This window comes from Anopheles cruzii, chromosome 2, assembly GCF_943734635.1.
Source record: "Anopheles cruzii chromosome 2, idAnoCruzAS_RS32_06, whole genome shotgun sequence".
Taxonomy (NCBI): domain Eukaryota; kingdom Metazoa; phylum Arthropoda; class Insecta; order Diptera; family Culicidae; genus Anopheles; species Anopheles cruzii.
This window is the reverse complement of record NC_069144.1, coordinates 33,655,087-33,794,371: the sequence shown is the minus strand read 5'-3', so window position 1 is coordinate 33,794,371 and position 139,285 is coordinate 33,655,087. Positions and strand designations below refer to the sequence as shown.

The window sequence follows — 139,285 nt, the reverse complement described above, 5'->3', positions numbered from 1 at the left end:
CTCCATAACAGTTCGTTTTTACGGGTGGGGTTGTTGGTCCCGCGTCAATCCCCCGATCACGAACTCTGCTAGTCTGCTAGTTAGACAATAATCTGCCTTCTGGGCAGATTCCATTTTCTACCAGTTTCCAAGGCAGTCCAAGGGGAAGGATGCCGATCACGACTATAAAACTAGCTTCATGGAACGGAAGCACTCTGATAAGAGCATGTAGGCTAAAGTACTAACCTTAGTGCTTTTGTTAGTCGACAATTTTTGTATTCTCGTTGTATGTTATGTAGTAAAAGAAATCATACGATAAAAAAATAATACAAAATCCGATGCGACTCACATCGAAGATTCTGCTTAATGTTGCACAGCACTGTATGACTTTAAGAAGCTTACCAATGTAAGCCACAAATAAGGAGGTTGTTCTGTAATGGGGAAGGATTCCGACGCCTCTTGAAGGATACATAGGTTCTCCTCCTCCACTCCTCCTAAACACGTCCATGTCGTACAAAACGCTAAAATATACGGAATTAGATATACGGACTTTCCAACCCCTTGGGCGGATGGGGAATATGGCTGAGTTTGGAGGGGTCTGGGGGGGCGCGGCAACGAGGCCCCCTAAGGGTCCCACGACGTACAGGGACCTCTAAATAATACGTCACGCGTCTTTGGCACGCGTCGTCACGCGTGTAGACATGTGACGGAACTAAAGAACATTGCGCACAGAGCAATGATAGGCAGGCGCAGGACGCGGGACAGCGTAAGGGAATACAAGAAGCTCAGGAGAACAGAGAAGCAAGTTCATAAGAAAAAAAACGATTGGGGGAAAAAAAGAAACGAAGAATACTTGAACTTGAAGAAAACAGAGTGCGATACGGACCCACAAGACAATTTTACAAAGCGGTAGCAGGTCACCGAAACAACTTCATACCTAAGGTCGCCTGCTGCCGCGACAAGGTTGGAAATCTGATCAGTAACCAGCCAGAGGTCCTCTCGCGATGGGCCCAGCATTTTGATGAATTACTCAACGACCAATTTACTGAGCAACCAGAAGCTCCACTGGTGGATACAAATCTGCTCCTGCCACCAAGCATAGAGGAGACCCGAAGGGCCATTTGTCGACTGAAGAACAACAAAGCACCAGGCACCGACGGGATTGTAGCCGAGCTCATAAAACATGGAGAGAGAGTAGAGCACGAGATTCATCAAATCATAGCTGGGGTATGGGATAGCGAATCGATGCCTTGTGAACTGGAATCTTGGCATCATCTACCCCATACAAAAAAAGGGAGACAGGCTATTATGCAGTAACTATAGGGGCATAACGGTGCTCAATACCGCCTATAAGATCCTCTCCCTCGTTCTGCAGGAACGACTAGTCCTAGGCGGTGATGAGATAGTTGGCAACTATCAGGGAGGATTCAGAAGAGGAAAGTCTACCACTGATCAGATCTTCGCCATGTGGCAGATCTTGGAAAAGATGATTGAGTACAGACAGACAGACAGAGGCAAAGCCAAAGTAAAATTGTATGAGACCATGACTAGTTTCGGAGTACCGGCCAAACTTACCAGACTTGTTAGAATGACCATGACCAACGTCACAAGCCAGGTGAAGGTGGATGGAAAGGTATCCAATCCCTTTGCTACCACCAAGCCTAGCTTGCCTCCTCTTTAACATCGTGCTGGAGCGAGCCATCCGGGACTCGGGGGTGGAGACCTCAGGGACAATCTACTTCAAGTCCAGCCAGATCCTGGCCTATGCTGATGATATAGACATTAGAGGTCGACGGCTCTCCGATGTAGCCCAAGCCTACACTGGGATTGAGCAAGCCGCGGAGAATCTCGGCCTGCAGATTAACGAAAACAAAACCAAATTTATGGTGGTGCCACCGTCAGCAGCCCCACCAACAACATCGGCGAGCATACGTGGGGGTGACGTACTAATAGGTGACTGAAAGTTCGAAGTCGTCCCGAGCTTCACCTATCTAGGGTCAAAGGTTAACACCAATAACGACATAACTGAGGAGATTCGCGCCAGGGTGTTAGCAGCCAACAGGGCATACTATAGTCTGAGGAAACTATTTCGCTCACATCTCGTGTCGCGACGGTCGAAGCTGGGATTATACAGAACCTTCATAATCTCAGTACTCACATACGCATCTGAGATATGGACATTATCGAAAACTGACGAAAGGCTCTTAGCCGCGTCCGAGAGGAAGATGCCCATATTGACATTTGGCCGCGTATGTGATGAGGGACAATGGAGGAGCCGCTACAACAGCTAGTTATGCCATGAGAATGGCAGACGACGAACCGGCTCCATAAGGTCCTCCTAGACCGTCCAGAGGGACAGAGGCGGCGTGGTTGGCCCCGTGTGAAATGGAGAGATTGCGTCGATCGGGACGCGATATCGGCTGGTATTCATACGTGGTGGACGAAGGCTCTCGACCGCGAGCGGTGGAAAAGTTCCCTGAAGCAGGCAAAGACCGCTGTAGTACCAATGTAAGCTCAATAGCTTTACGAGAAAGTCTTACTTATATACTATGTTTGTACTAATGTGTACCAATACCAATAATCATGACATACGATATATCTGATACTACACGTATGCATTCAGCCATAACTAAAACTTGCAATAGAGAAAAGTAACACGACTGTGACACAAAAACAACAAAAACGTTGAGGGAGAAGAGTGTTTTATTTAGTTAGACTTGCAAACGTACGAAACTGAATTCCTTAAAAACAAAGAAAAAAACATACGAAATTTGGGTTGAAACTTTGCTTCATGTATAACGTGCTTAGATTTTGGTTCTGCTTTTCGAATAATAGCCATCATCATTGGCACGCGAACAGATCGATGAAGGAAAAGAGGCCGAACTGTTCACCATAAGCCACTGACATGTGTAGCAACCTAACGCCACATAAAAATCGAAAATCGAATAAAGCATTTTCTTTTAAATCATAAATTCCCGGTACTTATTTGACAGAATGTATATACCAAGGTTCAGAAGCACCAACTTTCAGATACGATGTGTCAAAATTTGATGTAATTCGAAGCATAACCAAGAAAGCTATAGTGGTTAAAGTGACGCTACTTTTGCAATCCTGAAAAAATGGACCAAAGCGAGTTTCGTGTGTTGATAAAACATTGTTTTCTAATGGGAAAAAACACTGTTCAAGCTCAGCAATGGCTTGAAAAACGTTATCCGGACTCTACTCCGTCGAAACCAACCATTTTTCGGTGGTATGCTGACTTCTATGCGGTCGTGCTGATACAAATGATGCGGAACGTTCGGGTCGCCAAATGAGGCAGTAACTCCCGAAAACACCAAGCAAGTATTGAAAATCGTGATGGGTGACCGCAAAATGAAAGTGCACGAGATAGCTAAGATGGTGAACATATCAACTGGTAGTGCATTTACTATTTTGCACCAAAAATTGGCTATGAAAAAGGTTTTTTTCAAATGGGTGCCGCGTTTGCTCACAATGGAACAAAAGCCACATGGCAAATTCAATCAAAACGATGACCAAATTCAACGAATTAGGCTTCCAACTGCTTCCTCATCCTCCGTACTCGCCGGATCTGGCCCCCAGCGACTACTGGCTCTTTACGGATCTCAAAAAGATGCTCCAGGGAAAAAGATATGGCTCGAATGAGGAGGTGATCGCTGCTACTGAGGCTCATTTTGAGTCAAAAGACAAATCGTTCTACAAACATGGAATTGAAAAGTTAAGAAGTGTGGAATGATTGTATTACACTTTAAGAGATTATGTTGATGAATAATAAAGAATTTTGCCGATAAAATGTTGTTTTCATAGTTAGTCCCGGGACTTATTGAACGATGTGTTATGCTTGGTGGATGCAGGAAAAAATCATAATTTCAATTATCATCGTTTGCAGTTACTGACAGGAGACTTCCTTCCAGCAGTCCAACCGTTTCCCTCAATCTTAAAGTATCCACGTTCACTGGCGTTGCGAAGCGTAAACAACTCTTGGGAAGAAAGAAATGAGCCCAAAGAATGAAAGAAACAGACGTGGCACACAAAGACTTGAGAATCTATCCAGTGATAGAATATAAATCTTGCATCAACCTATTAAATGGAAACTTGGCGTAGCAAGCATGTTCAAAGCTTTTCTTTCACATTCGTTCATCCATGTCTTATGTCGTTGCCTAGTTCGAAAACCGGATTTGCTAACCTACGACGGTAGAAACTTAACGAGACAAGAGGGAGCACTGCAGACAAACCAACGGCAGGAGTTTGGTACAGGCTGGGAGTAAATTGTGGTGAACGTGTAACAGCAGAAGCTGCAATACAACTGAAACGCCAAGACGACGATGGCGACGTCCGTTGAAAAGACTACAACATACTGATGCTCGAAAAAAAGGTATAATAGCGAACTTATGAACGTAGTTATGCGAGAAGCGGTCACTTGCTGCCCGTTTCGGTATAGCTGTTGAATAATGACAGCCCAAGCTCAAAATCAATTGATGAAGATGATGCAATGTTTCAATACAGAAGTTGCAGATCATTCCGGTTTTTCTGGGGTAGATTTAATAAAATTTGACGTTTAGTATTTCGAATTTGAAATTTATATCGATCAGACAAAAAAAGAATTTTGCATCCATACATTGAACTATGTAAAGATTTTGGACATGTGGTATACGTTCATATAATTTCACTGAAGCGTGACAGAAGTCACGCTACCGTTACCGTCAGTAAAAGCAGAACGTTACGGTAGCCAATAGAGATCAGTATTCTCTCTGTTGCATTGTGGTGGACGAAAGCGCTCGACCGCGAGCGGTGGAAGGGTTCTTTGATACAGGCTAAGACAACTTGGCGGTTGTAACCGGATAAGTAAGTAAGTACAGGGTGTTCCATTACGACCATACTATTGAAATGTTAAAAAACTCCGCAATTTGTCAGACGATTTGGACAAATGAACAAGACTTCCCGCCAACAGTAGAGATGCCCTTTATTAACAATTTACTCAGAATACAATATCGATCAAATGACCGCCTCCATTAGACACACAAAAAGCAAAAGATAGTAAAAAAATAGTAACGGAACAATATTACTACTTTGAGGAACACGAGATACGCTTGAGAAAGGGTTAGAGTTATTTTACACGAAAGAAAGGGCGAAAACCACTGAACCATTGTATTGTACTGCTAACTTGGACATTTTAGCGGTCAGAACGCTATAAGACAGCACGTCAAATGCTGCTTTGAAATCTGTATAAACCACGTTAAACTGTGACTCGCTGCCTATAATGACTGAACAGGAACGGACAATCTGTAATAGGTTGGTATTGACAGACCGAAATGATATGAGCCTGTGTTGGTTGTTAGAAATATAGTTCTTCAACAAAACATACACATACAACGATTTAAAACTGCTTCCTACAAAATTCGTTATTGAACTCTTTTCACCTTTTCGTGAGAGCATCCACGGTCTCTTCCATGGACATGTTCAGTTCTTAAAGATTGGATAGAAAATGGTCTGAGAGTTAACAGCAAATTATTTTCAGATTCCTTGCCCACAACGGCTACAATGCCGTGGAAGTGCTTTAAAAACAAAGCTGTGTTAAACCCTGATTCGAGAATAGCAGTACCAATGCTTGTGAAACTAATTCGAAATTATAGACTACTCTGAATGAGCTTCGCAAATTGGGTATTCTGTTTGTCGTGGGTTTTGGTCGTGGAAAGTTCTTTTGTACAGCAAATAAAATTCTCAAAAATAGGTTGCCCATACTATGTTTTGCCAACATGGATGAAAGTGAGAAGCTACTATTTCTAGTAGCGGGAGGACCAACCATAGATATCTCGCCACCATCAATGCAATTCAAAGCCATGAATTGTATGAATGTATTTGTTGTTGATATTATTATTATTATTATTGTTTATTTCCAGCTTGACGAGCGTGAAACTTAATCAAGCGCAGTTACTTAAGATCTATTTACGAAAATATTTCTTATAATATAACCATGAACGAGGGCAAGTACAAACAATAATTGAGCCTTTCAAACATTGATCACTGACATGCGGAGACGTTGACGGAAACTGGATATAGAACTATTATAGTCAAAATTATTGATAACTGGCTCAAGCATCCCCAAACGAGTTTTCCGAAACGCGTATTCGAGACCCGGAATAGAGCGCAGGGAGCGAGCCGGAACTGACAGATGTAGTTGACGTAATAGCGACGAGGAATCGATCGTATTATTCAACAGTCCAGCAACGAAACAACACTGTGCAATCGCCCGTCTGGAGCATAGTGGATCAAGGCCTAACCGCAGACAGCGCGTGTTGTAGTTAGCAATAGAATCTCTGGTAAACCAGGGTAGGCAGTGAATGGCGTAGCGGGTGAAGCTGCGCTGTATACGTTCCAGACGGGAGATGTATATATCGACATAAGGACTCCAAACAACACAGGCATACTCAAGGACCGAACGGAAAATACCGCAAAACCCAGATTTGAGACAAACCGGATCATGGCAATCGCGGGTCATACGAACTACCAGACCTAATAATAGATTTGATCTAGTAATGAGGAAATCTAAGTAGTCGTTAAATGTAAGCTTATCGTCAAGAATAACACCGAGATCCAGATTGTTATCAATACCGTGGTGTTCAATAAGTTTTCCGGTTTACCCTCAGAGGGCGCTGCCAATAGCGTAATTTTCTGGTTCTTCGGCTCCGAAACGAGTTCATGTCCAGAAATCGGCCAAGAAGTTGTTGACATCAGTTTTTCAGTAATCAGACAGTGTTTTTCCTATCGAACCCGAAAACTGATTGAACAGTCTGGTATTTAGCCGTCCATACTTAGAACTGGTGACTTTTTCACGATCACAAGCCCGGTAGGGAACTTGCTGCACTGCCAGTTCACACATTGCACAATTATCTCCCGAAAGACAAATTCGGCACATTCGGCCAATTTCATGTTTTTAAATTTTAGCACAGCATCACAGCTTGCTTTATTTACAAAATTGACTTTTGGTAATGTACCCGTACCCGCAAAACTCAAAGTGGGGCTATAGAAAGTTGACAGTTGACTCTATCGTATTTGGTCGAAAAAAAGCTAGAAATCATGAAACTTCAATCCAACCATAATTCATTCATATCCATAATTTTGCCTTCTTAAAAAAGTCCCAAAAGCAGAAGTTGAATCGTAAAGACGGCTTGGAAGATGCGTTAAAAACGTGGGTGCGGCTATAGAAAGTTGACAGAGTGTAGATGAGCAAAGAGTCCGCGAATAAACAAGGTTGTTGACCTCTTTCCCATACAGAGGAATCAAGTACAACGCGCATGTGCGAAGGCGAAACGAATGCGTTTTGTTTTGGTCATACGAGCCAAGGGCCATGTAAACCGGAACGTAGGGCCATTATAGTTAAGAACTAAGGAAACAGAAAAAAGGGCTTCTGCAACAAGAACTAAACCACTAAACCTAACACTTGGGTATAACCAGGCGATTCCTTTTTTAAATCTTAAAAGAACGGACCGGGTCGTATGTATAGTATATAATCAGCTGATGATAAGTTAAAATATATATTCTAACTTATCATATCATATTATATTCTAACTTATCATCAGCTGTAAAAGTCCGCCGTAAAATTAGGCAATCGTTTATCGTCAGCTGGTATAAGTAAACTAAACGATTGTTGAATTGCAAATTGCGCAAATGCGCTTGTAAGTGTAAAATGAATTCTAAAGTATCATTTGTAACTAGTTCAAAAGTTTGATAAGAAAAATCCCAATGCGGCTATCGTGGCGATTAACAAAGTTTTGATTATTTCTCGATCAACGCATAAATGTCCCGACTATTAGTTTTGAGTCTATTAACTCGTCTGTAAATTATGAACTACAGTGGATGGCGAAAAGAAGTTCTGTTTCCGAACACAAATATTTTAGGCAAAACGAGGATGAAAAATTTGCTTAAGTCAATCAATATCCATCAAAAACATTAAATAAGATGTGTAAATGATAGGAGTGATGTGAAACGATAGATACACCAAAGCTAGGGATGCTATTTTTGCCGATTTTAGCCAAACCTTTTTCGAACAAGCTAAATTTCTCTTCGGCGAAAACAAGTTAAGTAACCGCAATATATACCATTCCGGCCAGACAGTGTAGCCAAACATCCTGGTTTTGTGATGTGACCTTTTCTACAGTCCTTAGTCCTTATTACTTTGGTATAGATTGATTTGATTAATTATTTACTAATTCTATTAAATTGAGTGGGATCTTTACGCATACTCCAAAGTTCTTTTTCCACATGTTTTCAGTGGTTGGTTGGTCTGATCAAAGATGGTAATACCCTAAAACCTTGATATTATCATCCACGAGATATTGCATTATTGCTTCTGGCTTATGGATTGCCGTACTATCCTGTGGTGCGGTGAAATCATCACCAATAAGACATGTTCCTTTTTGACTGATATTTCTTACGTCGAGTTTTGGCCAGCTTTCGAGTCACCATGACCAGGAAAGGTTACCAACTTGTAGGTTTCATTTAAATAATGCATCCCTGGAACATAATGCCGTTGTAATTTGTTTCCTAATAGAGATACAGACCCCTTAAAGCAGAAAATTTCAACTCCTTATCATGAGAGGTGATTCATGCCAAAGATTCATCACTCCAAAACAGCTTTTCTTACAATAAGCGAGGTTTCGAAGCATGCAGATAGTAAAATACTGTTCTTTTTTTCGTTCTAATAGGTGACCGAAAGTTCGAGGTCGTCCCGAGCTTCACCTATCTAGGGTCAAAGGTTAACACCAATAACGACATAACTGAGGAGATTCGCGCCAGGGTGTTAGCAGCCAACAGGTCATACTATAGTCTGAGGAAACTATTTCGCTCACATCTCGTGTCGCGACGGTCGAAGCTGGGATTATACAGAACCTTCATAATCCCAGTACTCACATACGCATCTGAGACATGGACATTATCGAAAACTGACGAAACCCTCTTAGCCGCGTCCGAGAGGAAGATGCTCAGATTGATATTTGGCCCCGTATGTGACGAGGGACAATGGAGGAGCCGCTACAACAGCGAGCTGTACGCAATGTACGACGACCTCACTGTCGTGCAGCGTGTGCGTCTCGCCAGGCTCCGGTGGGCTGGTCATGTTATGAGAATGGCGGACGACGAACCAGCCCGTAAAGTCCACTTAGGCCGTCCGGAGGGACAGAGGGGGCGTGGTAGGCCCCGTGTGAGATGGAGAGATTGCGTCGACCGGGACGCGATATCGGCCGGTATTCATACTTGGTGGACGAAGGCTCTCGACCGCGAGCGGTGGAAAAATTCCTTAAAGCAGGCAAAGACCGCTCGGCGGTTGTAGCCGGATAAGTAAGTAAGTAAGTTGTTTTTTTCGTATTGGCCATGTTAGGTGCGGAATTTTGTTGAAAACAAGGCCAGATTTGTCTACATGCTATAGGCTACGTCGAATGATATGCACGGAAGGGAGTTGTACACCTTCTGATTTTCGTTTTTGGCCAATATTTTAGGCGGATTGTAAATGGTTTGTGAGGAGATATTCAGTATACGTTTATTAACTCGTTTTGGTGTTGATTTCTTGCGGCCACAAACTTTAATATGATGAATACGACCTTCATTTTCATACAGCTTGATTATTGCTGCCGATTGCTTGCTCGCTTTGTCGAAAATATCCCTATCATTTTTACCACTAATACTTAAAACTAATACGTTAATTGGTTAACTTGGGATATTTAAAGGGTTCTACCATATTTCAAGCTGAGAAACAGCATAATGTCTTGTGAATTCTTCACCATGCGTTTCTCAGCTTTAATTCTGCATTTTGAATATGAAAACATGTAAAAAATCATGTTATTATTGCTCATAAATTTAAAAAATGTACTCTAGTTGCTTTATTACCGAGCAAAACGAAGGAAATTGTGTGAAAAACTAAAAACTTCAAGCTTCCAACTTAAACTAAGGTTGTTTTCGCCGTGCTCAAATTGACCTATGGCCACAAATGGCCGCACCAGTCTACTAGATTACATCTAAATGTCATTTTATCGCCCAAATTTTGCTGTTAGAGCACCTCACTAACATTCAAGATCTCAAAAGAGCCAATCAAATAGAAGATGTACTCATATCTTCCATCTTCCAAGCCATACACTGCTGGCCAATAAAATAGGTAATTGTGTGAAGCTGATACAATTTGAACTGTACTCAAGCCACTACTAAACCAATGATCACCAAACTAATACTGTACTTAGATACTAGTTTAACGTCATTTTTTTGCTATGTTGGTGATACTTTATGTCAAAAGTGACAGGTGTGTTACCACTTATTTTGACAGCAGTCTGATTTGGCCTGGTCAATAAAATAGGTAATTCGTTGTATACGATGCAATTTCACCAGACTTCTTGAACGAAATTGGTTTAATTGGTCTTGTTGCAATCAATTTTCAATTGTGAATCTAAAAAAAGGGTTGTTTCCTGGTAGAACATCTAGAATGGGCAGAAGAACTCATTGCAATCCTTGAGGAAAGAAAGATTGTGAAGAATCTACGCAACGAAGGCGCGAGGTACAAAAGCATCGCCGAACTACTAGGAAAATCAGTAAATTTTGTGAGAAATGCTTTGTTGTGGAAAAAAACAAAGGAAACGCGAGTTAGACCAAGAAAAACCAAACCAACGATAGATCATCGCATATCATTTTAGGCCAAAGCGGATCCGTTTGGTGCATCTAGAGCGATTTGCTCAATAATAAATAACATTATTAGCCCAAAACCTGTCCATAGGCGGTTACAAGAAGCTAATCTACCAGGGCTAATTGCAAGAAAAGTGCCACTATTGATTAAAAAAAAATTACAGATGAGGTAACAGTTTGCTGCTCAATATCGTTCATGGGAAGGTACCGAGGGCTACGAAAAATTGGCATAATATTTTATGGAACGACGAAACCAAAATAAATTTGTTTCGTTCGGACTCTCAGTGTAATGTTTGACGACCTGCTAGCAAATAATTCCATCCCAGGTTTACAAAAAAAGTTTTAAACATGTAGGTGGAAGTATCATGATTTGGGGATATTTTTCATGATCTGGTATATTAGGTGTGTGCGTTGAGAAACGAACTTTTAAAAAGATGGCTGTACCTGCCGATTGGGACTTCCCAGTTTAGCGGTTCATTCATCATTACCTTGTTTTGACATCAGGTAAATGATTTCAGGTCGAAAAAAAATTATTTCGGTTGCAACCCATCATTGAAAGGGTTAAACTATGTCAACTTTTGTGCCTGAAAATGACGTTTTGCGGGGATTATTATTTTTCTGCTCCTCTTGAAGAAAACTGCTTCGGAATCGCACCAAATGCTTGTCGGGACTTGTGTTTGGAAGATCGCAGTGCTTTAAGTGGTTTAAAAAATTCAAAATGGCGATTTTGACTTTACAAAAAAAAGCGTCGAAGGACTCCAAAAAACGGACTTTCTGATGGGACAGAAAGGTGTGGTGTTTCACAAGCTCCTAAAACCTGATGCAAACGTTAATTCCGATCGCTACTGACAACAAATGATCAATTTGAACCATGCATTGATCGAAAAACGACCAAAATGCAATTCTAGTGGGTTTCAATGGGGGCGCCTGGTGGCCCGTGGAATCAAGCACCAGGCGCCCAAAAAACAAAACTGTTTCAGGATACTATCAAATCACTTGGATGGAGCTGCTATCCCTCCCCGCGTTATTCACCAGACTTGGTTCTTTCCGAATATCATTCATTTTCATCGATGGGACACGTATTGGCTGAGCAGCCCTTCGTTTTTCTACGAGGAAGTCGAAATGGATGACTAATTAGTTTACTTAAAAAGAAGAATTCTTTCGTCTGGGAATCCATGATTTAGCAGAGAGATAGGAGAAATGTATAGCTAGCGATGGCACATACTTTGAATAAAATAGAAAATCGCATAAAATTTTATAAACATTTTTTGTGTGTTAAAAAAGTTCGTTTCTCAACGCACACACCTAGTAGGTCCCTATTTCAGAGTAAAGAGCACCATGCATGCTCTCGAGTATAAAACAATTATGGAAGACATTTATGCTGCCTTACGTAGAAGAAATCATGCCACTGAGATGGATATTTCAACCATAAAACGATCTCAAGCATACTTCATAGCTTTTGATATCGTGGTTTGATGGCAATAATGTGTTAGTTTCGCCTTGGCCAAGTCAGTCTCCTGACTTTAAACCATTTTAAAAACTTGTGAAATACCTTGAAGCAAAAGTTAGCTGGACAATAGTTTTCAAACAAAGATGAATTGTGGCAAAAAGTGCAGCAAGACTGGTATTCTATTCCAGTAAAAACTTTTCATGAGCTGGTCGATTCGCTGCCAAGCAGAGTGCTCCAAGACAACGGTGAATATACGGGGTACTGACTAGTTTTGAAATAAAATATTGACTTTTGATGATAGAAAAAGAATAAACCGTGTAAATTCATTAAAATTTGCCATATACGCAGAATTACCTATTTTATTGACCAGGTACTTTTAATTGCTTTCTATTGTAATAAGCGAATTTCTAGAATTTTTCACTTATTTTAGACTATCTTTATTTTATTTTTAGTACTTCTATCTTATGCTATCATTGTAATACCTGTGAATTCAATAGGTTTTGAAAAATGATCAAATATCGCATCTTAAATACATTTACCTATTTCATTGGCCAGCAGTGTATTATTCAAATGTTCAGGAGCTAAACTTCTTTTCGCCATTCACTGTATGTCTCGCTAAACTCTCGTCCAAACAATTCTACCATAATGAATATTATTGAAGTTATAGTTGATTAATATTGAGAATCCTATTGAAAGGTTTCTGTCAAAGAAAACAACAAGCTCAAAGTATAGGCACAGTAAATTAACCATAACATGTACAACTACCTTTGCAAAATGCTTAAAACCAACAACCATTCTTATTTAAAAACATCAACACACATATCCCTCGTAAAAAGAAAGTAATGTCAAGAGCGGCAGCCGATGGTGTGCGCTTTACAAGACCGAAAATGGTGTTAACATAATAAACAACATGCATAGACAAAAGCCAAAAACCTCTGCTAAAGGTTCTATTCGCAAGGTTGAAAAAAGAGACTTTCGTTAAGCGGGAACGCAATAAGGACAACTACTGTTCGTGTTTTGGTTCTTCCGTAGATAATCCTTCTGCGATGCAACGATTAATCGTTTTGTATGCGAAAGATATCAGTTCGAATCTTGATGGTGCATATCAACTTGAGTGTCAAACTTAGCGCTTTATGCGGCTCTGTATGTTATACAGTGGTAGAGATTCGTTTGGCCGAACAAAAAATTCTGGGAAAAAAAGCAGTATTGTATCCAAACGAACTTGTTTATTCGTGTTATCGCACTGCATTCGTGTTGGTGCATGGGTTACTAATAAACCTGTGTGATATGATTAAAGTATGTTAGTATTTGTGAGCTCTGTGAGGCAAAACGTGAGCAAACGTCAAAATTTTGCAGTTGTAAGCTAGATATTCGTTTGGCCGAAGTGGAAGCAAAATCGAGTTTGTCGTATCGTTTTCGTTCAAAAGTGATTATTTGTTTGGCAGTGTGAAAGTACAACTAAGTAAGATTATTTTAAGCATCAGAGATGAATATTTTGCTAACACCCTTGTTTTGAAAACTATTTTCTAAAGAAATGACCAGAGCTAAGCGACTCACGGAGGAAGAACGCAGATTGATCAGAAATTTCAAAAGCCAAGGCTTCTCCAATAATTCAATTGCCATAAATATAGGTAGATCTGAGAAAGTCATACGAAATTACCTTAAAAAAGGGTCAAATTACGGAATAAAAGCTCCCACAAAGGGAAACACTAAAATTTCCCTACGCTTGAAAGGGCAAATAAGGCATGAAGCAGCCACTAACAACTTATCATGTAGGGAAATTAAAGAAAAACTTGATGTCCCAGTAACAATTAGGCATATTGCACAGATCCTTAATGACTCTACGAACATCAGATGGAAAAAACTGAAAGGAAAACCTAAGCTTAATTCGACCCATAAGGAGAACCGCCTAAAATTTGCCAGAAAGTACATGAAATGGGAGAAAGAATGGCAAAATGTGATATTTTCGGACGAAAAAAAGTTTAATCTAGATGGCCCAGACTGCTATAGCTGTTATTGGCATGACATAAACAAAAAAAACATCGTGCGATCCAAGCGAAATTTTGGAGGTGGAAGTTTGATGGTGTGGGCAGCATTCTCATACCATTCGAAGCTTCCTATTTGTTTTATCTCAACCCGAATGAACTCGGAAATGTACCAAGACCTACTGGAAGACGTTTTAATTCCCTACCTTGAAATTGATGGCCATGAGGACTTCATATACCAGCAAGACAATGCATCGATCCACATTTCCAAGCAATCGAAGGCTTGGTTTCAAGATAAAAACATTCCGTTACTCGAATGGCCGGCCTGCAGTACAGATTGTAATCCCATGGAGAATCTTTGGGCGATATTAGCTAGACGGGTTTATGCAAATGGACGTCAATTTAACGACATTGCTACTTTACGAGCAAGTATTCAAGAGTGTTGGACCAATATTGACATACAAACTCTACAAAAATTGTGTGAGTCAATGCCAAACCGCATTTTTGAAGTAATTAAAAGCAGAGGTAGTCATACCAGTTACTAACTTTTGACTAGCATCGTAAAACTTCTCTGTAAAAACTATTTTTGAAGAGTTCGGCCAAACGAATTTCTAGGCCAAAATTGTCGTTTTCCTTAATATTTACCAAAATTGATTTTTGTTTTTTGATTTCGTTGTGAATTATGATAAAGAGTAATGAAATACAACACTAGATTTTTTAAAAATGACCAAACATCTTTAACTATTGAATAAAATGGAAAAAACTTACTTCGGCCAAACGAATCTCTACCACTGTATAAAAATAATAAATAAATAATCCTAATAATAATTCCTTGGAAAACACACTCAAAAAATCGTTCATTCAAAGAACAGCCGAGATATACATACGAACGTGAAGGACATTCCGAATCATGTAATTGTATACATGAATGTTTTACTTATTTCATATTTGACCTATATCTGCACTTTTGTTTTTATCACAGAACGCAATAAAAGAATGTGGAATGAATAGCAATTTACTGTTGTTATACCCCGTGCGGTGCGGTGCGGTTTTTTATCTATCATGTTTTTCCATCTTTATCTCCTTCATTTTTCAGTCATGCAAAGTGAATCTTATAAGTAGATGCTGTTTAAGTGCATGTTCTCGAATCGCATTGTACGCAAAGAACATTAATCAGTTATTGTCTGACATAATTAACTACAAACGTCACGCACAATATTCATATTATTTTAAAAAATAAAGTCGAATATAAAAACTGCAAACTTTCAAAATGTTGGACTACTGCTTGAGCTCACTAATACTGAATGTTATCCCTTCTCACGACGCCAAATCTACGACTTACGCAGATGTAAGCTACAAGTAGCTGATGACGAGAGCGGTTTCTCGATGCTAAATTCTATACAATCGTATCGCATTTACTAGTAGTTCTCGTTATTCAAAGAATTCCTTAAGTATTATTATGATGCTTTCGATGACTCGTACTAAGAGGCAATGATATGAAATGTAGATAGAAAAACCATAAACATTTAAATGAATACAAGATTCAGTAATTCATACACACGTACAGACAGGACTTTGGATGGAAGACAACGAATGGGTGTGAAAAGCAACAGAAACGAATAAAAACAGTTTACGGTGAATTTGCGCAGAAGTGTAGTTTTATTTTTAAACTCTCTGCTTTAAACGTCGAACACCAGCAATCGGTCTTATGGGCGGTGAAAATGGTAGGGGAGGATAAAATTTTCATTTTCGCGTACCTGTCCCTGTCTCGGCAAAACGATCATAATCAGCACACTCAAATAAAAAAAATTATCAAACACTGGCTGAAAGTCTAAGAAATTCGCCACAAAAGTATGACAGCAAATACAACTTTAACCATACTTACAACACATACAGTGTGCGTGCTGTGGTGGTTAGTTGCGTTCGTTCAACTCTTGGACATTTTTGCACAACGTGACATAAAATGCAACCAAATCCAACAAACGTCGCGCGCAAGACTCGAACCTGTCTGCGTGTAAATAGATATCGCAACAACAAGAACTGGTAGGACAGGACAAGAAAGGGTTTTTTTATTGATACAGCATAGTCGCCAACAATTACTCACTACCTAACTTATCTCAAGAACACAACACCGTATTACACCGGTTTTTGTGTAAAACTTTGAACAAACGAATGAAGGGTAGTGCAGGCTTTAAAAGCTGCTCCCTGATTATTTTAAATCATTTCTATATTATAAGCGTAGATATAGGATAACCCTGGAACAGAGTAATCCAGTTTCGGCGTAACGCCTACTTGGAATACGCGGACAATGACAATGACAATGACATACTACTATGCCAAAAAATAACGAGAACCAGTTGTCTTCGGTGCATTATGAATTCTTTCCAACCGGCCAAACTGTAAAAAAAATACAATTTGAATATTTTGGTTCGGTTTATGGCGTTTGGCGTGGCGTGGTTTTTTTTTAACTTGGAACTTTATTGCTTCATGCTGATGCTTGATGCTTTAAATGCTTGATTACATAAGAGTACAGTGATATTCCACTATGGGATTGCAGTTATTTATGTTAAGCGTGGTTTGCGAAAAGCTGTGCAGCAAACACGACCAGATTTATGCAGAGACAAATCTTGGTTCAACTTCCTCGAGATAGTTTCGACGCAAACTCGACCCATATCGTTCCGCCAGACCTAGTAGAAATGTGACTTCTGGCTATTCGCTAAACTCTAGAGGATGGACACAGTCACAGTTTGAAAGTCAATAGTCAAGATAGCAACGAAAGTTTGACGAGGCCATTAGCTCCCAAAATAAAAGAAACGAAAGATACTTGTGTTGTACTCGTATGTGTGGAACTAGAGACAATGGAGGAATGGAGATGGAGGAGCCGGTACAACAGTGATCTGTACGCTCCGTATGACGACCGTAGAAGTCTAGTCAAGCGCCGGTGGGGTAGTCATGTCGTGAGAATGGCGGACGACGAACCAGCGGGTATAGTGTTATTAGGGCGTCCAGAAGGACAGAGGGGACTTGTTAGACTCCGTCTGCGGTGGCGAGATGGTATCAACGTCAGTTCAACGAAGGCGTTTGACCGCGAGCGGTGAAGGGAATCTCTGTTACGGGCCAGTACCGCTCGGCGGTTGTAGAGGTCGGATAAGAAGAAGCTATGTTGGGATTTTTCACTATACCACGATTTTCTCCTTCTCTTTCTCTCTGTCGCTCTATCTTTGTATCCCTCTCACTTTCTCTTCATCGCTCTCTCCCTTTCTCTTTATCTCGATTTCTTTATGCCTCTCTTTCTCTTTGATTCCGTCGCTCTCTTGCTTTTTCTGTTTTGCACACAAACATATGTGGGTTTTAAAGGCGAGACGAGCAGTCATGTTCAACTAATGATGAAAGAACCACACACCGAGACGTGATAACCCGTGACACACACAACTGAAACATATTTAGTTCTCTTTTTTATAGAAATACATCGAACGACACTCGTCGTTACCTATCATCCTCATACAGTTAGAGTAAATTCTAATCAACTCACCACTACCGCCACTCGAACCATTGTGCTTCATCTTTGTATTACAAGCTGAGAAGAACGGCTTGTGTTTGTGCCTGCAACCGTGTCGACAGTAGCAAAACAAAGGCAAAAGCAAAAAAAGACCGCGGGGTTGAGTTGGTTGGGTTGGGATGACAAGTTTTCATTCATAAAAGAATTCGAATTCCATTCAGCGCATCGGATTGTTCGACAACGATTCCCCGCGGCTGATGACCCCTTGCCCGCATAGTTACAGATTGTGATGGTTCTGAAATGGAATGCAAGATGCGCAACACTTTTCCGACGTCACATTAGACGACCGTTGCGACGTATCTCCACCGACTAGTCTTCTTCAATTACACGCACACTTTTGCACTGAACCGCGGATCGCGCTATCGTCATCCACTCTTTTGTTATAAAATAAGCTTGACGAAGCACTTGAGACACCAGACAAATCACTAAAGAACATTCTTCCTTAATAGATTATCAGTAGAGTTTATGCAATACCCAAAATGGGTATTCAGTTTCCGAAGAGACGTTAGAATAAAACAACTAAATCGAAAGAATCCTTCAAGTTCCGCTTGTATAGAATTTAATCTAGTTCTTATTCCCTATGCAAGAAAATGCGTTTTTTGTGGAATGGGGACAAGTGGGATATCGGAGGTACGGAACGAAACCAGCCTTCTGCGAAAAATGTTTTTCTTCGAAATTATATTGAACGCTTTTAACAATTTGTTTAATAACAGTAGACAAGTTTTGATTCCTCTAGTACATGAAAACTAGTTCTCGAATTGTCTAAAGTGTGTGTACGTGTGTGAATGCACAGTAAATTCCTGTCGTTAATGCAACATAAAAAACCATTCACATAAAACACAACAGTGGAAAGTGTCGGATTCTCGCACTTCGCATAGTTATTTCGCTAATCGAGCTAGTATTGACCGGCAGATTTGCCTGAGGGATTTCTCACGGCATTCTCTGGAACTCAGGTTAACAAACGTCAAAATCCGCCGCATTTTGTAAACAAACCTTGCTCTGCGTTGATGCAGTGTCTTGCAAGCAGCCAGATTTGAAACTTATGAACAGTATCGACATTTTGTATTTCTCGACACTCTTGAGAAAATTGTCTCTAGTGTGCACAATCAAACACCAATGCAATTATCAAACACCGATAAAGTCTGTATCACTACTTAGCAATAGTCCGTCTGCATCCGAATTAACACAAACGCCATATCAAAAATATAACAAACAACACCCTCGGTGTAACAACACACTGAATGAGGCTGGTATTGTGCTTAATTGAGCCAACGTCTGTCTGCAAATGTTTGGCACTGCTCTTGAACTGTTCTCTAAAACCCAGACCTCCCTTAACTTCATCCGCGTCAAGGCTTGTAACAGATTGTTGAAGGACATTCAAGTCGACAATAAGAAGTCGAAAAGGGTGGCAGTGTTGTGTTATTGGGACATGCAGAACCACAGTTACAGATTGCTAGGAATATAGTTTTATTTCATAACGTGGAAGACTATTTTGCTTGAATTTATAATACACTTACATAGTGAATAAGCAATCAAAGAATGATGAACACTGACACTGGCCTAATATATTTTCCGTTCATTCGCTGTACCCATGTAGGCGTCTTTTTTATACTAAACGAAACGATAGTCCGCTGTATTTGATTGTTTCGTTGCTGACGTTGTTGTTACCGTTGAACTGATCCCATTTGCAATACGCAATCAATTTCATTCTCCTTTTCACTATTCACGTTTTTATCAGCGGCCACTGAAGACATACAGTTGTAGAGGCATATTTTCTTTTATCGCAAAGCACATATTTCTGTTTGCGAATGTCTTCACACTATTTTCCTTTTTCGTTGGAATCTACACGAAACTACACGAGTTTCGATCGTACACATCGCACATTTTAAGTAAGGGAAATTCTCGACTGCTGTTAGGATTGGAAGAAGATTTAGCAAGGCGTTTTTATGGATCTTTGGTCTGCTTTCTTAACCTCAACCCAGCACTCGTAAATAAGGAAACTCGCCACCCTAGGAGAAGTAATCATACGCATTCTCTTTATTAGTATTGCCTATTGCCATCACACTTGTTTTCTATCTTCTCGATCGAAGGACAACGCGCAGATCGTGGATGAAATATTATATTATATTTCAATCACTTTTTCGTATGTTTTCTTCGTGAACAATGGTATTACCGAACAATCGCTTTAAATGAATTGCACACTGTACTCTGTGAACTGCTTTCCTTCTTTCTTCTTCAAACGATTTCTTCGTTGCTACGCTTATACATTTTCTTTTCGATTCGTGAATGTTGGAATTTTGCTATGACTACTGGCTTGTGGATCCGGTGTTGATCAACTTAACTTCACATTTTCACATTAAAATGGGTTATTTTCGCGTGCACCATTCTTTTGCTTTTCACTCGATCCCAGAACACATGCTTAGGTTGGCTGTGCTCCTGGATCCTCTGGCACTCAATGGAACACTCAATGCCTCGAAAACGCCATACCAGCAATCAAACACACACGAACAAACCTACAGCACGGGGGCACTCACATCCACGCGAGTCTCCGGTTCACCGTGGTTTTCTTTCGTTCCCCCAATCGGCAAACTACTGCGAACCCGTGGGCCGATATTCAAGCTGCTTTCTGATCGCTGCTGGTTGTCGCACCGTGTAATTACACTTTCGCTTTTCGGAATATTTACTTTCTTAATGAACAATCACGAACACAGCACACCATCAGTTGAATAGCAGCCATGGTATTTTCAAGATTAACATATAGCATTGACCACATTTTTGATAAATGCATTTTTTCGACGTGACTCGTTCGGTACCGACGAGACTTTCCCCTTTTCCCCTTACCAACAAGATAGAGTGCACACATTAAATAAGGGTGAGGTGATCACTGATATGGTCGATCCAACGATACGCTTCTCTTTCTCTCGCACAGAAGATATGGCAAAAGGATTTCATTCGCTTCGTTTCGTTTTACTCCCACTTCCGGTGGCTGAGTGTAGCTTTCCTTTCGGCTCTTTCTTTTACATCACACGCACAAACAATCAAACACTGCTTTTCAAATACACTTTACGAATATTTCATCCAAAACTGACACGCTTGGTCAAGTTTTATCTAATTTAACAGCGCAACCAAGCAACATTCCGTCCAGAATGAGGTGCCCGACGAAAACCAGCAACGAGGAAAAACAGAATTGGTGTTGTGGCTGTACCAGCGCATGATGCATTGACTTCTGATTTCTTCAAAGGCCGGCAGTTTGTGGCGTGTGTGCGAACGTATTTGTATGTATGGTTTGGTAGGCTTGACTTTGGTTGCCACGGCACCTCTTCTATACTTTGCGCTACCGACTGGAATTTATATTGACGTAATACGCACGCCCTCGTATTTTCACAATTCTATCTATTTCTAAACCTGAAGCGCACGCGATGATCTCTCGAACACATCGTTCGTTGATCGGTTGACCCGAAGAATAGCCGTTCACTATAGTGCTATAGCGTAGCGAGAGATACACACCCAAACATGCTGATGTTTTACTGCCGTTCGTTCGGGAACTGGCAGTCGGTGCCGCGCTCGGAACGATGTGCGGTGCCCCGTTTGCTGTATCACATGTGGGTTGAGTGTGTAACATGAGTGCTTCTCTCGCTCTCGCTCGCTGCTTCAATCACCCTAGCTCTTTTCCGCACTTCCTGTCGCGTTACAAGAGAGGATATATTGCTACTCTGCTTCCACTCACGCTGTTGTTGGGTGCTGTCGTACGAGGGCGAGTGCTGACTCTTACTCTCCTCCGCGTTTGGTGTGCGATGGACACTTACACTGTTGCAGCTACACGTAGCACAGAAGCTCATTTCCGTTGTTTCTGCAACCTCTCGCACTGCTTCCACTTTCGTGTTTTTTCTTCAGCACCAGCAAGGCGATCCGTGCGAACTCATCCAATTACACCAACACCAACGCACTGTCGGAAATATCACTTCAAGGAAATCACTCCATTCAACTTCATACCACAGAATTCATAGTTCTGTTTTTATGCGCAATGGTATAAGGAGCCACGAATTTCACATCTCGTTCGCTCACTCTAGCTACAGAGATGATTTGTGCTTGCTTCTTGCATGCTTACAATGCAAGCTTATGCAAAAAGTGAGATATGAAACCTATCAAACGAGAGTTTTTTATGGTTGCATAAATTACAGTGAGCGAAAAATGGGTACGCTTTATTATGGTCGTTGGGTAGCTGCAACAACATCACACGCAGGTAAACTAGGCATCTAGGCTGTGAATCGTGTGTCAATTGAAAATGCACACGTTTTGTGATCAGCGCGTTCGTTATTCGATGCAGTGTATTTTTCTCTATACTGCTAGGCTTCGATGTGTTGCACACACACTCCCGCACTCAGCATACACATTCCAACAGTGAGTGCGGCTTGCTTGAATGAGTCGATAGCTGCCACGAACTAGCAATGTGTTGACCAAATGTCGCACAAACGACAAAACGAAGAAGAGTGTTGGTTAGTCGTTAAGAAGGAAGGGGCGAGGTGGCGGGAAACTTTGTCGTGAAGGCGTTACGAAGGGCACCGGCGACGAAGCAATTTCAACAAAGAAGGCAACGAAGCAATTTCATTCAATACATTTCGGTCACACACCACCAAGCGGGGAGACCGAATGAAAGAATTGCAGGAAATAGACCGAATGAAACGGATATAGTGTTCCAACATGAGTGGCACAGAGTATAGCAGAATTGTTAAATGAGTTACTAACTTCGTCAACACTTTTTACCAGCGCCACTTTCCAAGTGAAATTTTTAGCGAAATGAAATAGAACCTCAGGTGATTATTTGTTTTCCAATTTGAAGAGAGACTAACACATCGCATACATTAACCATGGCAGTGCAAAAGTGAGAATAGGTTCTCTAGGCCTTGCATACTTCATATGGGACTCGTAAAACAGGTTTGCTGCTCAACTTTTTTAAAACCTTTACGCAATTAGCGGGCCAGTTGTTGGACCTAACCTATAGGCACTCGTTGCGTAGGCAAATAAGAAGGAAAAAAAAGAATGAGTGAGAATGGGCCATCACTCGGTTCAGCACATACACACCAACAGGCCACAGCGTATGGGAAAAGTGGATGGAAAACAAACCATCCGCTGCAAAATATAGAAACGATACTGCGATTTTAATGAAAAATTATTTTACGACTCAATTTCATATGACACAATGTTGAAAATGTTGTATATTTCATGTTTTCCGTAGATCCGAATGTTAGTGATGACTGAAACGCCTACACTCACGCATACAATTAAACCAAGCGTATGAGTGGAGTAGGCGAATAAAATACGCGGGTGCGTACACTTCTTTCAAGGCATGATAAGGATAGGAGTTAGCAAACGAGTTCTCAATAACGATGGGCTCTAAGATTGTCAAACAACCTTGGTAGGTTGAACCTTCCAAACCACACATTTTGTGCACAAGGAAAGTCCAATTCGTGTACCATTTTTCGTGCATAAGCCCAACTAAATACATATACACACACACACGCACGCACAGCTTATAAAATGCGTTCCCAGGTGCTCAAAAGTGCTCTTGTCACTTTCAAAAGGGTGAGAATGAGATCCTTCATTTTAGTCATCTTTGTATGTTGTGTTTTTGTATGTCATTATACGTTACAGTAGTACAAAATCTAATTGAAATCCCGGACTAATTTGCATGGAACAACAAATAGCCCGATTTAAAGGATTTGTCACTAGTGTCGTCAATTTCGCTATACATTAGTGGATAGGCATTGGGTTGCTCGGTAATGTTGTGAGTGTCACATTGCATGTGAATGTGAGTGATCTCTTTTCCTCGTTCTTTACACCCGTTAGCGAAGAAACCATGCACACTCATATGGTATTCGTCTCTTTCTTTCTTCTGCGTTCTACGTGGTAGCAAGCAATCAGCAGCACACCATCGTACATCCGGTGTATAGCCGGAACGGGACAGAGCAAGCGTCGTTTTAATGAATGAAAACCCCGCAGCAACTCGTCACGCTCCGCATACATGAATGGAAACGTGATAAAACTAAACCCTCGCGCCCTCGTCCACAAAACCCTATCCCCCCTATTATAGAACTCGATTCGAGTCCTCGAACGTTCATTCCGTTCATTTTGAGTTCATTTTGCTATAGCTTTCTCTTTCTGCCCTCTCGCTTACTGTATTCGGCTTTCTCTCTTGTTGTGTTCACTCGAACGGTAGAATTTCCGTTCGAGAACCATAATAGGGGGGTATATATTTGATGCACACTGGCCGTCTTCCCGTGGGCACTCGAAATAGTATTATGTCTTTGCTATATAGGTAATACATTTGCCGCTTTGTCGTCGATGGCTCGATCAGTTTTCTCATCAGTTGCTTATCAATCTTTGGTATATCTATTTTTTTGTGTATCTTTGATGTTTGCTGCAGCCGAGTATGATGGGAGTTAATGCCTCTAACAAGTGACCGGCGAGCTAGCGAATATCCAGCGTAGTATAATCGAAAAGTTTGTTATTTGTTTGTTTAAATCAAAACCTCAGCACGCGCGTACGTCCTAGACGGTCGAATATTGCTTTCAAATGCTGTACAAATGCTTTGCTTTGCTGTACAAATGTGTGCAAATTCAGGTGCACTGGTTGTCAAAAAAGAAGTTCGGGTAGGGTCCGTTGTAAAACATTATACTGGTTATTCAAGGAAGTCAATGTCAGAAGCCAATTGCGTACGAGGGTTCAAAATATATACCAACGTTTCTTAGCAAACGAAGATGCATTTGGCAGACACAAAACAACGCAGTTAAGTTCGTGCGGAATATATTCCGAAGAGACTGCCGAGGTTTTTGCTGGTCCTTTAATTGCATGGGTGCACGTTGTGGATAGAACAGATACGGCTGGTTCGACAAAGTGTTCAAAGATGTAACTAAACAAAAAAACTTTGCGTACAAAGTAATGATAGACACACGAGGCGGGTCAGCGTAAAGGAATTTAACTGGCTCAGAAAAGTAAAGAAACGATTTCAGTAGAAAAATAAACGATTGTGGGAAGAACAAAGACTACGTGAACTCGAGGAAAGCACGATGCGATACGGATCCACAAGACAATTGCACAATGCGGTAGCAGGTCATCGAAACGAATTCATACCTAAGGTACCCTGTTGCCACGACAAGGTTGAAAATCTGGTCAGTAACCATACCTTGATCATCTTGCGATAGACCAAGCACATTGATCCACTGGCGAAAAGAAATGAAAAAAACGAGATTGTCCATCAAATCATCATACCAAGAATAGTGAATCGATGGCTTATGACTGGAGTCTTGCAAAACTAAAATGTAGATTGACTAGTGCACAGTGACTAGTCCTTGATTAGTAGTTGGTAATTATCAGAGGTGATTTTGAAGAGATTTACCGATTTTCACTACTAAACAACTTCAACATCACTATACGTAATGTAAGCTCAGGCTTACATAGCAGGCTATGGACAACATCGGCCAGCAGATAAACGAGAACAAGACCAAATGTATGCGGCCCACTAGAGCTTTGCCAACAACGGCAGTGAACATGCGTTTCGATGACTAGAATTAATCACCATCTTAACCTACCTCGGAGCAAAGGTTAGCAGTAACAACGACTTAAGAGGGGAGATACGCACTAAAGGGCTAGCAGCCAACAGTCATTCTATAGACTGAAGAAGCTATTTCGTGTCCGGTTTGTCGAAGCTAGGGTTATACAAAACCGTTATAGTTCTAGTACACACATGCGCAACTGAAACATGGACTCTGTCAAAAACTAACGAGACCCTCTTTATCGCGTCCGAGAGTAAAATGATCAGATTCATGTTTCATTCGGTATGTGTGGAAGAACAATAGAGGACCAGCAGTGACCTGACACACTGTGCGACGACTTTACTGTCGCGCCAGGATGCGATGATGGACGACAAAGCGCGCAAAGTCTTCTTATGCTGCCCAGAGAGAGGCCCCATTTGAGGTGTTGAGGTGACTGTATCGTTAGCGATGAGAGAACGGTATGTTTCACGAGTTGGCGGTCATAGGCGCTCGACTTCATCCTCGGGTCTCTCTGGCAGAGCAAGACTAATCGATGGTTGTAGTTGCCGTTTGCCGAATTTGTTTCCGGCCGCGATCTCCTTTTTGTAGCCCCCGGAGTCCTCGGGCGGAGCGACCACTGGAGCGGCGTGAAACTCGCGAGGATCCCAAACGTAACGCATATGCGTGGGGCTCAGCTGGGGCCGCTGGCAGCTTGATCGGAAGCCGCTGGCTTTACTTTTCGTAACAATGGCACTAGATAGGACGTATCCGGTTGGCCTAGATGTTGGCACTGGTTAGCGTTGACCAGCATCGATTGTAATTGATTAAAGCAGAAATCGCGGAAAAGGATGAAAGAATAGGAGCCAATGCAAAAAAATGCAGCTCTACTCCCGAGCAAAACCCTTCATATGGCTGGGGGCACATGACGAACATAGCTGTTGACGGCAATGTTCGGGCTAGCGTTTGGAGCGTTTGGCTTAGCGTTTGGCGGGCTTTGGGAGGTCACGATCTGATAATATGTCGTTAGCAGTCTTTTCAGTTAGCAGCCTGCATGTGCGGCTATGCCTGTTTCAGCATTGGCAGAGGCCCGAAAGTTTCCATGCGGTTCATCATGGAGCCGGTCCGTTTACAGTAAAGAGTAATTTCGTAGAAGTGGTCTTCATCGCTATCACCGGATGACCGGCACTCGGCAGAATTAGGGAGTAGGATTAAGGTTATGTGATGAGTAGTACGTCATTGTCACAACGAAGCATAATTGAGGATGTGCTTCGTTTACAGCAGCGCGACAGTGTCCGAATAGACAGCGAGATGCGATGCGATTTTAATGCTATTTCTGACACGGAGGTTGGTTGCGGTACAAGAATGGATTACGATTTTTGAGCCCATTTAATTTGGCTGATGGGGCATCGTCGAAGTGATTAATTTGGAATTGGTTTGTAGGGTTTTTATTTTGTTTTTTGCTTAATGTATTTTATATGTTTTAGTTTTAAATTTTTTCTGTTTATACCTTTGAATTTTATAATTTCGATTGTTTTATTGATGTGTTCGAATGGAACAAGATAAACACGATGAAGAGTCAAGTTATATGAAAACAGTATGAGATGAATAGAAGAAATGTTTAGCCATGCTGAAGTCACTATTCAAAATCGGCTGGTGATTGGTGATTGGTGGAATCAAATGGTGATTTTTGTAAATCAATAGATATTGGATCAAAATGTCAATCGTTGATGCAGATTTTTGTGCTCACTTTACATACGGTCTTCCTGATTTTGGGCTTGAGTACATACGACACCCAATTGCATACTTTACTAATGATCTTGTAATAGCGTTAAATAACTTGATAAGAATTTTTGGGGTTTGCTGCAAGGATTCTTCAAAACTGAAATAAATAAATCAAAATTGTTGTTCAAAAATCATTGTAGTTGTGGTTGTTGGTTTTCACGGACCTCACTTGCAATCAGTATCAACTGTTATCGTTGTACCTTTCCTTAGGTAAGAATGAGGATAAAAATATTGAATCCCACACCGAACACCATACTCCGAACCACAGGTAATCTTTAGCTAATCGCAGCCCTCCCTCAATTTTGACTACGAAATCAAATGCACTGTTTGAGCAAAGCTTAGTTTGAACAATAGATAAAAGCCACATGTACCATACAATAGATAGAAAAATTGAATTACATACTTATACACATATAGTTTGCAATGGCAAAACCAGATAAATGATCTTTACTAGTGGCAGTGTTTGAGACTGGTTTTCACAACACATCTGTCTTCAATTTCCTCCGTGTGTGTTGGTGATGTAGCGGATGCATTTGGTTTAGTTATTTTTATTTTCGTTCAATAAACCCACTGTCGACCATATCGAAATGCCGTATTTTTCAATGTATAACGCGCACCATTTTCCCAATTTTTTTAGCTCTAAAACCTGGGTGCGCGTTATACAAGGGGAGTGAAAATTTTGTCTCCTCTAAACTTACAAATGTGCCCTTTTAGGTACATATTTCATGGTATTATTGAATAAATTAGTAAATGAAACATTTGTTAGAAGTATAATTATCCAAACAATATCGTTACATATAATATATACCTAAATTTGGGGTAGTACCATTTGGTTACTACCATTTCATTCAATAAATGTGGCATCAGCAACGCTATAGATGGATCTGAAGATGTCGCAATTTATGAGGACTCTTCAGTGAGTGACAATGAGGAGTACATTGAAGAGCAATTAGAGAATATCAATTTGTCAGACAGCAGTGAATCTGAGTTTGAAGATTATTACTAAATATAAAATACTAGTATGTCTTTTGCAATGTATACGCATTTTATCTTTAGTCTACTTTAGAATATTTATAGAATAATATAGAATATTATTAGAATATTTAGAATAATACATTATTATTATTGAGTAATTGTTGGGTATCACATATCTGAAAAATGTATAATAAAAAACTTTTTTTCCACTTTTTTTCTCTTAAAATATGGGTCCGCGTTATACACGGGTGCGCGTTATACATTGAAAAATACGGTAAGTCTCTAAGAATGACACAAGCAGGACAAGGCTGGGAATGCTTTTTCTTTTTCTATCCACGTCGCACTAAACGCTCTACCAGTTTGATAGAGGAAAAGTAACATCTATTTTTACCCATCATTACTTCATAAACAAAAATAAATTTAGCTTTTCGCGCCGCACACCTTCACGGGTGGGTTTGCAAATCCTCACAACTCTCTTTATGCCATATCTCTCTTTGTGTTTCTCTCCGGTTTCGACGATCGGTCGGTAAAGGGAAATGATGCTATTCGGAATTAAAAAAAAACTCGTGGTGCAAAAATATGTTCAATACACGACTTTCGAATCTTATTCAGACAACAGGTCGGTTCAGGAGATGAAAATCTTCTTGCATAGGGAAGGGGTTTAGCATATTTGTAAGTATGTTTTAGTAAGGCCCTTGGCACCAAACAAATACATCTTGACTGTTCCTTTGAGACATGGAAGCGGAAATAGTTTGCTTGCCCTTTTTATTTTTATATTTATAAATTTTTCCATTGAAATATGAAGACGACGCTGACATTGAAGACGTTGAGCTACGCCGACTTCGCATACTATAGCGAAATTGCTGAATAAAAGTGCTCGTCGAAGAGCTCCGCGGTGAACCCGTGGTGTTTATGACACAGGATTTGATCGTGTTTTGCTTGATCGTGCGTGAGTGTTCTGCGCTTCCTTTAGAGTAGCTGAGAAAGTGTTTTGAGAATGCATGTGTGTGGTACTTATACTAGGGGTGTGCGTTGAGAATCGGAATTTTTTAACACACAAAAAATGTTTATAAAATTTTTATGCAAATTTATATTTTATTCGAAGTATGTGCAATCGCTAGCTATACATTTCTCTTATCTCTCTACTTAATCATGGATTCCCAGACGAAAGAATTTTTCGACTTTTTAAGTAAACCAATAAGTCATTCCATTTTGACTTCCTCAAAGAAAAACGAATGGCTACTCAGCCAATACGTGTCCCATCGATGAAAATGAATGATATTCGGAAAGAGCCAAGTCTGCTCAATAAAGCGGGGAGGGATAGCAGCTCCCATCCAAGTGATTTGATAGTTTCCTGAAACTGTTTTGTTTTTTGGGGACATGGAAGCCTCAGGCCACGGGCCACCAGGCGCCTCCATTGAAAACCACTAGAATTGCTTTTTGGTCGTTTTCGATCAATGCATGGTTCAAATTGATCATTTGTTGTCAGTAGCGATCGGAATTAACGTTTCCATCAGGTTTTAGGAGCTTGTGAAACACCACACCTTTCTGCCCCATCAGAAAGTCCGTTTTTTGGAGTCCTTGGACGCTTTTTTTTGTAAAGTCGAAATCGCCATTTTGGAATTTTGTAAACCACTTAAAGCACTGCGATCTTCCAAACACAAGTTCCGACAAGCATTTGGTGCGATTCCGAAGCAGCTTTCTTCAAGAGGAGCAGAAAAATAATAATCCCCGCTAAACGTCTTTTTCAGGCACAAAAGTTGACATAGTTTAACCCTTTCAATGATGGGTTGCACATCGAAATAATTTATTTTTCGACCTGTACTCATTTACCTGATGTCAAAACAAGGTAATGATGAATGAACCGCTAAACTGGGAAGTCCCAATCGACAGGTAGCCATCTTTTTAACAGTCTGGTTTTCGCTGCATAGACCTAGTACACATGAGTGAACAACTGCTCCAACGACACACCCGCAAAGGTTTTTTGCATCGAGTAGTTACTGGCGATGAAAAGTGGATTCATTATGATAATCCCAAGCGCAAAAAATCGTATGGATACCCTGGTCATGCGACAACATCGACGACCAAGTAGAATTTCCATGGAGCCAAGCTTCTGCTCTGCGTGGCGTGGGATCAGCGTGGCGGAATTTATTATGAGCTGCTGCAGCCAAATGAAACAATTACCGGTCCGCTACCGACTCCAACTAATGCGTTTGAGCTGAGCATTGAAGGAGAAACGGCCAGAATATGGCCAAAGGCATGATAAGATCATTCTGCAGGACGACAATGCTCGGCCGAATGTCGCGCAACCGGTAAAAACATATCTTCAAATGCTGAAATGGGAGGTCCTAACCCCTCCGCTGTATTCCCCAGACCTGGCTCCTTCCGATTATTATCTCTTTAGATCAATGGCACTTGGATTGGCTGAGGAGCGGTTCACTTCGTATGAAGAATGTAAAAACTTCGTTGATAGGTGGATTGCCTTGAAAGATAAGGTATTCTTCCGCGATGGAATCCGACAATTGCCACAAAGATGGCAAAAAGTAGTGGCTAGCGACGGACAGTACTTTGAGTGAACAGTTTGTTAAGAGTTTTGAACAATAAACGATTCAATTTGGTAACAAAACGATGGATTTCAACGCATACACCTAATAGCTGACTTAAAAAAAAACCCTATCTAACATGAATAACTACTGGCGAAGCGAGAACAAAAAACCGAAAAAAGAGAATAGATGGTAAGCGACTTTCCGTGTTTAAGAAAAGACGAGGCTCGTAATGCATAAACTCCCATAAGCGAATTTGTCGCAAGGAAACTTCTTAAATCGTATACCATGAAGGGTAGAATTGTAATAATCAATCATTTTTTTACAAGTGTTCCCAAAGAACTCCAAAGCGTTAAAATTAAGATCTAAAAATATTTCGTTGCTTACAACAATAAACGAGAACAAGAGGAAACTAACGGCATGGCACGTTTCTCAACATTGCTGTACAAAATTTCTTCTTCTTATTCGGCCACAACCGCCGAGCGGACTTGGCCTGCAACAGAGACAATATTAATCTCAGTTGGTCACTGTAAAGTTATGGTTTTACGAGCGGGTTTGTTGGTCCCTCGCTAACCCCTTGTCACGCCGGTCTAGGGAACCCAGACCAGTTACGTGCCAACGACGAGAGTTACTAACTACTCCTATCACCGGTAGTAGATTTACACTACATAAAAAAATTATTTCACGGATAGACTATATGTTTAGATTAGCAGAAGAATTTGCTTCAGAGTTTCAGACTTAAAGGCAAAAACTACACGAAGCGGAAGCGGTTTCTGTATGCAAATGTTGTCAAATGGTCAAATATTTGCAATGTATGCAAATAAGTATATGGAAAGGAAAGAGTACACAGAGAAAATTTTACCAATGTAGAAATTGAGAGCGACATTGTTTAAACAATTAGGTGTTTTGTAATATGTCTATAAATTCATTTCTTAATACAATCTATATTCTTGTCTTGTTTGTCTTTTGTAAATAAAGACTGGAAGTTACTATAAGCAATTTTCCTGTACACAACAATAGTGGGTACTTTCGCCCCGTTATGGTATACCATAAATAGGTATATTGCAATCGCTGATATATTTTGCATTCAAAACAAAATTATACATTTAAGTATAAACAAATGGAATTGCGGGTGAACGTAAACGAACGTAAACAAACGTTTTTTTGTATTTGTTAGAAATTATAAACCAATAACTATTGTCAACTTAAGAAACTTACTGTAGTATGCAAGTGATTCCCTCAGTGAACCTTCAATTAGTGATTCTCGGCACGAGCACATGCCATTTAGGTTGCAAAGTGAGACATGCCGCCCAACGGATGCAATCCACATGACTTTGTATGCAGTGTATGAAGCTTCGTTGTCACAACCGGAAACGCAACTTCTGAATTTGGTACCAGAGAAGATCGGTTGTTTTTGGAGACAGCAGCAAACAACATATGACAATAAAAACAAAAGGCTGTCAAAAAGTAATCCATTATTTTTTAGTGAAATTTAAAACATTCCTTAAGATATTTCTGATGGTCCGATTTGGGTTAAATATGCACCGTGTTGTTGGAAAATTTGATGCCTTTTTACAGGTAGCTTAGCTTCAAAATGCCTCTCTTGTAGAAGTATTGATCGTTATTGGCGAAAAGCTTTAGCAGTCTATTTTCACAATCCTTTTTTGATCTCAATTTCTTATCACTAAGGAAGTTTTGCAGTGCGCGAAAAAGATATTAACCGCTTGGTGGAAGGTCCGGACTATACGATGGGTGCATTAAAACTTCCCAACAAAGCTCCCGGAGTTTGTGGCGAAACGCTATAGACGTTGCATTGCGTTGTCCTGATGGAAAACAACGCCTCTTCTGTTGGTCAATTCTGGCCGTTTCTGGTCTGTGACAGTTAATATCTAAAGTTAGTGTTTAGCCATACGGAAGCACTTGAACTTTGATAATTACGGGTCTGCCTGTGCGAGGTACATCTTATCATTAAAAATAACTGAAACGAGTCGACGAAACAACAATTTCTCGCAACTAGCTGTTACAGTATCGGCATCATAAAAACAGCATGCACAATTTTCGCCTTTGTCAATGAAAAACTGTAAAATGTACCTAATTTTGTCTTTGTCGACTTCCATGACACACCCTGTAATTCACAATCGAAAAGAACATACAAAACATTTTTAGAACATACAGAGTATTTTTGAAAGTGTGAAGTGTCAACTTTAAAGTCCGATCTTCACCATGCGGCAGAGCCTGGAAAAGATGAATGAGTACAGTCAGAACACTTATCACCTTTTCATCGATTTCCAGGGCGCGTACGATAGCATAGCCAGAGTAAAATTTTATGGGACCATGACTAGTTTCGGAATACCGGCCAAACTTACCAGACTTGTTAGAATGACCATGACCAACGTCACAAGTCAGGTGAAGGTGGATGGAAAGGTATCCAATCCCTTTGCTACCACCAAGTGCTTGCGCCAAGGCGATAGCCCTAGCCTGCCTCCTATTCAACATCGTGCTGGAGCGAGCCACTCGGAAGTGGAGACCTCAGGGACCATTTACTTCAAGTCCAACCAGATCCTGGCCTATGCTGATGACATAGACATCATAGGTCAACGGCTCTCCGATGTAGCTCAAGCCTACACAGGGATTGAGCACGATCAAAGATTAGCAACAACAATGACATAACTGAGGAGATTCGCGCTGTAGTGTTAGCAGCCAACTATTTCGCTGAGGAGGGACAATGGAGAATTCGCTATACCAGCGAGCTGTACGCACTGTACGACAACCTTATTTACTGGCGTGAAGCGTATACGCCTCATGGTGAAATGGTGGACGAATACGCTCCACCGCGAGTGACGGAAGGATCTTTCTTGTAGGCCAAGATTGTACTTGATTCAACAAGACTTTCAGAATATGCACCGAAACGCTGAAACGATTTCTTTCTGGTCTTTGCAATTTTTAGTTAGGTATTTGGTGGCTTTTTGCTTTTAAAATCTACATCCATTTCAGCACAAGGTAACATAAAAAAGGAGCAATCAATAAAATTATATTATTCGATAATGATTCGAACTAACGAACTTCTGTTAGCTAAACTCAGTAAACTTGGGCTTACGGAAGTCATGATAAATTGGTTCCGTTCATATCTGACCGGTAGACAGTACCACGTAAAACTCGCCACAGAAAGTTCAAAACACTTCACCAGTTCATCAGGTGTGCCCCAAGGCAGTAAACCTAGGTCCCCTCTTGTATAACTTGTTCATCAACGACCTTCCAAACTCTATCAGTAACTCCAGACTACCACTATACGCAGACGATGCTAGGCTTTTTTGCGAGATCACTGACACCAGAGACTGTCTTAAGCCCGGTCCACACGCTATGATGCATCGTTACGATGCGTGCTTTCAGACGCATCCTAAAGATGCATCGTAGCCAAAGTGGAACGTCCACACGCTACGACGCATCGTTTACGATTTGCAATCACAGCCATGGAAGTAACACTGTATTGGTCTGTCTTGGCATTGTGCGTTTCGGTTAAAAATAAAAAATAGAACGTACCAAGAGTACTTATCAGTCCCAGTGGTCGAGGAAATGGCTTTTAAAGTGAAGCCATTATTCTCACGTTAAACTTTTGCTATAAAAACATTCAAAACAACATGCCAAACCACCATCAACACACGCACACATGTCTATCCACCATCAGCACACGCACACATGTATGGAAATTGGTCCGAAATTAGTGCTCGACGCTTCAGATTTTTGATCTGAAACGATGCATCGTAGCGTGTGGACCGGGCTTTACCAAGTGTCAAACCGTCAGCTTCAGCAGAAGTAGGAGTCCAATCCTCTGGAATTACGAGATCTGCGGCAATTAAATAACTAGGGTTGAGCTGGTTAGGGATTCAGGCGTGATCTTGGACAACCGGCTGACGTTCCAGGAACACATCGATAGCCTGACAACAAGAGCGTGGAAGCAACTAGGACTACTCATACGTATGACTAGGGCGTTTCGGGACCCCGTATGTCTTAAAACTATTTATTGCTGTATCGTCCGATCGATTCTGGAGTTTGCCTCGGTTATCTGGTGTCCTCACTTCGAGTCGACAATTGCCCGGCTAGAACGAGTTCAGAAGCTCTTTACGCGCTATGCACTAATCCGCTCTGGACTCTTCAACTCATCGCTCTGGACATGTCACCGATGTGGGAAATTAGGCCACATAGCGAAATATTGCCGATCACAAGAACCAATGCAACAAAGTGCTCCGAAAAAAAGAAAGGACGCTTTGTGCACAGTGCTGTCGATACCAGATACAACAAACGACAAAGATTGGTTCTTCGATTCAGGATGTGTAAAATAACTCACCAATAACAAAACGATGCTCAGTAAGTTCAGAGAAACAAAAGGTACTATACGAGGTGTGATCAATAATTTTCGCGACATTTGAATTTTCTCGGGCTACGTATATCCGATTTTCGATTTTTTGTGGCGTTAGGTTGCTACACATGTCAGTGACTTATGGTGAAAAGTTCGGCCATTTTGAGTAATCAGTCAATTTTTGACAGCTGTTTTGCTTGGACGTGTTTTGGCTCATCGTCGATTTTTGTCTCTTCCAAAAAATGGATGGCAAAGAATCTTTATCAAATTTGTGTGAAAAACGAAATTAAGAGCTCGGACGCAATCGAAATGTTGCTGTGGCTTATGGTGAAGCTTTTAAGACCAAAAGCATTGCTTATCGGTGGTTCAAAATTTTCAGAGGCCGAGAAGATGTGAACGTCAAAAGCCAAGTTTGGTCGAATGTGAACAGTTTTGCTTACATTTTCTTCGATTGCAGGGTCGTGGTGCATCATGAGTTGTTGCCAAAGGATAGAACGGTCAATAAAGAATATTTCCTGCAAGTTATGCGCAATTCGCCGAAGCAATCCGTTACAAATGCCCGGATTTGTGGGAAACCCAAAATTGGTTGTCGCGCCCCTCCTCACACATCGTGGTTTCTGCGCGAATTTTTGGCCAAAACAACACACTAATGATGCCAAAGCTACCGTATTCTCTAGATCTGGCCCCCTGTGACTTTTTCTGTTTTTTCTTTTCCAAAACTCAAATTACAGCTTCGTGGTCAATTACTTTTGGAGTACACAAAAATCGACGATGAGCCAAAACACGTCCAAGCAAAACAGCTGTCAAAAATTGACTGATTACTCAAAATGGCCGAACTTTTCACCATAAGTTACTGACATGTGTAGCAACCTAACTCCACAAAAAAATCGAAAATCGGATATACGTAGCCCGAGAAAATTCAAATGTCGCGAAAATTATTGATCACACCTCGTATATGCAGCTAATAAAGAACGCATGGATATAGTCGCGGAAGGATCTGCAGTGCTAAGACCAACCTGGAATAGAAATACAGTCGAAGTTAAAAACGTCGATTTCGTACCAGGTTTGGCTGTTAACTTGCTATCAGTGAGGAAAATTACCGATCAAGGCCACACAGTAGTATTTAAACAAAAAGGATGCACAGTCATCAACCACGACGGCAAGGTGATCGCCACCGGAGGCCGCGAGAATGATTTATACAAACTAAACTCTATTTTTTTTATTTTTAACCAAAACGCACAATGCCAAGGCAGACAAGGCAGAGATTACTTTAATGGCTGTGATTGCAAATCGTAAACGATGCAAGTTACGGCAAGTTTTCCAAGTTCACGCTTGCCTCGCTAGTTACAACGAAACCAATAGCGACGAAACGAACAACTGCTGATAACGGCGATACAGCAAGCGCAGTCCTGTTCTCTGAGTCAACACGAACAGGTACAACAAACGACACCAACAGGTACCGACATGGTTCGACATCTATCAGAACATCACTCATCGCCAACAACGGGTTCTTACGGGCGATAATCAACGGGTCTTTCGTTCACAATAGATAAGATAAACCGGTACATAGGGAAATCAGGAACAAAATGTAAGAAAATAAATTAGTCTTGTCCTAACAGCCGAACCGTGCGTTTCGATCTGCGTTTCACATCGAAAGAAACATAACTTGCATCGTAGCTCCACTTTGGCTACGATGCATCGTTACGTTGGATCGGGCTTAACGTTTGCGTCCAGACAATTTAATATAAGAACTTCGACTAACTATAAGAACTTCGACTTCAACGCGTCACTTGACAGCTTCCGTTATCGAATTCGCACAACCGCTATTGATGTAAGCGCAGGGGCCTCTGTAATGTAGTATTGATAGCTGACTTGATTAAGCCACTGGCCCGGAGAGCTAATCATAAATAAAAAATAAAATAAATAGATAATGATAATACCTTGATCAAAAAGTTCTCTGAATGATCGCCTTCTGGCGCTCCTAGCACTCGGCTGTCTTTATTTTCGTTTCGTTGCTCAATTGTAATTGATACTCCCACCAAAATACAGCATTATTTCATCATCAGTTGAGACATTTTGTTTTTATATGATTGAACGACAACGAGATTCAATTACATTTTGTATTAAAAACGATTACAAAGGTACACAAACCTTGAAAATGTTGGGAAAGTGTTTCCAGAAAGATGCTTCAAAGAAAATAGCAGGTTTCGAATGGCACGAACGGTTCGGAAAACGTCGTACATCCATCGCTGATGATGAGGGCAGCGACAGGCTATCGACATCGAAACTCAATGAACAAACTTTGACAAAGTGCCACGATAACGTACCATCGCACAATACCATAATTATCCGCGAGGTTTTAGCTAAAAATGATACGAACACCATCCAAAAACCACCGAATTCACCGGTTTTGATCAGCCGTAACTTCTATCTGTTTAATGAAATCAAAAAACCCTTGAGAGAATGCTTTTCAGCAGCCGATAGGAGATAATGCAAAAATCGAGGATGACCCTAATGAAGATAACAAACATCGAGTTTCAAAAATGTTTTGAGGACTACATCAATTGAGGTCGTTGGCATAAATGCGTTGCAGTCGATGTGGAATACTTTAATGGAGACAGTATCGATTTGTAATAATAAACAGATATCACCCAATGTAAAAACAAACAAGAAACTTTTTTGATCAAGGTGGTATGCGAAAAAAACAGATGTGATATAATATTGAAATAAAGTAGGTAACGGGCGGCCGTACTACCATAAGTCGACCCTTTTATGGAAAAAGGATTTTCTATTTAATGACGAAAAGATGTTTTTGAATACACCAGTTACAGTATCTGGAAGGTTTTTTTTAATTCCACCATTAATGTCCAGTCGGATTTTAGAAGATCATCGCGGAAGTAGTCTTTGCACGCATCAATACTTTGACGAGAAATCTGTAACGAAAAAAATAACAATAACGAAACGGTTTAGACAATGAATTACGTTGCAAGCCAAACGTTGTTTAACCTACAGGGTGAGATTAAAAAACTGCAACCAATATTTGGCTGGAAAACCACAAGTGGCTATCTTTAGAGCCCTCCAGCATTTAAATGTTAATAAATCTTTTGTGTCTCGTACCATCGCTCGTTACAGTGATACTGGTAGCGTAGCCTGACGTCAAGGAAGTGGACGAAAAAAAACAGCAACATCACCAGAAATGGTTCGAAAAGTGAAGAAGCGACTTCATCGAAATCCGTGTCGCAGTGGCCGAAAAATGGCTCGTGCGCTGAACATATCGCAGTATGCCATTCGGCAAATATTGCAAAATGAGCTTGAACTAAAGCCATTGAAGTTCCAAAAAGTGCAAGATCTTACCGATGCACAAAAAAAAGTTACACTCGAAAGAGCCAAAGACTTGCTTCGCTTGGCCGCAAGTGGTGAACTGGCGAATTTGGTTTTCTCCGATGAGAAACCATTCGTTATCCAGCAGTTTGTAAACAAATAAAATGATCGTGTTTACTTGCCAGAGAGGTCAGCTGAAAATTTACACCTTCGGTTGGCCACCAGAACTCAAGCGCCGGCCATGGTGGGGGTGTGGGCCGCCATAACAGCCGATGGTCGCTATCCGCTCGTATTAATCGACCGTGGCGTCAAAATAAATGCCGAATATTATCGCAAAATATTCTGAAGAGTGTATTGGAGCCTAGGGCACGCAAACATTTCGGTCGCAGACCTTGGACATTCCAACAGGACTCAGCACCATCGCACTCAGCACGCGCCACCCAAGAATGGTTAAAAAATGAGGTTCCTCGCTTCATTTCCACCGCACAATGGCCACCAAAATCTCCGGATGCCAATCCGTTGGACTATTGTGCCTGGGGTATTTTGAAAGCAAGGTTTGAACTAAAAAATACCAAACCATCGATGCTCCTATACATACGTAACATACAATTCAGCATAATTCGGGTTGTTGTCGAGTACATTGAACCAAATTCGGCAGGTGGGAGTTTTGGGGAAGGGGAAATGTTCTGGTGAATGTTTGAAACCCCTCCCCTCTTTACAAAGGGGGTCTCCCATACAAAATCTGAGTTAATGTCAGCAAAGCTCGGATAATTTACAAGCAATTTGAGCCAAACTCAGGTGGTGCGAGTTTTGACATGTATCCAACGGGAAGCCGATCCGATATGTCACCGGGAAACGGAGGAGTAACGGAAGCGGGAAGGGAAACTGAACGAATACGTCACCGGGAAGCCTGATCGTTTGAAAAGTAGAAGTAACGGGAAGCGAAAAGGGAAGCTGATCGGATACGTCACCAAGAAGTCTTCTGAAACGCCTCCCAATCGAGAAATATGGATGAAATGAGGCGCAGCGACGCGCGCCGGGAACTGCTAGTATATGATAAAAACAAAGTAAGGTATGGTTTAAATTGAAAGCTCCTTGTTCAACATTTTCATGAAGTTTTTCTGTTTCCCTACATATCAATTTTGAATTTCTGGAATTTAATGGAGCGGAAACAACCGACTATTGCTGTCTTCTTGGACCTTAAGAGAGCGTTTGAGACAATATCGAGACCTTTGCTAATGGAAACTATAAAAAGGTTTGGTGTTATGGGTACTGAGCTAAAATGGTTTGCCGATTATTTACAGAACAGAACACAAAGAACAGTTTTCGGGAACCACTGTTCGGACTCTATTGAAAACACCCTTGGGGTGCCGCAAGGCAGTGTTCTTGGGCCACTGTTATTTATCATGTATATAAATGACTTGAAAAGTGTTTTAAAATATTGTGATATCAATCTTTTCGCAGATGATACAGTATTATTTGTCTCTAAAAAAGACATAAAACAGGCTGAGACACTAATGAACAGCGATTTGCTGGCTTTAGATAGCTGGTTGAAGTACAAAAAGTTGGCTTTGAATGTCAAGAAAACTAAGTACATGATCTTGTCAGCGAAGTCAACTGACATCCGGCTGTCTATTGTCATCAACCAGGAACCTATCGATAGAGTTTCCGAGATGAAATATCTGGGAGTAATTTTGGATGATAGAATGAAGTTTGGGCCACACTTAGATTATATTACCTCAAAAGTGGCAAAGAAGTGTGGAGTGATATGTAGGTTGAGCAGCAATCTAAATTTTTCGCGAAAGTTCAATTATACAAGTCAATAGTGTCACCCCGCTTTGATTTTTGTGCCTCCATTTTATTCCTTCGAAACAAAACACAGCTTCAAAGGCTGTAGAGGCTGCAGAACAGAATTATGAGGCTAGTTTTGGGTTGTAGTCGTTACACTTCTTCTATTATCATGCTAGATATTTTACAGTGGATGTCAGTTAGGCAGAGAATCGCGTACCAAACGGCAATGTTTGTATATAAAATTGTGAAAGGGATTGTGCCATTGTACTTGAGAGAACGGATAGTCGTGGGGTCAAACGTTCACCGCTACCGTACTCGCAGAGCAGGGGATCCGAGACTATCAAACTATTTGTCAGCAAACGCCTGTAATTCCCTGTTCTTCAAGGGGGTACAATGGTACAATAGCATGCCGAAGCACATCACCAAAGCCGCACACTCAAGTTCAAGCGGGAATTCAAGCGTTTGTGCTCCGCATACACAAGAGAAGTCGTTCAACTTGCGTTTAACTTTAACAAAAACAGTAGTTACGTTATATGTTACATGTTGTGTTTGTCAAACCTTGGATCTTGTGGAGCAATATCTGTCGAGACTGTGCTTGTCATCATAAGCATTGATTATGATGATCATAAGATTAAAAAAATTGAGAAAATCTGCTTTTTGGCGCTACAACCGCTGAGCAGTCTTGGCCTGCACCAGAGACTAATGGTAATCTCTCTGATGCTCTTCTGTAACATTTAATTTTTACGGACGGGATTGTTAGCCCCGCGCCAACCCCCCTGTCACGCCGGTATCGGGAATCGAAACCATGGCCGGTTGAGTTACAACCGATCCCGGGATTCGAACCACGGCCAGCTGCGCTGACAGCGAAGAGCGTTACCGACTGCTTTATCAGCGGGGGTCAATAATTGAGAAAATGCATATACAAAAATAATAATTATTATTATAATGAAAGTGACCAGATAGATTTGAGACACGGGCACGTTAATGAGGAAGTGGTGGACATTCTGTATGAATAGAATCGTTGGTGTCAATTAGCTAAAAGCAGATGATTAGCTTTTGCTTGAAAGTGGCACCACATTATCAACCAATGGTAACTGGAGGTGTAAACAGAACAAGAGAAATCTTCTGCACTCCGGAGAGCGGACCCTCTCTTTTAAGTGGGGGACGTCATGCATTGTCATGGTCTAACACTTTAAGGGATGGCGACCGTTGTTTGAAAGGAGTAAAGCTAGATGCCATGGTTCTGGAGAGTTTGCTCCCATGCCCCCTCTCGCAGATTTTTTTTTGTTATTTTGTAATTATCTATAGATAAATCCGTCCTTCTCAAACCTATGCAGGGGTAAGAGGTGGGACTTGTCATCATCAGTTTTCTGAAAAGATGCGCTTCAATGATACATTCTTTAAACATTCTTTCTTTTCGTACATACGAAAGAATAATGGGTTTACTACTTACCTTGCTAACTAGTAAATCAGTTTCGTCGAAGTGACGTCCAAACATTTTGGGGGTTTCACCCGGAATCGGTTCAATCTTGATGCATACTTCCTGACCCTTTCGAGCAGTTTCTAACTGCTTATGATTCGCTTCAATCGACGTTACAACGCCCAAATCCGTGAACTGTGAAATAATAATAGAAAAATTGAAACGGAATTTATGATATAAAATGGATAAAGTAGAAAAAGCATATAATATAGGAAGTCTTGCAGGACTTACACACTATGTGTCGTATTAAATTGAAAAGAGAATGACGAACCCTCTTCTGCTATAAAGGGTGTTCGGACGGACAAAAACGAGTGAACTTCAACTTGCCGCAGTATTTGTCACAGTGCATCAAAAAACCCTGCACACCTCTCATTTTAAAGATATTTTTGTCTAAAAATGATTGTATGAACGTATTATTCGATTTTGACATTTGGCCTTCATTTGTGGAAATGGCGTCGAAACAAGAGGAGCATCGTCTCAAAACTTTGCACCGTCGGCGAAAAAAAACCGAATTATTCGCACGTCAAGTTAGCGAAATTGTTGAATGTGGCCAAACCAACGGTCACCAATGTATTAGGTCTAGGTGTTAATTCGTGCGGTTTTTATTCAATATTTATAACCTAATTACAACAACATAACGTATAACTAACTTATTGAAAGTATTGCCCGTCGTTAGCGACGACTTTCTCCCATCTTTCGGGTAATTCCTCGATTCCGTGTCGATAGAAATTCTTATCCTTATCAGCGATCCAGTCAGAGACCCATTTTTCTATACCTTCATAAGAGAAGAACCGCTGTGCTGCCAAATCGTTACTCATGTAACGGAACAAATACTAGTCAGAAAGAGCAACATCTGGTGAATAGCGCGGGGGGGTTAATAGTTCCCATCCGACATTTTCGAGATAGGTTTTGACCGGTTTTGCGATGTGGGATCGAGTTTTGCCTTTTTAAAAATCAGCTTATCATGTCTTTTATCCCATTTCCGTCGTTTCATGGCCAAAGCTTTACTTCAAATGGATTAATTGTGGTTTATGGGATTGTCCTTCAACAATTTAGTAAGGTTTTAAAAGCTCAAAGTATATCACACCTTTCATATCCCACCATATGCACAGCATAACCTTTGCGCAAGGAATATTTTGCTTTAGTTGCGGTGGCCCTGGTTCACCAAGCTGTATGCAGGGTTTTTTGCGTTTAGGATTCTTGTAATAACTCCCCTTTTCATAACCAGTGACGATTCGGTACAAGAACCCCTTTTGCTGCCGTGCAAACAGTAATGAAAAAGTACTCCCCGCAAAACTACTCTACAAGGAACAAAACTTGACATGTTCAAATGCTTATAAAAGGTGTTGTTTGCACTTTAGCAAAAAAACATATACTGCGTTAGATGCGTAATGACAGTAGCTGTCAAACACATATTTCATTTCAAAAATATTCGTTATACTTAGTGAGCAGTGCCATGTATTGTAAACCGCACGAATTAACACCTAGACCTAATATTAAAAGTGTTTGGAGAACGTTTGACGACAGTCATAAAGGCTGGATCAGGTGGAAGTCGGAAACAGAAGACCCCGAAAACGACGAAACGGACGATCAGTTGTTTCAAGCGGAATCCCAAACTCTCCGTTGGAGATGTCGCAAGCAAGCTAGAAGTTTCGTTTTCAACCGTGCGATGAACTCAAATACGATCTAGTCTAGCATTCTAGAAGAAAGTAGTGACTCCAAATCGTGACGATAAGCAAAACATGTCGGCCAGAAAACGATCGCGGAATCTGTGCATAAAGATGCTGACGAAATTTTCTGCGTAGTGCAGGATAATGAAACCTACGTCAAAGCAAACTTTAAACAGCTTCCTGAACAGGAGTACTATAGTGCAACTGAAAGAGAAAATATAGGAGAGATTTGCAAGGACATATAGCTGTCGAAATTCACAAAGAAATATCTCGTATGCAGGCTATCTGTTCCTATGGTTTAAAAAGTGGCATTTACATCGCGTTCGGGACCATCAACCAGAAAATGTATGTCCTGTAGTTCCTAAATAAACACCTTTGATTTTCCTAAAAAAGTACAAAGGTTCTTTTCTATTTTGGCTAAATTTAGCATCTTGTAATTATACGAACAATGCCATGGAGTGGTATGCCGCAAACAATGTCCAGGTGGTGCCCAAAGACATGAACCCCCCCAACATACCAGAGCTCCACCAAATCGAAAAATATTGGGCAATCGTCAAGTGGAACTTCAAAAAACTCTTAAAACAGTTGTTAGTGAGATGAAATTTAAAAAAAAACTGGCGTTTTGCAGCAAAGAAAGCGACCAAGAAAACGGTGCAAGAGTTGATGAAAGGGGTAAAACGAAAAGCGGCATTGCTACGGTGGGAACCTATTAACGACAGGGTGATCATCGCCAGATTCAGGACCCGTGTACGAAACCTGACGATAATCCAATGCTACGCGCCAACCAACGTTGCCGACCCGCAGGAAAAAGAGATGTACTACAGCCAACTAAATGCCGTCCCGAACAGGATTCCAAAGGGTGACATCAAGATCCTGATGGGCGACTTCAATGCGAAGATTGGCTCCGACAACACGGACTATGAGCGCATCATTTTTTTGAAGTGCTTCGAGGATTGGCCGCTGCCACAAGTGTATGATATCTGATGGAGATTACTTTAAAAGGGACAAAACAGATATTCATGAATAAACTAATCTTCTTTTCTTTCTTTCTTTCTTCGGCGCTACAACCGCTGGGCGGTCTTGGCTTGCAAATTGCTGCTGAGCTTGCAAAAACTCAAATTACAGCTTCGTTATCAATTACTTTTGAAGTACACAAAAATCGACGATGAGCCAAAACACTTCCAAGCAAAACAGCTGTCAAAAATTGACTGATTACTCTAAATGGCCGAACTTTTCACCATAAGTTACTGACATGTGTAGTAACCTAACTCCACAAAAAAATCGAAAATCGGATATACGTAGCCCGTGAAAATTCAAATGTCGCGAAAATTATTGATCAGCCCTCGTAGATCTAGAGAGCGCCTGTGTATCGCTACACCTATTAATCGCTATTTATGCGAAAGACGTTATTTCTAAACTTGAGCCTAAACCTGAAAGTGTAATAAATGAAGTGTAAAAATCTTATGTTTATGCTTAAAACGACTCTGTCTATTTTTATAATAATAATAATTAAATTAATTAATGAATTTGTGAAATTTTAATGAATTAATTAGTGAATTTCGTTATGTCCAAGGTAGATTAAGGAATTAAAAGTTCTTTACACCAAACACATATTTTTTATAGAAAATCTGTGATTGAACATATTGTATCTCTCAAAGTTGCGTACTTATTTCTTGGAGCTCAGTTTAGTTCGCAAAGTTGAATGCGATGACGTTTAGTCTCTGTATTGACGAAGGTGTTAATCGCACACGGTTGGAATAATCGCTGAAATAACCAGGAAATGATTCTCAACACTCTGCCTACTTATGAAAGAGTAGACGTAGATATTCATTGAAAAATTTGGCTTATTTGTTTGACATCCAAAACATACAAACATGGTAAATCACTGAAACGCGACTAACGCTTAACCTGTACCCCGATAGTGAGTTGAGAGATAAGTTTGCCTGGCGTATTCTATAAGGTACTTGATAAAACGGTGACCTGATTGATTGAATCAGAACGTTAGTCTTCTTCGTCGAATGCTGAATATAGCCAAAAGTTCTGCGGCTTGATTGCTTTAAGCCGTTTTATGGTATAATACGGATTTTTTTTTCAAACGAATCCCATGTGTTCCCAAGATGTCGTTATTGCAAAAATGAGAAATGGTTATATTCGGATAGTATCGTCGAGTTGAATAAGGAAAAAGATTTTCGGGATGTAACTGTTCGAGACGAACTGAGCGTAAGCTGAAACAGAAGTTCAAATTTGGTCAAGAACTACAATTTCGTAACCATCGAATTGCCAGCACCATATTCTGAGTTGTCGATACACAGGCGCTATAGTTTACAATATTTCACGGTTGTATGATTTCATTACAACATTGACATGATTTCAATAAATCAGGAAGAAGTTTTTGTAGCACGGTAACGTCAGCAGAACACAGTGCTCATTTTAAGGGAATATGCGGTAGCGCCAAATAAGAAGAAGAAGATTGGTATGATAAGTTCTGAGCTTGACGTTCTGATTCCACCAATTAGGCAACAACTTTTTCATTTATCTTAATAGCCGTACAGTACAGTATCGACGTTTTTTGCGTGTACTTCAAAACTTTATTTGAGGTGCTTCCAACTGTCCTATTTGCGTAAAAAATGTACCGTTTTGTTGGAAAATTTGTTGTCTTTTGAAATTAGGCTTATTGACGAAAAACTCGAGTAATATTTTTTCACAATCCTTTTTTGATTTCAGTTTTTCATCACTCAGGAAATTTTGTAATGCGCGAAAAAGGTGTCAAAAGCTTGGTGCAAGGTCCGGACTATAAGGTGGATGCATTAAAACTTTCCATCCAAGCTCCTGGACTTTCTGGCGAGTCACTAAAGACGTGCGTAACATTTCGTTTCGTGTTCCACCACAAAACCTCTTCCGTTGACCGATTCTGGTTATCTCTGGGCAATTGCTAGGTTCGAATGGTGCAGTTATTGACAATATAGGTCTGAATTTAGTATTTGGCTGCACGGGAGCAACTCATAGTAAATTATTCCTTTCAAGTCCCACCCAGTAGATCCTTCTTGGCCGTAAGTCCTGGTTTGACCACCGGTTAAGCTACTTAACCATGCTTAGAGCTCGATCATTTTCACACAGTATTGTCGTATGTACCCCATTCCTCATCCCCAGTATCCGTCCGTTCAAGAAATGGGTGGATTTCATTCCGTTTGGCCAACATTGCGCCGATGGAAATTCGAGCCATCATGTTTTTTGGTGTAAATAGGGTGGCGTTCAAACATCGAGATTCTTTGTGAATCTAGCTTTACGCAAATGGCTTTAAACTGTTCGATGATTGATCTTTAGCTCTTGGCCGATGCTCTGATTACTAAAATGCCGATCAACTTTGATTATTTCTGTGGTTTTATCGACATTTTCGATGACGTGTCTGTCTAGGCTTTAACATAAAAAATAACTGAAACGGGTCAACGAAACCAAAATTTCATCTGTAAATGTCGTTAGATATTTAAGAAATAAATAAAAAAATAGCTGTAAGAGTATCGGCACCATGAACACCAAGCAAAATTTTAGCGCCCTAGCTTGAATTTTCACCTTTTTCAAACAAAAATTGTAAAATATACCCATTTTTCTCTTTGGTTACTTCCATTGTTTACATCCTGTAACTCACAAACGAATGGAACAAACAATAAACAGTGAGAGCATCTTTTTAAGTATAAGGTATCAGCTTTAAAATGAGCCAAAACTTGAAACTGTAATATCGATACTTCTGAGATATCGATCACTGAAGGTATCTATCGTGAAAAACGTCGATTACTTTTTCCCCAGCCTTATATTATCGAATTAGCGGCTCAGTCGGTCGTTCTAAAATAAAAAAAAACCCAATCAATATTGAAGATGCAAATAAATTTTATTCAGTTTAAACTAACAGTTCGTCAAACTAACAAACGTATTCCCAAATAATGCTTTATAATTTTTACAGCTATCGTAGCTTTTTCCACATATTTATGTTGACAACCATCCACATATGTTGACTAAGAAATATGACACTCAGTTTCGAAAGTTGAAACCTCCTACTCAAAATGCTAATTTCAGCGTTGTCACGACATTGTCGGTTGGGGAGGGTTGAGACTAGTATGGCCATGTCTTTGGAGTGTGCCAGCAAAATACGCATCTATGTGGGATGTGTGACCGAAGGATGTTATTCAAAGATCTTTTTATACCTTCGAGCGGCCGCGGTTTTAACCCACGCAAACTCTTTGTACGCGCGTTCTGCTACTTCATTCCGTGGCCTATCGCAATTTCATACAAAACCGGAATGGTACTTCAAACTACCTACTACAAGTTGATGGTTGTGAGGTTCGCAGACAAGACTTGTGTTTTGGTATGTGATCGTGTATCATATTGATCAAGGAATGCCTTCGGCCGGAGGTGAACCGAAATTCTACCAGACCACGGCTCGAAAAACAAATTAAATTTTGGGATTTGTCGGTGCAGGTCATTGAATTCATTACAGCTGGACAAAACAAACAAGTTATGATAATAGCAATTAATGTTTAATTTTACTGTGTTTTGTTGACAATCAAACTGCTCAATCAAAATCAATGGATAGAAGATCTATATTTGTTGGTATATTTATTCTTAAAATTTTAAATTTCAGGGGCGTGGTTTTACATTTCTTCTACCCACTTCTTTAGCTGCATGAAGCCTGGAAAGGAAAATGACACCAAGACGCTTCGTTGTCGCGCAATTCAAACGAGTCTAACATTCCGAGAGAACAAGACAAGCCACGCACCTAGAGTTGAAAGTTTAAACAAACGTCAAATCGCAGCTTCTTGAAGGCCAATTCACATCACCATTTCTGCTGATTATTCGCTGTCCGAAGATGCGGCGCAAACAATTGATCGTGGCTGTCGTTGTAGGGCACGTAGCGCCATCCTGTTGAAGCCAAATGTCGGCTAAGTTCTCAGCATCAATTTCGCCAAAGAAACAATTAACCAACATTTCTCGGTGGCGTTCGCCATCGACGGTTACGACGGCTCTTTCTTCATTCTTTCATACGGCGGCCGATGGTGCCACTAGACCAAAATCCGCACCGAACAGTCTCTCGTTGTGGGTGCATTGGTTTCTCATGCACGACATGTGGGTTTTCCGAACTCCAAAAACGACAATTCTGCTTGTTAACATAACCACCGAGGTGGGAATAAGCTTACATGAAATGTGCTTTTCAAATATCGTACAGTTTGAGATTAGACCTACCACTTTGGAAGTAAGTTTTTAATATTGCCCAGCTTTCAAGCGTAAAGCGACCCATTTCGTAAATTTGGAAGTGTCTACTAAATGTTTACATTTTCCAGAATCAAGTTTGACGTTTTAAACGTCAAATAATGAGTAGTTCAAAATGTGCACGCGTTTTTGACCACCCTGTATATGATGATGGACAAATATCAATGAATAGATATGATTAATCATATCAATCAATGGAGGCCACTGGGTATTTACTAGGTGTATGCATAAAAAATCGGGATTTTTTAACACACAAAAAACGTTTATAAAATTTTAATGCGATTTTCTATTTTATTCAAAGTATGTGCCACCGCTAGCTATACATTTCTCCTTTCTCTCTGTTTAATCATGGATTTCCAGACGAAAGAATTCTTTGACTTTTTAAGTAAACTAATTAGTCATCCCATTTCGACTTCCTCGTAGAAAAACGAAGGGCTGTTCAGCCAATACGTGTCTCATCGATGAAAATGAATGATATTCGGAAAGAACTAAGTCTGGCGAATAACGCGGAGAGGGATAGCAGCTCCCATCCAAGTGATTTGATAGTATCGTGAAACAGTTTTGTTTTATGGGGCGCCTGGTGCTTTTTGTCAACACAAGGTAATGATGAATGAACAGCAAAACTGGGAAGTCCCAATCGGCAGGTACAGCCATCTTTTTAAAATTCCGTTTCTAGATTAGTAGATATATTACCTCAAAAGTGGCAAAGAAGAAGTGATATGTAGGTTGAACAGCAATCTAAATTTTTCGCGAAAGTTCAATTATACAAGTCAATAGTGTCACCCCACTATGATTTTTGTTCCTCCATTTTATTCCTTCGAAACAAAACACAGCTTCAAAGACTGCAGAGGCTGCAGAACAGAATTATGAGGCTGATTTTGGGTTGTGGTTAATACACTTCATCTATTGTCATGGTAGATATTTTACAGTGGATGTCAGTGAGGCAGAGAATCGCGTACCAGACAGTAATTTTTGTATATAAAATTGTGAAAGGGATTGTGCCATTGTACTTGAGAGAACGGATAGTCGTGGGATCAAACGTTCATCGCTACTGTAGTCGCAGAGCAGGGGATCTATGACTACCAAACTACTAGGCTGCTCATTAAATTCGGAGCCTCGATAACAGAGGGCTACGATACGATAACTGCTACGAGTCTAAATTTTTTTTGTCATATTGGTACACTATCCAAATGAACGTATGGAAAGTTTCATTTCAGTCGGTCACTTACTTTTTTTTTACAAGCCTTTCAGTATCGACAGTATTTTTGTCACGTCACAGTATTTTTTACAGCTGGTATGACGTCATCATTTGATGAAAACCGCTTTCCGCGCAGGATTTTTTTTGGTTTGAAAACAGATGGAAATCGCTAAGGGCCAAATCTGATGAATAGGGTGGATACAACAACAATTTGAACTTTAATTCATGGATTTTTGCCATTTGTTGCACTGGGTGCATTGTTTCATTTTTAGCGAATGCGGCACCCATTTTGCAAACAGCTTTTAAGAACCCAAAACTTCAGGCAAAATACTGCTTATACTGCTCAATGAGATGGCTAGGCCTTATATTAAATCTCTTTCAGTGGTTCGACGATTTTTGATACGATTTGAGGTGTTGTGCCTTTTTTTCACGTTTTTGACATGGTTCGTCTTAAAGGCTACTACGACCATGTTTAAACTCAGAAAACCCTCTTTTAACCCCCTAATTAAAGGCGAAGAGTCCTTATACACTTTTAACCTTCCAAAAATAAAAATTAAATCACTGCACATACTTGATTTTTTCCATTGTAAAAAATACTGTGACATGTCGATACTAAATGGCTTGTGAAAAAAAAAATTTAGTGACCGATTGAAATGAAACTTCACATACGTTCATTTGAAGAGTGTACCAATATCACAAAAAAAAATCAGGCTCGTTGCAGCGCTCTTTCTTGTCGAGGCTCCGAATTTAATGAGCAGTAGTATGTGTAGCCTAGTATTTGTCAGTAAACGTTCGTAACTCCTTGTTCTTCAATCGCACAATAGTATGCCGAGGCACATCACCCAAGCCTCAGATCTGAGGGACTTCAAGCGTTAGTGTTCCGCATACACAAGAGAGGTCGTTTAACTTACGTTTAACTTTAACAAAAACAGTAGTTACGTTATATGTTACATGTTGTGTTTGTCAAACCTTGGGTCTTGTGGAGCAATATCTGTTGAGACTGTGCTTGTCATCATAAGCATTGATTATGATGATCATAAGATTAAAAAAAATTGAGAAAATGCATATACAAAAATAATAATTATTATTATAATGAAAGTGACCAGATAGATTTGAGACACGGGCACGTTAATGAGGAAGTGCTGGGCACCACATTATTAACCAATGGTAACTGGAGGTGTGAACTACAAACAGAGCAAGAGAAACCTGCTGCGCTCCGGAGAGCGGACCCTCCCTTTTAAGTGGAGGACGTCATGCATTGTCATGGTCTAACACTTTAAGGGATGGCGACGGTGTTATGAAAGGAGAAAGGCTCGATGCCATGGTTCTGCCAGAACCTTGCAAAATTAGTTAAATATTTTTCACCATCATTTTCGACATTGTATTTGAAATTATCGTTGTCAGGCTTCTAGTACAGCTCGTGAGATCAGCTAGGATTTCTTATATAACTCACAAAGGTATAAATCTTGAAACATGCCCTTACCTCTTTACTAGGAACACAAATTGGTGTGCCTTCTTTAACGACTCCAGCTTCTACAATAACACCCATCACGATAGGATCACGCGAGTTAAACACAAACTGAGGTAGGATCTGAAAATAAAAATCAATAATTGACACAATAAGATAATTAGATTGTCTATATTGTATATGCAATTCTTTAATTCTGTGTAATTCTTTCTTTTCTGTGTAATTCTTTCTTGGTAAATTATCGGCGATGGTAAATTATCTGCAATTCCATTTCCATAAAACGCACGACGATTTCGGCTTGAATCACGTCATCAACGAATCATCAATTTTGAAAAAATCACGCACTTTTTCGATGCTCCCTGGCGTAATCCGACTGCTTGGCTTGGCCGACATGAAGGACGTCGTTGATGTCTTCACGACCGTTTTTGAAACGGCACCATAAACTTGTTGGATCAATTTAAACGTTACAGTAAACGAGTTTAAAACAAACTTGATATTGGCTCTTTGTTCAATGCTCATTCTCGTACCGACAACACAAACATAGTGTCACTTTAGGTGCAATAACTTCGCTTCCAGTGGACCAAATGTCATGAAATTTTCACTGGAAGTCTGGAAAGGATGTAGCTTTCAAACATATGTACCCACATGAAGGTGGCGCAACCAGAAATGTCCCAATTGAAAAAGTCCTGAGATCTTTGTGTCAGACTAGGTATTATATAAATTTCTTATTTACACTTAATTTCTAACCTAACACTAATACTACCTACTCTAACCCTATTCCTACATTTACCTAACACTACCATGTTAGCGTGAAGTCGGCGTCGCAAACGCCGACTCTGTCATCGTCATCGGTCGAGTGTCACTGTCACTGATAAGTGACGCCAGCGAGCGGCGCAAGAGGGCGCTGCCACCAGCCGAGAGGACGCTCGGTCCAGGGTATACCTCGAGGCCGAGGTCCACGACCGGGGCAACGAGCCAAAGATTCTGGAGGCAAGCGAGGCAGTACGAATCAGAACGGCAAAGCATCTTAGCAAGAAACAACTAAAAATCTTAGAGGAATAGAAATTGTACAAGTTCTGGGTAGATCCCAAATAAAAACAGTTCATTCGCGACAGTCACCGTTTCGTCGATAGATGTAGGGCTGTAACTATATTATTTATAAACCCCCCGATTATGGTTTTCAATCACTTGAGTTGTCAATCTCAAATGGCAAACTCAAGTGCCGGGATTACGGTTTTCAATTAGAGAAGCTCCGAGTGCTAAATGTGCTAAAAAGCTTAAATGTGAAAGCTTTTCAAGCTCTTTGAGTACGAACTGTCATTTCTGGTGTATTTTTGTAAACATTGCACACACAGATACACATACACAGGTAGCAGTCCAGCTGTGCGTGCGATTTTTGCTATTACATTTCTGAAATTTTTAGATGTGTAAAAGGTTGTAACTCGAAATATTGTAAGCTGGCGGATCACCGAGATCATGAGTACAAGTTCGCGCACGAAATAGCGAATGAAACGCGCGACGGCCTGTGTGGTTAGTTTCGGGTAACACAGCGAGTTCGGCTGCTAGCTGGTCCCGTTTTCCAACCGGTCCCGTTGAGTTTAGCTACGAGTGTTTCGGGTGAAATTGTCAACCTGCACTTTGCTCCAATTTTCTTAATAATTTCATCTATGTCTGTTGGCGAGCTGCCGACCGCGAGACTGGCTTTCCCCTCTAGGCGTGATAGGATAACTTGCAACGCTGTCTCGTTGTTTTCTGGTGTAATAATTGTTTTGCAAGCCTTAAGGGCTGCAATCACTCTGTTAAATTTGTTGCTGTCCCCATTGTAAATTGGGAGTAACAAAGGGATTGTTTGGATGAGTTCCAAAGCTGGTGCCATTTTCAATTATTATATGATATTTTCAAACTTGTACATCACTAGTGATGGTTTCTGTCGACGCTTCTATTGCCGGTGTGGTATTTATGCCACCATTGTCGTCGACTATCGGGATAACTTTGCTTTTGTATTTGTCTCTCTGAGAACGTCGACATCTTCGGGGTGCCGCAGAAAAATGCACGTTTTCTTTTTGTTTCTCACCATTTTCATATGAATTTCATATAAGCTTCCACTTAAAATTGTCAAAACGGTTGGCAAATTGCACGATACTGGGTTTCATTTTTCACTAGTCGCCACTTTCAAATCTAGTTCTCACTTGCTCATTCGGGCGTCAGTTTCAATTACTTATTGTCTCGGCGTCTTCTTATGCCGGTTGGACTGTGATGCGATGTTGTAACTTTTTCCAATCCCAAGCGAGTTGTTCAATGTGAACTATGATCAGCACAGAGATCCTGCTCCTGATCCTGATCTATCCTGCTTCATATCTTTTGCAATTCGCTCACGAATTCAATTCAGTCGTGGTTTTCGACAAATGTACTATACTGGTTTTATTCCTTTATTAACTTCCTTTATTTCTTGCATGATTCGTGACGCTGCACGGTCGCCATGTGATATCTTTAACAATACTTTTTTATTAACAACCTTCGGCTTTAACTACCGTTTACTGACTAACTTGCTAGTCTTATTAAACACTACCTTTATATCTATCTTAGCCTACTTTGCGATGAATATTCGCTACAACATCTCTCCGTGCCGTGGCGAGAAAACATTTTGATCTTGACAAGCTGTCCAAAATCCATTTCCACAGTTAAAGAACGTTAAAGCACAGCATATACAGTTGATTTTGCGAATGTTTGTGTTTTTGGAATTTTTAAAGCAGACCACTTGGGGTTCTCTACGTGATTGTGCACAATTATGTTTCTTCTTTCGAGTTCGATTAAGCATAACTTTCTATAAATTCCGCGTACCAAGATGAAACTTTCAACACTGAAAGTCGAATGTTTACTGAAGACATAGCTGTCAAAATATTTGAAATCCGACCACCAAAGGCGCTGCTAGAAAACATACAACTTTTCCCGATTCTAAGTGGACAATACTCCACTCGTTTCGGCGTTTTTGCGGTCTCCTGGTTCTGGTTTCCACCAATCTTTCTCACTGTAGTCCAACGTTCTCCGAACACGTTTAATAAATTGATGACAGTTGATTTGGCCACATTCAACAATTTCGCTAACTTGCAAGCAGTTTGGAGTTTGGAAGCTACCGAGCGAGTAGTTTGGATTTTCGGGCTGACGTTGTCACTCCTCTTGTTTCGACGCCATTTCCACAAATGAAGGGCAAATGTCGAAACCAAATAATATGTTTGATACATCTTTAAAATGGTGTACAGGATTTTTTGATGCACTATGAAAAATAATGCGTCAAATCGAAGTTGACCAATTTTCGTCGATAACACCCTTTATTACGCAAGAAGAAAAACTCTGTAAGAGCTTTTCGAATATTGTTCGAATTTTGAGTTGCAGTTTACTGTCTTCTGAATGAAACGTGAATGCCACGTGCGCATCACGCGCGAGTGACGAGTGACCTTGGATTTATAAATAAAATTACGCTATATCGCTCGCTCAACGCAATGATGCGCTCGCGAACGATGCTATCCATGGTTTTTTTGATTGAAAATATAAAATAATCGAGTTTTTTTGAGTGAACACTCTGATCGTCTCTGATCAATGATCCATGCAAATTGCTTACATGTAGAACAGAGATGTACAATGAACAGATGTAGATGTACAGTAGACGGCGAAAATAAGTTTAGTTTCCGAACCCAAAATAATTTAGGCAAAACGAGGATGAAAAATTTGCTTTAGTCAATCAAAAACCAATCAAAAACATTAACTAAAATGTGTAAATGATAGTTTTGGTGTATTTAGGATTGATACAAGAGAAAAATTTTATCCAAATATATTTAGAACAAGCTAAATTTCTCTTCGGCGTAAACAAGTTTAGTATCCGCAATACATACCATTCCGGCCATACAATGTAGCCAAACATCCTCGTTTAGTTATGTGGCCTTTTTAATAGTCCTCATGTATTATTTTGGGCCAGATTGGATTGATTAATTTGGCTAATTAAGATACTGTATGACTACTTCTGGCTGGCAATATCCTGAGGTGCGGGGAAATCTTCACTTATAAGACTTGTTCCTTCTTGCATGATTTTTCTTTCGACGATTTTTGACTAGCTTTCGAGTCACTATGACCAGGTATCATGTAAATAATGCACCCCTGGAACATAATGCTGTTGTAATTTATTTCCTAATAACGATTCAGGTCCCTTATAGCAGAAAATTTCAATTCCTTATAATGACAGGTGAATCATACCAAAGATTCATCACTCCAAAACAGCTTTTCTCACAATAAGCGAGGTTTCAAAGCATGCAAATAGTAAAATACCGTTCTTTTTTTCGTGTTGGCCATGGTTAGGTACGGAATTTTGTTGAAAACAAGGCCATATTTGTCTACATGCTATAGGCTACATCGAATGATATGCACGGAAGGGAGTTGGATTCCTTCTGAGTTTCGTTTTTGGCCAATATTTTAGGCGGATTGTAAATGGTTTGTGAAGGAGATATTCAATATACGTTTATTAAATCGTTTTGGTGTTGATTTCTTGCGGCCACAAACTTTAATATGATGAATACGACCTTCATTTTCATACAGCTTGATTATTGCTGCCGATTGCTTGCTCGCTTTGTCGAAAATATCCCTATCATTTTTACCACTTAAATTATTAATTGGTTAACTTGGGATATTTAAAGGGTTCTACCATAGTTCAAGCTGCGAAACAGCACAATGTCTTGTGAATTCTTCGCCATGCGTTTCTCAGCTTTAATTATGCATTTTGAATATGGAAACTTGTATAAAATCGCCTTCTTATTGCGCATAAATAAAAAAATGTACTCTAGTTGCTTTATACCCGAGCAAAACGAAAGAAGTTGGTGTGAAAAACTGAAAACTTCAAGCCTCCAACTTAAACTAAACTTGTTTTCGCCGTGCTCAAATTGACCTTTGACCACAAATGGCCGCACCATTCTACTAGATTACATCTAAAGCTCTCTGCAGACTAAGACCGGAAATTTGGGAGCGACAATACGCTTCTTCGACGCTTTTACACCAATTTGCCGAATTTGGGAATGTCAAGAGAAAAGTATTTCGCCCTTTTGTTCGGGCGAAAACATTGAGACACCTTGTGTATTTTAAAACTAATCGAAGACTACTCAATTGAGGTTTTTTTGTATCACAAGCATGCAAAATAGTTTTAACTTAGCTCCGACTATACGAACCTTGACAAATATGCGAACGTAGAGTTGTTTTTTTTCTATTTTGACTTCGACGGAGGAATTTGACACCGACACCGGTGTGAAGTGCCCCAGAGGAAACCCATATAAGACAAAGCGGTTTTGACGTTACTTTACGTGTCGAAATTTGCTTTTCAAAATTTCAGTCCGCGGTGTGTTTTGGGCTTAAATCTCATTTTATCGCCCAAAATTATTATGTTAGAACCCCAAACTAACATTCAACGTCTCAAAAGAGCCATTCAAATAGAAGATGTACTCATTTTTTCACATATTATTCAAATGTTCAGAAGCTAAACTTGTTTTCGCCATCCACTGTACGTTGGATGTAACTTTTTGTGAAAATGTTTGAAAGAACTAATGAACGTTTGACTAATTTAAATATAGTCGCCAATGCTTTTAACATTGATAACATTAGTTCTATTGTCATTGCGAGAAACTACAATCTACAGTTGTTTTTTTGTTATTGGCACATGGAATATCCGAATCTGTGACAGGAACCACCTCAGATTTGAATTATGAATTTACACTTCGCAAAACCACCTTCATTCTCCGTTGCATTTTGGCCTTCTGATATTCGTACATACATTATTTAGTACATACAGTCTGCCTAACGTAAGGGCTTAGCAGTTGGAAAAGGATGAAAGTAGATTTCTTTCAAAGAAATCACATATTGGGTTGGGGATATTGGGAAAAGAAATTCACTATCTTTGCGTCAGTTTCAAAACTGTATTTAAGATGTTCGGATGGTCCGATTTGCGTCAAATATGCAACGTTTCGTTGTCCTGATGGAACACAACACCTCTTCTGTTGGCCGATTCTGCCCATTTCTGGTCAATCGCTCTAGCTTCGAACGGTGCAATTGTTGACAGTAGAGATCTGAATTTAGTGTTTGGCCGCAAGAAAGCAACTCATAATAAATTATTCCTTCCAAGTCCCACCATATACCCAGTAAAACCTTCTTGGCCGTTAGTAATGGTTTCGCCACCGTTTGAGCTGCTGCACCAAGCTATGGCCGCGATTGTTTTCGCAAATTGATGTGTTCAATAATTTCGTAGCCTTGGGTATTCGGCCGTAGCCGAATAAAGGGAACTGCAACGAGTCCCGTTTATTTTTTATAACCAAATGAAAAAAAGAACACTAGTTTGGACACCCTATATTAACGTTGTTGCTTTGATCCTTGTTCAAGAATGTAAACATTTAATTATACAAACCGGTAAAAGCTATTTTTAGAATTAAACTTACCTTCAATTTGCACGGAAACACGGCAATCGACTTGAATTCGTCACGTTTTCGCAGTCTAATTTCTTCACGATACGCCATGAACTTATCAAACAGATGATAGATAATGTCCGCTTGAAAAATTTTAACGCCCAGATTGTCGGCTAGGTCTTGTGCGTCTCGCTCAACTTTTACATCGAATGCCAAGATGGTAGCATACCTATAAATGATCCGGTAGGTAAAAGGAAATATGTAAGCAAAATTTACACAGCAACTAAGGTTTGTTTTATAGATTTTGTTATTTTCAAGCATTCACAAGCGGTTTTATAAACAAAGAATAACTTAACAAAAAAATACGACCCGGTCCGTTCTTCTAAGATAAAAAGAAATAACGTAATAAAACATAAAATACTGCTTAATGAGGTTTGCACACACATCTTCAGACACAACGACTAACAACACATCGCAAAAGACATCACTAGTAAAACACATTATTAAATCCAAAAGAGCTAACGTTTTCATGAAAGATTCAAAAAAACAAACATTACAAACGATATCTGGAAAGTGAATCGTGTGACGATCATCTATTTCATTGTTCTAGTAATTTAGTTGCACACTCTGTCAACTTTTTATAGCCGCACCCACGTTTGTAATGTATCTTCCAAACCGTCTTTCCGATTCAACTTCTGGTTTTGGGACTTTTTAAGTAGGCAAAATTATGAATAAAACCATTCGGTTGGATTGAAGTTTTATTATTTGTAACTTTTTTTTCGACCAAATACGACGTTCTGAGGAAACATGCTGCGAATCTGGAACGGATTTGCGTATAGAAGAGTGAGTCGACAACTTGTAGCAGTAATTAATAAGAGTCTGTATCATCATCAGAGCGTTTACGTTTAGAACAAACAAAAAACGATATTACGAGACGATACAATATTATATTAGTACGAAATAACGGCATTTAAGATCCAATGTGATTTGTTCACCATATATTAAATTGATTTAAAACTCGCAGAAATAATAAGGTAGAGCGGTGGAAATAAAATTAATTTACAGTACTTACTGATTCTCGTGCTCCAACATTGTCGACGCCTTCATTACATCACGCTTCACAACAGGACCAATTCGAATGCCAGAATACTAAAAATAAAAAGATAATACCGTTAGTAGCGAAATACGATCAAAATTCAGTAACGAATGCTCTTCAACGTAAAAGAATACTTTTTCATCATTCGCCTTGTTGTGCGACACGAAAAAGCAACTCGTAGCGATGCTTAAAACGTCTTATTGTTCAACATGTAGTACATGTATAAATACATGAAAATTGTAAAAATTTACAAATGCTGAAAATCGCTATGTCGTTGGTGTTTAGATGGTTGTGTTCACTACAAACCCCATTAGACACATATCTGACATGACACACATTAGACATATAGGCTTATTTCATTTGTTTGCTGATCTTTTCGAAACTTTTGGTTCTAAACTGATTGACCGAGGGCCCTGAGAACGTTTCGAGTCTTTACATGCAGTTCGGTTTCCACAAAAGAATGGAAGTAAATGAAGGATAAACGAGTAGATGTCAAAGTAGTAAGTACTTGAATAATATGGCTACGCCTGATAGTTGCTCAGCACAAAATCGAGGTGGTCGTTGTTATTAATCTGAGTATAAAGTCTAAGCGTTTAAAATCGGGAATAACAATGTTCATTTTACTATGGTAGTCCTAGTAATCGGCTCTGGGATGTTTTTACTGCACATTATTTTGACAATTCTTCTCTTTCGTAAGATACAGCTTTATTTTACTAAGTAGAACTGTTTCGATTAAATCGACTAAATAATGACTAAGTGTCACTGTTTTCGTTTAATCGAAAACGACACCAACTCAAAAAAACTGCTCCTATAATTCAGCAATTGGTCAATTATAAAACAGATGTTGAAAAAGAATGTAATGTTGCAGAGATGTTGCAGAGATTTTCATCTTCAACTCTTCGGTAGTTCGTTAGAAAAAGGGCCAACCTTTGAAATGATATCATAAGAATGGCAGACGACGAACCAGACCGTAAAGTGTGCTTAAAGCTCTCTGCACACCGCCAGCGGTAATTTGGGAGCGACGCGACGCTGCTTCGATGCTTTCACACCAATTTGCTGAATTTGGGAACGGGGGCGAAAGTCAACAGAAAAGCCTATTTCGCCCTGTTGTTCGGGCGAAAACATTGAGACACCTTGTGTATTTTAAAACTCATCGAAGACTAATCAATTCAGTTTTTTTTTGTATCACAAGCATGCAAAATAATTTTACCTTAATTATTACTTGTTATTTTAAACACAAATTCATCATAAAACTATTTTGATTCTCGCATCAAAACTCAACATTCTCAACTGAACATTCGGAAAATACTCAATTAAGACCACGAGAAAACAAAGAGACCAAATGGTTGATTTATCCCTTATAGTTATGACTAAGTGATGTACAGTTGTAATTAATTAACTGCGGCTTTGTAGAACACTGCTTTCTGAGATAAGTTTAAGAACTGTCTGTCTAGGTGAAAATGTATAACTTTCAGTTCGTTGGCACTTTCTGAATTGCATTACACGAGTACTGTAACGAGTTTCCAGGATCCCGACGCCTCTCGAAGGATAATAGGCTCTCCTACTCCTCCTAAACACATCCGTGTCGTACAGAACGGTAACATAATTTCCGAATATCGAAGGTTGGATACACGGACCCTCCAACCCCTTGGACGGATGGTGAAAATGGCTGAGTTTGGAGGGGTCGGGGGCCGCGGCAACGTGGTGCCCTAAGGGTCCCACGACGTGATTTGAATTTGTTTTAGCTATGTTGGTACACTCTTCATATGAACGTTCGTGAAGTTTCATTTCAATCGGTCACTTTTTAAAATTAGTATTTAAAAAAAGGGATTTTTGAATTTAAACGTGGTCGTACAAGCCGAGAAGATGATCCATGTCAAGGACGACCGAAAAACAGACACAATTCTATCGGGGTAATGCATCGTGTCACAAGAGCATTTGAAAAATAGCAAAAATCTATGAATTTAAGTCGAATTGTTGAAGTGTCCAACGTATTAAACAGATTTGGCCCGTAGCGACTTACAGACTTAAAAAAACCATGCGTGGAAAGCGTTGTTCATCAAATGATTCAGAGAGGTCATACTGAATAATAAAATATATTTCAAACCATGAAAATGTGTTTTTCTTATCAAACCGCGAGACTTATTGAACATCCAAGTACATAGAAATTACAGGTGTTCGTCAACCGATGTCAAGGGTACATAATCCGAGCATGGTAATCCACAGCTGGGTATCGTACACAGAGCTACGGCACCGATGCCATCAGAAACCGATACGCATCGAAATTGAGTGTGTGAGAGAGTGTGAGAGGTATATGGTGGACTTGAAAGGAATAAATTATTACGAATTGCTTCGTGTGGCCAAACACTAAATCTTTACTATCAATAACTGCATCGTTCGAAGCTAGCAATTGACCAGAAACGGCCTAGAATTGGCCAACAGAAGAGGCGTTGTTTTCCATCAGGACAACAAAATGTTACACACGTCTATAGTGACTCGCCAAAAACTCCGGAAGCTTTGTTGCGAAGTCTTAATGATTCCACCGTATAGTCCGTATACCTGGCACCAAGTGAATATCACCGTTTTCACGCATTGCAAAACTTCCTGAGTGATAAGAAATTGATATCAAAATAAGATTGTGAAAATAGATTGCCACAGTTTCGCCTACAAAGACCAAGGCTAAGAGAGGCTCATGAAGCTACATTTAAAATGGCAACAAATTTTACAACAAAACGAATGGGAATGATTAGAAAAATGTTTTATGGGTTCCACATGAATTAAAAAAAAAAGACATTGAAAGAAGGAAAACCATTTGATGGTTTGACCAATTTCTGCTTGCGCGGCTGATTAGAAAGGGGTTCTTGTACTGAATCGTCACTGGTGATGAAAAGGGGAGTTGCTACAAGAATCCTAAACGCAAAAAGCCCTGGAACCAAACCAAAAGCCTGTTGAACCAGGTCCATCGCAACGAAATCAAAATTTTCTCTTTGCAACCGTTATGCTGTGTATATGGTGGGACATGAAAGGTGTGGTGCACTATGAGCTTTCAGAACCTAATGAAATTATTGAAGGACAATCCCATCGACACGCTCAACCCCACATCGCAAAACCGGTCAAAACCTATCTCGAAAATGTCGGATGGGAACTGTTTCTTCTTCTTCTTCTTTGGCGCTACAACCGCTGAGCAGTCTTGGCCTGCAGCACCAGAGACAATGTTAATCTCTGATGCTCTCTGTAACATTTAATTTTTACGGGCGGGATTGTTAGCCCCGCGCCTACCCCCTGTCACGCCGGTATCGGGAATCGAAACCATGGCCGGTTGAGTACAACCGATCCCGGGATTCGAACCACGGCCAGCTGCGCTGACAGCGAAGAGCGTTACCGACTGCTCTATCAGCGGGGGTTGGGAACTGTTTACTCTCTCGCTATATTCTCCAGATGCTGGTTTTTCGTACTAGTAATTGTTTCGTTGGCCCCCGCTGATAGAGCTGTCAGCTGGCCTGGGTTCAAATCCCGGGACCGGTTGTCACGCAGCCGGCCATGGTTTCGATTTCCGATACCGGTGTGACAGAGGGGTTGGTGGGGGGCTGACAACCTCGCCAGTAGAAACGATCCGTTACAGAGAGCATCAGAGATTACCCATTGTCTCTGGTGCAGGCCAAGACCGCGCAGTGGTTGTAGCGCCAAATAAGAAAAAATAAGAAGAAGATTTGTTCCGTTATATGAGTAACGATTTGGCAGCACAGCGGTTCACTTCTTATGAAAGTATTGAAAAATAGGTCTCTGATTGGATCGCTCCTAAAGATAAGAAATTCTAGCGACACGGAATCGAGGAAGTACCTAAAAGATGAGGAGAAAGAAAGGAGAAAGTAGAAGCTAACGGCTAACGAGAATAGTTTCATTAAGGTAGTCATATGTTTTGTTCTTGTAGTTAGATCACAAATGTCGAATAAAAACCGCCGGAATTAACTTCTACACCTAATAGCAATAACTGCTTATAGTGAATGGGTATACTAACTGGGGGCGACGGCCGGCTCTCTCAAAATCTGTTTCGAGCTTGTATACTGCCCATGAACGGGTAAGCGCGCACCATAGGGAGCAAAAGAGAAGCAGCACACCGTCGATCGACGGACTTTAACGCACGTACACATGCAGCCGCCTCATTCTTCTGTGTACACGCTGCGAAGTATCGAGCAATCATACACACACATACATCGTTTCCGAATATTCGGACCATTTCCATTGATGGACTTCTCCACCATGCGGTAACTTGTTCTGGTTTCGCTCAAACGAGAAGTCGCTAGCATTTGCCCGGTGAGCTAAAACATTCTCTCGGTGCCAACCGCGCCCATCGAGAACGAGTAATTTTTATCATTTATTTAACCTAAAACTCCTCGTAGTTATATCTGGGGGGCCACACGACATATAACATAACATAACAAAATTTGACACTTAATCGGTAAGCTTGTGTCAAAAGCTTTGTGGCTTAGCGGACCGTGTAAAACATAACACATAACACGTAACAACGAGCGTTTGGTTACAAACGTAAGGATAATGTAAGTTCTTATTCGTAAAGTTTTTTTTTTAATTTTAACTATAAATTTTTATTATATTGACACATGCTTACCGATTAAGTGTCAAATTTTGTTATGTTATGTTTTTGTTACGGATCGTGTGGCCCCGCAGATATAATTTTGCGTTTAAGAAATGTCAATTGGCTACCAAGGTCATGAGATTTCACACCATTGAATTTTTTCCTGTCAGGCTATGCAAAAGATCGTGTTTATGCTGACAAGCTTGCAACTGTGCAGCATTTGAATAATAACATTCGCTAAGTTTTGATGGAGGTAGCACCCGTAATGTGTAAAAAAAACTCATTTAAAATTATCGTATCAGAATCGACTGTGTATATTGTCTCTTGCCTCTGCCTAAGAAAGTTACAAGAAGTTTACTTCTTTCCGTACCGTTTATTGATTGGACAGTGTGAATCATGGCGGAATATTCAATCATCGAAAGTTTCAACAATATCCGTTAGACATGTGTGTCGACATTGAGTCGACAATCGACATTAACCGCCTAACATTCATAGGATAAAGAAAACCTGTACACTTCTTCGATCGCAAATCATCGACCCATCGTTATAAGTAAATGATGGTAAAACGACTCTGTACGTTCTAACAACGAAAATAATACAAGTATATATAGGCGGAACGAAGTTCGGAGTGTAAACTGTATTGATATTGTTTTCTAGATACATGACACAGCAAATTGTGCATCAAACTATGCACTTCATCACTGAAATCTGTCTAATACGAAGATTTATTTCAGAAAACATATGATCACATAGATTTTGTTGTTTACTCATTTTCATCGAATTACATCTGTTCTACGAGCTCTATAACCTACAACTTTGTTTTATACTACGCGTCGTTCGATAATACATAGATAGCTTTGGTAAAATTCACTAATACCACCTTCGCAATCGCAATTGACAACACCGAGCCCCACAAACGAATTCGTAGCACGCCAACAGCATGGATTATGACATAAATATAGAACATGCTTAAACACCGGGTGGGTGCGGTGGCGCGAGCGAGAACGTATAGTAGAATATGCCGCTATGAGCTTGCTACTGCACGTTGCGTAGCCGGTAGTTTGTGTGCGTAGCACAACCCCCATTGACCCTGCATCCGCACCGTAATGGGTTTGTTTGCGCATTGCCGCGATGTAGAAGGTCTAATCGGGAATGACGACTAGGGAGGAAGATAAATTTAACATTTCCTTCATATTTATTCATTTCCGTCGAGTTGTCTCTATTAGTAATTTCCGCTCATTTTGATTTTTTTAAATTTTTATCTATATGTACATAAGGTATACATTATTTGTCGTTTGGTAGAACTTGGTTTCCGTCAACAAACCACCTTGCAACGAATATTGATATCTCTCTGTGGAGGTATCTAATGCGAGGTGTTCCGGTTTGATGGCAAAATTTAAATAAATTTTAATGTGCTAGGACTAAAGGGTGTTTGGGTCAAAAATTGGTCGACTTTCAGTATTTGTCATAGTGCATCAAAAAATCCTGTTCACCTCTCATTTTAAAGATGTTTTTGTCTAGAATCATACGTATTATTCGATTTTGACATTTGGCCTTCACTTGCGGAAATGGCGTCGAAACAAGAGGAGCATCGTCTCAAAACTTTGCACCGTCGGCGCAAAAACCGCATTACTCGCACGTCAAGTTGACGAAATTGTTGAATGTGGCCAAATAAACTGTCACCAATGTATTAAAAGTATTCGGAGAACGTTTGACGACAGCCAGAAAGACTGGATCAGGTGGAATTCGGAACCAGGAAACCGCAAAAACGACGAAACGGGTGATCAGTTGTTTCAAGCGGAATCCCAAACTCTCCGTCCGAGATGTCGCAAGCAAGCTGGAAGTATCGTTTTCAACCGTGCAACGAACTATAATACGAAATGGTCTAGCATTCTACAAGAAAGTAGTGACTCCAAACCGTGACGACAAGCAAACCATCTCGGCCAGAAAACGATCGCGGAATCTGTGCATAGAAATCTGAACGAAATTTTCTGCGTAGTGTAGAATGATGAAACCTACGTATAGGCAAACCTTGAACAGCTTCCTGGACAGGAGTACTATAGTGCAACTGTAAGACAAAATGTAGGAGAGATTTGCAAGAACATAAAGCTGTCAAATATCTCGTATGGCAGACGATGTTGGACGATAGGCTCACCTTCAGTAACCACGTGGACCATGCAGCCAGCAAGGCGGGGAATGCACTTGGTGCTCTGGGGGGCATGATGCGTAGGAGTGGGTCGCTCAGTAGTTCAAAGAAGCAAATACTTGCTACTGTGGCTACATTCATACTGCGGTACGCGTGCCCGGCATGGGTTAATGCATTGAGACTGAGGAAAAACCGCGAGGTCCTCGACAGGGAGCACCGGCTAGCTGCCATCAGAGTTACGTGCGCTATCCGCACAATCTCACGGCAGCAGATGGACACACCGTGTCATCCCCAGTATAGAGCCATGGGTGGCTAGAGGACACGGTGAAGTGAAGATTGAAGATTGAACTAGAGGACACGGTGAAGATTTCACCTAACTCAGCTCCTATCTGGGCATGGGTACTTCAGGGAGTATCTCAACCGGATAGGGCGAGCCTCGTCACCATACTGCCCCGCTTGTAAGGACACAGTAGAGTCGCCCGAGCATGTTCTAGTGACCTGTCCTAGGTTCGAGGAAGGTTCATGTGCTTCCTAGGCACATGAACCTCGTGCTAGGTGCAGGAGTTGCGGTGGAAAGTGTTGTGGCGCAAAAGGACCTGACCCCTGCTGCTTTCGATGCAGTCAGTGGGTTCGCAAAAATAGCGATGTCACGCGCCTGCTCAGAGTGGCAGGAGGAGCAGAGGAAGAAGCCACGACAGCAGACCTCGAATGAGTAGCTTTGCCAAGTCGTGAGCGTGATGTTTTAGCGAGCGTACCCATGGGGGCACGAGTGGGACAAACTTGTCCAGCCTCCCCTTCGAAAGTAATATCGAGCAGGTGATCCGAAGGGGGCTCAAGGCATTTTAAGGAAGGGTTTTAGTGGGTAGGTCCAGACTCCTCAGGGACCGGAAATCCCACACTACCGGCCAGGAGCTCTCGCCCTCCTAACCTGCCTATGAAGGTTTCCCGCCCCGCATCGAAAAAAAAGGTGCAACAATGTTTTCAAAGCAATGTTCGCACAATGTTTCTTTAGTAGTGGGAAGTAAGCTCATAACCAAAAAGCAAAAAGTAGCGGTGGTAGGAAACAATCACAGTACAATATATTAGGTGTATGCAGAATAATCCGCTGTTTACATAGAGATGGCGCTACTGTTGGATAGAAGGCACAAATGTCATCAACTAACTGTCAAATGTCAAGCTTAGGCATCTGTCAACAAATCTGCATCATCACATTTGTCAATTTTTCCATTGTGAGATTGTTATTAACACGAAACCATGTGCGAATTCGAGCCAACAAAGCGTCATTTGCGGGAAGTGTTGTTGTATCACTTTCATCAGAAGAAAACTGCAGCCGAAGCATGTCGGTTGCTTAGGGAGGCTTATGGCGATGCTGTTATAGGCGAAACCACTTGTCGTGATTGATTTCGGCGCTTCAAAAGTGGTGATTTTTGCACTGAGGACAAGGAGCACCCGGGACCAGTGAAGACGTTCGCAGATGAAGAGTTGGAAGCATTGCTCGAAGATGACCCGTGCCAAACACAACAACAGCTTGCAGATGCATGTGGAGTGTACCAAGGAACAATTTGCAAACGTTTGAAAGCGTTGGGAATGGTCCAAAAGCTGGGAAACTGGCTGCCTTACGAGTTGAAGCCAAGGGATGTGGAATGCCGTTTATGCATAGAGGGCGTTTGAGCTGAGCATTGAAGGAGAAACGGCCAGAACATGGCCAAAGGCATGATAAGATCATTCTGCAGGACGACAATGCTCGGCCGAATGTCGCGCAACCGGTGAAAACATATCTTCAAATGCTGAAATGGGAGGTCCTAACCCCTCCGCTGTATTCCCCAGACCTGGCTCCTTCCGATTATTATCTCTTTAGATCAATTGCACATGGATTGGCTGAGGAGCGGTTCACTTCGTATGAAGAATGTAAAAACTTCGTTGATAGGTGGATTGCCTTGAAAGATAAGGTATTCTTCCGCGATGGAATCCGACAATTGCCACAAAGATGGCAAAAAGTAGTGGCTAGCGACGGACAGTACTTTGAGTGACCAGTTTGTAAAGAGTTTTGAACAAGAAACGATTCAATTAGGTAAAAAAAACAACGGATTTTTCTGCATACACCTAATACATAACAGAGGAATAAAGCATGGTCCACAAAGAATCGAGAAAAGTTGTATGTTTTCTAGCTGCGCCTCTGGTGGTCGGATTTAAAATGTTTTGACAGCTATGTCTTTAGTAAACATTCGACTTTCAGTGCTGAAAGTGTAATCCTGGTACGAGGAGTTTATAGAAAGTTATGCTCAATGGAACTCGAAAGAAGAAAAATAATTCTGCACAATCACGCCAAGAACCCCACGTGGTCTGCTTTAAAAATCTCAAAAACACAAAAATTCGCAAAATCAACTGTATATGCTGTGCTTTAACGTTTCCGGCAACCCAACTCCGTAGACCGAAAGATTCAGAGTAGATGTCGTAGTGGAACATACGACCCGCAGCTGATCTGCAAGGTTTTGAGGCATATCCTGGATCCCCGGTTCGGGATATTGCAAAAAATATGGTTCCAGCAGAAGTACTGTCTGGAGGATCTGTCTACGAAGTGGCTACTGTTCTTTCCTTGCATGTAAGCATCCCAACAGGACACTTAAACAAAACCTAGTCGCTAAAACACGCGCTAGAAAGTTGTACGAGAAGGTTCTGACGAGGTAAAAAGGATGTTTGCTTATGGATGACGAAACATTCGTGGAAATGGATTTTGGACAGCTTCCTGGACCAAAATGTTATCTCGCCACGGCACGGAGAGATGTCCTCTCCAAGTTCAAATATGTATTTACCAATAAATTTGCACGGAAACTAATGATCTGGCAAGGAATTTGCACATGTGGACCGAAACCAAGGTTTTCATCACAAACACAACGATGAACTCAACGCTGTACAAGGAAGAGTGCCTCAAAAAGCGAGTTATATCATTTGTTAAGTCACACAAAGGTCCGGTTGAGTTTTGGACTGATTTGGCAAGGTGCCACTACAACAGAGAGGTAGTTCAGTGGTACCGTGACAATAAGGTGGATTTCATCGCAAAGGATATCAACCCACCAAATTGCCCTGAACTTCGCCCAATCGAAAATTATTGGGCAATATCAAATGGGAGTTGAAGAAGACTGCAAAGGTGATGTAGGATGTTGCAGAGATGGCAATAAATTGGAACAAATCAGCCGCTGAGGTGGACCAGAAGATTGTGCAGAAAATAATGGCGCGCTTTCTACAGAAAGTTCGTGATTTCATTCGACGACCAACAAAATAAATTTATGAAATTTTTCTCTTAAAGTACAATAAAATACCTTCATTTTGACACCTTCACATGTTTCCTAAGACAAACCAACCCCGAGATAGAGCTAATTCAATTGTTCCCGATTCTTTGTGGACCATGCTTTAAACGAAGGAATATATGTGGCCTGCTCACCATCAAGCTAAGTTTGACCAGTTCTCGCATGTTATCAGACACCTTTCGTCTTTTTGTGTTTTCTTTGTTTTCACTATCTCTCTCTCTTTCTCATTCTCTTTCCTAATTTTCTGTCTCTCTTTCTATCTCGCTCTCTTTCTTTGCCGCGTACCACAGTTTTGCGTCGCCGTTGCTGTGTCATTTGTAAGAGTTCATTCATGGATTTATGCCATTGTGGCTATCGTTCTAGACCACGTACCGACATCAAAAGCTCTTTTTCACCCAGTGGTTGTAAAACGGCATCATTTCATTCATAAAATACATTCATTGACCCAACTTACCCATCTTAAAAAACACATGGCACATACAGCACAGGTCAAGGAAGCAAATACAGGGTGTCCAAACAAGGATTCTTTTTTTTTCATTTGGTTATAAAACCGAAACGGCTGAATGTTTTTCGATGCTTAAACGTTTATTTAAAAGGCAGATTCTTAGAATTTATGTATAAAATAAAGTTTTGGTTGTAGAAAATTAGGAAATATGAAAAAATTATTTCCAAAGTGGTAAGTCGTCAAATCATTTGTCAAAAGCACATTTCATTGAAGATCATTTCCACCTCGGTGGCTATGTTAATAAGCAGTATTATGGTTCGGAAAAGCCACATATCGTGCAAGAGAAGCCAATGCACCCACAACGAGCGACTGTTTGGTGCGGATTTTGGCTGATTGGTTTTTCGGCGAAATTGAAACTGGAAACTTGGACGCCATTTGGTTTCAACAGGACGGCGCTACGTGCCATACGTCTACAACCACAATCGATATTCATATTACACGAACAAACGAGTAACTATTGACGACCTCAAGTTCCAAATTCAAGTTGCTATTGCCGAAACAGGACCAGATACAATCGAAAATGTACTCAAAAATAGGTCGACCGAATGGGCTACTGCCAAACCAATTGTGGTAGACATTTGGACAAAATTGTTTTTCATAAAAAAATGTATGAATCAGCCTTTCAAATAAATGTTTAAGCATCGAAAAATATTCAGTCATTTCTGTTTTATAACAAAACTAGCTGATCCCGGCGCGCGTTGCCACGCCTCATTTCATTCTCATTTCTCGATTATCTGACGTTTCAAAGTACTTCCTGGTGTCCGACTATTCGATCAGCTTCCTTTTGCATTTCTCGTTACTTCTACTTTTCAGACGGTCGGGCTTCCCGCTGACGTATTTGTTCAGTTTCCCTTTCCGCCTCCCGCTACTCTGTTTCAAATGGTAGGGCTTCCCGGTCGTGTATCCGATTGGCTTTCCTTCTCGCTTCCCGTTGGATACATGACGAAACTCGCACCAGCTAAATTTGATTCAAATTGTTTGAACACTTTTCGAGTTTTGCTTAAAATTTACCAAAATTTTGTATGGGAGCCACCCTTTGTAAAGTGGCGAAGGGTTTCAAAAATTCACCACAATATTTCCTCTTCCCAAAAACTCCCACATGGTTCGATTCTCGATTTCTTCGATCGGATTTTTCGATTTTCGATTTTTCTTCGGTTCGATTTCTCCCTGGAATTTGGTTCGATTTGTTCGACCCCAACACGAATTATGCTGAATTTTATGTTATGTTTGTATGCGAGCCTCCTCTTCCGGGAAGTGTGAAATGTACTTTTTTTATTATATGATCCTAATTGAAATCTAGAAGGCTGAAGCAGTCCGTCGCTCTTTCTATCTCTCTCCCCCCCCCCTCTCTCTCTTTCTTTCGCTCTTTCTTTCTCTCCCGCCCTCTCTCCCGCCCTCTCTCCCACTCTCTCTTCCCCTCTCTTTCCCTCTCTATCTCTCTCTTCCTCTCTTTCTCACCTTCTTTAAAAATTAAACGCAAACTACGCAGTTCCCCCCAACATCACACTACTTCAAGATGGATGGCAAGAGGGGTGGTGATAGGTGGAAGAAGGAAGGAAAAGGCTTTTAGGTGAAACCAATCGATTTACAGACCACCAAAACCTTAGAAACGATACCCATATTGCCCTAGGACGTATTTTAAGGATTGGGTTTGTATGGGGACCCCTCCTTCCCCTCGTCCTGTAAGGACCAAATTTTGTCACATGGTTTCTCAGGTGACCAGGAACCATTGTGCAAGTTTTGATGAAATTCGATTCATAACTTGTGGAGTAATTGACGTTTTAAACAGTTAGTTGTATGGGATGGCAAAGAAAGGGGGAGGTGAGGGGTTTCTAACCTTGACTATTGCACTCCCCGGCCCCAAAAACCCCTGTGTACCAAATTTTGAGTCAATCGGTCCAGTAGTTTCGGAGTCTATAAGGAACATACAGACAGAACTTGATTTTTATATATAAGGCTGGCTAAAAAGTAATCCATTATTTTTGCGTGAGATTCAAAACATTATTTAAGATACTTCCAATGGTCCGATTTACGTCAAATATGTACCGTTTTGTTGGAAAATTTGTTGTCTTTTCAAAGATAGGCTTATCATGCCTCTTTTGTAAAAGACTTAGTCGTTGTTGGCGAAAAACTGGAGCAATCCATTTTCACAATCCTTTTTTGATCTCAGTTTTCCATCACTCAGGAAATTTTGTAATGCGCAAAAAAGGTGTCAATCGCTTAGTGCAAAGTCCGGACTATACGGTGGATGCATTAAAACTTCCCTAACAAACTCCCGGACTTTCTGGTGAGTCACTAAAGACGTGCGTCACATTTCGTTTTCCTGATGGAACACAACACCTCTTCTGTTGGCCGATTCTGGTCGTTTCTGGTCAATTGTTAGCTTCAAACCGTGCAGTTGTTGGTAGTGGAGATCTGAATTTATTGTTTAGCCACACGGAAGCGACTCATAATAAACGATTCCTTTCCAGTCCCACCATATACCCAGAAGAACCTTCCTAGCCGTTATTTCTGGTTTGGCCACAGGTTAAGTTGCTTCACCACGCTTAGACCACGACCGATTTCACACAATATTGTCGTAAGTGACCCATTTCTCATCCCCAGTACCAATCCGTTTAAGAAATGGTTCGATTTCATTCCGTAGGGCCAAAACTGTGCAGATTGTCATCATGTTTTTTGGTGTAAATTGGGTGGCGCCCAAATATCGAGCTTCTTTGTGTATCCAGCTTTGCGCAAATGGCTTAAAACTGTTTGATGATTGTTCTTTAGTTCCTGGACGATGCTCTGACTACTAAATGCCGATCTACTTTGATTATTTCTGTGATTTTATCGACATTTTCGATGACATGTCTGCCTAGGCTTTAGCATAAAAAATAACTGAAACGTGTCAACGAAACCAAAATTTCACCCAGCTAGCTGTTAGAGTATCGGTACCATGAACACCATGCAAAATTTCAGTGGCCTAGCTTGAGTTTTCGCCTTTATCGGACAAAAAATGTAAAATGTACCGAATTTTCTCTGCGTTGACCTCCATTGTTAACACCCTGTAACTCACAAACGAATAGAACAAACAAAAAACAATGAAAGTATTTTTTTAAGTGTAAAGTATCAGCTTTAAAACGAGCATAAACTTGAAACTCTACGATCGATACTTCACGAGATATCGATCACTAAAGGCATCTACCGAAAAAATAATGGATTACTTTTTCGCCAGCCTGATATATAGAGAAGAGATAGAGATAGAGATGAAACAAATAGCGCTTGTTTGGACACCCTGTAGCTTGCAACTGTAATGAATGAACCGCTATAAGGTGTTTGTAAATGCCATAGACTAGTAGTAGGATCTGTACTTTCATCGATATTTTCTTCAACTCACTACGTAGCCTACCTAGCAAAGTGGTTACAAACATGGCGGAAATACGCGGAACTTTAATGTGTATACGAGGGGTGATCAAAAAGTTTTGCGAAATCGGAATTTCCGCGGGCTACGTATAACCGATTTTGGTAACAACTCATGATGCACACCACCCCTGCTATCGAAGAAAGCTGTAAGTAGAACCTTCATTCAAAAAATCACGTCAAAATTTCATGATATCCACTGAGTCCACTGGAAGCAAAGTTATTGCGCCTTAGGTGACAGTATGTTTGTGTTGTCAGTACGAGAATGACCATTGAGCAAAGAGCCAATATCAAGTTTTGTTTTAAACTCGGTAAAACAATTACCGATACGTTTAAATTGATGCAACAAGTTTATGGTGACGATTGTCTATCCCGTGTCAGAGTTCATGAGTGGTATACGCGTTTCAAAAACGGTCGTGAAGACAGCAACGACAAACTTCATGTCGGCCAAGCCAAGTTCGTGATTACGCCAGGAAGCATCGAAAAAGTGCGTAATTTTTTCAAAATTGAGCCAAAACCGTTGCGTTTTATGGAAATGGAATTGCAGATAATTTGCCATCGCCGATAATTTACCAAGGAAGAATTACACAGTCTATCTCAAAGTAAACAGGACTTTTCAATAGGGACAAAAAATCAAAAAAAAATCAAAAATCGCACTTTATTGATAAATCATTCCCCGTATTCACCTGATCTGGCACCCTGTGACTTTTATCTATTCGGAAAACTTCATTTGCCGTTGAAAGGAAACCGTGATGCTGACATTTTGGCCATTCAGAAGGCTTGTACCGACATACTCCGAGCCATACCAGCTAACGTCCTAAAATCATCATTCGAAAAGTTGTTAAGTCGTGCAAATCAGTGTATCGAAGCGGAAGGAGACTATTTTGAATGGAATAAAACAATTTTGCAGATAAAACCATTTGTTGTTCTTATTTTGAAAAATTCATGTTTTTTTTGACAGACTGTCAAAAAAATAACGCCACCTAAAAATCGAAAATCGAATATACGTAGCCCGCGGAACTTCAAACGTCGCGGTTCGTTTTGAACGTTCCTCCATCCGTCCGTCCTACTTTTTCAGGTTTTTTTTCTTCAGCTGGTGTATAAGGATAAAATAATAATCGGAATTCATTGTTTTACCCGTAAATTCCTTCCGCATCCCAAAAAGCTGATGTTAACACCTTCTTTGTCGATTTCTGGTCCTGAACTCGTTTCGGAGCCGAAGAACCAGGTTCACAGCACTTTTTAGCTATGGTGGCAACTCTCAATACCATGGTGATAAACCCAAGCCATAGTGATGAGTTAACGCACAAAATCGATTTTATCCGTTCGAAAAAGCTCCAAATGTTGCATTCGTATGTGTTTTTGTTCCATTGTGAGCGGATGCGGCACCCATTGTGCACTGAAACCCAATACTACAGTCAAAATATTGCTTACTGCCAAAAAATTCCCAATAAGATGCCTAGGTCTTCTACTTAATCTCCTTCAGTCGCTCGACGATATTCCAATCCAATATCCTGTATTTTTCTTACGATTTCATGTGATGCTACTGTTTTGCACGCCCTTGATGTGGATCGCTTTCATGGCTTGTGCGATCACGTTGAAATTCAGCAACCTATCTTTCTACTGTATTAATCGAAGGCGAAGAATCCTTATACACTTTGAACATTTAGTTATAACTTACCTTTGCTTTTAAACCTTCCTAAAATAAATATTTCCATCACTGAACGATACTTGATTTTTCCATTGTAAAAAATACTATGAGACGTTAATACTACACGGTTTGTAACCAAAGAATGGAAATTGAAATAAGAATTTTACATACGAGGTCTGATCAAAAATGTTTGCGACATTTGAATTTCCGTGGGCCACTTTATCCGATTACCGATTTTCCGAAAAGATTTGGCTTATCTTCGATGGTTGTCTCTTTAAAAAAATTGATGGCAAATCTTTATCAAATTTTGTGTGAAAAACGAAATCAAAAGCTTGGACGCAAACGAAATGTTGACTGAGGCTTATGGTGAAGCGATTAAACCAAAAGCAGCGCTTATCGGTGGTTCAAAATTTTCTCAGAGGGCCGAGGCGATGTGAGGAAGAAAATGTGAAGATGTTGGTCGAATGTGAACAGATTTGGTTACAATTTTCTTCGATTACAGGGTCTTGGTGCATCATGATTTGTTGTCGAATGATAGGACGGTAAGTAACAAATATTTCTTGCAAGATGTGCACAATTTGCCCGAAGCAATCCGTCACAAACGCCCGAATTTGTGGGAAAACCAAAATTGGCTGTCGCGCCCCTGCTTCTGCGGTCGAGAATGGTTTCTGCGAGAATTTTTGGCCAAAACAAGACGCTGCTCGAGGTTTTGGCCCACAAATGATGCCAACCGCTGCCGTATTCCCCAGATCTGGCTCCCTGTGACTTTTTCTTGTTTCGAAAACTCAAATTACCCCTTCGTGCTAAATTACTTTTGGAGTAGACAAAAATCGACAATGAACCAAAACACGTCCAAGCCAAACAACTGTCAAAAATTGACAAAATGGCCGAACTTGTTACAATAAACTTATACAATACAATACACTCACTAGTGACATGAGTAGCAACATAACGCCACCAAAAAAATCGAAAATCGGATATACGTAGCCCGCGCAAATACAAAATTGTTAGTTAATTTCATTTGCTTACTGTAACAATCTGTTTTTTACAGGCGAGGTTGGTACAGAACTTTCGGTTAGCGCGCAGTTAGCAATTAGTTAGCAATAGTTAGTTAGCAATTTTTACAGAAGAAATGGTGCGACTATGTTACATGACTTATAACTTATATTATTAACTTACCGGTATTTTAGATGTTCGTAAGAACTCCAGCAACGCTTCCAGTGAACCAAGGGTTGATGCTTGCACGTATACTCCGCGGTCGCTCAACTTAATACTACTGAGAGCCGATTTTAAGTCACGAGCTACTATCTCTCTGAAAGGTGTATAAAACCAAACCAAATTACGGATATGTTCAAGAAATTATCGAATATGTACTTACCTAAAAAATTCCACCTCATCCGGTTTCATCGCTATCTGTAGGTTTAGCCCAGCGATAGCTTTTTCTAAGTCCTTTGCAGCAATCTTGACACCCTGCGCGGCGGTAACCTCACGATGCTCAATGTACGCATTCTTCACACGTAATTCCTTCATCGGCTGTGGCATGAGGAGAGCCTTGATCTGTGTTACAATCGGTCCCTCGGTTCCGGCCAGGATCATCGTGTCACCTTCGTGCAATACTCCATTAATTAAAATTGCATCGATCGTCGTACCGAGGCCAGGAATCGCTTTCACTTCGAGTACGGTCGCCTGCAGATCCTCGCTATACATCAAACGCTTGGCGAGCTGTTTCTGGCAGAATTGCACAATCAGAAACAGCAGATTGCCCATTCCCTCGCCAGTGATTGCACTCGTTGGAACCAGCGACACGTATGTTTTTGGATCGGAGTTTTCATAAAACAAGGCTGCGTTAAGACCCTGTTCTGCGAATTGTACGATTATTTCGTTCGTTCGTTTAGTAAACTCTAATTGTGTATTTGAAGCCTGGCTCTTTAGGATTTCTCGCACATCCTTGCGCGCCATTGTATTCCAATCGTACAGTCGATCAATCTTATTAAGAGCCACCACGAATGGAGTTCGTTTGGACTTTAACAAATTGATCGATTCAATCGTTTGTGGCTCAAGACCATGCATTATATCTACGACAAGGATTGCGATATCGCACAGAGACGAGCCACGAGAGCGAAGATTGCTAAAGGACTCGTGGCCGGGTGTATCAATGATGAGTAATCCGGGAAGACGAAACTCTAGATCAGCAAAACCTTTGACAAATTTCGTTTGCTCCTTAATGTTTTCAACGGGCACATTGGTTGCTCCGATCTGTTGTGTAATGCCTCCAGCTTCTCCATCTTGCACATTCGTTCTACGCAGTTTGTCGAGAATTTTCGTTTTTCCCGTATCAACATGACCCAGCACACAGACGACGGCAGCACGTAGGTTGTCTAATGTTCGTTTTTTTTCCGCCTCTTGTGTGCGCTTTGAAATACGGTCTAGCGCTCGTTGACGCATCTTTTCCGCTTCTTTCTTATGATCGCCTGCTTCAGAATCCGAATCGGAATCTTCATCGTCGTCGAAATCATCATCGGAGTCGCCATCCTCGTCGTCGTCGTCGGAATCTTTGTTCTGCTCATCGGCATAATCATCGTCGTCTTCGTCGACAGAAGTTTGCTTTTTGTGTTCGATGGCTTTTCTTCCCGAAGCACGTTCTATCAGTGACTCTTCCTCCTTTTCTTCTTTCTCGTGTTCACTATCTGATGCATCCCAGGATTCTTTCACTTGCTTTTCTATTGACGCTGCCTTGTCAAGAATATCTGCCTCTGTGCCTTCGGCTATTGCCAGAGGTGATTCCTTCGATTCGGATTCTGCGTTTGTCTCTTGGTTCTTTTTTGGGCGAATACGAGTGCCTGGTCGGACACGTTTCTCTGCTGTAACTTCCGGAATTTCAATTCCCTGTGCCTTAAGTGCCTCCAGCATGGCCTGTGCCCGAGCGCGATCTTGTTTTTGTTTCGACGTCAACAATTTACCCTCTGCCTTTAATCGTTCGCGGCGATCCTTTTCACGCTGCTTTTTTTGTTCCTTTTTTTCCTGCTCCAAGCGTAACTGCTCGAGTCGGAACAGTTCCGCTTGCTCCTCGAGTACCGCTTTTTCTTCTTCGGCCTTGCGTAACCGTTCCTCTTCTTCGCGGATTGCTTTTAATCGTTCTTGCATTACTGCAAGGGCCGCTTTGTTGGGTTTCTTTTTCTTACTCTCGCCGGTTGCGGTCGCGGACGATTCAGAGACTCCTTCGACAACCTCGGAAGGTGTCCCAGATGCTATTTTTGACGATTTATTTAACGTTTCTACGGCAATATCATCCTGCTTCCTACTGCTGCTATCAGCTTCCTTATGTGGCACATTCTTCGGCTCCTTTTGAGCAGTTCTCGTTGACTCCTCGGTCGTGGTGGACTCTTCCACGGTAGGTTTCTCGCGGGATTTTTTATGTTTTTTCTTTTCACCTGCGGTTTTCAAAGATATGCTGTCGCTAGTTGTGTCTTCAACTTGATCTCCAAACACCTTTAAATCAACTGTTTCCGTTGCTTCCTCGATTTTCTTTTTCTTATCCTTCTTCTCCGCTTGCTGTTGTGGCATTGTGGATTTGTGTTTATCATCGGGCTGCTTCTGGCCAGAGTATTCCATGTTCAATTCAGCCAACATTCGCTCGATCTCGTCGTCCTCTTCAGTGGCTTTTTTCTTCTTTTTACTTTTCTTTCCAGCCTTCCCTCCAACAGAGGACTCTAAAGTGCCTACTTCCTCGTATTCCGGCTCCAGCTTCTTCTGACCTTCCTTCTTGGCAACTTTCGATTTCTTGCCCTTGCCGCTCTTTTGCTGCCCACCGGAAGAATCTTCTGGTACTTCCTGCGATATACTGTCGTATTCACGGCCATCATCAACATTATCGTCTTCGTCATCTTCCATAGCGAGCAATGAAAAACCCATCGGTTCAGATTTATCTCCCCCCGTTTGTTTTTTCGATTTAGTTTCGATGTTATCATTAGAATCAGCTTTCGCCATTTTTTTTGTAGCTTCCGCCACCGATGGAACTAGATCATTGGGTCCATCGTCATCGCTCTCCGTAGTGGTCTTTTTCGTTTTATTAACCTTTTTTGATTTCTTGGGATCATTTTTCCGATCATCCTTTCCTTCTCGCGCATCGTTGTCCGACATCTTCCCCTGCTGAACAAGCACACAGTGGCTAAAAAGAATATATAAACCAAACATTGAAAATATCGTTTTTTGCTGGTCCATTACTTCCTTTACTAACGACATACTTCTCCTCTAACCCAGCTAAGTCGCCTTCCTGTCTGCCTTTCTTCGTCTTTCCCATTTCACCCGCCTTTACACTACCTTCGGCACAAAGCACTAGTTCTAGTGAACCCGGTTACGAGTAGCCACACTAAAAACTGAACGAACAAGAAATTGGGAATGACAGCAGCCCTTTGCGAAGCCAAATATGACACGTACACTTTCTTCACGTGGAAATGACTGAAGGAAATTTTATAGTTACTAGAACACTTTGGATTACACGTGGTTTACACAACACCGGAAAAAATCTCCGCTAATCATATGCTTTAAGCTCGAAAATCTTTTCAATTCCGCTCTGAACATTAACCATGTGTGGAAGATATTTTGATACACAAGAGCCACCTTGCTCATTTGCTATGTTCTCGCTACAAGCGACCGCTACACCGCTCCCAGTGTATAACATTTCATTACTATAACACATAAATGATCTCAATCAATCAGGAAGCAGCATCAGGGGCGTTACCCTCCCGTAGTTTGAAAACCTTCGTAGCTTTGTTGGTTGAATCGCAACATTGCTATGTTATATTGTTAGTGTTTTTTTTTATAATCTTAGATTAACGAACTGAGCCGTACTTATATTGTCACCGTGTTTAATCGAATTTTGAGTGTAATAAGTCGTGAGCGATGTAATCTGTTTGCTGTCAAAAGTGACATTAGCTTGTGTTTTGATAGCGAACTTGCCGGCGAACTTGCGCGAGCGAGAAGAAACGTCATGAATCGAGCGAATTTCATTAACGAAAAAAACAATTTGTTAAACATTAGTTATATTATAAAACTCTTACGAGTTTTTTATGGGATTAAGAAAATGTTAGATTGTTGTTACTAATAGACATGTTCACGAATAATGTCTTCTCTTACATAACAAGTATGCTTGCTTCTGATGTCATCCATGCGACCTTAATAACTTTAATTCGCCTAGTCCTACTGGGCTACTTTCACTCAATTTGTTATAACCGTGGTTTGACAGCAACGTATCGGTGCTTATTTGAAACATTGCCGCTTGCCGCAGCGCAACAACGCCGAAACCGTCGCCATCGTATTCTGTTTTATCAATTTTATTAAGTAAATTGTTACCCTTCGCTAGTTTTCAACCCCAAGTGCTGTAGTGCTGTTTATATGTAAAAATCACCAAATTCCCTAATTATTAGTAAAACAGTTTCTCAATGGAAGGTGGAACTACCCGTCCCGATGCTCTGAAGGTAAGTTAAAGGAAAAGATAATATTATGTGTAACGATTCTGTGCCATAACTTATGTTTGTTCAAAAGCGTCAACAGAAGCTAGCGGCACAGAACACCACTACGCTCACTTCGCCGGCGAAGTTATCCATTGCACCACTCCAAGAGCAGCAGCAATCTCTCAATATTACCGAACTCGAGGAAGAGAACACAATTCACATGGCTTCAACCCCAAACAAATATTCGTTTGAGCCGAAAGAGTTTACTGCGAGGTCAACGATGGCACGAGCACAACATGAACCATGTACTCGAGGGTCATCAAATGATCAAAACTATGTTTCAGTTGAAATTGAGGAAATACTGGCTGCTAGTTTTGCTGATAACATTCGTTCAATGGGAAAATCGCTAAGAAAAACCGTTACTGACGGTATTGAACTGGAACAGAATGCTGATATCAGTTTACCACGAACTGCGGACATGAGCAAATTTTCCCGTCCCTCCGTTGGCTCCATCACGTCCGGGGGCAAAAATGGTGGTGTTGTAGGCAAAGATGGTTGGGATCTATCGCAGCAGGCGTTCGATAATAGTTGGATGAAAGCGAAGATGAATGAATTGAGCCGGATGGAAGATGTTAGTTTTAGGTCCGGGGAAAACATGGAATCAAAGCTTCTTGAGGACGAAATAGAGTGGGAGCAAGAGAATGCTGTCATCCCGTTGACGAACCCGAAGGCACGTCAGGCCAGTCCAGTTGGAGCTACAAGGAAACCACAGCTCACAAAACATGTGGATTTTTCGTGCTTCTCCGGCTACTTGGCACAAGAGAATAATATTTCGCAAAGATGTGCAGGTGATAGTGAGAACGAAGACAACAGTTACTGCTCCGTTGGACAATACTTTAACAAAATGTCCAATGATCTGAAGAGTATGATTGGCGATCACAGCCCTCCGAGACGAACTCCTTTACCGTTGCTTGATGTAACGAACGACGCTATGGGTAAAGATGGATACGGGATATCCGAGAAGACTGGTAAAGAAAACAGTTTAAGTGTTTCTTGTATTGCAAAGGCTATAAGTAAGTAATATATATTTACAATGTAGTTCTATATTATAGGTTTCTCATTTAATTTATTTTTCACGTAGGGCTACCATAGATAACGATACTGCTCGATATCGAATGATATCGACAATCAATTGAACATTGAAAAGTAAAATATATGTTTGTAGTATTTGGTTATAACAGTCACAGTCAACAGTCAGAAGTAGTTTAGCATACATTTAATATTGAGTTTTTTCCTTATTGATTTTTGTTCAATTGGTTACCTTTTTTACTGGCACTTTTTATTTTTTTATGCATTTTGGTGGCGGCGGTAAAGTTAGTATTCTTCTAGACTTATCCAAAAGTAAAATATATCACGGTTTTCTTTCTTCCATTTTAGCGTCCATGGATTTAGAAGATTCGCCACATAATTTTATCTACAAGCTCAAACAAGTGCAGAGAACGAAAACGGAACCAACTTCCAGTTCAACTGTTGGTCAAACGATATCTGGTTGTCAATATCAAAGTGACGAGGTTTCTTTTAAGCTTCCAGAATGTGGACGTAGGATGAAAACCATCGATTCAAAGTTTGCCCAGAAAAGTTACCCATCGGAACAAAAGATTATCCAAACTGTTCCATTGGGCCAACAACAACTGTCTGATACAATAAGTTGCTCGGAGTCTATGCTAAATTTTTCCTCAACCGACTCAGAGATTCCGATCATTAAAACGTCTAGCCCCCTCAAGACAGCAGTTGACAGAAACATATCCTTTGAAAGAGTATCGTCAGAAACGGTAACAGATCGTATTAAACAAACTCTCATCGATACTTATTGCGTGTCCACAGCGACGAAATTGTCCGATGCACAAATAGTTCTGCCATTGATACCGACAGTTTGTGGAACTTCGAAAATATGTCAGAAAAATATTTCAAAAACCAAAGAAGATAACGCTGACAATTGTTTTGGTATGCAAATTTCCAAGCAGAATCGAAAGCGATCGTGTTCGGCTATACCTTTGCGAGACGAGAAAGATAAGCGATCGGAATTGCTTACTCAAATGAAACCGATGTTACACCCAAGGTCAAGATCGCCTTCGAACGGAGCTGAATTGAAGGCTGTTTGCAGTGCTGAAGCATTACAAATGTCCACTGTACGTAGGGATTGCGACAAATATCGTTCAACTCAGAAACGTTCGCAATGTAGCGCTGTCTGCGAGAAAAGTTTCGCTGATGATCGGAAATCATTTTTATCGCCAGAAATTCACCAGAACCGCTCGCCTTGTAGCTCACCCAAAGCAAATAACCTTGCTCGCGGATACGAAGTTACCGACAAAAATGGCTTGTTTCCGCCGATATCCCGTTCGTCATCTCAATGCTCCGGAAGCACTGAGTGGACGCATCGTGGGGATGGATCGCTTCCACTTAAGGCCACCCACAGCGAACTGTCTTGGGCTAGCACCAGACTCAGACGGAGTGAAAAACGAACACTGCAGATCAAAAATACCTCGGATCGGAAAATACTATTGAAGGCAATTATTACTGGGCCCGGCTTTCAGCTATACAGTGCCGAGCACCAGAGAGCCCCTGAAGTGCTAACTCTTCAAAGCCAAGAGTGTCGTACGATAACGGTCGACTTTTGTCCGACTATTATTGGACCGGCGGTAGGTGTACTTTCGTTTCACCCGCATAATGATTTGCATGCCCAACGGATAGTTAGCCTTTACGGTTACGGTGGCGAAGCATCGGTGAAGATCGAAGGCATACAGAAGGGACCAGGTGGTCCATACCTCGAGCTCGGTAACGCCTGTCATCTAGGTCGACCACTCGAGAAATCTTTTTCACTCTACAACAAGGGCAATCTTCCAGCCTTCGCTAGAATTGATATCGATAGAAAAAGTCTTGATCAGGCGCTGCTAGCTTCAGTCGTCCACGTCCATCCGCAGCGAACAGTCATCGCTCCAAATAGTTATGCTCACATTAAGGTGGTTTTTAAACCGGGTCGTCAGGAGATTTCAAAAATACTTCAGAAACAAGTGGAGGTGCTGTCTGTCACAAACTTACACATTTTGTGGGGAGATGAACCCACACGGCATCGAATTAGGCGTAACATAGCGATGGTAAAATCTAAAGAGGTGAATGATCCTAAGCTGGAGGCTATGACATATATTTGTAATCCATTCGGTGAGGAAGAAGAGTTGGCGGGGTTGGATCTTTTCGCAGAGCATCTGTTCGATACGATCCATGAACTGTTTCTTACGTTTCGCGAGTACGAATTGGTGTTGACTATTGATCGTGCGCTAGATGATACAATGCTTGATTTGTCTATGGCAGATGACGAATTCGGTGCGTTGTTTAAGACGATGTACGCAACTTCGGAAGTAGGTAGCCCATCGGCTCGGTTGCCAGTATCTAACATTTGCCAGCTTTCGCCGCCTGGCGGATCTGGTATACAGGCGCTTGGTATATTGAAGCGTGAAAGTGGAGAATCGTGGTCAGTTCGACCGACGGCACTCGAGTTTCAGGCATCGGTGGAACGAATGAAGCAGTTCGTGATCAAGAGTAATTTCTACACATCCCAGTACTTTGAGCTAAACTGCAACTATAGGCAGCTTTTTAGGTTGTCTCCATCCGAAGGACATATTCGGCCCGGCCAGGAAGTCGTTGTAACCGCATCCCTTCAGCACGTTAATTCTACCGGTCTGCACCAAGACATTTTTTTCGTAATTTATATTGAGAATGAAAAGATCAGCGTTCCGGTGTCGATTTGTAACGGTAAAATTTGAATGGTTAAGCTGGTTGATTGTAATTGCTCGTTTCAATTGCGCTGAATGATAAATTAGGATAATATTTACATGATAGTACTACTATAGGCACTGCATTATATGTATGTTTAGTCTACTTTTTGTTTTTCTTTCTTTAATAAAAATGATTCAAAGCTTCAACCTATTAATATGTTGTTGAAATTGATAATGACTGCAAGTGACAAAAATACAAGTGTGCGTTAAACTTGTATTTTCGTTTACATAAGAACGGTGTGTATGTGTATTATGTTTCATATTTCATATTTATTTACAATTGTTCGCCGGTGGCTTTACAAATTGAAGCTTACGTACTAAGGCCTTAAATGATAGGGGCGGCAGAAGCGCGAAGGCGGGAGCGGTAGGTGGAGACGGGGAGGTGGAAGTCGAACAGGGAGCTTGCGGTATTGAAGGACCCGATCGCCCGCAGGAATGGGTCATTAGATCCGAAGCATGACCGGCTGGGGGGAATGAGGAACAGGTAGTCTGTACTGTACTTTTCAGTTTCATTGGTAAAAGTACAGTACATACATTTGTACATTTGAAGAATTCTTTTTGAATTCACAAAGAAGCTCGATGTTGCCACACTAATCATCACAAAAAACGTGATGGATTGTATTTTTATCTGCGAAGCTGCAAAAATATCTTAAATAATGTTTTGAAATTCACGTAAAATTAGTGGATTTCTTTACTTATGCTGTATAATGTACTACCTCGAATTCCATATTACCGGCGGATATGCCCTTTGAATTTAAACGTGTGCAGTTTCCCCTGGCACTCGAACACTAATCACTTGTTCGATTAACTTGCTCGGTGTTTAAGACGCCAAGTTTTTATTAAATGCATGAGTAAAAATCACGATATGGAAAAACATGGAAAATCACGAGTTTTACCTGTTAACGACAGCGACGCGCAACAACGTGAGTCATCATATATTACATACAATTCAACAAATTACATATCATACAATATAAACACTTGAACACTATCTTTCGAATTGGTTATTCATGTTCTTCACCACTACGGCGTGATCTGACCCCTTCTTCAAGGATATTGACATCAGATTCGAAGCGACTAGGCGGAAGAAAGTTGATTGTGATGAATGGCCCATTAAAATATGTTCCGCTTGGCTGCAAGAAATTCCGGCAGTGAAGTAATAAACGCGCTTTCAACGAGCAACGGTCGATATGTTCAGCCTGAATCCGCCTGAGAGTTCAATATCCAATAATGGATCGCCAGGGATTCGGATATTTCCGGAAAATTCTTGCTTGGAACAAACGGTGATGATGACATCATAAATTCACATTTATGATATTCCATCTAACCGGGTTATATAATAACCATTAATGTCAATCTGTAGCATGGGTTTGGGCCAAAGATGGATGATGGTTATGAAAAGACGGCACACCTGTTAGGAAAGTTCAACTTTAATCGGTCTCAGTATTGTGATGCACTGAATGATCTCTTCTACTATGCTACTCCCGAAAGGCAATAAGTAAGCGGGTTTAGGATTTTATCTGGTTCCTTTTTTTAAAATTAGGATTGAGATGGATTAAAAACATCTAATATTTTTATGATTCTCTAGTAGGCTTTTTAAGCTTTCTCTTTTCTTCTGTTAAGCATCTTGTGATACACTACATTTTTTATCAGGCGCAAGAACAAACAACGCAGATGGTCTTTCGACTCGTGAACATGCCACATATAAGTGACCATGGGAAAAACATTGATATTCCAAACTACATTCCATTGTCATCTACATCTGTATTCTGAGCCGCTATTTTCGTAGTTGGAAATGATTTTTGGAAATACTTTGTTGATAAGTTCGTCTTTCGATGAGACAGAAATTCTGAGGAAATGAAATCAATCCGCTTGATTCGTCGACAGGTAGTCGACCTTTACCGATAGTCAGCAATTGCTCAGACAAATCTTCATCAGATGTATCATTAAGCAATGTAACTCTTATGTTTGCTGTTAGCTGAAGTTTCTTCACATAGCGCATTAATTCGATGATTTGAGGCAAGCATTAATTTCGTCGGCCCGTCGGTCGTCGTTGCCCCCGCTGATAGAGCAGTCGGTAAGCCTCGTCACTCTCACGCAGCTGGGCTTGGTTCGAATCCCGGGACCGGTTGTCACGCAGCCGGCCATGGTTTTGATTCCTGATACCGACGTAATAGGCGGGTTGGCGCGGGGCTAATAACGCTGTTCGTAAAAACGAGTCGTTGCGAATAGCGCCAGAGATTAACATTGTCTCTGGGGCAGGCTAAGACCACCCAGCGGTTGTCGCGCCAAATAAGAAGAAGACCTGTTGTACAATTTTTTCGTGCTGTTTCATGCTTTAATAATTAAATAAATATCGATAAACGCTTCCCGATGATTAAAATAACTTACAGAAACAAGCAAGTGCTTAAAATTTTAAGTATTCAATTGAAATATCTATATATATCAGGCTGGGGAAAAAGTAATCCATTATTTTCTCGGTAGATGACTTTAGTGATCGATATCTCGTGAAGTATCGATCGTACAGTTTTAAATTTAGGCTTGTTTTAAAGCTAATACTTCACACTTAAAAAGATGCTTACACTGTTTATTGTTTGTTCCATTCGTTTGTGAGTTATAGGGTGTAAACAATGGAAGTCACCAAAGAAAAAAATGGGTATATTTTACAATTTTTGTCCGATAAAGGCGAAAATTCAAGTTAAGGCGCTGAAATTTTGCATGGTGTTCATGGTGCCGATACTCTAACAGCTAGCTACGTTAAATTTTGGCTTCGTTGACTCTATTAAGTTATTTTTTATGTTAAAGCCTAGGCAGATACGTCATCGAAAATGTCAGAAATAATCAAAGTTGATCGGCATGTTAGTGGTCAGAGCATCGGTCAGGAGCATAAGATTAACCATCAGACAGTTTTAAGCCTTTTGCGCAAAGCTGGATTTAGAACGAAGCTCGATGTTTGGGTGCCACCCTATTTACACCAAAGAACATGATGGCTCGAATTTCCATCGGCGAAGTTTTGGCTAAACGGAATGAAAACGAACCATTTCTTAAACGGATAGGTACTGGGGATGAGAAATGGGATACATACGACAATACTGTGTAAAAATAATCGTGGTCTAACTTGAGCGCCACACGGTGCATGACTCGTAACAGGAATAACATAACATAACAAAATTTGACACTTAATCGATCAGTATGTGTCAAAAGCTTTGTGGCCCAGCGGACCCTCTAAAACATAACACATAACACGTAACACCGAGCGTTTGTTTACAAACAGACGAAAAAAGAGGTTTGTTAACAAACAAAGATTCTTATTTGTGATGTTATTTTGAATTTTAACTGTAAACTATTCAGAAATCAACTTACCTCTTCGATTACTGTTTTCTCGGGCAAAAAACACGAATGTACACACACGTTTGACATTTCGGTGACCACGATGTTATATTTCAGACCTGCCACAAGAAGCATGCCGGATTCGACACAAAGTTACGAGTTACAAATATGAGTTACGCACCGTGTGGCGCCTCAGTAAGGGTACCGAAGCAGCTTAACCGGTGGTCAAACCAGGAATAACGTCCAGTAAGGTTCTACTGGGTAAATGGTGGGACTTGAAAGGAATATTTTATTAAGAGCTGCTTCCGTGTACCCAAACACTAAACTCACATCTCTACTTGTTGCGAATGCAACAGAACAGGAAACTAAGGTAATTAAAAACACCGTTTTTTGATGGTAAAAAGGTGAAGTTAAAAAACTTGTATTTATTTCTTATTCGCTCACACGTGTGGTTGCTTCGAATGTCACTGATGAACTGCCCCTCTGCCCCAAATTGCCGCCCCTTATATAGGGCGGAGCGTGCTCGGCGTTACCCTCCGCTGACGTCTGGCGGAGACTCTTTCGGGGGCTGAGGATTGGCGTTGTTCTCCGCGTGACGCCGGCCGGGGACTCCCTCGGGGGTAGGTCTTGCGACGACCCCAAATCGGCGTCACTGCGATCGCAACCGCCGCGCTATGGAGCCACTGGCGTTACTTGTTCGTAACACTACTGTTAACAACTGCACCGTTCCAAGCTAGTAATTGACCAGAAACGGTTAGAATCGGCCAACAGAAGAGGTGTTGTGTTCCACCAGGACAACGAAATGTTACGCACGTCTTTAGTGTCTCGCTAGAAAGTCCAGTAGCTTGGTAGGGAAGTTTTAATGCATCCAGCGTATAGTCCGGACTTTGCACTAAGCGATTGACACCTTTTTCGCACATTACAACTACTTTCTTGAATGATGAAAAATTGAGATCAAGAAAGGATTGTATAAACGATTGCTAGCGTTTTTCGCCAATAACGACCAAGACTTGTATGAGAGAGGCGTTCTGAAGCTACATTTAAAAAATCCATGAATTAAAGTTCGAATTGTTGGAGTATCCACTCTATTCACCAGATCACCCTAGCAACTTCCATCTGTTTTCAGACCCAAAAAAAATCATGCGTGAAAAGCGCTTTCATTTTGAAGACCTTCCAGAATTTCACTTCAGGGACGGAATTCTTAAATTGGAGTCTCGTTGGAATTAGTGTATTGATGTTCAGGGGGACCATACTGAATAATAAATTGTGTTTCAAACCATAAAAATGTGATCTTCCAACCTCCCGGTCACGCCGGTATCGGGAATCGAACCCATGGCCAGCTGCGTGACAGGGACGAGCGTTACCGACTGCTCTATCACCGGGGCCCATTCCCTCTGGGGCAGAACAAAGTTCGCCGGGTCTGCTAGTAAGAAAGGCTCAGGCTCGACACGGAATCTAATATTTAAAAAATTACAATAAGGTATCTTATGCGTAACAGAATAAAGGTATAGAGAGATGAAAGATGAACGAAGCAGAGAAACTACCATAGACAGTGAGTGTTGCTTCGGACACTTCCAGCAAACAGACCCCGCGAAGGAAGGGCCTCCTAGCTCGCTAGTGGTGCCGGCGACACAAAGGGAGGATCTCTGCCCGGGCAAGTGGTCTCGAGTTCCGACTCTCTGTTACCTCTTTGGTTAGTTTGCTTCACACTAGTGGAAGCCTATCCCAAGGAGGGGAGAGCGGTTCTGTCGGCCTTTCGGATGGTGGACAGAGACTCCAGGTTGAGGACCAACAGTTTCTAGCGTATGAGCGGACCAAGTAAAACACCAAGACCGTTCGCTTCTAGTCACAAATTGATTCTAACTTTATTCTTACAATTAGGTGGTTTATATACAGATTTTTGTGCGTATAAAATGAGGGCACTCGGCCACAATGTTTTCGCATCGGACGCTTCCGCGGTGGTGTTGCGCTTTCGCTTAGTCGTAGCTTTTCTTTCGTGTGTATATTTCGTTGCGAGCCCTACCGATCGACACCTAGACGTTGGGCCTGTCCAAGTAAACTTTTTATTTAAACCATCAACTACCGGGTGTCGAGCGGTTCACAATGTTTGTTATACAGTCGCGCGTCGCACTGTTTTGGTTCTTTCGCCGGCGACCGCGCGTCGCTTAGTTCGCAAATATTTTTGTGGGTCGCGCCCGGCTGCTCGTTGTGGCCGTTGTGGGTCGCGCCCGTTCTGCTCGTGCAGTAACAGTGAGGGAATCTCGCGGCTCGGTTCAACCGGACGGGGAGGGGTTGAGGGAGTTGACGAGGGCGAAAGAAACGAAGCAAGAAACTTTAGCAAGAAAGAAACGAATTGTCAATTCGTCAGTAGTTGCTTTGATCCTTTTAATGTCTGGTTACCGGTTTTTTTGTCCTCGTTTTCGCCAGCTGCAGTGTCAGGATAGCTAGGGCTTTGTTTAAGTTAGCCAAGTTTTTTTTGTCACCTAGGCCATTGTCTAATTTTTGCCCATTGCCGGTCTATTGACCATCGTCTAATTTTTATACTAAATAAAAAAAAAAATAAATACCTTACATTCATGCGATACTTATAATACATTAATTCTGTTCAATATTCTTCAAATACTACAGCTCCAGAAGAGCTACCCGTAAAATGCAGCACTGTGAAAGAGTAAGATTTTTTCTATGCTTTGTGCCTGTGTCCCGTGCCTTCATAAGGGTTTTGGTTTCGCTTTTCCTATACTTGATGTTTGTGTGTGTTGAATTGAAGGGTTGAAATGTCACTTCATGAAACAAGATCTGGATCATATGTTCAATTTAATAGGCAGTATTGATAGATCACAAAAAAATGATGATGTGATCGCAAAAAATGATAACAGGTGTAGACACCCTGTAGCCTGGCACAGTATTTACGTAGCTTGAGATCGACTCCTGCTGTCAAACCTGTGTTCACCTACCCTAAGATTGAGCCCTGCTGTCAAATATGACATTTGTCAACGGAAACGGAATAAAAGTCACTTCATCGTCGGAAGTCGACCGAACCAGATGTCTTAAGTCTTCTGTCCTTCTGTTCTCTTGTGTCCACGTGCTTAAGTCTTGCGTTTTTCGTCCCGCTGTCCTTTTTGTTCAAGTGTTCTAATAATATAGAATCAACGTAATTTCCCGTGTTTTACACAGGAAACGTTAAACAAAGATGTAGCACTAATTTGGTTGAGCTTTGAGCTTTTTCTGAGAAATAATCAACATTGAAAGTTTATTATGTCAAATTTAAGATTTTATCAAGATCAGAAAAAACCAAAGCAGCCAATAAATCGCCAGACTCACTTAGAGACAATTAAATTATTTTGAAAAAAGAACGCCTTACAATCGATTTCATTGACAGTGTGCTAAGGAAAAACTAAAAAATCTGCTGTGTGACAAAAGTAATTGAGTACTCTCGCAGATGCTGTGGCAAAGTCGTTTTGGTCATTAATCCCCCCAATCATGAAACTCAAACGTTCACTCAAACGTTCACTCGAGCGTTATTTTGCTATAGCTTTCTTTCTTGTTATAGCGAAATGACGCTCGAGTGAACGTTTGAGTTTCATGATTGGAGAGAATGTCTGAAAAGGCAGACCGACAAGACGTTGTTAATTTTTTTGTTCTTCCTATGTGCACCAGCAAACTAGGGGAATTGGCGAAATAACGAGGGGAATGCGCGATTTTCGAAAAATGGGAGAAACTCGGTCAGGAGAAAGAGCGTGCTAAACATACCCCCCTATTATGAAACTCGAACGTTCACTCGATCGTTCATCTTGAGTTCATTTTGCTATAGCTGTCACTTTCTGTCTTCTCTCTTGCTGTATTTTGCTTTCTCCCTTACTGTGTTCACTCTAACGTTCGAGTACTCAATTAGAGAATGATAATAGGGGGGATAAAAAGAAACTGAGTGAATAAAACGTATTGCTGTACAAAACCGATTATTCATTTCTACAAGTGAACCTTACACAAGTTCATTTGTATCCAAAAAACGCCCCAAGGACTCCAAAAAACGAACTTTCTGATGGACAGAAAGATGTGGTGTTTCACAAGCTCCTAAAACCTAATGAAAACGTTTATTCAGATCGCTACTGACATCAAATGATCAATTTGAACCATGCATTGATCGAAAACGACCAAAAAGCCGTTCTAGTTTTTTTTTAAATGGAGACGCCTGGTTGCCCGTGGCAACAGCCACCAGGCGCCCCAAAAAACAAAACTGTTTCAGGATACTATCAAATCACTTGGATGGGAGCTGCTATTCCTCCCCGCGTTATTCACCAGACTTGTCTCTTTCCGAATATCATTCTTTTTCATCATTTTCATTCATTTTTTTTCAGGAAGTCGAAATCGGATGACTAATTAGTTTACTTAAAAAGTCGAAAAATTCTTTCGTCTGGGAATCCATGATTTAGCAGGAAGATAGGAGAAATGTATAGCAAGCGAGGGCACATACTTTGAATAAAAGAGAAAATCTTAAATACGACATAGACAACTGTAAACTTTCTATAGCCCCACTTTGAGTTTTGCTTCCGAGAGTAGTTTTCATCACGAGTTTTGCAAGTGAATTACTTAAATATGCCAAAAGGAAGTGTTCTAAGTTAAAAGAAAACGGATTGATAGAGGCATATAGGCTGGAGGGTGTTGCTATTCGAGAAATGGCTCGAAGAATAACGAGATCCAATAAAGTGATCCGTAATTAGTTGAAGGATCCTAAACGGTATGCAACTGCGCAGGGTACTCCGAAAACATCCAAGATGTCGATGAGAACCAAGTGGAACATTGTTAAATTGGCGTCAAACTCGACAATATCGCTATCAAAAATCAAATCTACACTGAATCTACCAGTGCGCAGGGAAGCTATTCGCAAGGTTTGGCAAAACAGCCCGAATATAACTCGAGCAAAAATGACCAAGGCACCAAATCTAAGCCTACTACACCAATAAAAACGTGTAGAATTTGCTAAACTCAACATGGGACATCGGTGAGAATTGAAGTAGTGTCGAGTGTCGAGCAGTAGTTGAATTTTTATTCGCTCGCTAGCTCGCTCGTACTATTGGCTCGCGATATTAAGGTCAAAATACTAAGTGTGAAATAAAAGGCGAATTAAAAATACACTCGCGCGGTGGTCTCACCGAGTAAATCCAACAGTAGCATTCACACCAGTTCGATGACTAGAGCATGGTTTGCTTGAGTGGCCAGCGCGAAGTCCGGATCTAAATCCAGTTGAAAATGTCTGGGGAATATTGGTTAGCCAAATTTATGCGGATAGGAAGCAATACAGCTCTATTAAAAAGCACAAGGCATCCATTTTGGAAGCTTGGGAACATATGGACCCAAAAATATTGAAAAACCTGGTTGACAGTATGACAAACAGAATTTTCCAAGTCATTCAGCGATCAGGAAAGCCAACTGACTATTAAACCTCACAATGAATACAGAGACTTGAAAAAAATCCACACATATTGATCATTTTATTAGATGCGGCTATAGAAAGTTGACAGTGCCTATATCGTATTTGGTCAAAAAAAAGCTAGAAATCATAAAACTTCAATCCAACCTAATTATTCATAATTTTGCCTACTGAAAAATACCGAATACCGAAAAATCAGAAGCAATATACTTTACAAGAAACAGAACCGCTAATAAACTTCCAAAAAGTTCAGTAGAAGTAGGATTATCAGAAATAGAATGGAAAACAGAAATTAAATATCTAGGATTTTTTTTCGAAAGACAACTAACATTCAAAACCCACATTACCAACACCATAATCAAAATAGACAAATTAATTAAAATTCGTTATCCATTCATAAACAGGAGATCAAAGTTAAGTGAAAAAAACAAGCTACTACTTGACAAAACGTGCATACGCCAATTATCATGTACGTATGCATCACCAGTCTGGGTACCTGCACAGACTCATCTCTTCTTAGTATGTTAGTTAGTAGTATCCTAAGATCGCCTAGATATAGCAGCTGTTTGATTTCAACACGTTCTTCTTAACTTTCTGTAAACGTCTGCATGTTGTATGCTGCGTCTGATTGTTGTTACTGATCGAGTATGTTCTTCAACGTAATGGTAAAGCGATGGCGTTATGCTTAATTGTGACTCTTCTGAAGAACAAAACGTTTTTTTAGAAGAGTCGAAAGAAAACATCAATCGAATTATATAGTTGTTTTTTATTTATTTTAACTTTTAGATCGAACAACGCCATACAGGAAAATTTGTGGGACGTTGGTATAATTTTAGGAAATCAATTACTTTGGATGCAACGAAGTTCGCGATGCCTTACAGAAAACTTATTCGTTTTACTTCATTCCGCCTTTTATTTTTGAGAAGGAGAACGAATGAATAAATGAAGGGGAAAACGTTTTTGAAAAATGAACCGAACCTGAATTGCATCAGCACAACTGCGTTCATTTTACTCTGTTCGAATGAAAAATGAATGCGCTCATTTTATTCTGATTATTTTTGGTTTGACTCAGCTCACATTTTTACCAGTGAATATACTACGTACTCCATACAATTCCTACTAGTTACTAGGCTGTTCAAAAAGTTTTGGTGTTCGATAAGTATGTGAGAAATATCCCGCCGTGTAATTGCAGGATCCCAAAGAAAAATGATTGTATGCAAAAGTATGTGCGTTTTCAGTGAGTGTTCAACCGCAACTACAGGGTATTTCTTCAACGATGCATGATTTCATTTGGTTATACAAAACAAACGGTTGAATGTTTTTTAATGGTTGAACTTTTATTTGAAAGGTTTATTCCTTCCATTTATTTGGGAAAAACAATTTTGGTAAAGCGTTTACCGCGATTGGCTTGGCAGTAGCTTATTCGGGCTACCTATTTTTGAGTACAATTTCGATTGTATCTGGTCCTATTTCGTCAATAGCAACTTGAATTTCGGTCTTAAGGTTGTCAATAGCTGCTGGTATGTTCGCATAACATAAATATTGATTGTGGCCGTCACTGTATGGCACGTAGCGCCGTCCTGTTGAAACCAAATGCCGTCCATGTTCTTAGCTTCAATTTCGCCGAAAAACCAAACAGCCAAAATCTGTACCAAACAGTCACTCGTTGTAGGTCCATTGGCTTAGACCAATACCACTTTTTAAACAAATTTTTCATTTAATCTCATTTTTTCGGTTCTGTAATGGGGTAGGATCCCGACGCCTCTCGAAGGATATGTAGGGTCTCCTCCCCTACTCCTCCTAAACACGTCCGTGTCGTACAGAACGGTAACATATTTTCCGAATATCCAAGCTTGGGTACACGGACTCTCCAACTCCTTGGGCGGATGGCGAATATGGCTGAGCTAGATGGGTCGGAGGGCCGCGACAACGGGGCACCCTTAGGGTCCCACGACGTACAGGGACCTTAATCAATATGTCACGTGGCCCTCCAGCGTGACAGGGGTTGGCGCGGGGTCAACAACCCCGCCCATAAAAACAAACAAGTTACAGAAAGCATAAAGGAATCAAAAAGTACCCGGAGTAACGATGACGACAATACGCTACGAAAACGGACAACGAGAACGTACAGGAAACTAGGGACATGGAACGTACGCACTCTGAGAAGAGCTGGGAGCCAGAGGCAAATCGATGAGGCCCTAGCCGCGCTGCAACTGGATATCGTTGCACTGCAAGAAATGCGCTGGCTAGGAAATGGTTCGCAGAACAGGCGTGGCAGCAGCTACGATATCTACTACAGCTGCCACGACCGCGACCACATGCTTGGAACCGGCTTCGCCGTGTGTCCACGGCTGAAGCCGGCGATCATCGATTTCCGGCCCGTAAACGAGAGGCTATGCACCTTACGCCTGTCAGACAGATTCTGCCATACCAGCCTGCTAAACGTTCACGCCCCTACCGAAGACAAACCTGAGGAGGAGAAAGACCACTTCTATGACATACTCCAAAGGGAACTGGATAGATGCCCCAGATATAACGTAAAAATCATTCTGGGGGACCTCAACGCCAAGGTCGGTAGGGAGCCGGTGTACCGCCAATACACCGGTCTTCACAGTCTACACAGTGAAAGTAATGATAATGGTTGCAGATTGATCAATTTTGCATCCGCAAGGAACCTGGTGATTGGAAGTACCAAATTTGCGCGAAAGGACATCCACAAAGCTACGTGGGTGTCCCCGGATGGAGCTACTTCCAATCAAATAGATCACGTATTGATAGATCGGCGACATCAATCGAGTCTGATAAACGTCAGAACCTTTCGAGGGGCCAACATCGACTCAGATCACTACCTGGTTGGCGCAGTGATCCGATGTAGAATAACTCGCCGAAGTACAACGAGCGGGAATAACACACAGACTCGATTGATGTCGCCGATCTATCAATACGTGATCTATTTGATTGGAAGTAGCTCCATCCGGGGACACCCACGTAGCTTTGTGGATGTCCTTTCGCGCAAATTTGGTACTTCCAATCACCAGGTTCCTTGCGGATGCAAAATTGATCAATCTGCAACCATTATCATTACTTTCACTGTGTAGACTGTGAAGACCGGTGTATTGGCGGTACACCGGCTCCCTATCAGACTCGATACAATACGGACTCCCTGAAACAAGAACGGATGCAAGAGTTGTACAAACAGGCCATCAGGGAGTCACCGCAACCACTAAACGATGAAGCAACTACGAGCGAGAGATGGAACGCTCTAAGAACATGCATAGAGAGCTGTGCCCAAGAAGTCTTGGGCACGCGTCGTGGTAAGACCAGATCTGGCTGGTTCGACGATGAGTGTAGACATGTGACGGAACAAAAGAACATTGCGTACAGAGCAATGATAGGCAAGCGCAGGGCGCGGGACAGCGTAAGGGAATACAAGAAGCTCAGGAGAACAGAGAAGCAAGTTCATAAGAAAAAGAAGCGATTGTGGGAAGATAACAAAATACGTGAACTTGAAGAAAACAGAGTGCGATACGGACCCACAAGACAATTTTACAAAGCGGTAGCAGGTCACCGAAACAACTTCATACCTAAGGCTGCCGCGGGCAACTTCATACCTAAGGCATACCTGCTGCCGCGACAAGGTTTGTAAATCTGATCAGTAACCAGCCAGAGGTCCTCTCGCGATGGGCCCAGCATTTTGATGAATTACTCAACGACCAATTTACTGAGCAACCAGAAGCTCCACTGGTGGATACAAATTTGCTCCTGCCACCAAGCATAGAGGAGACCCGAAGGGCCATTTGTCGACTGAAGAACAACAAAGCACCAGGCACCGACGGGATTGTAGCCGAGCTCATAAAACATGGAGGGGAGAGAGTAGAGCACGAGATTCATCAAATCATAGCTGGGGTGTGGGATAGCGAATCGATGCCTTGTGAATGGAATCTTGGCATCATCTATCCCATACAAACAAAGGGGGACAGACTAGTTTGCAGCAACTATAGGGGTATAACGGTGCTCAATACCGCCTATAAGATTTTCTCCCTCGTTCTGCAGGAACGACTAGTCCCATACGCTGATGAGATAGTTGGTAACTATCAGGGAGGATTCAGAAGAGGAAAGTCTACCACTGATCAGATCTTCACCATGCGGCAGATCTTGGAAAAGATGATTGAATACAGACAGAACACATATCACCTCTTCATCGATTTCAAGGCCGCATACGATAGCATAGCCCGAGTAAAATTGTACGAGACCATGACTAGTTTCGGAATACCGGCCAAACTTACCAGACTTGTTAGAATGACCATGACCAACGTCACAAGCCAGGTGAAGGTGGATGGAAAGCTCTCCAATCCCTTTGCTACCACCAAGGGATTGCGCCAAGGGGACGGCCTAGCCTGCATCCTTTTCAACATCGTGCTGGAGCGAGCCATCCGGGACTCGGGAGTAGAGACCTCAGGGATAATCTACTTCAAGTCCAGCCAGATCCTGGCCTATGCTGATGACATAGACATCATAGGTCGACGGCTCTCCGATGTAGTTCAAGCCTACACAGGGATTGAGCATGCGGCGGAGAATCTCGGCCTGCAGATAAATGAAAGTAAGACCAAGTTTATGATGGCGCCACCGCCAGCAGCCCCACCAACAACATCGGCGAGCATACGTGGGGGTGACGTACTAATAGGTGACCGAAAGTTCGAGGTCGTCCCGAGCTTCACCTATCTAGGGTCAAAGGTTAACACCAATAACGACATAACTGAGGAGATTCGCGCCAGGGTGTTAGCAGCCAACAGGTCATACTATAGTCTGAGGAAACTATTTCGCTCACATCTCGTGTCGCGACGGTCGAAGCTGGGATTATACAGAACTTTCATAATCCCAGTACTCACATACGCATCTGAGACATGGACACTATCGAAAACTGACGAAACCCTCTTAGCCGCGTCCGAGAGGAAGATGCTCAGATTGATATTTGGCCCCGTATGTGAGGAGGGACAATGGAGGAGCCGCTACAACAGCGAGCTGTACGCAATGTACGACGACCTCACTGTCGTGCAGCGTGTGCGTCTCGCCAGGCTCCGGTGGGCTGGTCATGTTATGAGAATGGCGGACGACGAACCAGCCCGTAAAGTCCACTTAGGCCGTCCGGAGGGACAGAGGGGGCGTGGTAGGCCCCGTGTGAGATGGAGAGATTGCGTCGACCGGGACGCGATATCGGCCGGTATTCAGATGTGGTGGACGAAGGCTCTCGACCGCGAGCGGTGGAAAGATTCCTTAAAGCAGGCAAAGACCGCTCGACGGTTGTAGCCGGATAAGTAAGTAAGTAAGATATGCCTGAACCAACGGAGCTGAGGAATATCATTATTACAAGGCAAAGGTTCAAGTTTGAACGAATTTCGTATGACAAGCTCAGAAAGATTTGCTTTAACTTAAAAAACAAGGCCGGTATAGGAAAAGTAAACGCGCAAGTACTGCAGGACAGTTTCTGTGTGGTTGGGCAGATGCTTCTTTCGGTGATTAACCAATCTCTAGAGAAGGGTATTTTCCCGGCCTCATGGAAGGAGTCGACAGTTATCCCTATTCCTAAAGTGACTGGTGCTACTAATGCGGATGAGTTTCATCCCATTAACATGCTCAATATTCTTGAAAAGGTCTTGAAATTTGTTGTGAAAGACCAGTCGATACAATATCTCGACGGGAATAAGTTGCTTGTCAGGGAGCAGTCAGAATATCGAGCATGACATTCTTGTGAATCTGCACTAAACCTGGTCCTTGCCAAATGGAAGGATTTCATGGAGCGCAACCGACTATTGCTGTCTTCTTGGACCTTAAGAGAGCGTTTGAGATAATATCGAGACCTTTGCTACTGGAAACTATAAAAAGGTTCGGTGTTATGGGTACTGAGCTAAAATGTTTTGCCGATTATTTACAGAACAGAACACAAAGAACAGTTTTCGGGAACCACTGTTCGGACTCTATTGAAAACATCCTTGGGGTGCCGCAAGGCAGTGTTCTTGGGCCACTGTTATTTATCATGTATATAAATGACATGAAAAGTGTTTTAAAATATTGTGATATCAATGTTTTCGCAGATGATACAGTATTATTTGTCTCTAAAAAAGACATAAACCAGGCTGAGATACTAATTAATAGCGATTTGCTGGCTTTAGATGGCTGGTTGAAGTACAAAAAGTTGGCATTGAAGGTCAAGAAAACCAAGTACATGGTCTTGTCAGCGAGGTCAACTGACATCCGGCTGTCTATTGTCATCAACCAGGAACCTATCGATAGAGTTTCCGAGATGAAATATCTGGGAGTAATTTTGGATGATAGAATGAAGTTTGGGCCACACTTAGATTATATTACCTCAAAAGTGGCAAAGAAGTGTGGAGTGATATATAGGTTGAACAGCAATCTAAATTTTTCGCGAAAGTTCAATTATACAAGTCAATAGTGTCACCCCACTTTGATTTTTGTGCCTCCATTTTATTCCTTCGAAACAAAACACAGCTTCAAAGGCTGCAGAGGCTGCAGAACAGAATTATGAGGCTAGTTTTGGGTTGTAGTCGGTACATTTCTTCTATTATCATGCTAGATATTTTACAGTGGATGTCAGTTAGGCAGAGAATCGCGTACCAAACGGCAATGTTTGTATATAAAATTGTGAAAGGGATTGTGCCATTGTATTTGAGAGAACGGATAGTCGTGGGGTCAAACGTTCACCGCTACCGTACTCGCAGAGCAGGGGATCCGAGACTACCAAACTATTTGTCAGCAAACGCCTGTAATTCCTTGTTCTTGAACGGGGTACAATAGTATGCCGAAGCACATCACCAAAGCCGCAGACTTGAGGGAATTCAAGCGTTTGTGCTCCGCATACTATAGTAACATCATACACCAAACAGCAAACCTAAACATTCCCGTACCGTCCACAAAAATGCACAAAAGAGTAGTCCCTTGGTGGAATTCAGATGTAGCGTCAGCCACATCAACACAGAAGAAAAGCACTTAGAGCACCTAGGCATTCAACAAGAAAAAACATCCCTCTAAGAGCCAACAAAATATCTACATATCAGGAAGCAAACAAAATAGCCAAACAAGCAGTTTACAAAGCAAAAACAGATTCATGGAGCGCATTCACATGGAGCATAGATTCGTGCATAGCAGCATGGAGAGCATAGCAGAAATAAACCCGGAAATTACATGTAAAGAGATGTGGCGCAGGGTCAATACCTTACATGGTAAACCCCGAAAACCCATGACTTTTATACACCACAACAACTTCTTTCATCCAAGATCAACACAAAATATCAGAGATTTTTGCTGAATATTTTTACCGAACATCTGCTACGTCCCAACATTCTACAGCCTTCCAAAAAAACAAAACAAAAGAAGAAATTCAGTACGCACACTAGCGAATCGTACAATAACCCTTTTACCATTAGAGAACTAGAATATGCGCTTAACAAATGTTGAGGCAAATCAGCCGGCCCTGACAACATAAGTTATCCAGTTATCCATCCTTCAAAACCTACCCACAATAGGGCAAACCACCCTACTAAAAATCTATTGGTACACCGGAATCATACCAGCAGAATGGAAAAATAGTCTTATAGTACCTATTACCTATAGTACCCAAACAAAACACCACACCAAATAGAAAATTACCGACCTGCATAAGCAAAATACTAGAGAGGATGGTCAACCGAAGGCTCGCCCATGTTCTGGAAAATAACAAACTCATAGGAGAGGCACAGCACGCATACCGGGCCGGAAGAGGTACCGAATCGTAATTTGCTGCACTTGATGATACCCTACATGCAGACCTTAACACAGGACAACATGTTTTCTGCGCTACGATAGACATTTCTAAAGCTTTCGATAGATCTTGGAGATTTGCCATCCTCCAACAGCTTACCAGCTGGAAAATCGGGGGCAAACTTACCTCCTTCATACAAAACTTCCTAACAAACCGAACATTCCAAACTGTCATAGGCAATGCACGATCCTCCATAAAAAGACTGAAAAATGGAGTAGCACGGGGTGCAATACTCTCCCCAACACTTTTTAACATCAGTACCCAAAACCTTCTGGCATCTCTACCAACAAATATCACTCCACTTATCTATGCAGATGGCATTACACTAATTTCAACCGGAAAAAACCCAAAAGAAGCAAAAACCAAATTACAAGAAGGACTCAATAAGGTGCAACAATGGTCCCGTTTCGGCGGATACGACATTGAAGCAAGTAAATCTAACATACTCTGGTTCACAAAACAAAACCGCAGAAAAGCACAAAAACTATTCATCAACAACTTCCAAATACCAAACCGTAGAGCAACCAAATTACTAGGAATAGTAATAGATAACCAGCTTACCTTTACCAAACACTTTAAATATTTAAAAACCTCAAAAAACACTGTCAACATACAACAAAACACTGTCTCGTTTTCCGAATGATATGCTCCGGCAGAAAAAGATCGTCGAGAGAAACAACTCTCAAAATTCTCAATGACTGTCCCCATAGCGTCACTCCTATGCGAATCAGGCCAACTACCCTTCCACTAAGTCCTCATAAACAAGCTCTTATCGGCCTACAGCCAACTCAATGAGAAACATTTCCCAGCAACACAACTAACCTCCCGAATAAAAGAACACTTCAAACAACTAACCAACAAGTAGCTTCCTCCAGTCCAGGCTCTCTGCAGAATCAGAGAGATCTTGGAACAGCACGGTCCCCACCATTGATCGCACTATGCAATCGATCATAAAACAACACTACAACAATATCACCGCCATGCAAACCTTCCTAACACATATTAACAAAAACTATAAACACCATCACCACATCTACACCGATGGTTCCGTCCTTAACAACACAGCAGGCTGCGGAATGTTCTCCGCTGACACTGCCTGCAGTATAAAACTGCAAAATAACCTATCCATTTTCTCCGCCGAGGCCATAGCACTTTCTATCGCCTCTGAAGAAGCCCTAAACCCACATGGCAAAATGTAATCTTCACCGACTCCGCTCTTCAAAACGGAACATCCAGACATCCATACATACAAAATATAGAATAGGCAAACAAAGCAACAGCATAGTCTACTGCTGGATACCCAGTCAGCTTGGTATCGAAGGCAACGACCATGCCTACTCCCTAGCCAACACTGGCAGACAAAAGTCAGACCATAACATAAGCCCACTACCCAAAGACGATCTTCTACGATGGACCATAGACCAAATACGTGCTTCTTGGGACAAACAATGGTCAAATCAAAATACCAACAAGCTCTACCAAATCAAACAAAACACACTACCATGGACAGACCCACCTAACCCCAACAAAGAATCATTTCGAGATTGCGAATCGGTCGCAGAAGAATTACATGCGGAACCCTCACCACAGTAAAGCACCTAATCATCGAATGCAAATCATATGATCGAGTGAGAAGAAAGCTTGGTATACCAAACGATCTACCAGCAGCACTGGCAAACAACCCGGATAATATCAAAACCGTAATACAATACATAAAAGAAGCCGACCTTTACTACAAAATGTAAACCAACAAAACATCAAATTAAAAACCATCCAAAACAACAAACCAACAATATAAAAACCATCGAAAACAATCAACCAACAAACCTGCAAAAAGAGATGAAAGAAGCTTCAAGCTCAAAATCTCTATAATAAAATTAATAACAACAATAATAACATTCGATAATAACCGCATGCGCGAGCGGACCAAGTGAATGAACAGAAATACAAGTTTTTTAATTACTGTACTCTCGCTAAAGAGCTACTATTCTACTCTCGCTAAACGAGCTACTCTCTCTCTACTTTCTCTACGCTCTCTGAGCAGAGTTTTTAATTACCAAGCTTTCATGTTAAAACTGTTGCATTCGCAACAACAACAAATGATTCACCAAAACGGCGCATAGTTGGCACAAATCGGACCATCGCACCATCTTAAATACAGTTTAAAAATTCACGTAAAAATAATAGATTTATTTTTAACCAACCTAATACTACATAATTTTTCTTTATTGTAGAATTAACAGGTCAGGCCGTATATTTGTATCAAAACGAGTTATTTTTCTCGTCTTATCCCTTTTTATCGGGTGGTGTTGTTCGTCCCGCGCCAAACCCCTAAAATATTGAATAAAAAGCCTTATGCTATGACTACGCTAGATTATATTTTTTATCTTTCCATCTTTTTTTTTATCTTACACGTCTCGAAAATGTGTCAATATCCAATATAGTCCATGTCAATCGGATAATAAAAAAAACAGCAGACAACATACAGGCAATGAAATCATCTCTAATATATAATGATTATGAGAAACGAACAAACTGCCCAATTCTCTTGAAGGTATGAGTTTTTTTTAAAGACTGGGCCGTATTTATGACGATATGAGATGCTCGACCATTAAAAGACAGCAAAGGAGAATTAAAGCAAATTATAATTCATTTCAAAGTGTCGTGATAATGTCAACAGTATCCTTAAACGGATTCGTTGAAGCTAGAACTGGTGGTGACGGAGGTTTAGGGGCTTGGTTAACACCAACTGCATTTAGTGACGAACCACTCGGTCCAACATGGGCGTGGTTGTCGATATTTGCTCCTGCGCCGCTTCCGACTCCGCTACTATTTCCGATCCCTGCCGGAATCGTTGTCATGGTTGTGCCCGTTGACGAACTAGAGCTAGTGTTGGCTTTCATGCTGATTTCCATGTTAGACAGGGCAGACGACACGTGAAGTAGGTTCTCCATCAGGATTTGATAAATTTCACTAAGTTCGAACTCCGATCGGGATACAATGAACACATCTGTGGATGGATAATATATAATATAGATAAATATATATATAAGTATTTCATTTTCATTTTTCATTTCATATTCATGCATGTTCGCCGCTCGGGCTTAACATTACTAATTACTAACACATTCTTAGTACATTCTTAGAACATTACATTACAACATTACATCTTAGAACATTATCAAGTTGGGGAAAAAGTCATCCATTATTTTTGGGTGAAATTTAAAACTTGTTTTAAGATACTTCCAATGGTTCGATTAACGTGACATATGTACCGTTATGTTGGAAAATTTGCTTATAATGCCTCTCTTGTAGAAGGCTTGCTCGTTATTAGCGAAAAACTTTAGCAATCTCTTTTCACAATCCTTTCTTGATCTCACTTTTTCAACACTCATGGTGCTGAAATTGTGCATGGTGTTTATGGTCCTGATACTCTTAAATCTAGTAATGTGTAATTTTGGTTTCGTTGACCCGTTTCGGTTATTTTTGGTGTTGAAGATGCTTCTCGTACAGGCAGACACGTCGTCGAAAATGTCGATAAAATCACAGAAATAATCAAAGGTGATCGGCATGTTAGTAGTCAAATCGGTTAGGAGCTGAAGATTAACTATCAGATAGTTTTAAACCATTTGCGCAAAGCTGGATTCACAAAGAAGCTCGATGTCTGGGCGCCACCCTATTTACACAAAAAAAATGATGTATCAATTTTCCATCTGCCAAGTTTTGATCAAACGGAATGAAATTGAACCATTTCTTAAACGGATGGGTACTGGGGATGAGGAATGGCATGAATACGACAATACTGCGTAAAAAAATGGTCTAAGCGTGGTAAAGCAGCTTAACCGGTGGCCAAACCAGGACTCACGGTCAGCAAGGTACTACGGGGTATATGGTGGGACTTGAAAGGAACCGTTTATTATGAGTTGCTTCCGTGTAGTCAAACCCCAAGCAATTGACCAGAATCGGCCAAAGGAAGAGGTTTTGTGTTCCACCAGGACAACGAAATGTTACGCACGTCTTTAGTAACTTGCCAGAAAGTCCGGACCTTGCACCAAGCAATTGACACCTTTTTCACGCATTACAAAATTTCCTGAATGCTGAAAAACTTGAATTACGAAAGGATTGTGAAAAAAGATTGCTGGAGTTTCTCAACGCACACACCTAGTATAAGAGAGGGATTAGAAACCTATCTTTGGAAAGACAACAAATTTTTCAACAAAATGGTGCATATTTGAAGCAAATCGGACCATCCGAACATCTTAAATACAGTGTTGAAGCTCATGCAAAAACAATGGATTTCATTTTCCCCAACCCAATATTTTGATAGTGATTTGTAAACCTATTATAACACTTTTCGATGCATTATTTAGAAACCACACTGACAAAATTAATAACACAAATAACTAAAGAAATAAAACAATGAAAAAAAAAACAAATAAATGAAACTTACCATTCCTATCTTTCGTTAATCGGTTTGCATAAGCATTCAGAATAATCGATAAGTCATCGATTGTTTTAGATTCCGTTGACATGTTGTCCAGCACGGTATCGCGCGTCGCACCACACAGAGTGCTGTAATTTAACGCTAAATGATTCGATAACTGTTTGTGCTGTTTTACGTGATTTATCGCCGCTAACCAACTAGAAAACAAAAAAATACAGAAGCACCCGTTGAGTGCAAAATGTGTAAATGTAGAATCGTATTATTCGATATAAGCTCGGAGGGATTTCCACCCCTTTTCGGACGAAAGTGAAACTGTTTGATGATGGGTATGCATACCGTTGATTGTCGATTAGCTCGATAAGAATGTTCTCAAACTCGCTGTGGTTCATCGGAACTCCCGGAGACGGAGTAGGAGTGTTTTCTCCCTCTGTAGAGGTGGAAGTATCGAGCGACTCCATTTCCGCATCGTCGATGCAACGCAGTAATGCTCCGCGCACAGATAGGTACAAATTAGAGAGGTCTTGCATTTGCTCATTTTTACGCAGATTCTGCACAACGCTGTTGGCGATCTTGTGATCGGACTCGATCAGCAGTAGCAGTTGAAACATAAGTTTGTACAGGCTCCGACCTAGATCAAGCAGCATTTCTGCGGTGGCCGGATCTGTTGACGCGGAACTGTTCAAATGCTGCCCGATTGTGCTCTCGTTTGCCGAATCGATATCTGAAGTGAAAAGTGCCAGCTTGCAGGAGGCCTTCACCTCATCTAAGCTATCTAGTACGGTGTCCTTGCGGTCGAAGAACGTTTCCAGATGCTCCTGCACCTCCAGTACTCCGTAGCGGAGATTTTCAAAAAGACGCGGTGTTGTGGCCAGACTAGCGTGATACCAGATCTTGGGAGGATCACCCCGTGTTGCCAGTAAATCAGACAAGACTGATATACGATGACCCAGCTGCACACCGGAACCGGTGAAATAGCGCATGCATTCCTTCGAGATGGAAATTGAACGAACCGAAAGCTCTTTGATCAGTTGGAACATTTGATTTAGCAGATCCGGCGCATGAGACGAAGGCTGATTTACTAGCAGATTCACGAGGTTGCGTCTCCAAACGTCGACGCTTTCGTCTCGGATAGGTCCCGTGCGGAACGGATGAATTCCCGGAAGGTGAGGCGATGCATTACATGGCGTAATGTCACCTAAATCGCCAGCACTTGACCCGCTCGTGTCGCTACGTGACACGGAATCACGCCGATGACGCCTTCCGCGTAAGCTCAAACTAGCTGGAGCTCCACTTAAGTAGCCTGCTCTTGAGAAGACAGGTCGTGGTTCCTCATCCAAGGGTGACTCAGACTCTACCTCTTCATCCGAAGAGTCATCGACATTCAGACGCTTACGACGATTCAACACCGGGGTTTTCTCACTTAAACTTTCGTCGAAGTTCGAGTGAGAGACACGGCCCGCACCGGACAGAGAATGTTGTTCGTTCTCACCCTCGGACAGAGGACGACGACGCACGCCCCAGTTGAAATTATCTGTTGATTCACCCTCGATACTCTCGCTTTCGTACTCGAGGAAATCAAAATCCTTGAACACCCCGAAGTCGGGCGGCCCATCCTCGCGTCGCGAACCACCACTCAAATCCTGCTGCGCTCCGGATGTCTCATCTGTGCTGGAAGCGGCCGATGATTGGCGCTCCAAGAGGTCTGACGATTGACTAAAAATAACCTGCAAAAAAGTTCAAGAATTTTAAAGTAAAATAATTAGTTAGCTATGGATTTTCAGTTTTTGATTTTGTAAGCAGAGTTGAATGTGCAGTATTTTACCATAAGGGTATGCGACAACCAAATTTTCCTATTCAGAATTGGCTCAGTGGATGTATACTTAATAGCCAGCCGTGTAAATTTCAGTATTACATAAATTACTATCGGGTGCATTAGCGAAAACGTTTTGATAGAATAAAACAAAATTGCATAAATACTAAATAAAACCTGCTTAAATACTAAATTTTTCTATCTAATATGATATACAACATCAAGAAGTAGCACACATATCTGAAAATAGACAACGTATCCGTAACGCAATATGTTTTCTTATACACTCTGTCAACTTTCTATAGCCGCACCCACGTTTTTAACGTATCTTCCAAACCGTCTTTCCGATTCAACTTCTGGTTTTGGGACTTTTTAAGTAGGCAAAATTATGAATAAAACCATTTGGTTGAATCCAACCAATCAATCGAAGTTTTATGATTTCTAGCTTTTTTTCGACCAAATACAATATAGGCACTGTCAACGTTCTATAGCCGCATCTAATAAAATGATCAATATGTGTGGATTTTTTTCAAATCTCTGTATTCATTGTGAGGTTTAATAGTCAGTTGGCTTTCCTGATCGCTGAATGACTTGGAAAATTCTGTTTGTCATACTATCAACTACTACGGTTTTTCAATATTTTTGGGTCCATATGTTCCCAAGCTTCCAAAATGGATGCCTTGTGCTTTTGAAAAGAGCTGTATTGCTTCCTATCCGCATAAATTTGGCTAACCAATATTCCCCAGACATTTTCAACTGGATTTAGATCCGGACTTCGCGCTGGCCACTAAAGCAAACCATGCTCTAGTCATCGAACTGGTTTGAATGCTACTGTTGGATTTATTCGGTGAGACCACCGCGCGAGTGTATTTTTGATTCGCCTTTTATTTCACACTTAGTATTTTGACATTAATATCGCGAGCCGAGCGAGCTAGCGAGCGAATAAAAATTCAACTACTGCTCGACACTACTTCAATTGTCACCGATGTCCCATGTTGAGTTTAGCAAACTCTACACGTTTTTATTGGTGTAGTAGGCTTAGATTTGGTGCCTTGGTCATTTTTGCTCGAGTTATATTCGGGCTGTTTTGCCAAACCTTGCGAATAGCTTCCCTGCGCACTGGTAGATTCAGTGTAGATTTGATTTTTTATAGCGATATTGTCGAGTTTGACGCCAATTTAACAATGTTCCACTTGGTTCTCATCGACATCTTGGATGTTTTCGGAGTACCCTGCGCAGTTGCATACCGTTTAGGATCCTTTAACTAATTACGGATCACTTTATTGGATCTCGTTATTCTTCGAGCCGTTCGAGCTCGTTCTTACGTGTTATGTGTTATGTTTTACAGGGTCCGTTGAGCCACAAATTTTTTTAAGTTATGTTTTCGTTTCACTCCGTGTGGCTCACAGTATCACGCACGATGGTATAACAAGCAAGGCCAAGATTTTCTACCACTATCTCAAAATGCGCCTTGTGAGAATGTCGAATAATGAGAGGGATTGTCATCTGAGATTGACACCCAACAGTTTTTATTTAAAAGATGAAAAAAAATATATAGAAAGTAGTATTTCAGATAGACCACATGGCGCAATGAATTTTAACTGAATGAAACAGTTAATTCAATCAATCAATTAATTCTGAACAAGAGAACAAAAAAATAATTGAAATTGTTATATAAGTTTTACATCTTTTGTAACGATTTGAAAAACTTAAGTATTATCTGTAATAGCAGTGCTTCCATGAAATGGATAAAGGATGAAATAATAACGAAAATAACGATAAAAAGAATAATTATGCGATTCGGGTTCTAAATTTTTGCAGCACATGAACCAAGCACGTAAATCATATTAAACGTAAATCGTAATTCAAATTGGTTTACCTTGGAGTACAAAGAGCTTATGATATCGTCCTTGGTGATATAATTTACCCGTAGAAAAGAAAGGCCAAGGAAATTTAATAAAAACAAAATTAATAAACCTTACTAACCCCAAAAGGCACACGAAACTACAATCATAATATTTCCCTATCATAAAAAAAAGCATTTGTTATATTGCTCTGAACATATTGGGATCAAAAACTATAGTAAAATTGAACTGTTGTTAAGAGCCTGGTCATAACGCAATTTTACAGAGACAAGAACAAATAATATAAATACGGTCCAGTCCGTTTTTCTACGATTAAAACAAAAAAACAAATAATAATAATAGATAAAAAAAAGATAAAAGCAAACATCCAAGTAACACTGAATATGACTATTGCGCTTACCGAAGGGCTTTTGGGAAGGCCCACGCGTTGTCCACATGTTGTAAGTAAATTAACCAGGCATTCTCGAACCCTCCCCTAAAAATAACAAACAATGAAATAGAAAATATTAAATATTAGGCCACAAATGTTGATTAAAAACGGCAAGAACTAATTTACGCTACCAATAGTATGGCCAACAAAGTTACCAACAAAACAATGACTTTGCATGGATGAAAACATGGATCAGCGAATTGAAGGAACACAACAAAGGGATATGGATAGGCATACATTATATTCATCAGCACACAACGTACCTGTGACATCCAAGGACGTTTCCAACCGCTTAACGGCGCCGTATCCGCCGGGGAAAGACTAGCACTGCGACGAGGCGAGTTTGGAGTTCCAGCGTGACCGAAATGGGTTCCAGATCCAGTTACATTGCCAGATCCATTATAGCTCTTTGCTCCCCCCAGCGAGCCACCGCTAATGGCAACAGCTCCATCGTTGTCGGGTTTTAACAGGAGCTTACGACCGATTAAGGGCGTTTGTGAAACGTCGAACGAAAATTCCATCGTTCGCCCTGCGAGCTCTTTCTTGCAGAACACTTCTGAATCGCTGAAACTACCGTGAAGATTGGTGTACGATGAACACCCTTCAGAAGTTTGAGGAACCACCTGCAGGCTGGAGCTTCGTGTTACCACGAATTTCAGTATTTTTAATGCCTCTTTCCCGTTGGAAGTCTGGGAAAATATCGTATTGAGAGATAATTAAGAGAGAGAATATAAGGGAAAAGTAATGTGACAACATTTAGACAAGATTTCTCATTTAGTTTGAATGCATTAACATTTCGTTAATAGTAACACATCGTTCAATAAGTCCCGAGACTAGCGTAGAGATGGCACTAATAATGTCTTTTATATACTTAGGTTCGGAAGTACCAACCTTCAGATAGGATGTGTCAAAATTTGATGTAACTCGAAACATAACCAAGAAAGCTATAGTGGTTAAAGTGACGCTACCTTTGCAGTCCTGAAAAAATGGACCAAAACGAGTTTCGTGTGTTGATAAAACATTGTTTTCTAATAGGAACAAAACATTGTTCAAGCTCAACAATGGCTTGGAAAACGTTACCCGGACTCTACTCCGTCGAAACCAACCATTTGTCGGTGGAATGCTGACTTCAAACGCGGTCGTGCTGATACAAATGATGAGGGACGGCCAAATGAGGCAGTAACTCCCAAAACACCAAGCAAGTATTCAAATCGTGATGGGTGACCGCAAAATGAAAGTGCATGAGATGGCTAAGATGGTGAACATATCAACTGGTGGTGCATTCACTATTTTGCACCAAAAATTGGCCATGAAAAAGGTTTTTTCAAATGTGTGCCGCGTTTGCTCACAATGGAACAAAAGCCACCATGGCACAATTCAATCAAAACGATGACCACATTCAACGAATTAAGCTTCCAACTGCTTCCTCATCCTCCGTACTCGCCGGATCTGACCCCCAGCGATTACTGGCTCTTTGTGGATCTAAAAAAGATGCTCAAGAGAAAAAGATTTGGCTCGAATGAGGAGGTGATCGCTGCTGCTGAGGCTCATTTTGAGTCAAAAGACAAGTCGTGCTACAAACATGGCATTGAAAAGTTATAGAAGCGTGGAATGATTGTATTACCTTTGAAGGAGATTATGTTGATGAATAATAAAGAATTTGTCCGATAAAATGTTGTTTTCATAGTTAGTCTCGGGACTTATTGAACGATGTGTTAACTATAAGCATCTGTATATTGTAAGTCAATAAAAAAACTTGTAAGTTTTTCAAAACTTGAAATAGAAATTTACTATCTGAACCGGAATCTGAATATAATAATATAACATGACACTTCTTTTGACACCTTTAGCAAATTAAAAAAAAACGTAAGGAAACCATATAATGATAGAACTTTGTTCAGAAAATGCAATGCAATGAACACTATTTACATGTGTATGATGGTAAAACATATTAAAAGAGCTATACTTACATCTAGGTATTTGGAAATTATTTTCAGCATATCGCCAGCAATTGGTTGCACAGTAACACTGGAAAGATCCACATAATGCAGCATACAATGGATAACGCTCAGCACCTGTAGCTGAACTTGCACCCATCCTTTCTCCAACACTTCTGTGAGAAAGGCAAGCATATGCAGACCCATATGCGCGTACGTGTCGTAAAGATATTTCACAACACATTTTGTCCACTGGAATGATTCTTTGCTGAATGTTTTCCTACTATAGAGAGTCATCACTGTACCGAGGTTCTCTAGCTTAAGTCCCATTTCTGATGAAACTTGTGCTATGTTCTCCGCACTACGAATGCAGATCTCATTGGCGTCTTCGTAGTGCAGCAGCATGTATGGTAATAAAGCGATCACATTCATTGGAAATGCGCAACTTTGCGTCGGATCACACACCGGTAGATTGAGCAAAGGTGTAAGTTGTGATAACAGCGTAATCGAAGGTTCGTATGTCCCCGAATGGGTGCATCCCTTCAGTAGAAGCGCATGAACACCAGGGTAGGTAGACCATTTCAGTTGCTGCTGAAGCTTCTCAACCTTATCTCGTGCGTCGGGCCTATCGAGTGGTAACCGGTGTAGGACACGTGTTAGTAACCGTAAAGCCAATAAAAACTCGTGTTCGTAGTCGCTCTCAAGTAATGAGACGGATAACCAAAAGAGTTGAGCCAAAATGGTCATCTTATCATCTTGCGTGGCTGTGTCTCCGAGCAGCTTTAAACTCTGAGCGCTGCGTGATCGCGACAGCGATGTTTGTCCAGCCGCAAATTTGGTCCCGTTCCGTTCCAACTCAAGAGCAGCATTGCGGTTGCGCAGTTCTATCTGCTTATCGATTGGTGAATTAGAAGCCTTTCGCGAGCAATATGATATCGAGTAACTAGTACTGCGCGTGTGTCCGGCGTTCGTGACGTTGTGTATGTTTTGTCCAGGCGAGTTGATCATTCCGTCACCTGAACGCTTGCTGCCATATATTCCTACCGCCGCACCTTCCTTGTTGTTTAAATTTGGTGTGCTCTTGAAAATGTCTTTCATCACATCCAGCGGACGGAAGTCGGAGTCCAAACTGTCTACGGCGGCCTCTAGCGTTAAGAGCAATTCCGTAACGTAACCCTGCATGTCCTCACCCTGCTCAGCCACGGTTTCAATCAATCGTGAGAGAATGTCGGACAGCATGCGCGAATTGATTGGTACATCAAGCGAGCGGAACACTTGCAAGCTGCGTCCGGCGTAGTGGCGAGACGAGCAGCTAAGTCCCAATTGCAGGGCCGTCTGAGCCCATCGTTCAGGGATGCGCGCGTGGGAATAGCTGTCCGTGAACACCTTTACGATATGTCGCAGGAAGCACTGCAACTGATCCGCCGACTTTATGCTCCAAACCTTCGCAGTTATATCTTCATAATTCCACAGAGGATGCTGCTGACTACTTTCCTGCGAGAGAAACTTAATTAAACTCTTGATGACGTGCGCAGTTGGCATGGTCGGTCCTGGTAGCGGTGGTGCATTGTCCTCTGTTACGATCGTCGGCACGGTAGGCGTTTCTTCGTTGGGTTGATTAGCAGCTGTGGACAACGATAGCTGCTGAACTGCTGTCCCACTTAGCCAGAACAAATAACTATCAAACTCTTGATCGGGCTCGGTAAAATTGTGATCAACCACGGGTAACGATGGTACCACTATACCCAAACGTAGCTTGGCTGTGTCGCTGTTGAGCAAGATCTTGGCCACCGTTAGATGATCGTTGTGGTCCGCCAGTACAATCTGTTAGAATCAATAACAAGTGTCATACTTTGTATACCTTGCTTAGCCTAAGTAGTTTGAAAGGACTATAATATCAATAACATTATGTAGTACTGCTTATGCAGTTATGTGCAGCGTTGATACCTTTTAGGTTAATATATATGGAAAAGATCTTTGTATCAAAATTGAAATTTATTCATTACTAAGCTTGTGGTAGAGGGACAGAGGGGGCGTGGTAGGCCCCGTGTGAGATGGAGAGATTGCGTCGACCGGGACGCGAGATCGGCCGGTATTGATATGTGGTGGACGAAGGCTCTCGACCGCGAGCGGTTTAAAGGTTCCTTGCAGCAGGTAAAGACCGCTCGGCGGTTGTAGCCGGATTAAGTAAGTAAGTAAGCTTGTGGTAACAACATACTTTAATAAACTATTAGGACTGGATAAACTATCAACACTGCACAATCTATAGAATTACTTGATTTTACATTTACTGTTCTCAGTTGGACATCACTTTTCGAAACATTTGTAAACCAATAACATAGAAAATTTAAAAATGCAATTAACTTACCAATAAGTTCAAAAGAAGTTTTTTGCAATGGTCTCGCACGATAAGCCGCGTATGGTCTAGTCCAAGGAACAAAATATGCAACATGAGTGGCACATGCAGTGTCCAGTCCAAACCAGGAATACCATCGACGACGATGTCCGTCAGCAGCATGACGGCTACGTTACAGCGATGAAACCCACTGATCGGAATGTTGGTGAGGGGTAAAAATTCGGTTAATGGTGCAAAGTAGCCACCATATTCGGGCATCGGCAACGGATGTGGTGCTAGTGGTTGCTCGGTACGTATCTGCACGAAGTTCTCCTCCTGATTCATCTGCTCGTTCATCATTACCATCACATCTTCGTGTCGCGGCATCACACATGGTCCGGAAGCGGTACGTATCTTATCGTTTCCACGCGGTGGCCGGTATGCGTTGGCGAACGTTCGTAAAGCGCTGTCGGACTTACACGTTCTGAAAAAAAAAAAAACGGTAACAGTAGATAGTCCGCAAGCCGTCAACACTTTGTAGACACACTTATAAACTTGTTTTTATATACAAGAAACGAAATCCAAAAGCGAGGCAATTAAAGCCATCATCTTTAGTTTATTTATTAATTTGTTTTACGCAAAGTGAAAGTGGAACACATTCTATTGTTGTCTAATATGAGTGTATGATTTTAGTTACTGGGCAACGAAACCACAAAAACTAATTAATGTAGCCTTATGTATTTTTATCTCTAAAGTACTGCCAATGACGATTTATCAGTTTCAACATATAGGGATTCTGTTTAAAGTGCAAATTACCCAGATTTTATTGGATCTTCCCCGCTGTGGCGTTTGGTATGAATGGTACCTTTCTCCACGTCCACATCACAGACTTTGGGATCGTTATTCCCGGACGCTGGACCTAATGAAACGATACAGAAGGAGATTGCTATTAATTTGATGTTAGCTACCCAATGGCGACTCAATTAAAACCATCCGTGGACACGGTTTTCTTCATAAAAGGTAATATACGTAACGAACAGAGTTCTAATTCTATAACCAAATCAACTGGAAGGTCTAGGACCCGTTTCCTGTTCTTGCTTTGCATCATTACGTTTTTCTTAAGGTTTCACATTTGCTATGAACTACTTACCATCAGAATGGCTGGAGGCTTTTCTCATACTCGTTAACCGGTAGAAAGGCGGCGTTTCTGTTCGCTCAATTAAACAATTCAAAGTTTCCACCGTTTGCAGTTCACTCATCAGTTCGTCCAGTAGTCGGTTAGTACACGAACGGGCCAAATATAACGCAACTCTTTTTGCCTATTATAACCGATGTCCACATCGATAATTAAAAATAGAGAAGAATTCAATTACAATTAGTATTTGGTTCACAATTGCTATAACCTTGCTTATTTAGCCTTTGCACTTTTGTATCATCTGGTGTCTTTGATGAATTATAGCGCAACGATTACTTACATAAGCCAACAGCTCGTTCGGAGCCATCCCGGATATAATTAATAAATAGCGAAGTATAACTTTGAGATTATTTGGCCAGAACTGGCATAGCGTGCCCCACAGTTCTTCAATGTATGGATGTGAGTCAGCAAACTGGAAAGATGATATATAAAACAGAGATAGTCCGTTGTTTGAAAGCATTGATCAATTGAAACTAAATAAAATATCTAAAGTCTTTTAACATTGTTTGACGATTTTCACTCCAATTTTGTATTGATATTATCTAGGATAATTTTAAGATGCAATAATTACAGACAAAACATAAATCTATAACACTCGATTTAGTAATACGGTTGCTATATTATTATGAAAACCATATTTCCAAACCTCCAAAACATAAAGCAAACCAAACTATTCTTTGATTGTTATTTCATCTGACATCTTCATCTGATCATCATTATTTTATGCGAACATACCAGCAGCTATTGACATTCTTAAGACATAAATTCAAGTTGCTATTGACGAAATAGGACCAGATACAATCGAAATTGTACTCAAAAATAGGTCGACCGAATAAGCTACTGCCAAGCCAATCTTGGTAAACATTTTACCAAAATTGTTTTCCCCAAATAAATGGAAGGAATAAACCTTTCAAATAAAAGTTCAACCATAGAAAAATATTCAGCCGTTTTTTGTTTATAATCAAAAGAAATCATGCATCGTTAAAGAAACATCCTGTATATAGCTAGACTGTGTAGCCTCCGGTCATATCATAAGGATGGTGAACGACGACCTAGCTCGCAAAGTCTTCTTAAATGGAATAAGGGGTGGTAAGCCCCGTTTGAAATGGCGCGATTGTATCGACAGGGATGCAAGAACGACCACTGTAACGAGTTCATTGTCGAAGGCGCTCGAGCGCAAGCGATGTAGAGCGGTCTTTATTTCAGGGCAGGATCGCTCGGCGGTTGTAGTAGCTGAATAAGTAATTAATAAGGCTTACTATAGATGATGAACTATAGATGATGAAAGTATAGAGATGCACGATGATTTTTAAGCAAATGTCGCATACCGTTAGAACTGTTAGTGAAATTTTTCAAGCCTTAGCTAGTTGAATCGTTTTTTTTATATAATCGAACACCTTTAAGTATAACACTACTGCAAAATTCAATAGACAATATTATTTCACCTTTCAAATTTTCTCATGAATCTTACCTTTGCGGTTATATATACTAAATTGTTCAGTATCATCTCCGTTGCCTCTGTCGATCCAGATCCTTCGCGACGCCCTCGAGTGTTCGAATCTGGGTAATACTAAAACCACGAAAGGATATAAAGAAAATGATATCCCTGTCTATTAAACTCAAGAACGTATAATGAAATTTTAGCAAAATTGTAAATGCGAATGCAACTAGCAGAAAAAAAGTCTAAGGTTGTTAAGCTGCGAAACGGTATGAGGAGTTAAAAGACTCGTGTACAAGGGTCACTATTTATATTTCGGGAATAGGAACAAAAACAAATAGTGAAGCTGCGAATATATTTTTATTGTTTTTCAAAGTACTCGCCACGATGATCGATACACTTTTGCATGCGCTTAAACCAATGTTCAAAGCATTTATTCCATTCCGAATGAGGTATCTCCAAAACATGATTTTTGAACGCTTCAAGAGCTTCTTCGGGCGATGAAAATCGTTGACCACGCAGTTTATTCTTCACGGATGGGAACAAAAAGAAATCATTGGGTGCCAAATCAGGGCTGTACGGCGGATGACCCATCAATTCGATGTTTTCAGTGCTCAAATAGTCTCTTGTTTGAGCCGATGTGTGAGAGCTGGCATTGTCATGATGAAGAACAATCCGACGTCTCTTGTTTGTTTTCCTTATTTCACCGAAGATTTCTGGCAAACAGATGGTTGTGTACCACTCAGAATTTACTGTTCTACGATCCTCTAGAGACACTGTTGCAATATTACCAGTTTTTCCGAAGAAACAGGCCACCATTTTCTTTGAAGTGCTTCGTGTGCGAACAACTTTTGTTGGATTTGGTTCATCTTGGAACACCCATACAGTCGACTGCTGCTTACTTTCGGGCTCATACGAATATATCCAAGATTCGTCACCTATCACGATTTTATAAACGTCTTTTGAAGCACCGCGATTGTATTTCTGAAGCATTTCTTTGCACCAATCGACACGAGCCTTTTTTTGAGCGATTGTCAAATTATGTGGGATCCAACGTGAACATAATTTTCGCACAGCTAAGTGTTCATGTAAAATCGCATATATGCTGGTGGAACTAATGCTTAGGGATGCCTCAATCTCACAATAGGTTACATGACGATCTTGCTTAATCATTTCGTGCACAGCATCGATGTTTTCTGGCACTACAGTCGATTTTGGACGACCTTCACGAAACTCGTCGGACAGCGAACTACGACCACGATTGAATTCACTATACCAGCGATACACAGTGGTTTTTGATGGAGCTTCATCGCCAAAAGTCAAATTAAGTTGATTGACGCACTCTTGTTGTAATAATCCACGTCGAAAGTCGTAAAAAATCATCGCTCGAAAATGTTCACGATTCAGTTCCATTTTTTTGCCGAGACGAAACTTTCAACTAAATATAAAATAAACAAATAGCGTCCGTATGACAAAATGTTCTGAGTACGTATGTCGTCCAAAATGTCAAACTTTACGATGGAACCATCAGATGGACTCACATGACATCAGTGTTGCCAATTCCCGAAATATAAATAGTGACCTTCGTATTATCTGCGTTTAGCACTGATATCCGCTCGCGCATGCGGTAATGATTCACTTCACTTGTTTTCTCCTGCGACTCGTCTTAGCCGATCGATTTGCTCCCTTTTTATCTGGCCGATTTCTCGGTCGGAGTGGTCACTTGAGCGGCGTAGATCTTGCGAGCGTCGCGAACGTGGCGCTCAGCTGGGTCGCTCAATCGGGAGTCGCTCGATAGCGAGTCGCTGGTGTTACATTTGTAACAGTCTCCTCTTCTCCTCATTGTATCTTCATAAGGAAAATGATTAAGCTGACAAAAATTCTCGTAGATAAAACATCAAATCAAAAACATCAAAAACCTAACGGTTTGACTGTATCTTGAACCAGTTTAGTTTGGGTAGCCAAGTTACCGCACCATGTCTTCTGACCAGTCCTAGCCATTTTTTTGATCAACACCTGGGTCAAACTGATCATTTCTTGTCAGTAGCGATTAAATTATCTGTCTCACCAGGTTTTCAGGAGCATATGGTACACCACACCTTTCGGGGTCCATCAGAAAGTCCTTTTCTGAATTCCTCCGATGCTTTTTGCTCGTTAAGTCAAAGTCGCCATTTTTAAATTTTTTAAAACACTCAAAGTCCTGCAATCTTCTAATCGTAAGCTTTGACAAGCATTTTTTGCGATTCTGTACCAGTTTTCATAAGCAAATAGCAGAAAAACATTGATCCCCGCGAAACATCATTTTCAGGCACAAAAGTCTTTTCACTATTCAAACATAAGACATGGCAATGGACATGGACTTTTCAATGATAAGTTGCAAACAATTTTTTTAAATCTCAATCGTTATGTTGCCAAAAGAGTATAATAAGGAGGAAAAATTTGACAGCTAGAGGCAATTTTTACACAATCCGATCTCATACTGCTGGTTAATTTAATATTTCATTTCTAAACTGATTGTATCGGCCCATTTGAAGGAACAATTAGTTAGACTTAGTCAGATTAGCCAAAAGTAAACATGGCTGGGTCAGTACTTACCATGATATATGATAAGGGTGTTGCTGGCGGTAGACTTGAAGCCACGAGTTCCACATTCTCCAGCCACGGTAGTAGGCATTGGAGCAACAGCGCACGTGCCTCAGCGCGAGCTGTCTGGAATCGCGAGGTAATTTCTAAGCAGTAAATACAAAAATAAGACATCACAGTATTGCTTTCATTATTGCAATTTGATGCTTGAAGCACCAAATTTGCGCAATTTGTTTCAATATATCATATTCTATATCTATTTTTTTACAATAAACCAGCGGCAGAGGCTGCAGAACAGAATCATGAGACTAATTTTGAGTTGTGGCCGGTAAACTTGATCTATTGTCATGTTAGATATTCTACAGTGGAAGCCGTACCAAACCTTTGATTTTGTGGAGCAATACTTAGTGTGTTCAAAAATGTCTGACAATTTTGTATTTACTCGGGCAACGTATATCCTATTTTCAATTTTTTTATGGTGTTATGTTGCTACATACGAGGGGTGTTCGAAAATATTTGGGACATTTGAATTTCCGCGGGCTACGTATATCCGATTTTCGTTTTGCTACACATGTCAGTGACCTCTGGTGAAAATTTCGGCCATTTTGAATAACCACTTAATTTTTGACAGCTGTTTTGCTTCGGCGTGTTTTGGCTTATCGTCGATTTTTGTGTACTTCAAAACTAATTGACCACGAAGAGGTAATTAAAGTTTTGAAATTAGGAAAAGGTCACAGGGGGCCAGATCTGGAGAATACGGTGGCTTTGGCATCATTAGAGTGCTGTTTTGGTCAAAAATTCGCGCAGAAGCTACGATCTGTGCGCAGGGGTGCCACAGTCAATTTGTGGTTTCCCACAAATCCGGACAATTGTGACGGAAAAAAACGAAAATCGGATATGCGTAGCCCGCGGAAATTCAAAAGTCACAAAAATTTTTAAACACCCCTCGTATGTCAGTGACTTATGGTGAAAAGTTCGGCCATTTTGAGTAATCAGTTAATTTTTGACAACTGTTTTGCTTGGATAAGATTTGGCTCATCGTCGATTTTCCATCATCGACCATAAGTGAGTGACATGAGTAGCAACCTAACGCCACAAAAAATCGAAAATCGAATATACGTAGCCCGCGTAAATGCAAAATTGTCAGAACTTTTTGAACACACCTCGTACATGTCGAGACTGTGCTTGTCATGCACTGATTATGATGATAAGATAAAAAATTAATTGATAAAAACCAAAAACAAAATAATCAAAAAGATTACATAGATTTCAGAGACGCGCGTGTTAATGAGGGAGTGGTCGGCATTCTACAGGGTGGTCAAATAAGCGTTCTGTTTTTTATTTGGTTATAAAATTAAAACGACTAAATATTTTTCGATGCCCTAACATTGAATTGAAAAGTTGATCATCAAATGTATATGTGAAAAACAATTCCGCTCAAATACCCCCCACGATTGGTTAGGCAGTAGCCCATTCGGTGCACCCAATTTTTGAGCACTTTTTCGGCTGTCTGTGTTCCTTCTTTGGCAACAGCAATTTGAATTTCGGTCTTGAGGCCGTCAATAGTTGCTGGTTTGTTCGCACAACATTTATGTTTCATCGCAGCCCAAAGATAATAGTCCAATGGTGTTAAATCACAACTTTTTGGAGGCCAATTCACAACACCATTTTTGCTAATTATTCGCTGTCCGAAGATGCGGTGCAAAATATCGATTGTGGCTTTCGCTGTGTAGCCAAATATCGGCTTAAGTTCTCGCAAGTTTTTTTTCATCACAACAGATAAGCGAAACCGTTAGATAAAAATAGGAATATTAGGGATGAAGTAGAAAATTATATAAGAACAAAACAATAGAAAATATACCAGTCTTGTCCTAACAGCCGAACCGTGCGTTTCGATCTGCGTTTCACATCGAAAGAAACATAACTTAAATGCTATTCGAACAAGCCAGCAATTGTTGACGATGTCACGACCGAAATTCAAATCGCCATTGCCGAGATAGGACCACAGACAGCTCGAAAATGTAATCAAAAATAGGTCGATCGAATGGGCTACTACTAAGCCAGCCGCGGTTCGAGTCCCGGAACCGATTGTCGACGCAGCCGGTCATGGTTTCGATTTCCGATACCGGCGTGACAGGGGGGTTGGCGCGGGGCTAACAACCCCGCCCGTAAAAACGATCCGTTACGAATAGCACCAGAGATTTTAACATTGTCTCTGGTGCAGGCCAAGACCGCTCAGCGGTTGTAGCGCCAAATAAGAAGAAGAAGAAGCAAGCCGTGGTGGATATTTTGCAGATTTTTGTTTTTAAATTGAAGAATAAATCTTTAAAATAAATGTGCAAGCTTCGAAAGATATTAAGCCGTTTCTATTTTATAACCAAATGGAAAAAATACGTTTCGTGGACTAGCCTGCCATTTTCTGCTCCCGAAATTGGAATATACTTGTGCTTTTGCTACTATCTATCTTTGGCCACGTTTGCACGAGCCTTTATTTGGCATTCACTTTGTTGGTAAAAAGCCGACTGACTAGAGCGAGTGCGGGATCGCGACTATCAGAACTCTCGCTCCTCCTTTACACACGTATACTACACCTATATAACCGCGGCTTGGGGGGACCGCTGCATATCTATTCCCTCTGAAATTTTGAATACATGTTGAGAAGTTGACAAGGATTTTCAATCAGAGACACAGCACCAACAAAGAAGCAATATTTAATTCCTAAGATTAATACTGTTGGAACGCATGTGTCACATGTGCATTGTATAATTACCAATAGGAAAAAAATTCTTAAATTCTTTCCATTTTTATATTTACCCGAAAACATCGACATAGTCAACTCCGGGCGAAGGCGTGCTATCTGACGGGAGAGATACATTTGCGAACGACTGTAAGCACCACTTAGCACAGCGTCGAGCGTACCTATTTTTTCCGATTCTGCAATAAAAGCAAAAGTTATGAAAGTATTAGTATTAGTAGTATTACAAATGTAACGCCAGCAGCTTCGGAATGACGCGCGATTGGGGTCATCACGAGACCCACCCCCGAAAAGGTTTCCGGTGAGCACTCCGGTGGGTGCTCCAACTGAGAACCTTTTGCGCTATAGAAAGGAGGCCAAATCGGGCGGTGATTGAGTTGGAGCATTAACACTTGCGCGAGTGGAACGAACGATCTAAGTGTAAACGATCAGAGGCACAGAGAAGAAAACGAGTTTTTTTAATTTCCGCCGCTACCGAAACCAAGCGGAGTTCATCAACCTCAGATACCTTTGTTTCTTTCTAGTTGCATTCGCAACAAGTAGTATGTTACAACTAAGCTGCTACTCATTAACATTATATAACGATAAAAAAACAACAAAATAACTTTTGCAATTAATTAGGTTCTAGATACATCGCATAAAAACAACATTACAAGCGTGTCATAGAAAATGTCGATGTTGAACAACACGAAAAACAGCAGGAAAACCGAAAAACCAAATGTGAAGTTCCGCTCGCCAGGTACAAAAGGAAATCATTTCTCCATCATATTGTGATTGGGGATAGAAAGTGGATTCATTTCAAGAATCCTATAAAGAAAGAATCATGGGTTAGTCTGGGAAAACCATCAGCTTCGACAGATCCGAACCCAGATCGATTCTGCAAAAAGACCAGGGATGGGACCAGAAAGGTGTTGTGTACCACAAGCTTCTAAAACCTGGTGTAATACCGATCGCTACTGACAACAAATGGTAAATTTGAACCATGCATGCACTGATAAGCTGAGCGGAACAGCATCAAATTTACTTCTTATTCTCCGACTTATTTTGTTCTATTGCGACCATTTACTCGCATTACACTCTTCTTATATTGGGTTGGGGAAAAAGTAATCCATTATTTTCTCGGTAGATGGTTTTAGTGATCGATATCTCGTGAAGTATCGATCGTACAGTTTCAAGTTTAGGCTCGTTTCAAAGCTGAAACTTCACACTTCAAAAACTGCTATCACTGTTCACTGTGAGTTACAGGGTGTTAACTATAGAAGTCAACTAGAAGAAAATTCAGTGCATTTTACATTTTTTCTTTGAAAAAGGCGAAAACTCAAGCTAGGCCGCTGAAATTGTGCATGGTGTTTATGGTCCCGATACTCTAATAGCTAGCCACGTGAAATTTTGGTTTCGTCGACCCGTTTTACTTATTTTTTATGTTCAAGCCTAGGCAGACACGTCATCGAATATGTCGATAAAATCACAGAAAAAATCAAAGTTGTTCGGCATGTTAGTAGTCAAATCATCGGTCAGGAGCTGAAGATTACCTATCAAATAATTTTAAGCCATTGGCGCAAAGCTGGATTCACAAAGAAGCTCGATGTTTGGGTGTAACATCAATTGAAATCGAAAAACATGATGGATCGAATGGCCATCGGCAAAGTTTTTGCCAAACGGAATGAAATCGAATCATTTCTTAAAGGGATGGGTACTGGGGATGAGGAATGGGATACATATATACGACAATACTGTGTGAAAACGATATTGGGTTAAACGTGGTGAAGCAGCTTAACCGGTGGCCAAACTAGGACTCACGGCCAGGAAGGTACTTCTGGGTGGGACTGGGTTCTTCTGGGAAGGTTCTTCTGGGTTGAAAGGAACCGTTCACTATAATTTTTTTCCGTGTGGCTTAACACTAAATTCAGATCTCTATTTTCAAAAACTGTACCGTTCCAAGCTAGCGATTGGCCAGAAATGGCCAGAATCGGCCAACAGAAGAGGTGTTTTGTTCCATCAGGACAACGAAAGGTAACGCACGACTCGCCAGAAAGTCCGGGAGCTTGGTGGGGAAGTTTTAGTGCATCCGCCGTCTAGTCCGGACCCTGCACCAAGCGATTGACACCTTTTTCGCTCATTACAAAATTTCCTGAATGCTGAAAAACTGAAATCAAGAAAGGATTGTGAAAAAAGATTGGTAGAGTTTTTCGCCAATAACGACCCAGACCAAGACAATTGAGGCATTAGGAACCTATATTTGAAAAGACAACAAATTTTCCAACAAAATGGTGCAAATTTGACGCAAATCGGACCATCCAAACATCTTAAAGTTACAGTTTTAAAGCTCACGCAAAAATAATGGATTTCTTTTTCCCCAACCCAATATTTCGGCCCTGGCGCTCATAAAAACATCACATCGTTCCGGTTCCCACTTCGCTCTTCATCCGGCTCTCCCGCGGCGATGTTCCTGTTGCCAGATATTATAAACAAATAACTGTTTATAGCATCTGTTTATAACACCGCACCTTAATTCGCGTAGCTAATCTGTCAGCCGTTACAACTTTTTGTAACAACACGTGTTCCAACGTAACTCCAATTTATAAATTCCATCCCTGAAGTGATAATCTGGAAGGGTTACAAAATACGCTTCCACAGCTGTTATGACGTCTACATTTGATGAAAAACAATTTTCACGCATGTATTTCTTCAGGTCTGGAAACAGGGGGAAGTCCCTAGGGGTCGTATGTGGTAAATACGGTGGATACTTCAACAATTCAAACATTAATTCCTGGATTTTTGCCATGTTCAAAATACTCTTGACAGGGTGCATTGCCCTGATAAAAGAGGATGTTTTTCTTCTGCAAAGCGGGTTTTTTCACGATTTTTTTTCCTTCTGTTGGACAAAGAAATTTACAACAATAATCCAAATTTATTGTTTTACCAGTTTGCAACTAATCCGCAAGCAAAATTCTATTCGCATCCCATCCGCATCCCTGATCCTACTACCTTTTTGGGAGATTTCTGGACAACGATTTCGTTTCGGACCCGAAGAACCAGATTCACACCACTCCTTAGCCTCTTCTTTTGATTCAGGATCATAGTGATAGATCCAAATCTTATGCATAGTGATGATTCAATGCACAAAATTTACTTTATCCTTTCGAAACAGATCGAAATATTGACGAGAAAGTTGCATTCGAATGCGCTTTTGTGTCATTTTTGGCGAATGATGCACCTATTTTGCACACAGCTTTCTGAAACCCAATACTTCAGTCAAAATATTGGTTATACTGCTCAAAGAGATGGCTATGCTTTCAATTCTCTCTTTCAGTGTATTATTGTACGATTTTAGGTGTTGTGTCTGTTTTTGGATGTTTTTGATGTACGACCACGTTTAAACTCAGAAAACCCCTTTCAATGTACTAATTGAAGGCGAAGAGACCTTATACACTTTTGTCAACATTTGTCAACAACACCTTTTTTTGTCCCGTCCCGGGATGATGCTATGTCTGTTGCCGATGCTATCTGGGACATTCTCTTTGATATCCTGGACTTTGATGGCATTGAGGTGGGGCCTCAATTGGTACTTGACGCCATCTGTAAATTGAAGCAATCGTTCAGCCCGGGTCCGGACGGCATACCTGCCAGCATACTAAAAAGCTGTGGCCATGCTATTTCACCGCTACTATCGCACCTGTTTAATGTAACCCGTCAGCTTGGAAGATTTCTTGGATGACTCCCATCCCTAAAAAAGGTGATTTGCATGATGCGGCGAATTACCGCGGGATCTCTTCGATTGATGCATGCGCCAAAGTCTTTGAGATCATCGTTCATGAAGCATTACTACGGCGCACTAAACAGATCATCTCACCGCTCCAACATGGTTTCGTACCTAGCCGCTCTACCAGCACGATTCTCATGGAGTTCTCCAGCTACATCCGACGTAATCTGGACAATGGCTGCCAGGTTGATGCCATCTACACCGACTTCAAGGCCACCTTCGACATCGTCCCCCATGACATATTGCTAGCAAAATTGACAAAAATGGGTTGCGCACCACTAATGGTTTGCTGGTTACGCTCGTATCTAGTCACTCGGTGTTATCGTGTTAAATTTAAGGATCTGTTGTCTCGTCCGTTTGTTACGACCTCAGGAGTACCGCAGGGCAGCGTCTTAGGTCCTTTGTTGTTTAACTTATACCTTAATGATTTGGAGTCAGTGGTGTCCTCGTGTCATCTTTTATGCTATGCTGACGACGTTAGTATTTACAGTAGCATTAGGCAAACAAACGACTGTGACAATTTACAAACGGAACTTAACTATGTATGGGCATGGTATTGTCGAAATGGTCTCTCGCTCTGTATACCAAAATGCCAAACTATTAGTTTTTGTCGATCGCGGACCCCCGTTCTACGAACATATACGCTAGGTGATAACGCTATTGCGAGGTTGAATCAAGTTAGGGATCTCGGTATTATTCTTGACGACAAACTCACTTTTAACGACCACTTAGATTCCCTCATTTCTAGAACAAACCGATTATTAGGTCTGGTAGTATGACCCGCGACTTCCAGGATCCGGTTTGTCTCAAATCTGTGTACTGCGGTATTGTCCGTTCAGTCCTTGAGTATGCCTGTGTTGTTTGGAGTCCTTATGTCGATATATACATGTCCCGTCTGGAACGTATACAGCGCAGCTTCACCCGGTATGGTATTCTCCGCTTACCCTGGTATACCAGAGACACTATCCCTAACTATAACACGCGCTGTCTACTGTTGGGCCTTGAACCATTATGCTCCAGGCGGGCCACTGCTCAGTGCTGTTTCGTTGCGGGACTGTTGAATAACACGATCGATTCCCCGTCGCTATTACGCCAACTAAATCTATCAGTCCCAGCTCGCTTGCTGCGCTCTACTCCGGGTCTCGAAGTCGTGTTGCGGAAAACTCGGTCTGGGATGTTTGAGCCGCTGACATTCGCCATCAGACAGTTTAATGCCAATTATAAATATTTTGACTATCAGAACTCTATATCCAGTTTTCGTCAACGTCTCCGTATGTCAGTGATCGATGTTTGTAAGCCTTAAATAATTGTTTGTACTCGCCCCAGCTCAGGGTTATAATATAAGATAAATGTTTGTAAACAGATCTTAAGTAACCTGCGCTTGATTAAGTTTCATACTCGTCAAGCTGGAAATAAACAATTACAATTACAACATTCGTTAATGAATTTCCTTTGCTAAAAGCAAAGGACACTTCCAAAGCCAAAAGGAACCTTCCCAAAACTAAAAATTCAATCATTGTACAATACTTAATTTTTACATTCTAAAAAAATCCTGTGACATGTCGATACTAAATGGCTTGTAAACAAAGAATAAAGTGACCGATTGAAATGAAAATTCACATACGTTCATATGAAGAGTGTGCCAAAATAACAAAAAAAATTAGGCTCGTAGCCTCTGTTACCGACCATACGAACTTATTGAAGAGCTTAGAAGAAGAGGTAGCTTTGCTCCATGATAATGCGTAATGCGTAACTTGTATCTTGAACCGGTTTTGTTTTATATCCAGAATTATTAACGAATATTGAATGTGTATAAGGACTCTTTTCCTTCAATTAGCGGGTTTCTGAGTTTAAACGCGGTCGTAGAAGCTTTCAAGATGGTCCATGTCAAAAACATAAAAAACAGACACTGTTAGAAAATCTCGGTTTTCTAACAGGACTTTGACTTTGCCCCGAATTGCACCGATAACTTCGTAATTGCTGGTATGCCCAAGCCTTGCGAGACCAAAAATTTACTTTATTTAAATTTACCAGGTTTCGGTCGCAAAAGCCCCTCGTAAACCACGCCATGTTTGCGGCCTGTCACCACGGCACGTTACCCTGACGCGTTACGCGTTTCTCATGTTTCAAACTACCGAAAGTTACGAACACGTTTTATTTAGTAACAGACACAACACCTGAAATCGTAAAACAATGCAGAATATCGTATTAGAAAATCGTCGGATCACTTGAAGAGATGTAGTATAAGGCCTAGCCATCTCATTGAGGAGTACAACCAATAGCTTGACTGAAGTTTTGGATTCGAGAAAGCTGTTTGCAAAATGGGTGCCGCATTCGCTAAAAAAGCATTCGAATACATCTTTCTTGACAACATTTAAAGCGTTTTCGATAGGATAAAAGGATACGATAATAAAGCGGATTTTGTGCATTGAATCATCACCGTGGATGAGACTTGGATGATGATCCTGAATCAAAACAAGTGGCTAAAGAGTGGTGAAGTGGGTTTTTCGGGTCCGAAACGAGTTCGTGTCAAGAAATCGCCCAAGGTGCAAGCATCAATTTTTGCGATTTGAATGGAATTTTGTTACCGGATTGCTTGCAAACTGGTAAAACAATAACTTTCGAATATTGTTGTTACATTTAAGACCTACTGAAAGTGAAAGTTCGTGAAAAAAGACCCGGTTTGCAAACGAAAAACATCCTCTTTCACAAGAGCATTTAGAAAATGGCAAAAATTCATGTATTAAAGTTCGAATTGTTAGAGTATCCGCCGTATTCACTAGATTTGGCCCCTGGCGACATCCATCTGTTTTCAAACCAAAAAAAATCGTGCCCGTAAAGCGTTTTTCATCAAATGATGACGTCATAACAGCTAAAAAATAAATGATCGATTGAAATGAAAATTCACATACGTTCATATGAAGAGAGCACCAATATGAGCAAAAAAATAGAGCTCGTATTAGCGACGCCCTATGCTATCGAACGTCAAAACTTAATGATCACCCTAGTATAGATTGTTAAGACAGATGTAATACTCAATTCAAATTAATTTCAAATAAAAGAACAAAACAACTGAGACTGCTTTTACTCTCGTATGTATCACGAATTTTACCACGAAACTACCTTAACGAAGTTATGAATTGAAGAGAATTCTCCCTACATTGTCCATCTAACACCAAATCAACAACTTCAACCACTTCTCGTAAACTAAAACAACAATCTCATTTACACGTAGTGAAAGCCTCTGGCATGATAAAGCTTTTTTTGTTCTGAAATTTTCTTTCAGGTTACTGAAACGTTGCTATCGTCTGTAACATTTTATGGTCTGTAAATGCGACATATTATTGATGATATGCGGCGAGTTTAAGTAGTAGTAAAGCAATAAATCTTCCTTAGACACGATTGGCCTATAACACTAAACACACTGTATATAAGTTGGGCACTTCTCACCATATTCAAAATCACGACAAGGAAAAGCAGTCCAACCTTCTCAAAGTATTTTCAGTGTGCTAAGGTAACTGTTGTAGAAAACACAGCTGAAAGTGAGCTTAAAATGATTGGAAGATTCATAAGAGGGAGCAGGAAAGTTCAGCCGCTGTTACACATCGTTTCATTAGTGCAAAGTTTTTGGACGATATTGGTTATTTCCTGGCACTTCAGTGCAGCTCATGGATCGAAACGAACAACCGCTCTACAGTTCAACTCGCTAGATTACTGTGACACGAACTATTGTCCTCGGGGTAAAACCAATGTCGGGTGTAGTTGTAACTTCAACGAGTCATTCGGTTTAGGATGTATAGACAAAAATCCTACACTTCACAGACTGTCGTATACGCAGTGTCAACAGATAGTACACAAGCATAACAGTATGAGAAATAATTTGGCTTGTGGTAATGTGAATCGCTTTGCACCAGCTGAACGGATGGTAGCACTGGTAAGAAGCACCAACACCAAGAAGACTGTAAACCTGACCAAACCATTAATATGAAACCTGGCACCAACAATATTGAAACAAAAAGAATATAGTTTGCTTTCTTCTTTTTCCTTTCTTATTCCCACACTCGGATACGGAAACTCGACAGCGCTGGGACGACGAGTTGCAGGTATTAGCGGAGTGCAACGTGAAAAACTGCACGTACGCACACGATCAGTGCAGAAGCACAGAACGATTTCGATTCGCTGGCCAAAACATTGCAAAACGCACTGTATGTGGAAGGAAGCTTCATTTCGAGGATGTAGTTATCAAGTCACTTAACGCTTGGTTCGACGAATTCCGTGACACAACGCCAGAAATGTTGAATACGTACCCGGAACACACGTTGTAAGTACCGCAAATGTAGCATTAATTCTTCAATGGTGTCTGCTACCACACCGCGTTTTGATTTCACTAATAAGTAGTAATAATTAGAGTAATAGTAAATTAAAACTGTTTCAAACAGAAAACCAATAGGCCACTTCACAGCAATGGTTAACGATAATGCGTACTTTTTGGGTTGTGCCCTATTATCGTATGACGTCCGTATCGATGTCTACTACAACGAAACCGGCGAGGATTGTCGTGCGTATTATTTCGTCTGCAATTATTCATTCAACAATTTGAAAGGTAAACCAACGTACAGCAGTGGCAAGAAGGCAAGCAGGTGTCGGTCACACAAAAGCAAACAACACCCTTGTCTCTGCAGCGATCACGAACCCTACACAACGCTCGTGGATTGGGATGATAGCTCTATTTAAATAGATGACATATGCTCAAACATCTGCTGTCTTCAGACGCTTTGGTACCAGAGAAATGAAACTAACATACTACCGCTGATGTTATTGACATTTGAAGTAAAGACTTCTTGGGAAATAAAAGATTTCATAATTGCATTTTTCTTGAAACTCATTTCCACCTCGGTGGCTATGCTAATAAGTATATTTATGTTATGCGAACAAACCAGCAACTATTGACAACCTCTTCGAATCGAAAATGTACTCATAAATAGGTCGACCGAATGGGCTACTGCCAAGCCAATCGTGGTGAACATTTGACCAAAATTGTTTGACATAAAAAACCTTTAAGAATCAACCTTTCAAATAAAAGTTCAAGTATAAAAAAATATTAAGCCGTTTTTGTTTTATATCCAAATGAAAAAGTGCACGCATTATCTATCAACCTGTATTAGGTAGTCTAAAAAAACCATTATTTTCACGGTAGATGCGGTAGTGATCGATGTCTAGTGAAGTATCGATCGTACAGTTTCAAGTTTGGGCTCGTTTTAAAGCTGATACTTTCCACTTAAAAAAATGCTTTCATTGTTTTTTGTTTGTTCTATTCGTTTGTGAGTTATAGGGTGTTAACAATGAAGGTCGACAAAGAAAAAATTCGGTACATTTTACAGTTTTTCTTTGAAAAAGCCGAAAACTCAAGCTAGGCCACCGTAATTGTGCATGGTGTTTATGCTGCCGATACTCTAACAGCTAGTTAGGTGCAATTTTGGTTCTGTCGACCCGTTTAAGTTATTTTCGATGTTTTAAGTTGCACCTCGCACAGGCAGACGCGCTGTTGAAAATGTCTATAAACTCAAAGAAATAATCAAAATTGATCAGCATTTCAGTAATCAGAGCATCGACCAGGACTTAAGGATTAACAGTTTTTTGCCATTTGCGCAAAGCTGGATTCACAAAGAAGCTCGATGTTTGGGCGTCACCCTATTTACTCCAAAAAACATGATGGCTCGAATTTCCATCGGCGAAGTTTTGGCCAAACGGAACGAAATCGACCCATTTCTTAAACGGATGGCTACTGGGGATGAGAAATGGGATACATACGACAATACTGTGTGAAAATGATGGTGGTCTAAGCGTGGTGAAGCAGCTTAACCGGTGGTCAAACCAGAACTCACGGCCAGGAAGATTCAACTGGGTGGTGGGTGGGACTTAAGAGGAATCGTTTATTATGAGTTGCTTCCGTGTAGCCAAACACAAAATTCAGATCTCTACTGTCAACAACTGCACTGTTCGAAGCTAGTAATTGACCAAAAACGACCAGAATCGGCCAACGGAAGAGATGTTGTGTTCCACCAGAACAACGAAATGTCATGCACGTCTTTGGTGACTCGGCAGAAAGTCCGGGAGCGTCCGGCAGAAAGTCCGGGGTTGGGATGTTTTAATGCATCCACCGTATAGTCTGAACCTAGCACCAAGCGACTGACAGCTTTTTCGCGCATTACAAAATTTCCTGAGTGATGAAAAACTGAGATCAAAAAAGAATTGTGAAAATGGATTGCTCGAGTTTTTTGTCACCAATCCTAAACCATGATAGAAGTATTAGTCAATCCTGTAAAACCAATGTACCAAACCAAATGTAAACCGATAACTAAAGAACCCGGAGAATAAAAATCACTCTCGATTTGCTAACGAGCAGTCAACACGTGCTTTCGAGCACAACCCATAATTATATAGATTGTTAAATAGTAATGTTAAATGAGTAAATATTTTCAAGCAAGAAGGGCAATTTGTTTCATATGCGTCAAACTTAAAATTTGATATACAGATATATTGGGTGAAGTAAAAAGTTTCCGCCGATTTTCCGCTAAATGGAGTTGGCGTACACTTAATTCGGTAACCACTCGTCGCATCAGGTAATGCGTTATGTGCGTTTGACAGGTGACACTCAGAGCTACATTTTTGTCAACAAGAGTTTTGCTATCAACAACGTAGTTTAAAAGTTACAGCGCCTACAAAATTAATGGAAATAAGGAAGAAATTCGCTATATTCTCAAATATTATTTCAAAAAAGGGAAGAATGCGTCGCAAGCATCTAAAAAAAAATGTGCAGTTTATGGTGAGGATGCTGTTGCAGAAAGATCAGCTCGTGAATGATTTGCTGGTTTCCGTAATAGAAATTTCGATGTCAAAGATGCATCTCGCTCCGGTCGACCGAATACCGAAAAAGTCGATGAAATTATGGAAAGGATTGAGCAAGACCGGCATGTTAGCAGCTATACCATTGCTGGCGAGTTAGGCATCGCCCAGAGAACAGTTTGAAACCATTTGAAAAAGGCTGGATACAAAAAGAAGCTCGATGTTTGGGTGGCACATGAATTGACGGGGAAAAATTTAATGGGCCGAATTTCCATCTGCGAGTTTCTGCTGAAACGTAACGAAATCGACTCATTACTGAAACGACTAATTACTGCTGATGAAAAATGGATCTCGTACGACAATAATATGCGAAAATCATCGTGGTCGAAGATTGGGTGAGGGGGTGAACCCTCTCAAACTGTGGCTGATGCTGTGTGGGTGGTGGAATTATGAGGGCGTGGTCCATTTTGAGGTGCTGAAATGTGGCCAGACGATTGATTCGGCTCTCTACTGTCAACAATTAACGAGATTGAGCCAAGCAATTCCAAAAAAGTATCCAGCATTGATCAACAGAAAAGGCGATGCGTTTCAACATGAAAATGCCAGGCTACACACATCTTTGATGACCATGTACAAATTGGCTGGGAAATTTTAATGCATCCACCATATAGCCCTGACCTTGCACCATCAGATTACCATCTGTTCAGATCTCTGCAAAATCATCTTAATAGCCGTACGTTAGGGTCAAAAGAAGACTATGAAAAAGAGGTGTCTCATTTTTTTCTTTCTAAACCAGCGAAGTTCTACGCTGATGAAATTATGATGCTACCAGAAAAATGGCAAAAGGTTATCGATCAAAATGGCACATACTTGCTGTTGCGTAAAAATGAGTATCATGGAACGTCCTAGCCGCCGGCACCAGCACACCTGGTGGACTTATTAGAAACTATAGCTAGAACGACGCACGCACATCTAGTATCCTTTGAGAAGATGGAAAAGCGAGAAACGGGCAGTTCGCGACAGACAGTAGAGAAAGAAAGACTTATAATTTTTGAGCTCCACTTTCTACTACCACATTACGGTGTAATAAAAGAGGTTCTAAAATAAAGGTTTTTAGTTTGTCGCTGACTCAAGAGTGAATAAATTTAACACTTGCTTTAATAAAGTTTCTTATAAATAAAAAAAGTGTTTGAATTTGGTTAAAAATCGGCGGAAACTTTTTACTATCGGCGGAAACAATACGAAATCTATTGAAAAGCCACCTACCTCTGTCGTTTTCTGCCTGTAATGGTCCAATGTTCCCAAAAAACCGTTTATCCAGAATCTGCAACAACTGCAGCGCTGTAGAATGCACCTCTACTCTCGGACATCCGGTCATCAGCAGCGTTACATTAATCACCGAAGTATAATGGTCACAGGGATATTCACTACAAATAAAAGCAGCACATATTTGTGTCAAGTAATAACATGGAAAAAATGAGTAAAATAACGAAAACATAGTTTGGGTTTACTACTTAATTCGAAAACTAAAATTTTCTTGGTCTCGGTATAGTAAATGCCTATAGTAGGTGAAATATCAAGTTTCCAAGGATGCAGGATCAAAATCAAGTTATTGATATGGCAAATGAGTGCTAAAGCACAAATGCACAAAGCACAATGGATGGCAAATGAGTGCTAAAGCACTCATTTACCAACCATCGAACCGATTAAAACTCGAACCATCATTCAGCACCTAATTAGGATTTTAAATTGAACCGAAAACTTGAACTTGCAATTGGTTTTGTTAGCAAATATTGTGGTTTAGAAGCATTTAAGAATAGGCTATTATGAACTGATGTATTTTTTGTTAACAATAATCATTTCATGTTGCTCGATTAGTTTTAATATGAAAATTACAATAATCAGGGTGTGCACTACAGCTAGTCTTTTTTTTAATCATATTTTGAAGGAAGACACTGCTGTAGCAATGCTGAATCAACTGTAATCAAAATCGCCTTTTTCACGCCGAATTCACAACACATTTTTTGTTACTTGAAAACCTTGAAATATATACAAATTTATAATATTATAAACTAACAGAAGAAGAATGTCAAAAGGTCATAAAATTGCAATGATAAAAATAGTCAGGATATTTAAAAAATATTGTACAAAGTGAGTGACCAGTTGGCAAAATATTAAAGAAATATGAAACATAAGGTCGTGTTCATCTAATTATAGTATGTAGTACACAACCTTTTCTATCTGCAAATATTTCCCAACAAACACTTCAACCAAAATATATAGTATAAAAAAAAGTAAAACGTCTTTCTATGTATGTCATTTGACGAAATTTATTGGATGCACGATGCACTGGCATTATTTTCCAAAACTTTCCAAACCTAAATAAGTCAATTAAAAACAAATTGTACCACCGGCATGCTGCGTCAAGGTGCTTTGGGATTTTATCTCCAAGACACAACTACATTTATGACGACTTAAACTGTTCTCCTATAAGATTGCTGGATCAACATTCAAAAGTAAATTGGAAAAGTCTAAATAAGCATTGCTAAAAAGTGCTATTGATTATTTTTATTTTTGTATTAGGTCTGCAAATTAACTATTATAGTTCAGTTTTTATTCGACATTTGTCATCAAATTACAACAACAAAACTTATGACTACCTTAACGAAAGGGTTGTCCTTCGTTAGCTACAACTTTCTCCCATCTTTAAGGTGATTCCTCGATTCCGTGTCGATAAAACATCTTATCTTTATCAGCGATCCACTCAGAGACTTATATTTCAAAACTTTAATAAAAAGTGAACCGCTGTGCTGCCAAATCGTTACTCCTGCAACGGACCAAATACTAGTCCGAAAGAGCAATATCTGGTGAATACACCGGGGAGTTAGCAGTTCCCATCCGAAATTTTTTCCGGTTTTTGATTTGTGGTCGAGCGTTGAAAAATCAACTAATCATGTCGTTTTCCCATTCTGGTCGTTTTACGACCAAAGCTTGCTTTAAACGTTTGGGGGTTTTCTTACACTTGGTTTTCGGATGCACGGGAAGAAGGTGAACTTACTCGGTCGGTGGTTGTGACGAGAGAGAACTATGAATGCTCCGCCACAAACGCATCAATTGTTGTCGATAGCGTTGTCCAGCCATAATTGCATTAGGTTTTAAAATCTCGTAGTACACCACACCTTTCATATCCCACCATATGCACAGCATAATCTTTACGCAGTGAATATTTCGCTTTGGTTACGATGGACCTTGTTCACCAGCCTGTACCCAGGCGTTTTTGTATTTGGGATTCTCGTACCAACTCGCCTTTTCATCACCACTAACGATTCGGTACAAGAACCCCTTTCTTTTCAGCTGCGCAAGCAGAAATTCGCAAATGGGTTTCCTTCTTTCAATGTCTCTTTTATTCAATTCATGTGTAACCCATAAAGGCCGGTCCAGACGCTACGATTTGTCTGCGCAGACAAATCGTAGTGTCTGGACAGCGAAATTGAAACGATTTTGGTCGTTGTCGACCATCGACGCAAATCTAGAAAATCTGAGCAAAAGAGCATTAATATCTGTCCTATTTCCATACATGTGTGCGTGTGCTGATGGTGGATAGACATTAGACATGTGTGCGTGTGTTGATGGCGGTTTGACATGTTGATGTTATGAAATTGATGTTAAACTGGCCTTAAGACATTTTTCTAACCATTCCCACGGCACTCAGGTGCTGGGAAACTGTCGTGTGGTCAACTCGTAAAATTTGTGCAAGTTCTTTTTGCATCTGACATGCATTCCGACCGAGCAATGCTACCAATTCTTCAGAAAGAGCAAGCTTACCATAAACCTCTATTAAACTTTTGGTAACAGTTTTCTTCATATTGAAGTAATGAAAAAGTACCCACGCAAAAACAATCTATCAGGAACAAAATTTGACATGTTCAAATGCTTAAAAAAGGTGTTGTTTACACTTTAATTCAAAAAAACATATACTGCGTTAGATGCGTAATGACAGTAACTATCAAACACATATATTCATTAAGAAAAATTGGGACATTTAGTGAGTAATGCTATCCATTGTAAAACCGAAATAATTAATTTGCACACTTAATATGTATTTTTTTCTATGTTATATCGAATATCATAAATAATTTTTTTTCAAAAACTGCATTGTTTTTTATTTTAGTAATATGGTTTCATCCCAAAAATAGAAGTTATAAAGGTAGTCTACATACAAGAGTATAACAACCAAAGTTAACAAAAGACTTAATTTTAAAACATACCGAGCACTGAAGATAACCGACAGAGCCAAAAAGCAGGCGTCTGCTTCTCTAGTACAAGCCGTGTAGCATCGATCGATAACCCATTCAAGTAGCTGCCCTATATCTGGATTTGACTCAAGTAGCAGCACTACAGTTTCCTTAGCAAGCTGGTAAATCTGAAAAGTAAAGATAACAAATAGAAAAGGATGATAGCCAACATTGCGTCAATAATCTAGTTCAAGGTGCGAGCCATCGCAATAAGGAGTTTGCTTGAACATCGTCGTTAGGAAATCATGTTTATTCAAGTTATAAATCCTAACAAAAAGAAAATGAATCAACACTCAAAGAAATCCCATGTCTAAACCGTTTGAGCAGAGCAGTATTTGCCAACATTGAAACTAGACTAACTTTGTAGATCCACAACTTTGAGTTTCTTTTACAATCCAATCGAATTTGCTGTATAGTGTGCTATATTACATACTAGGTGTATGCATCAAAAATCGGGATTTTTTTACACACAAAAAACGTTTATAAAATTTTAATGCGATTTTCTATTATATTCAAAGTATGTGTCATCGCTAGCTATACATTTCTCCTATCTCTCTGCTAAATCATGGATTCCCAGACGAAAGAATTCTTCGACTTTTAAAGTAAATTAATTAGTCATCCCATTTCGACTTCCTCGTAGAAAAACGAAGGGCTGCTCAGCCAATACGTGTCCCATCGATGAAAATGAATGATATTCGGAAAGAACCAAGTCTGGTGAATAACGCGGGGAGGGATAGCAACTCCCATCCAAGTGATTTGATAGTATCCTCAAACAGTTTGCCTTTTTGGGGCGCCTGGTGCTTGTTGCCACGGGCCACCAGGCGTCTCCATTGAAGCCCACTAGAATTGCATTTTGGTCGTTTTTCGATCAATGCATGGTTCAAATTGATCATTTGTTGTCAGTGGCGATCGGAATTAACGTTTCCATCAGGTTTTAGGAGCTTGTGAAACACCACACCTTTCTGTCCCATCAGAAAGTCCGTTTTTTGGAGTCTAATTTTTTTTTACAAGCCATTATTTTTTACAACGGAAAAAATCAAATATCGAGCAGTGATTGAATTTTTATTTTGGGAAGGTTTAAAAACAAAGGAAATTTATGAACGAATGTTGAAAGTGTATAAGGACTCTTTGGCTTCAATGAGTATATCAAACAGGGAGTTTCTGAGTTTAAACGTGGTCGTACAAGCCTTCAAGACGATCCACGTCAAAAACTTCCAAAAACAGACACAACACCTGAAATCGTAGAAAAAAATACAGGATATCGTATTGGAAAATCATTGGAAATCAGAGCAATGCAGGGTGCATTGCTCTGATGAAAGAGGATGTCAATAGCATTTTGAAAATGGCAAAAATCCTGAATTGTTGGAGTATCCACCGTATTCTATCTTTGACGACTTCCACCGTATCCACCGTATTCTATCCGCGACTTCTATCTTTTTTCAAATCCAACAAAATCATGCGTGAAAAGCGTTTTTCATCAAATGATGGCATCATAACAGCTGTGGAAGCGTATTTTGAAACCCTTCCAGTTTCCTCACTTCAGGGATGGAATTTATACATTGGAGTCTCGTTGGAACAAGTGTATTGATGTTCAGGGAGTCTATACTGAATAATAAAGTGTATTTCAAACCAGAAAAATGTGTTTTTCTTATCGATCATACGAACTTATTCATACAGTTTAGTACATTGATGAAATATTTGGTAACTATCAGGAAGGATTCCGAAACGGAAAGTCTACCACTGATCAGAATATCAACATGCAGCAGATCTTTGAAAAGATAATTGAGTTTCGTAAAAACATTTATCATCTTTCAATCTATTTCGAAGCAGCTTATGATAGCCAGACTAAAATCGTATGAGACCATGGCTAGTTTCGGAATACCGACGTCACTGGTCTTAATGGTGGATAGTAAGCTCTCTAATCACTTCACTATTACAAAGGGATTGCGCCAAGGCCTAGGGAAGCCTAGCATTTCTCCTCTTAAACATCGTGCTAGAGTGAGCCATCCGGGAGCCTGGAGTGGAGACCTTAAGGACCATCACTTCAAGTTCAAGACATCGCCAAGTCATCGCCATGCAGCTGTGTTCGAGATAGTTGTTTATGTTACGTAAAAACGGAGCATTCCTGTAAGTCGGCATCAGTGCACCTGACGGATCTACCGGGAGTTTGGCCTAAGACGACAGTTCACACGCACACCTGGCCCCAGAGCGAACGGTTAGGTGCGAAAACGAATAAAAAAGACGAAACGATCAGTAAGCGACAGACAGTGCAGGGAAAAAGAGCTTATTATTTAACACTCAAAAATTAAAATGGTGAAAACTTAACAGTTCACGTTTTTCAATTGATTACAAGAAACTAATGGCCCGAATAGTTATCGCCCAGACTTTAGGAACGGCAGTGTTCATATTATGTATGTTTCAAGTTTACTTACTTTCTCATCGTTGGACGTCATTAGCATGTCCAACCAACTATAAATTGCCCCATCTTCCGCCAGATGACTCGAATCGAAACATGGACCGCAGCAAAGAACTGCTGACACAGCCTATACGAGAAATAAAAAAAAATATGTATAGAAATAAAGATAGTTGCATACACACACTGTGCATAAACTAGATGAAGCAAACATAAGATAGAACCAAACCACATCATGAATACGCACTCGAATTTTGAAATAAACATTGTTGCATAATATTTAAATCAGATTTTATTACAGCCTTGTATATTGAAATTGAGTGATCTGTTGATTGTTGAGTGTTGAGATACTGATCATGCGTTTCCCGTAGCATGAAAACCGGGAGTTCAACTTGAGGAAAATGATTTACAGTTCTCTGATGGAATGTCTTTATTCTCGCTCGTGTAGACGTGAACTGAAGGATCGAGCCGAAACGCGCTCGATCACGCATGGAGTGACAGAAACATAAAAGAGAGAAATAGAGAGCCATGGCGAAATGGCGAAATGGCGAAATGACGGTACGTCAAATTCAAATCGTAACGGCGATAGTATACAATATACCGAACAGATACAATGGGTACAATCTAATCTAGGCATTTTTACGCGCTATAAGTAAGCGAGGTGATGTGTTCTGGCTATTTACCGGGGTGTTAAATAAATTCGGACTCTTCTTTTGAACGTATACACATACACTCTTCATATGAACGTATGTGTAGTTGGTTTTGATATATTTTTTTACAAGCCATATAGTATCCACGTGTCACAGTATTTTTTACAACGGAAAAAATCAAGTATCGTGCAGTGATTGACTTTTTAGTTTTGAAAGGTTTAAAAGCAAAGGAAATTTATGAACGAATGTTGAAAGTGTATAAGGACTCTTTGGCTTCAATTAGTACATTAAAAAGCGGGTTTCTGAATTTAAACGTGGTCGTACAAGCCTTCAAGACGATCCACGTCAAAAACGTCCAAAAACAGACACAACACCCGAAATCGTAAAAAAATTCAGGATATCGTATTGGAAAATCATCGAATCACGAAAAAAGATTTGGTATAAAGCCTAGTCATCTCATTGAGCAGTATACGCAATATGTTGTTAGCGGAGTAA

At 40.7% G+C, this 139,285-nt stretch overlaps 4 protein-coding genes across 5 annotated transcripts in view; 2 read left to right on the top strand and 2 right to left on the bottom strand.

The window, feature by feature from the left end:
* Positions 1 to 37,640: 37,640 nt before the first annotated feature.
* LOC128268595 (eukaryotic translation initiation factor 5B) lies at positions 37,641 to 78,781 on the bottom strand. The gene is made up of 9 exons (XM_053005723.1): positions 78,606 to 78,781; positions 78,413 to 78,544; positions 75,547 to 78,336; positions 75,348 to 75,480; positions 58,542 to 58,618; positions 57,503 to 57,698; positions 51,051 to 51,158; positions 41,411 to 41,572; positions 37,641 to 37,778 (listed from the first exon to the last, which is right to left on the bottom strand). The coding sequence occupies exons 2-9, from the start codon at positions 78,466 to 78,468 to the stop codon at positions 37,671 to 37,673; spliced, it is 3,630 nt and encodes a 1,209-aa protein (XP_052861683.1). The 5' UTR covers positions 78,469 to 78,544; positions 78,606 to 78,781; the 3' UTR covers positions 37,641 to 37,670.
* An 828-nt stretch (positions 78,782 to 79,609) lies between these two features.
* Positions 79,610 to 83,442, top strand: LOC128278907 (uncharacterized). The gene is made up of 3 exons (XM_053017632.1): positions 79,610 to 79,645; positions 79,713 to 80,694; positions 81,059 to 83,442. The coding sequence occupies exons 1-3, from the start codon at positions 79,610 to 79,612 to the stop codon at positions 83,440 to 83,442; spliced, it is 3,402 nt and encodes a 1,133-aa protein (XP_052873592.1).
* Positions 83,443 to 102,214: 18,772 nt separating this feature from the next.
* LOC128278906 (protein furry) overlaps positions 102,215 to 139,285 on the bottom strand; it is a 58,645-nt gene continuing 21,574 nt past the window's right edge. Inside the window, exons 9-25 of the mRNA XM_053017631.1 lie at positions 138,160 to 138,270; positions 135,701 to 135,855; positions 132,699 to 132,859; positions 120,883 to 121,002; positions 118,081 to 118,214; positions 115,519 to 115,617; positions 114,328 to 114,459; positions 114,003 to 114,171; positions 113,669 to 113,771; positions 112,886 to 113,336; positions 110,551 to 112,341; positions 108,844 to 109,269; positions 108,551 to 108,625; positions 108,165 to 108,194; positions 104,812 to 106,199; positions 104,482 to 104,672; positions 102,215 to 103,041 (exon numbers count right to left, since the gene is read on the bottom strand). Of these exons, the coding sequence (XP_052873591.1) occupies positions 102,686 to 103,041; positions 104,482 to 104,672; positions 104,812 to 106,199; positions 108,165 to 108,194; positions 108,551 to 108,625; positions 108,844 to 109,269; positions 110,551 to 112,341; positions 112,886 to 113,336; positions 113,669 to 113,771; positions 114,003 to 114,171; positions 114,328 to 114,459; positions 115,519 to 115,617; positions 118,081 to 118,214; positions 120,883 to 121,002; positions 132,699 to 132,859; positions 135,701 to 135,855; positions 138,160 to 138,270 (5,892 nt within the window). The 3' untranslated portion in view covers positions 102,215 to 102,685. The remainder of the gene's footprint in view (positions 103,042 to 104,481; positions 104,673 to 104,811; positions 106,200 to 108,164; positions 108,195 to 108,550; positions 108,626 to 108,843; positions 109,270 to 110,550; positions 112,342 to 112,885; positions 113,337 to 113,668; positions 113,772 to 114,002; positions 114,172 to 114,327; positions 114,460 to 115,518; positions 115,618 to 118,080; positions 118,215 to 120,882; positions 121,003 to 132,698; positions 132,860 to 135,700; positions 135,856 to 138,159; positions 138,271 to 139,285) is intronic.
* LOC128267378 (scoloptoxin SSD976-like) lies at positions 128,063 to 129,537 on the top strand. 2 transcript variants are annotated; one of them, XM_053004201.1, is made up of 4 exons: positions 128,063 to 128,520; positions 128,669 to 128,907; positions 129,026 to 129,189; positions 129,269 to 129,537. In XM_053004201.1, the coding sequence occupies exons 1-4, from the start codon at positions 128,140 to 128,142 to the stop codon at positions 129,322 to 129,324; spliced, it is 840 nt and encodes a 279-aa protein (XP_052860161.1). In that variant the 5' UTR covers positions 128,063 to 128,139; the 3' UTR covers positions 129,325 to 129,537. The 2 variants fall into 2 exon arrangements, with proteins under 2 accessions (XP_052860161.1, XP_052860160.1); XM_053004200.1 differs by having other exon boundaries at positions 129,026 to 129,537.

What these genes read in the sequence shown, in the direction of transcription:
- LOC128268595 (XM_053005723.1), bottom strand. Translation starts at nt 78,468, where the DNA reads ATGGGAAAGACGAAGAAAGGCAGACAGGAAGGCGACTTAGCTGGGTTA. An exon ending in TGTTTCCGTGCAAATTGAAG is followed by an intron (nt 51,159 to 57,502) that starts GTAAGTTTAATT and finishes TTTTATTTTCAG; the next exon opens with ATCCTACCTCAGTTTGTGTT. An exon ending in TTTGTGTTCCTAGTAAAGAG is followed by an intron (nt 41,573 to 51,050) that starts GTAAGGGCATGT and finishes ATTATTTCACAG; the next exon opens with TTCACGGATTTGGGCGTTGT.
- LOC128278907 (XM_053017632.1), top strand. Translation starts at nt 79,610, where the DNA reads ATGGAAGGTGGAACTACCCGTCCCGATGCTCTGAAG. An exon ending in CCCGTCCCGATGCTCTGAAG is followed by an intron (nt 79,646 to 79,712) that starts GTAAGTTAAAGG and finishes TTTGTTCAAAAG; the next exon opens with CGTCAACAGAAGCTAGCGGC. An exon ending in TTGTATTGCAAAGGCTATAA is followed by an intron (nt 80,695 to 81,058) that starts GTAAGTAATATA and finishes CTTCCATTTTAG; the next exon opens with CGTCCATGGATTTAGAAGAT.
- LOC128267378 (XM_053004200.1), top strand. Translation starts at nt 128,140, where the DNA reads ATGATTGGAAGATTCATAAGAGGGAGCAGGAAAGTTCAGCCGCTGTTA. An exon ending in CTGAACGGATGGTAGCACTG is followed by an intron (nt 128,521 to 128,668) that starts GTAAGAAGCACC and finishes GAAACTCGACAG; the next exon opens with CGCTGGGACGACGAGTTGCA. An exon ending in ACGTACCCGGAACACACGTT is followed by an intron (nt 128,908 to 129,025) that starts GTAAGTACCGCA and finishes TGTTTCAAACAG; the next exon opens with AAAACCAATAGGCCACTTCA.